At 40.9% G+C, this 131,258-nt stretch overlaps 1 protein-coding gene, 1 long non-coding RNA gene and 2 pseudogenes across 6 annotated transcripts; 3 read left to right on the top strand and 1 right to left on the bottom strand.

The window, feature by feature from the left end:
- Window positions 1–22,993: 22,993 nt before the first annotated feature.
- LOC783983 (pyridoxal kinase-like) lies at window positions 22,994–24,151 on the top strand (annotated as a pseudogene).
- A 32,498-nt stretch (window positions 24,152–56,649) lies between these two features.
- Window positions 56,650–125,422, top strand: FERMT1 (FERM domain containing kindlin 1). 5 transcript variants are annotated; one of them, XR_003037690.2, is made up of 16 exons: window positions 56,650–56,733; window positions 68,286–68,454; window positions 70,717–70,950; window positions 73,872–74,018; window positions 75,357–75,570; window positions 77,631–77,733; window positions 90,751–90,858; window positions 91,245–91,376; window positions 92,976–93,025; window positions 106,276–106,400; window positions 107,337–107,443; window positions 108,590–108,811; window positions 109,653–109,777; window positions 111,120–111,261; window positions 114,665–114,895; window positions 116,499–125,422. XR_003037690.2 is itself a non-coding variant. In XM_025000617.2 (15 exons), the coding sequence occupies exons 2-15, from the start codon at window positions 68,304–68,306 to the stop codon at window positions 114,836–114,838; spliced, it is 2,034 nt and encodes a 677-aa protein (XP_024856385.1). In that variant the 5' UTR covers window positions 56,650–56,733; window positions 68,286–68,303; the 3' UTR covers window positions 114,839–125,422. The 5 variants fall into 5 exon arrangements, 4 of the variants coding, with proteins under 4 accessions (XP_024856385.1, XP_005214782.1, XP_059748600.1 ...); XM_025000617.2 differs by having other exon boundaries at window positions 114,665–125,422; XM_005214725.5 differs by lacking the exon at window positions 56,650–56,733 and adding an exon at window positions 57,069–57,253 and having other exon boundaries at window positions 114,665–125,422.
- LOC132346918 (developmental pluripotency-associated protein 2-like) lies at window positions 93,032–106,220 on the top strand (annotated as a pseudogene).
- On the bottom strand, window positions 106,274–108,595 carry LOC132346919 (uncharacterized). The gene is made up of 2 exons (XR_009496924.1): window positions 107,569–108,595; window positions 106,274–106,541 (listed from the first exon to the last, which is right to left on the bottom strand). It is a non-coding gene; the product is annotated as an uncharacterized lncRNA (long non-coding RNA).
- Window positions 125,423–131,258: the final 5,836 nt, after the last annotated feature.

The following is a 131,258-nucleotide window of genomic DNA, read 5'->3' as shown; positions in this document are numbered from 1 at the left end:
TCCTGACTCAGGGATCAAACCCAGGTCTCCCACATTACAGACAGGTTCTTTACCATGTGCATCACCAGGGAAGCCCCTGTACATGGAAGGCAAGGAGAGACCAAAGAAAGAGCCAAAGCACTCCAAACCAGTACATGCCTGATTTAAAAAGCAAAGGCACTTACGTGAAAGCCTGGTCTTGGGTGACCTCTAGAGGAGTAGATCCCCACACCCACCCACCAGAGTACTAAAGTTTATACAGGAGCTTTAACTGATTTCAGTTGATCCCAAAACACATGCTCTCTCAAGGCCATGTCCTTGAAACCAGCTCCCACTGTGGGAACAGTGGGTAGAATGTACATTCTGAGGACAGGGAAGGGGTGAGGAGTCTCCAGTTGCCTGGGTCCAGTTTGTGGGTCAACAGTGGTTATGTCCTCTCCATGACTTCCTCCAACACCTAGCACAGGGGAGGCATACAAGAGGGCATCACTGAACATTGACTATTGAGTGAATGGCCACTTAAGGGAACATCTAAACTCAGGCCAGTTAATGGAGATTTCCAGTGATAACACATCAGAGAAGCCATTAGAGACTGGCACTCGTTCTTTAAGAACTTTGTTCTACAAATTAGAAATGCCTCTCTGAAATGCCATCAACACTCCCCCATCTCAGGAAATGGGACCACTGATTCTTCAAGCCAGAATGCTGGAGATTCCTTCAGCTGATTCCTCCTGTCTGTTTCTCTTACTCCCACATCCAGAGCATAATTGTGTCTAGCCAAGGCTGTCTCCAAAAAACACCTTACATTCATTCACTCCCTCTCCATCTTTAACTCCACCGCCACCTTGGAGGGCTAAGCCTCCACTATCACTTGTTTGAAGGCTTGCGATTATGTCCTAAATGATCTCCCCTGGTATCCTAGCAAATATCTTCAAAGGGATATCTTCAGAATACCTTCTTCAGCCTGTCAGTCCATTGTAACTTTTTACTCTGTTTTATATGCTTCCCCTTCCAGACATGGACTTCCATAAGGGCCTGAACTTTACTGTTTTTCTTCAGTCACCATTCTACAGTACCTAGCAGGTAAAAGGCAATAAAAATTGCCTAAAATGAGAAATGTCCTTGAAAATCATCTAACCTAGTAACTTGTAGCTTTGGGGAGGTCGTGGATTGCTTGGAGAAATCAATGAAAGCTATGAATGTTCTCCCATAAAAACAGATTTATATAAGATGTATAATATATTAACTATAATTTACAATTTTAGCTATTATGATATTCCCCCATAATGCTCCATTTAGAAAAACTCTAAATAACCTCTTAACTTTTTCAGAAGCTTAAATTATGTAGTTGATTGAGTTGAGATAAAGTGAAGTCACTCAGTTGGGAGTTGAAATAAGCATGTTCAATAAAATTCCAAGTGATTAAACTAGAACCCACATTTTCCAAAGAAATGGTAAAGGAAACCATTTAGCTAAGAAATCCTGACTATAATACTCAAGAGCTGAAAAAGCATATAAAAAGCTACTTACCAGTTTATTTCTTAGTAATCAAATTTGTAGAATATAATCATAACAACAAGAGAATTTCCTTTTTTTATCATTTGTGCCACAGAAGTTCCATGACCAGCTAGAGAAGTTACAAAATCCTAGGACCTGGAAAAGTCTTTTGAGACCTGGCAGGTCTTTTACAAAAATGGAGACAAAAACATCCCTAGGGGCAGTTAAACTGAAACTAGGGATGACATTCCAGGCAGAGGGAACAGCCATGGCAAGGTGCAGAATCAAGGGCAGGTCTGATGTGCTCAAAGAAAAGCAAAGGAGCCAGGTTGGCTAGCTCAGAGCAGACCTGAGGGAGGGTAGCAAGAGATATGCTCAGGTAGGTGACTAGGGTATTTGACTTCTCAGCAGCCAGTTAATGCTGGAGAGGTGAGGACAGTGTGGGTAGTAGGTAAAGTTGTGGGCACTTAAGTCAACTATGGATGGGATCCAGATTCAAGGGAGGAGAAATGAAGACAGAATCTTTCTTGTTTTCTACAGTGGCACATTTCCAGTTTTTATTAGATCCCATCCTATTGTTCCCTCCCTCACCAGAGCCACCTTCTCTGTTGACTTTCCTCAGGTCAGTTTGGGAGAAGAGGAGAAATGATAGGTCAGAGGTGGTACTGGGACTGGGTTCAGCTATATCCTTAACAGGGAGGTTGGGGAAGAAGTAGAGAAGGGTATAGCATGGGATTTCTTTTTTGTGTCAAGCCTTCACACAAAAAAAGAATCAACACACATAGGGTTTGCTTCATAATCCAGTCCCCTGGCCCCTGTGAACTTCCAGATGTTCAAGCTGGATTTAGAAAAGGCAGAGGAACCAGAGATTAAATTGCCAACACCCATTGGATCATTGAAAAAGCAAGAGAGTTCCAGAAAAATATCTACTTCTGCTTTATTGACTACGCCAAAGCCTTTGACTGTGTGGATCACCATAAACTGTGGAAAATTCTGAAAGAGATGAGAATACCAGAACACCTGACCTGCCTCTTGAAAAAATCTGTATGCAGGTCAGGAAGCAAAGGTTAGAACTGGATATGGAACAACAGACTGGTTCCAAATAGGGAAAGGAGTATCTCAATGCTGTATATTGTCACCCTGTTTATTTAACTTATATGCAGAGTACATCATGATAAACGCTAGGCTGGATGAAGCGCAAGCTGGAATCAAGATTGCCGGGAGAAATATCAATCACCTCAGATATGCAGATGACACCACCCTTATACCAGAAAGTGAAGAACTAAAGAGCCTCTTGATGAAAGTGAAAGTGGAGAGTGAAAAAGTTGGCTTAGAGCTCAACATTCAGAAAACTAAGATCTTGGAACCTGGTCCCATCACTTCACGGCAAATAGATGGGGAAACAACGGAAACAGTGGCTGACTTTATTTTGGGGGGCTCTGAAATCACTGCAGATGGTGACTTCAGCCATGAAATTAAAAGACACTTGCTCCTTGGAAGAAAAATTATGACCAACCTAGATAGCATATTAAAAAGCAGAGACATTAATTTGCCAACAAAGGTCCATCTAGTCAAAGCTACCGTTTTTCCAGTAGTCATGCTTGGTTGTGAGACACCGAAGAATTGATGCTTTTGAACTGTGGTGTTGGAGAAGACTCTTGAGAGTCCCTTGGACAGCAAAGAGATCCAATCAGTCCATCCTAAAGGAAATCAGTCCTGAATATTCATTGGAAGGACTAATGCTAAAGCTGAAACTCGAATACTTTGGCCACCTGATGCGAAGAGCTGACTCATTTGAAAAGATCCTGATTCTGGGAAAGACTGAAGGCAGGAGGAGAAGGGGACAACAGAGGATGATGGTTGGATGGCATCACCAACTCAATGGACATGAGTTTGAGTAAACTCCAGGAGTTGGTGATGGACAGAGAGGCCTGGCGTGCTGCAGGTCCATGGGGTCACAAAGAGTCAGACACGACTGAGCGACTGAACTGAACTGAACTAAACTGACGTCCCCCCTTAGTTATAACACCACCAATTAGACCTTCTAAAGAAGAAATCACCCAAACCAGGTCATTTAAAAAAAAATAACACAGATGATGTGGTAGGCAGAACAATGGCCCCCAAAGATATTGGATAATATGATGGAAGTAATAAGGGGTCACAGGCCAAGGAAGGTGGGCAATCCCTACAAAGGGGAAAAAAAACAAGGAAATGGATTCTCCCTAGGGTCTCCAGAAGGAACACAATCCTGAGGACACCTTGATTTTAGTCCCATGAGACCTGCTTCAGACTTCCAGCCTCTAGAACTGTCAGATAATAAATTTCTATCAGTAATTTGTTACAACAGCAACAGGAAACAGGTACACATGTAAAGCTGGTTCTCATTTACTCATTCATTAATTCAATAAATATTTATTGAGAGCTTCTTTGTTCTGGACACTGTTCTTGGCTCTAGGGATACAGTTTTTTTAAAAAGACACAAAGTCCACAGCCCCTTGGAGCTTACACTCTAATGGATATAGACAGACAATAAACAAGAGAATGTCTAATGTATCAGATGACGTAATAGGTCAGGTAAGTCCTATGACTGAAATAGATGGAAGTAATGATGAGTGGGAGGGACGATGTTATACAAGATATTTAGAGACATCTGACAAAATGACATTTGAGACCTACACATTAGGAGCCAAAGCATTCCAGGCAGAAGAAGAGCAAATGCAAAGCCCTGAGGCAGGAACTGTGATATAAAACATTGCGATTTCGCTGGTGGTGTAGTTCCAAGAACTATCACTGCTTATATTTATAGTCAAAGGAAATGCTACTTTTGTGTTAGAGGTTAGTGTGTTTTTCTCTCCCTTTTCTAATTCACACTGAATTTGGATTAAGATCTGGTTTAAAACCCTGGTAAAATCAAGGCATTTACTTAATCTCTTAAAAATAGATAGTACTGTAGTAAGTTAAAGTAGGAGCCCCCTCTCCTCAAATATCTAGAAACCCTCTCTTTTCAATTCAAGTTTTATTAAGTACTTATAGAGATCTTCATGTGCACAATATGAGCAAATAAAACAACAGTAATAGGAAGTCAATGACAACATGCAAGTAAAGCAAGGATTCTGATAATTATTAGAGGAAAATTTCACCTCTAACTTAAAAATAAACATATTTGTGTTCTAAATCTAATGACCAAACCCAGATGGGGGAGGGGCAGAAGGAAATGAGGTATATAGGATTTGCAAGCAGGACAACAGTGACATCTAGTGGGAGCTTTGTGGTAAAGCACCTTGAATACTACCAAGAAACCCAGCAGACAGAAATAAGCACAGAAAGACATAGTCATTAAACATGTATTGAGCGCCCAGAGGAGATACCCCACATCCAAGGTCAGGAGTGGCGGCTGTGCTTTGCTGGAGCAGCCCTGAAGAGATATTTCTCATCCAAGGTCAGAGAAACCCCAATAAGACGGTAGGCGCTGGAGTGGGCTGTGAGGAGATACCCCAAGTCCAAGGGCAAAGGAGAAGCCCAAGCAAGATGGTAGGAGGGGCGAATTCACGTTTAGAAGCAAACTCCATTTCTGTCAGAGAAGCTAAGAGGGCTCAAACAAACCTTGTGCGCACCAGGACCCAGGGACCCCACAGAGACCGACACAGAACTGTTTGAGCATTTCCCCTGGAGGTACGGGTCAGCAGTGGACTGCCACAGGGACAGCGGCTCTGGGTGCAGCAGACTTGAGTATGTCATAAGCCCTCTCGGAGGAGGTTGCCATTAACCCCACCATAGAGCTGCCAGAACTTACTCAGGACTGGGAAATAGACTCTTGGGGGCACAATCAGAACCCTGTGCACCAGGACCCAGGAGAAAGGAGCAGTGACCCCACAAGAGACTGACCCAGACTTGCCTGTGAGTGTCCAGGAGTCTCCAGTGGAGGCTCGGTGGTGGCCTGCTGCAGGGTTGGGGGCACTGAGTGTAGCAGTACATGCATGGGATGTTTTGCAGGAGGTCACCATTATCTTCATTACCTCCACCATAGTTTGGCCCCAGGTAAATAGCAGGGTTTTGCCAAGAGAACACACTGGTCATAGCAAATACACTCTTCCAACAACACAAGAGAAGACTCTACACATGGACATAACTAGATGGTCAACACCGAAATCAGATTGACTATATTCTTTGCAGCCAAAGATGGAGAAGCTCTACACAGTCAGCAAAAACAAGACCGGGAGCTAACTGTGGCTCAGATCATGAACTCCTTATTGCCAAATTCAGACTTAAATTGAAGAAAGTAGGGAAAACCACTAGACCATTCAAGTATGACCTAAATCAAATCCCTTATGATTATACAGTATAAGTGAGAAATAGATTTAGGGGACTAGATCTGATAGAGTGCCTGATGAACTATGGACAATGGTTCGTTGACATTGTACAGGAGACAGGGATCAAGACCATCCCCATGGAAAAGAAATGCAAAAAAGCAAAATGGCTGTCTGGGGAGGCCTTACAAATAGCTGTAAAAAGAAGAGAAGCTAAAAGCAAAGGAGAAAAGGAAAGATATAAATATCTGAATGCAGAATTCCAAAGAATAGCAAGGAGAGATAAGAAAGCCTTCCTCAGCAATCAATGCAAAGAAATAGAGGAAAACAACAGAATGGGAAAGACTAGAGGTCTCTTCAAGAAAATTAGAGATACCAAGGGAATATTTCGTGCAAAGATGGGCTCGATAAAGGACAGAAATGGTATGGACCTAACAGAAGCAGAAGATATTAAGAAGAGGTGGCAAGAATACACAGAAGAACTGTACAAAAAAGATCTTCATGACCCAGATAATCACGATGGTGTGATCACTCACTTAGAGCCAGACATCCTGGAATGTGAAGTCAAGTGGGCCTTAGAAAGTATCACTATGAACAAAGCTAGTGGAGGTGTTGGAATTCCAGTTGAGCTATTTCAAATTCTAAAAGATGATGGTGTGAAAGTGCTGCACACAATATGCCAGCAAATTTGGAAAACTCAGCAGTGGCCACAGGACTGGAAAAGGTCAGTTTTCATTCCAATCCCAAAGAAAGGCAATGGCAATGAATGCTTAAACTACCGCACAATTGTACTCATCTCACATGCTAGTAAAGTAATGCTCAAAATTCTCCAAGCCAGGCTTCAACAATACATGAACAGTGAACTTCCAGATGTTCAAGCTGATTTTAGAAAAGTCAGAGGAACAAGAGATTAAATTGCCAACATCTGCTGGATTGTAGAAAAAGCAAGAGAGTTCCAGAAAAACATCTATTTCTGCTTTATTGACTATGCCAAAGCCTTTGACTGTGTGGGTCACAATAAACTGTGGAAAATTCTGAAAGAGATGGGAATACCAGACCACCTGACCTGCGTCTTGAGAAATCTGTATGCAGGTTAGAAAGCAACAGTTAAAACTGGACATGGAACAACAGAGTGGTTTCAAATAGGAAAAGGAGTACGTCAAGGCTGTATATTGTCACTCTGGTTATTTAACTTGTATGCAGAGTACATGAGAAATGCTGGGCTGGAAGAAGCACAAGCTGGAACCAAGATTGCCGGGAGAAATATCAATAACCTCAGATATGCAGATGACACCACCCTTATGGCAGAAAGTGAAGAAGAACTAAAGAGCCTCTTGATGAAAGTGAAAGAGGAGAGTGAAAAAGTTGGCTTAAAGCTCAACATTCAGAAAACTAAGATCATTGCATTTGGTCCCATCACTTTATGGCAAATAGATAGGGAAACAATGGAAACAGTGGCTGACTTTATTTGGAGGGCTCCAAAATCCCTGCAGATGGTGACTGCAGCCATGAAATTAAAAGACATTTACTCCTTGGAAGAAAAGCTATGACCAACCTAGATCGCATATTAAAAAGCAGAGACATCACTTTGCCAATAAAGGTCTGTCTAGTCAAGGCTGTGGTTTTTCCAGTGGTCATGTATGGATGTGAGAGTTGGACTATAAAGAAAGCCGAGTGCCAAAGAATTGATGTCTTTGAACTGTGGTGTTGAAGACTCTTGAGAATCCCTTGGACAGTAAGAAGATCCAACCAGTACATCCTCAAGGAGATCAGTCCTGAGTGTTCATTGGAAGGACTGATGCTAAAGCTGAAACTCCAATACTTTGGTCACTTGATGCAAAGAGCTGATTCATTTGAAAAGACCCTGATGCTGGGAGGGATTGGGGGCAGGAGGAGAAGGGGACAACAGAGGATAAGATGGTTGGATGCCATCACCAACTCAATGGACATGGGTTTGAGTAAACTCCAGGAGTTGGTGATGGACAGGCAGGCCTGGCGTGCTGCAGTCCACGGGGTCACAAAGACTCAGACATGACTGAGCGACTGAAATGAACTGAGCTGAGCACCTATTATAGACTAATATTTCTTAGGCTCAGGCCAATAGCCCATTCATGTATCTTTCCCTCCCCTGGCTCCATCCCACACCATAATGCCTTTCTGTGTACACATCTAAGCCAGATACAAGGTAGGTAAAGAAAACGGCCCTGGGTACTCTTCCCTTTCATAGACTGGCTAATTGAAGATGTAGAGAAGGCAATGGCACCCCACTCCAGTACTCTTGCCTGGAAAATCCCATGGATGGAGGAGCCTGGTAGGCTGCAGTCCATGGGGTCGCTCAGAGTCAGACACGACTGACTGACTTCGCTTTCACTTTTCACCTTCATGCATTGGAGAAGGAAATGGCAACCCACTCCAGTGTTCTTGCCTGGAGAATCCCAGGGACAGGGGAGCCTGGTGGGCTGCTGTCTATGGGGTTGCACAGAGTCGGACATGACTGAAGCGACTTAGCAGCAGCAGCAGCAGTGCCATAAAAGGTCATGCAGATATGAGGTGACCAAATCTAGGCCAAGGATGTTCGCCATGAGGACAAAGGAAAGCATGTTCCCTGAAGTAGGTTATAATTTTGGAGACCTGGAATGGAATCACTCGGTTCCCCACAAGCTACATCCATGTTCTCTCTCCCTTTGCCCTTTCCTTCCTCCAACAAACCCAGAGTGCCTGAGAGGTAGTGCAAGGGCCATGAGAGAAGAAGATAGACAGCATTTGCTGCAAAGTGAGTTTCCTGGGACACTGCTCAGACCCACAGGAGTACACATTGCGGTGATCCACCCTATGGACAAGGGCAGCCTGAGGACTGCTGAGGGCAGGTTGGAGAGGCACTGAGACCTGGGTGGTCAGAATGCAAAGGCTGAGAATGGTCCAGGCAGAAACAAGCTTGGGGCCCATTGTGAAGGGAGTTCCAAAGTCTCAGGTACCCAGTGTAAGCCTTTTAAGGGTCTAGAGGTGGTCTCCAGGGGGAAATACTCTAAGCCACATGGGCTCCTCAGCCAGTGGGACAGACATGCCAGAAGGAGCTGCAGGAGGAGAAAGGATTCTTGCCAAGAAGGGTAGCACTGCCCTTACCTGTCCTCCCTTCTGCATTTCCTGGTTTTGGTGTTCACATGACAGTAGCAATTCTAGACATTCACATAGTCCGTATGGAAGAGGAGTGAGAGAAATCAACCACATCTCTCTAACAATGCTCTGTGGTATAGTCCAAGAGTGGGCACCTGCTCCTGCCAGACTGGTGGGAAGCCTTCCCAGGACATTGTCAGAACTTTCAGCATTTCCAACTGTAGAGTCATAATGGGCATGGCAAAGTTCATCCTTTTCACCTAGTTGAGTCAGCCTGAGAATAACACCACTGCAGAAGAAAACAGAGCCAAGACATGGGGAGAAAGAGGCAGGGCTCTGATGAAATCCTGAGTCCTGCCACAGCTCTCACATCTCAGTTATGACAAATACACTCCTTTTGTCCCTGAGCTACTTTCAGATGGTCTCTTCTCTTCCTGATTTCAATCTTGCAAGATACAGACAGCAGCTGATTTCAAAATGGAGACATTATTGCTCCCATTTCAAAGGGACACATCTTCCAGAAGCCTTTCCCAACCCCTCTAATCAGCAAGAAGCCTCTTGCATTGAAACCTACAGATCTGGGGAGTCACCTGGTGACCTAGCTGTTATGACTCCTAGTTGTTATGATTCCTGCCTTGGCCCAGGTTCAGGGAACTGAGCCCTCACAAGCCACTCAGTGTGGTCAAAAAAGAAAAAGAAACCCACAGTTCCAACAGCCCCAGGCCTCTCATTTGGAACTTTTTATTTATAATCCCATTTATAAAGCATTTTCCAGTTATGAAGCCTCTTTCAGACACATAGTCCATACAAGAAGTAAACTGCCTGGGTTCAAAGCCCACTTTGCCCCTTCTTAACTATGTGATGTTGGGCCAGTTACTTAGCTTCTTTGTGATTCCGTTTCTTCTACTTAAGGCTGCTATGATGTTTGGTTGGTTGGTGTTCAGTCACTAAGTCGTCTGACTCTTCGCAACCCCATGGACTGCAGCACACCAGGCTTCCCTGTCCTTCACTATCTCTCTGAGTTTGCTCAAACTCATGTCCATTGAGTCTATGATGCTATCCAACTGTCTCATCCACTGTAGTCCCCTTCTCCTCTTGCCCCCAATCTTTCTCAGCATCAGGGTCTTTTCCAATAAGTCAGCTCTTAGAACAGTGCTCAGCACATGGTAAGATCCATATACATGCCTTCCATTACTTATTATAACTACTGATGTTATTTTATCCCAAAGCAACCTTTCAAAGTATGTATTACTGTTTTTATCCTTATTCCCATTTTACAGGTTAGTGAAACAGAGCAGGACCCTATAGCACTTGTTCCACCACCACCCCCCCCCCCATATCCTCTGCCTGTCTTTTGTCAGTGGTAAACTTTAATCATAGAATAAGTTTAATAGAGAAATGAAAAATGCAGAAACAAAGGAAGACAGTCAAAGGAGACCCAATAATAATAATGTAGTCATTAAGCATAGTCAAAGACCTTTAGTTCCTTCTCAAGGGCTATAAATATTCTGAGCCACAGCCCATGAGCTGTCTTATAGAAACTGAAACCCCAGGTGGTGAAGTTAACTACATGATGACCAGACTGTACAGATGACATGAGTTGTGACAATTATGAGAACTGGGCTCAAAAAAATGGAAACAAACTGACCTGAAACTGAAGATTAACTGTAACTAAAACAATTGAGATGATGCTGCTCAGACCACTGATGACCAGTATGAAGATGACTGTGCTATTTCTGCATGTAGCCCCCTCCTTCTGTCTATAAAACCTCTTGCTTCCCCTAGAGGTTGACATCAGAGGCTGGTATCAGAAGCTGGCATCTGAAAAAAAGCAAACTTTTCTTTCCACCAACCTGGCCTGTTTATTGGCTTTTGAGCAGCTAAGCAGCTGTACCCCTCACCTCTTGCTAACATTGAAAGTGAAAGTCGCTCAGTTGTGTCTGACTCTTTTCTGTATAGTCTATAGAATTCTCCAGGCCAGAATATTGGAGTGGATAACCTTTCCCTCTCCAAGGGTATCTTCCCAACCCAGGGATTGAACTCCAGTCTCCCTCATTGCAGGCAGATTCTTTACCAGCTGAGCCACAAGGGAAGCCCAAGAATACTGGAGTAGGTAGCCTATTCCTTCTCCAGCAGATCTTCCTGATCCAGGAATCAAACCAGGGTCTCCTGCATTGCAGACAGATTTTTTACCAACTGAGCTATTATCAGGGAAGCCTTGGTAACATTAGGAGACTGAAAATATTGTATGGAAAATTCATTTAGTGAACAAAATTGCTGAGATAATTTCAAGTCTTCTGATTCTATATACCCATCAACAATCTTCCCAAACTGTAGTGTGTGGACTTTCCTAATATTGTCATGTTATTTAGCTATTTTATTTGTATGCCTATTTTAGGTCTTCTCATTAACTAAACTGTAATCTCCTTGATGCTAGAAACTCTCACTAATACATCTTTAAAATCCCTGTATAGTGTTAGAAAGTGTTCTAATTTCATTCTTTTACAAGTGGTTGACCAATTTTCCCAGCACCACTTGTTAAAGAGATTGTCTTTTCTCCATTGCATATTCTTGCCTCCTTTGTCAAAGATAAGGTGTCCATAGGTGCGTGGATTGCCTGAGCAAGTAGCACAGTAGTGCGAGGTAGTAAACAAGCATCGTTGTTGTTTAGTCCCTAAGTGTCCGACTCTTTGCAACCCCATGGACTGTAGCCACCAGGCTCCTCTGTCAATGGGATTTCCCAGATGAGAATATTAGAGTGGGTTGTCATTTCTTCCTCCAGAGGGTCTTCCTGACCCAGGGATTGAACTTGTGTCTCCTGTGTCTTCTGCACTGCAGGTGGTTTCTTTACTCTCTGAACCATCAGGGAAGCCCCTAGTAAACAAATACCCAGTGACTAATAATATTTAATGGGATAGAAATACATTAATACATAATGTGTTATACATTAATTCTTTAGGTGGTAGAGACAGTTTGTAAAGCAGGATGTATATGAATCTTATTACTGTAAAAAATATTTTTCTATATATTTTTCTGTATAGAGACAGAAAAAAATGACTAAAGGAACTTATATCCAACAAGTCTGTCATTTCTGGGTAATGGCTTATGGATAACATTTTGTATGTTTCTGGGATTTTAATTACTAGATTTCCAAAATTACATACACCCCAGTGTCCATAGCAGAATTATTTATAACAAAAAGATATGGAAGCAACCTAAATGCCCATTAACAGATGAATGGATAAAGAAGATGTTGTATGTACACACAGTGGAATACTACTCAGCCACACATAAAAAGGAATAAAATTCTACCATTTACAACAACTTGGATGGACCTGGGGGGTATTATGTTAAGTGAAAAAAGACAGAGAAAGATAAATACTGTGTGTTATCACTTATACGTGGTATCTAAAAAAAAGTTTATGGATAAATATAACAAAACAGAAACAGACTCACAGACATAGAGAACAAATTAGTATTTACCAGTGAGGAGAGGGACAAGATTGGCATGGGATATTAAGAGGCACAAACTACTGTGTATAAAACAAATAAGCTACAAGGATGTATTATACTTCACAGAGAATATAGTTAACATTTTATAATAGTATAAATGGAATACAACTTCTAAAAACTGTGAAACACTGTATTGTGCACATGAACCTAATATAATATTGTACATCAGCTATACTTTAATAAAAATAAATAAAAATTTAAAGAGACTTCCAAAGACTCAACAGCTGGCAGGTGTGATGTGTGTGCTCTCTCACTTCCATCCTCCCCAGTGCTACCTGAGGGCTGTCAGGGTTCCTGTAATCATCTCAATTGGAAATGGACCAAAGGAGCCTTCTCAAGTCCAGAATCTATATTTGTTAATATCCTTGGTGTGACCACCTGTCTCAAGCTCTCCCAGTTGGGTTCCAACAGCTTGAGTGAATGCACCACTTTTCAGTGATGCATAAAACTCCCTCTTAGTGCTGCTTGGTGTCTCCTCAGTAAATGATTCTCAGAGGAGCATAGAAACTGCCTGTTCTTCATTCAAGAACTCTCCCAAATAGGGGGTGGAAGATCCCAGGTGATCCTCTGAGCAGAAGAGAGCGAAGTTCCCCATGGGGGCTCTCCATTCTACATCTTCTACCACCAACATACATCTTACAATAGAGAAAAACACATTGTTAAAAGCATTATAATCTATATTGAAAATATACTGAAATGAGTTCTTTGTCCAAGTCTTGCCAAGTTTGCATGCTTTTCCTAGTATTTATTTTTGCTCTTTGGGAGTCAAAGCATAATCATCTTTAAACTGTCTATTCTGGATTTTTTTGTTTATACTTCCTCTCAGATTCCTGGGATAGTTTTTTATCTCTACAATGACTGGCACAGACAACTCTAGACATCTGTAAAAGGTCTTACCTAATTTCTTTTTTTTTTTAAGTATTGGGGGTTTTTTTTAGTGTTATCTTTAAATATTTCAAAGGATTAAAAATCAGGAAACTATAGAATAAGACTGGTTCCTCTTTATTATTTAGCAAATATTTTTTGGTACCTTCTATGTAACAAGCCCTGGGAAAAAGTGAATTAAAATACACACTTTTCTTATCTTCCAGGAGCTTAGAGTCTAGTAGCCTTCAATCTCACTCACCTCTAGAAGTGATGTCTCTTTTCTCCAACTGTCATCTGTCTATGCTATTATTGTTGCTACTGTTTAGTCACTAAGTGTGTCCAGTGCTTTGCAACCCCAGGGAATGTAGCTTGCTAGGCTCCTCTGTCCATGAGATTTACCATTCAAGAATACTGGAATGGGTAGCCATTTCCTTCTCCAGAGGATCTCCATGACCCAGGGATTGAACCCACATCTCCAGCCTTGGCAGGCAGATTCTTTACCAGTGGGCCACCAGGGAAGCCTATGCTCTATGCTCTTTAAATTTTCCAAAATCAAAGCTTTGCATACACACTAAACAGAAATATCAGAAGGAAAGGAATTAGGGGAAAAGGAGAGGTTGCCTCACATATTGTCTTCCTAGTTATTGGTTTAACATCTACCTTTACAAGTGTATTGCGAACTCCATTAGGGCAGAGACTACATCTTTTCATTCATTGCTTTATCTCCAGCACATAGAACATTGACTGGCACAGAGGAGGCACTCAACAAATACCGATTGATTTGTTGAATGAATGAGTGGACTTAGGAACATTGCCTGACAGGGAATTCACTGGCTGTCCAGTGGTTAAGACTCAGCATCTTCACTGCCATGGGTTTGGGTTCAATCCCTAGTCAGGGAACTAAGATCCCACAAACTGTGTGGTGTGGGGGAAAAAAAAAGAACATTGTCTAACAGATGTAGGTGCTCATTTATGGATAGTTAAATGAATAGGTGGTCTGAGTAGATGAGCGGATAAGCATATAGATTAGCTAACAGTGGGGATGAATAGGTAAAAGGGTGGCAAGGTCAAGGAGTGGATGGATGGGTCAGGTGGTGGGGTAAGCAGATACATGGTTGGGTTGATGCATATGTGGTTGGTTGATTTTAAAAATGGAAAGTTTCAGTACAGTTACCAAGATTCTTGTGATAATGTTTATAAAGAGGTTTGAATTTTCTCTAGTCAGGAAGAAATCACAGAAGCACCACCATAGTTTGGAGCAGCCCACGGCCTGAATATTCCTAAATCACACCCCACACCCAGGTCATGAGGCTCCAGCAGCACACATGGTTCAAACCAGGTACCTTTTGCTGCCCTCACCCATTCTTACTCCTGGCAACAGCATCTATTTACCCTTTGAAGAACCACCCACCCCTCCAAATATGATCTCATGAGTGCACAATAACATGAGCTGGACTACTTGGATATTTTGAACCTGAAGCAGGAAAACACTGTATTTGTTTCCTAGGGCTGCCATAACAAAGTATCACAAACTGAGTGGCTTAAAACAGTAGAAACTTTTTATCTCATAATTCTGGAGCCTCGAATTTTGAAATCAAGTTGTTGACAGGGCGTTGCTCCCTCTGAAATCTAGCAGAGAATCCATTCTTGCCTCTTCTAGCTTCTGGTGTTTGCTGGAAATCCTTGGCCTCCCTTGGTTTTTAGTTGTGTCACCCCAATCTCTGCCTCCATGGTCAATCACGATCTTCTCCCCATGTCTTTGTCTCTTCTCCTCTAATAAGGACACTAGTCATGTTGGATTTGTCACCCCACTCCAGTATGACCTTGTCTTAATTCAGACAACCTACTTCCCAATAAGATCACATCTGCAGATATTGAAGAGAGGACCTCCACATATCTTTTGGTCAACACAATTCAATGCCTAACAGACACAAAGCCTGAAACTATTTGTCTGAAAAGAGAAGCCTAAAGTGATTTGATCCCTCTATGCCTTAGTTCCTGTGCTTTCCAAAGTCTAATGGGGAGCTTTTCCCTGAGTCTGTGAACTGAAGCTACTTAACCGTACATTTCAATTTTATTTGTTCACTCTTTTAAGACAGAATTGGTTTATGTTGTCTACAATCAAAATATCCTAACAGCTAGACCCAGTCCTCCAGGACAAAGGGATTGGGTGTGGTGTACACACAAACACACCACAAACACACACACACACACACACACACACACACACACACACAGTCATCTCTCCTTCGACCTTGATGAGTGAGCTTGTCAAGAAGAGGCCAAGGGGTTCCTGTGTCAACTCAAATGAAAACAAAAGGTCTTTTCCAGTACATTTTGCTTAACCTCGGGGGCTCAGACAGTAAGAAATCTGACTGCAACGCAGGAGACCCAAGTTTGACCCTAGGTTGGGAAGACCCCCTGGAGAAGGAAATGGCCACCCACTCTAGTATTCTTGCCTGGGAAATCCCATGGACTTCCCAGGAAGTCCGCGAAGAGTCAGACACAGCTGAGCGACTAACAGTTTCAGTTTTCCTCTCCCTCTGTATTTTAGTTTAAGAATCTTGAACAGTTCATCAGCTTGATTGTGTTGAATCCTTGTCTAAACTTATCATAAGGGTATTGTGAAAACTAACTAGGGGAAAGAGGTTTGAAAACACAATATGACCAACAAAGTGTCACAAAACAGTGAAGGCCATACTTTAGTTGATGAGGACTGAGAGTAAACTGTAGATTCAGAAGACTCTTGTTAAGGGTCAGTCTCTTTCCTTCTGTATTTTCCTTTGTAAACAATTTTATTACCTGAAATTGCATTTTATTTGTATTTATTTATTTACTTGCCTATAATCGACTTTCCACTAGAAGACAAGTTCCTCTAAGTGGGGACTTGATTTCCCTAGCTGAAGTCTCCATAATGCCTGGATGAATGACTGAAAGAAGCTGCATTGTCAGCACTGAAGACAAATTGGTTAACCTGAGTGTTTGTTGTTTGCCAACTTATTACAGGAATTGAGATGAACTAAGACTAGTAATAGGCTTCCCTGGTGGCTCAGACAGTAAGGAAGCATCTGCCTGCAACGCAGAGACCTGGGTTGGATCCCTGGGTCGGGAAGATCCCCTGGAAAAGGAAATGGCAACCCACTCCAGTACTCTTGCCTGAAAAATCCCATGGACGGAGGAGCCTGGTAGGCTACAGTCCATGTGGTTGCAAAGAGTCAGACACAACTGAGTGACTTCTCTTTCTCTTTTCTTTCTTAAGATTAGTAATGCACAATATAGCCTGGAGACCAGCAGCATTGGCATCATCTGGGAGCTTGCTGCAATGCAGGTTCTCAGGCCCCAACACAGACCCACTGAGTCGGAATTTGCATTTTAACAAGATACCCAGATGATTCATCTGCAAGGTATAGTTTGAGAAGCCTTGAATGTGAAAGGTGCATGAAACTGTTCATTTATTAAGGTGAGTGAAACTATAAAACATAGACATTACCACATTATTATATTGTCGCTATATGTCCCTCACTTTTTCACTTGTGTGTCAAAAGACAGGTATCCTAAGGGCCTAATAGAACATAATATTTAATATAAGAGTGATAACAATGCATAATAATCTTAGAGGAGTTCTGATATACTGCTGGACAGAATATTAACAGATACAATCTTTCTGGTGAAAAAGCTTTACAATCATACCAAAACTCTTTATTTTTTACTCATTTTTGTTTATTTAAACATCTGGATGCTCTGAGTCTTAGTTGTGGCATGCAGGATCTTTTGGTTGTGGCATGTGGGACTAGTACCCTGATCAGAGATGAAACTCAGACTCCTTGCATCGGGAGCATGGAATCTTAGCCCTGAACCACCAGGGAAGTCCCCCAAAACCCTTTAAATTTTTACATACTTGCACAAAAATTTAGCAAGATGTCCAGCAGAGCCTTAACTTGGAGGGCAATGGAAACAATTCAGAACAGTAGATAATGGATTAAAATAAATAATGCTTACCCAGACAGTAAGTAGAAAGCTTGTAATCATGTTCAGTATATATGAACATATGTATTATTAGTACAATGATTAAGCAATATTAATACAATTCATACATCATAATCTTTTAAAACTATTTTACTTGTTTCCCATTCTGCCTGTAGACACACGGAGAAGGGGTATTTATCTTCCCTTGCTGCTGCTAAGTCGCTTCAGTCATGTCCGACTCTGTGCGACCCCATAGACGGCAGCCCACCAGGCTCCCCGCTCCCTGGGATTCTCCAGGCAAGAATACTGGAGTGGGTTGCCATTTCCTTCTCCAATGCATGAAAGTGAAAAGTGAAAGTGAAGTCACTCAGTCGTATCCAACTCTTCGTGACCCCACGGACCGCAGCCTACCAGGCTCTGCCGTCCATGGGATTTTCCAGGCAAGAGTACTGGAGTAGGGTGCCATTGCCTTCTCCAGATATCTTCCCCTACTTGGGTGAAAATCAGGGCAGCTTTTATAAGATATCTGGGCCCTCTTAGATCATGAAAAGTGCTCCTGACACTCGCTGGTCCTTTAAAAAAAAAAAGTTTGATAAGTGATAGTCTAGTTTCATGTAAAAATTTAAATATCAACTTCATTCAAAGTTAAAAGTTCTCCTTCCTCCACCTGTGCTTCCCACAGCTTCACCACCTGCAGTGCTAGTTCTTAAAGGAAGGTTAGGAATTTACACAAAGAAAGGGTGGAGGAGGGCAGTACAGACAGAAAGAACTGTGTAAACAAATGTGAGAAGCAACAAAGAGCACACCTTTCTCAGTGGACTCCAAGAAAACCATCCTGCTGAGATAGAGCCCTCTTAAATGGCAATAAACTCTCAGAAGCTGCCAGAAATTCAACCTATCAAAACTAGGTAGAATTGGAATTTGCAAAACAATACTGCATGTGTGTGCCAATAGTATTGTGAGCTATTGAGAGCATTGGTTTGAGAGTTAAACAGGTCCAAGTTCAAATTCCAAGTTTTCCACTTAATAGCTGAGTGACCTTGAGCAAATTGCTTAAGAAGCTTCAGTTTCCTCATCTGTAAAATGTCCCCTTAGTTTGTGAGGATTAAGTGACATAATGCACGCAAAGAACTAGATACTTTGCCTGGGACACAGAAAGTACTCACCAAAAGGCTAAAGACTGCCTCCATGACCCAGGAAACTGCAAACTTGAGCTTACCCTCCGTAGTGGTCAAGGATTGGAGCAACTGTCATTTGCAATTACTACGAAGAAGTTGAGGTTGCCATCTCCTGTTCCCTTCCTAAGAACCAAGAAAAATGCAGGAGAGATATTCACTGGAAGCCTTAGGGCAAGACTCAGACTCAAACTGGGCTCGGGAAAGGAGAGACATTTCCTTTAAGTTAGTAAGTACTTAGAGAAGACAAATTTTTAGAGACCAGTGGAACTGGAGCCCAGAGAGCCCTTCCAGAAAGCTCTATAACCCTAAGATGCTGGATGGAGGTCAGGAAAGTAAAATCCAATAACAACAGATAACAACAGAAATCCCTTGCATTCCTATACACTAATAATGAGAAAATAGAGAAATTAAGGAAACAATTCCATTCACCATTGCAACGAAAAGAATAAAATACTTAGGAATATATCTACCTAAAGAAACTAAATATGTATATATAGAAAACTATAAAACACTGGTGAAAGAAATCAAAGAGGACACTAATAGATGGAGAAATATACCATGTTCATGGATTGGAAGAATCAATATAGTGAAAATGAGTACACTACCCAAAGCAATTTATAGATTCAATGCAATCCCTATCAAGCTACCAACGGTTTTCTTCACAGAGCTAGAACAAATAATTTCACAATTTGTATGGAAATACAAAAAAAAACTCAAATAGCCAAAGCAATCTTGAGAAAGAAGAATGGAACTGGAGGAATCAACCTGCCTGACTTCAGGCTCTACTACAAAGCCACAGTCATCAAGACAGTATGGTACTGGCACAAAGACAGAAATATAGATCAATGGAACAAAATAGAAAGCCCAGAGATAAATCCACGCACCTATGGACACCTTATCTTTGACAAAGGAGGCCAGAATATACAATGGATTAAAGACAATCTCTTTAACAAGTGGTGCTGGGAAAACTGGTCAACCACTTGCAAAAGAATGAAACTAGAACACTTTCTAACACCATACACAAAAATAAACTCAAAATGGATTAAAGATCTAAATGTAAGACCAGAAACTATAAAACTCCTAGAGGAGAACATAGGCAAAACACTCTCTGACATACATCACAGCAGGATCTTCTATGACCCATCTCCCAGAATATTGGAAATAAAAGCAAAAATAAACAAATGGGACCTAATTAAAATTAAAAGCTTCTGCACAACAAAGGAAACTCTAAGCAAAGTGAAAAGACAGCCTTCAGAATGGGAGAAAATAATAGCAAATGAGGCAACTGACAAACAACTAATCTCAAAAATATACAAGCAACTCCTACAGCTCAATTCCAGAAAAATAAATGACCCAATCAAAAAATGGGCCAAAGAACTAAATAGACATTTCTCCAAAGAAGACATACAGATGGCTAACAAACACATGAAAAGATGCTCAACATCATTCATTATCAGAGAAATGCAAATCAAAACCACTATGAGGTACCATTTCACGCCAGTCAGAATGGCTGCGATCCAAAAGTCTACAAGCAATAAATGCTGGAGAGGGTATGGAGAAAAGGGAACCCTCTTACACTGTTGGTGGGAATGCAAACTAGTACAGCCACAATGGAGAATAGTGTGGAGATTCCTTAAAAAACTGGAAATAGAACTGCCTTATGATCCAGCAATCCCACTGCTGGGCATACACACTGAGGAAACCAGAACTGAATGAGACACGTGTACCCCAGTGTTCATCGCAGCACTGTTTATAACAGCCAGGACATGGAAGCAACCTAGATGTCCATCAGCAGATGAATGGATAAGAAAGCAGTGGTACATATACACAATGGAGTATTACTCAGCCATTAAAAAGAATACATTTGAATCAGTTCTAATGAGGTGGATGAAACTGGAGCCTATTATACAGAGTGAAGTAAGCCAGAAAGAAAAACACCAATACAGTATACTAACGCATATATATGGAATTTAGAAAGATGGTAACAATAACCCTGTATACAAGACAGCAAAAGAGACACTGATGTATAGAACAGTCTTTTGGACTCTGTGGGAGAGGGTGAGGGTGGGATGATTTGAGAGAATGGCATTAAAACATGTATAATATCATATATGAAACGAATCGCCAGTCCAGGTTCGATGCATGATACTGGATGCTTGGGGCTGGTGCACTGGGACAACCCAGAGGGATTGTATGAGGAGGGAGGAGGGAGGAGGGTTCAGGATGGGGAACACGTGTATACCTGTGGCGGATTCATGTTGATATATGGCAAAATCAATACAATATTATAAAGTTAAAAAATAAAGTAAAACAATAAAAAAAAAAAACATTTCCCAGTATCATAGCAGAAGGGAAAAGGCAAGGAAGAAGGAGTGGTTTAAAATACTTTTGAAAAATTATTCATTTTAAATTTTTTAACAGGTTAAAGCCTATACTTGATTAAAAGCAACAGATTTTTTAGAGGAAGCATGCTGATTGAAACCACCCACCCTGGCCATGAGTTGTTTTACAACAGGAGGTCCTGGTAAGGAACAGGGGACTAATAAGCCTCCACCAACCAGAAGAGTTCAGGAAGGTCAAAAGGAGACACCACCTGCCCGACCACCTCCCAGAATCCTTCTCTCTGGCATCTATCTTGGCTGAACAAGGCATGCACCACCAGGAAGGACTCTGTCAGAATTTTTGGCCAAAGACAACCCAGAAACTAATCCCATCACCAAAAAACCCAAAACTGCAAGCCATGTGACAGAGCAGTTCTCCTGGGTTCCCTTACCCTATTGCTCTCCACCTGGGTGCCCTTTCCCAATAAAAATCTCTTGCTTTGTCAGCACATGTGTGTGCTCGGACAATTCATTTCTGAGTGTTAGACAAGAGCCCAGTTTCAGGCCTGGAAGGGGTCCCCCTTCCTGCACAGATTCATACACCATTCCTTGCCATACAGTGTCCTCCTGTTCCCAGAGGCAAATATTTCTAATTCTTTTAGCTTTTTCTCCTGGGTGTTAAATCTATATCTCTATACAGTGGAACCTCATTACTCAGTTCCATATTTGAGAATTTGTCCAGCCTTCCCTGGTGGCTCAGACAGTAAAGAATCTGCCTGCAATGCAGGAGACCCAGGTTCGATCCCTGGGTCAAGAAGATCCTCTGGAGAAGGGAATGGCTACCCACTCCAGTATTCTTGCCTGGAGAATTCCATTGACAGAGGAACTGGCAGGCTACAGTTGATGGCGTCACAAAGAGTCAGATGTGACTGAACAACAAACACACACTACTAGCTAAACTTTATTTGTAACTCCAAAATTAATATTCAAGGTGCTTTTGCAGCAGACAACAAAAAATCTGAGTCATCTCTAACATGCTCGTGTCCAACTGAGGTGGAGCAAGACAGTAGATGGCTTTCTTATTTCATGTCTCACACAGATGTCTTCAAAAATAATCAATAAAGAACTTCCCTGATTGTCCAGTGGTTAAGAATCTGCCTGCCAATGTAGGGGCCACTGGTTCAATCCCTGGTCTAGGAAGATTCCACACGTCATTAAGCAGCTAAATCCACATGCCACAACTACTGAACCCTGCTCACTCTAGAGCCTGTCCTGGGCAGGGCTCTAGAGAAGCCAACACAGTGAGAAGCCTGTGCACCACAACTCGAGGGTAGCCTCTGCTCTCTAAAACTAGAGAAAGCCCGCACGCAGCAACAAAGACCCAACACAGTCAAAAATTAATAAATGAATAAATAAAATTTTAAAAATAATAATCAGTTAGAAATCTACAATAGTAGTATAAGAGAGATTTATTTGACCCAAATTGAGGACTATGGTCAGGGAGACAGCAACTCAGATTACTCTGAGGAACTGCTCTGGAGAAGCATGGTTTTCTGCACAGTTTTATGTCTTATCATAACAAAGAACATCAAGCAAGTCAGGGATAAATCATTTCAAGTTTTCAAAAATAAACAAATAAGCACATACACAGCCAGTTAGTATGTCCTTGGCACCTAGGAAGGGAGTCATCACTGAAGGAATACCAGCATTGGCATCACTTGAAGATAGGCATTTCAACTTTATTTTTAATGTGGACATTTCTTTACTTCTAGTCAATGCAATCCTTTTTTTTTTTTAGTGATTAAAGCAGATGTACAATGTATGTTCAAGAGACCACAAACAAGCTGTTTCAGTTAACATAAATTCAATTAAAATCATGATTAACCCAGAAACCAGGCATTCCCATACCTCAATAGGTGAAATTTTCCATCCATTATTTTTCCCTTTTGATGGCAAATCTTTCTATAGAAAGCACTAATGATCAAAATATTTGTCCCCTCAAGGCCAGGGTGGTTGCTGCCTGCCCTGGGCCCATCATGTCCCTCAGTGCTAAGCTTCCTTTTTTGTTGTTTACATATGTATAGAGATCTGCCTAAGAAGGAGATAGCCTGCCATCCAAGTGAGGGGCCTGTGCCAAGAGGAGCCACAGTGGAACAAAGCCTGAGCATGGTGGGAGCCAAGCAGAACATAGCCCCAGCGCACAGAGGAGATCCTAATCCCACCTGGCCCGCACTGCCAAGGCAGGCCTGGCATGCAGGAGGAGTGCTGGGTGCTCTCCATTCAGAGCCATGTCATCCACAGCTAGAGGGCAACTGAGTGGCCATGTTCCTGCTGCAGGTTTTGGGGTTTGAGGTGGACACAGTGAATTTTGTCCAGTTTTCAAACCACACAGGCCACTCTCCCTGGAAGGGCCAAGTGTTGAACTCAGATGAACTCCCCAAGCTGTCAGATGGGCTGAAGTTGAATGACATGAAGAAATATGACAATGTGCTCACAGGTTACATGCGAGACAAATCCTTCCTGGCCGTGGTGGTGGACATCCTGTGGGAGCTGGAACAGCAGAACTCCAGGCTTATGTGAGCAACCCCATGACTGGAGACAAGTGAAATGGAGAAGACTCCATGTACTTCCCTTGAGGACTTCTTTCAGGTTTACAGAGGGAAGGTCATGCTGGTTGCAGACATCATAACCCCCAACCAGTTCTGGGGCTTCCAGTGGTAAATAACCCACCTCCCAGTGCAGGAGAACTAAGAGATGCAGGTTTGATCCCTGGGCCAGGAAGATTCCCTGGAGGAGGACATGGCAACACACTCTAGTATCCTTGCCTGGAGAATCCTATGGACAGAGGAGCCTGGCGGACTACAGTCCATAGGGTAGCAAAGAGTCAGACATGGCTGAAGCAACTTAACACACGCAAACAACCAGCTCAAGACTGCGTTGCTGAGCAGGAGGAAGATCCCCAGCCAGAAACAAGCCTTAGCAATGATGCATGTGCTGCATGTTGGGCCCCAACATGGTGGTCATCACCACCTCAGATCTGCTGCCACCCAAGAGGCAGAAAACACCCAGTCGAGCTGGGGAGCCTGAGGATGCTGACCACCGATGGCTCTGTGGTGACACAGCACATTCATGTGGAGATGAGCAGGGTGGACACAGCCTTTGTGAGCACTGAGGGCCTCTTTGCAGCCATGCTCTTGGTGTAGACACACAGGCACCCTTAGGATCTCTGGGTGGTCTGTGAGAACACCATGTTGCCAGGTACCATGTTCTGCAGTGGACAGTCAAGTGCACAAAAGCCAAGGCTGGGGACAGACCAAAGCCTAGCCTGGCCTAGCTGAAGCTGAGAATGGTCCAGAGCAAAAAGAATATCAAGAACCCAGAGATCATTGTCCAGGCCACAGTGCTATGAGTGATGCAGAAACCTGCCTCCTTAATGCCCATCGTTAGGTTTTCATCCTTGTGAAAAATGTAACATCTACCTTAGAGCTGTGACTGAAATTTGATTTTTCTTTTATGAGAAAAAAAAGAAAGAAATTTGCCTGATTATTCAACTGGGGGAAGGCAGAGTGGGGGGACAAGTCAGACACAGCTAATTGGGCATGCACAGGCATGCTAATTGGGGAACATTTTATAGGCAATGCATGCATGCATGCGTGTGCTAAGTCGCTTCAGGCATGTCCAACTCTTTGCAACCCTAAGGATTGTAGCCCACCAGGTTCCTCTGTCCGTGGGATTCTCCAGGCAAGAATACTGGAGTGGGTAGCCATGACCTCCTTCAGGGGATCTTCCCAACTAAGGGACTGAGCCCACATCTCTGATATCTCCTGTGTTGGCAGGTGGGATCTTTACCACTAGCACCACCTGGAAAGCCCTTCAGATCAGATCAGATCAGATCAGTCGCTCAGTCGTGTCCGACTCTTTGCGACCCCATGAATCACAGCAGGCCAGGCCTCCCTGTCCATCACCAACTCCCGAGTGCACTCAGACTCACGTCCATTGAGTCAGTGATGCCATCCAGCCATCTCATCTTCTGTCATCCCCTTCTCCTCCTGCCCCCAATCCCTCCCAGCATCAGAGTCTTTTCCAATGAGTCAACTCTTCTCATGAGGTGGCCAAAGTACTGGAGTTTCAGCTTTAGCATCATTCCTTCCAAAGAAATCCCAGGGCTGATCTCCTTCAGAATGGACTGGTTGGATCTCCCTGCAGTCCAAGGGACTCTCAAGAGTCTTCTCCAACACCACAGTTCAAAAGCATCAATTCTTCGGTGCTCAGCCTTCTTCACAGTCCAACTCTCACATCCATACATGACCACAGGAAAAACCATAGCCTTGACTAGATGGACCTTTGTTGGCAAAGTAATGTCTCTGCTTTTCAATATGCTATCTAGGTTGGTCATAACTTTCCTTCCAAGGAGTAAGCGTCTTTTAATTTCATGGCTGCAGTCACCATCTGTAGTGATTTTGGAGCCCAGAAAAATAAAGTCTGACACTGTTTGCACTGTTTCCCCATCTATTTCCCATGAAGTGATGGGACCAGATGCCATGATCTTCGTTTTCTGAATGTTGTGCTTTAAGCCAACTTTTTCACTCTCCACTTTCACTTTCATCAAGAGGCTTTTGAGTTCCTCTTCACTTTCTGCCATAAGGGTGGTGTCATCTGCATATTTGAGGTTATTGATATTTCTCCCAGCAATCTTGATTCCAGTTTGTGTTTCTTCCAGTCCAGCGTTTCTCATGATGTACTCTGCATATAAGTTAAATAAACAGAGTGACAATATACAGCCTTGATGAACTCCGTTTCCTATTTGGAACCAGTCTTTTGTTCCATGTCCAGTTCTAACTGTTGCTTCCTGACCTGTATACAAATTTTTCAAGAGGCAGGTCAGGTGGTCTGGTATTCCCATCCCTTTCAGAATTTTCCACAGTTTATTGTGATCCACACAGTCAGTCACTCAGTCATGTTGGACTCTTTGTGACCCCATGGACTGGAGCCCACCAGGCTCCTCTGTCCATGGAATTCTCCAGGCAGGTATACTGGAGTGGGTAGCCATTCCCTTCTCCAGGGGATCTTACTGACCCATGGCTCGAACCCATATCTCCTGAATTGCACGCAGATGCTTTACAGTCTGAGTCACCAGAGAAGCCTTTATAGGCCATAAATTTTATCAATTATACTGAATTGTCACATAAACATTGTTACACTTGTTTTTAGCAATAACCTTAAAGCATGTCCTGAATAACTTCATAGCCAGCAAAAGAATAATAATACCTACTATGACAAAGACGATCATTTGTAAAGCAAAGTAGGAAAAAAAGATCAGATGACCTTGTAGCCATTTCATCCTTTTGGGAAATTGTGTGTGTGTGTGTCTACTTTTCCAGGGTTGTTGATATAAGTGCAACAAGTAGTGTGAGCAATAGAATTATTGCTTTCTTGTTTAACCAGCAAAACTATGAGGCAGTTCTATTATCCAATATTATGTGGGCTAAGGAATTTAGGGATGTCTGCTATGCTGCAGTGCTTTTTGCACTTTCCTCAACTATTTGACCAATGGTGGCTGATGGATTTCTAATCATATCTCTGTTTATACATACTCCTGCGTTAGGAACCAAGATTGCCAAAATATTTTGACATGAGATATCTTATTATCTTGCTAACATGGATCTCTTGACTCTGTAATAAAGAGGGAAAATGGATTCATCTCTTTACTTATGTATAGACAATGTAGTAATATATTATCGTAGTAAACATAAGCCTTCTATTTGCCAGCTAGTTAAGACTATGTGCCCATCTTTAGGAAGGTGGATCAGCTCCAATATCACATACAAAGACAAAACCTGGGTGAGCACAAGTAATCTCTCCCACAGTGCTTTCACTGCTAGCCTCATTAGCTGGAAGTTTTGTTAGCATGAAATTAAGCCATGGGTCATTTCTCTTGCAGGCTTTCCAAAAGCCATCTCTATAGTATTTGACATAAGGGAGTCACTGGCATAATTTACTTGTGTTTTTTTTTTTTCATTAAGACATTTGTTAAGTAAATAAGAAACAGAATGAGGTGTCCTAAAGTAAGTTATGTCAAGTCTCTAAGGATCAAGGATCATATCAAAGGAGGGACACATCAATATATTGAAGAATTTGTACCTGAAAGGTTAGGCCAGAGGGAGGTTAGTATAGGTGGATGGTAATGTTAGAAACATTTGAAAAGTCAGCGATACAGGTATTATGGTCTTGTACTATGGCCAATTGGTCTTGCGCTAACAGAGGAATTTGATGGCAAATCCAACAATCAATTAGATTGCCTCCAGCAGTTATTGTTGTTGTTCAGTCGCTGTCATGTCCAGCTCTTTGAGACCCCATGAATTGCAGCACACCAGGCTTCCCTGTCCTTCACTATCTCCCAGAGTTTGCTCAAACTCATGTCCATTGAGTTGATGGTGCCATCCAACCATCTCATCCTCTGTCACCCCCTTCTCCTCCTGCCCTTAATCTTTCCTAGCATCAGGGTCTTTTCCAATGAGTTGGCTCCTCACATCAGGTGGTATTGGAGTTTCAGCCTCAGCATCACTCCTTCCAATGAATATTCAAAATTGATTTCCTTTAGAATTGACTGATTTGAACTCCTTGCTGTCTAAGGGACTCGCAAGAGTCTTCTCCAGCACCACAATTCAAAAGCATCAGTTCTTTGGTGCTCAGCTTTCTTTATGGTTCAGCTCTCACATCCGTGCATGACTACTAGAAAAACCAAAGCTTTGACTATACAGATTTTTCTTGGCAAAGGGATGTCTCTGCTTTGTAATATATATTAATGTCTAGTTTTGTCATAGTTTCTCAAGGAGCAAATGTCTTTTAATTACATGGCTGAAGTCACTGTCCATGGTGATTTTGGAGCCCAAGAAAATAAAATGTCACTCTTTCCACTTTTTTCCCATCTATTTGCCATGAAGTGATGGCAGTGGATGCCATAATCTTAGATTTTTGAATGTTGAGTTTTAAAGCCAGCTTTTTCACTCCCCTCTTTTGCCTTCATCAAGAGGCTCTTTAGTTATACTCTGTGACAATTTTACTAAAGAATTTTCTTTTCATTCTCAGCATTAGGACAAAAGTATAGCTAGAAGCAAAACAATAACTTTGCATTTTGAATAGGAGGACAAGTATTTAGTACACAGAACAATTGAATTAGTAGCATGGGTCTTACAGGCCCAGTGTGGATTCCTGTGTCAGCTGTATGCCATTGCTGTCATCCTTCTGTCTTAGTGTGGGTGTCATTTGAGGTCAGAAGTCCTTTCTATACAACAGTCCAGTGCAGAAGCCCTTCTTAAGTAGGAAATACAAACTTAAGAGTCAATTCCCATCAGTTTCACTGTACATGAGCTACTTAAGAATACTTTTTTTATTAACTTATTTTTTATTGAAGGATAATTGCTTTACAGAACCTCAACATGAATCAGCCATAGGTATACAAATATCCCCCCCCTTTTGAAACTCCCTCCCATCTCCCTCCCCATCCCACCCCTCTAGGTTGATACAGAGCCCATGTTTGAGTTTCCTGAGCCATACAGCAAACTCCTATTGGCTATCTATTTTACATATGGTAATGTAAATTTCCATGTTACTCTTTCCATACATCTCAACCTCTCCTCCCCTCTCCCCATGTCCATAAGTCTGTTCTCTATGTCTGTTTCTCCATTGCTGCCCTGTAAATAAATTCTTCAGAACCATTTTTCTAGACTCCATATATATGTGTTGCTGCTACTGCTAAGTCACTTCAGTTGTGTCCGACTCTGTGTGACCCCATAGATGGCAGCCCACCAGGCTCCCCCATCCCTGGGATTCTCCAGGCAAGAACACTGGAGTGGGTTGCCATTTCCTTCTCCAAAGCAGGAAAGTGAAAAGTGAAAGTGAAGTCACTCGGTCATGTCCGACCCTCAGCGACCCCATGGACTGCAGCCTACCAGGCTTCTCCGTCCATGGGATTTTCCAGGCAAGAGTACTGGAGTGGGGTGCCATTGCCTTCTCCATATATGTGTTAGAATATGGTATTTATCTTTCTCTTTCTGACTCACTTCACTCTGTATAATAAGTTCTATATTCTTCCACCTCATTAGAATAGACTCAAATGTGTTCCTTTTTATGGCTGAGTAAAGGCCCATTGTGTATATATACCACAACTTCTTTATTCATTCATCTGCCAATGGACATCTAGGTTGCTTCCATGTACTAGCTATTGTAAATAGTGCTGCAATGAACAATGGGATGCATGTGTCTCTTTTAACTTTGGTTTCCTCAGGGTATATGCCTAAGAGTGGGATTGCTGGGTCATATGGTGGTTTTATTCCTAGTTTTTTAAGGACTCTCCATACCGTCTTCCATAGTGCCTGTATCAATTTACATTCCCATCAACAGTGCAAGAGTGTTCCCTTTTCTCCACACCCTTTCCAGGATTTATTTTTTGTAGACTTTTTGATGAGGGCCATTCTGACCATTGTGAGGTGATACCCCATTGTAGTTTTGATTTGCATTTCTCTAATAATGAGCAATGTTGAGCATCTTTTTATCTGTTAGCCATCTGTATGTCTTCTTTGGAGAAATGTCTGTTTAGGTCTTTTTCCCACTTTTTGATTGGGTTGTTTATTTTTCTTGTATTGAGTTGCATGAGCTGCTTATGTATTTTGGAAATTAATCCTTTGTCAGTTGTTTCATTTGCCATGATTTTCTCCCATTCTGAGGGTTGTCTTTTCACCTTGCTTATAGTTTCCTTTGCTGTGCTAAAGCTTTTAAGTTTAATCAGGTCCCACTCATTTACTTTTGTTTCTATTTCTATTACTCTAGAAGGTGGGTAATAGAGGATCTTGCTTTGATTTATGTCATCAAGTGTTCTGCCTATGTTTTCCTCTAAGAGTTTTATAGTTTCTGGTCTTACATTTAGGCCTTTAATTCATTTTGAATTTATCTTTGTGTATGATGTTAGGAAGTGTTCTAATTTCATTCTTTTACATGTAGCTGTACAGTTTTCCCAGCACCATTTATTGAAGAGGCTGTCTTTGCCCATTGTATATTCTTACTTCCTTTGTCACAAATAAGGTACCCATAGGTGCATGGGTTTATTTCTGGGCTTTCTATCTTGTTCCATTGGTCTATATTTCTGTTTTTGTGCCAGTACAATCCTGTCTTGATGACTGTAGCTTTGTAGTATAACCTGAAGTCAGGAAGCTTGATTCCTCTAGCTCCATTCTTGTTTCTCAAGACTGCTTTGGCTATTCAGGGTCTTTTGTGTTTCCATATGAATTGTGAATTTTTTTGTTCTAGTTCTGTGAAAAATGCCATTGGTAATTTGATAGGGATTGCATTGAATCTGTGGATTGCATTTGGTAATATAGTCATTTTCACAATATTGATTCTTCCTACCCAGGAACATGGAATATATCTCCATCTGTTTATGTTATGTTTGATTTCTTTCATCACTGTCTTATAATTTTCTGTGTACAGTTCTTTCATCTCCTTGGGTAAGTTTATTTCTAGATATTTAATTATTTTTGTTGCAATGGTGAATGGGATTGATTCCTTAATTGCTCTTTCTGATTTTTCATTGTTGGTATATAGAAATGCAAGTGATTTCTGTGTATTGATTTTGTATCCTGCAACTTTACTAAATTCACTGATTAGCTCTAGTAATTTTCTGATACCATATTTAGGATTTTCTATGTACAGTCATGTCATCGGCAAACAGTGAGCAATTTACTTCTTCTTTTCTGATCTGGATTCCCTTTATTTCTTGTCTTCTCTGATCGCTGTAGCTAGGACTTCCAGAGCTCTGTTAAATAATAGTGGTGAAAGTGAACACCCTTGTCTTGTGTCTGATCTTAGGGGGAATGCTTAATGCTTTCAGTTTTTCACCATTGAGAATAATGTTTGCTGTAGGCTTATCATATATGGCATTTACTATATTGAGGTAGGTTCCTTCTATGCCTGTTTTTTGAAGACTTTTAATCATAAATAGGTGCTGAATTTTGTCAAAGGCTTTTTCTGCATCTATTGAGATGATCATATCATTTTTATCTTTCAATTTGTTAATATGGTGTATCACATTGATTGATTTGCATATATTGAAGAATCCCTGCATCCCTGGAATAAACCCAACTTGATCATGGTGTATGAGTTTTTTGATGTGTTGCTGAATTGTTTGCTAAAATTTTGTTGAGGATTTTTGCATCTATGTTCATCAGTGATATTGGCCTGTAGTTTTCTTTCTGTGTGTTGTCTTAGTCTGGTTTTGGTATCAGGTTGATGGTGGCCTCATAGAATGAATTTGGAAGTGCTCCTTCCTCTGAAATTTTTTGAAAGAGTTTTAGAAGGATAGGCATTAACTCTTCTCTAAATGTTTGATAGAATTCTCCTGTGAAGCCATCTGGTCCTGAGCTTTTGTTTTTTGGGAGATTTTTGATCACAGCTTTAATTTCAATGCTTGTAATTGGGTTGTTCATAATTTCTATTTCTTCCTGGTTCAGTCTTAGATGATTGAACTTTTCTAAGAACCTGTCCATTTCCTCCAGATTATCTATTTTATTGCCATATAGTTGTTCACAATAGTCTCTTATAATCATTTGTATTTCTGCATTTTTCATTTCTAATTTTGTTGATTTGATTCTTCTCTTTTTTTCTTGATGAGTCTGGCCAAGGATTTGTCAATTTTGTTTATCTTCACAAAGAACAAGCTTTTAGTTTTATTAATCTTTACTATTCCGGAGAAGGCAATGGCACCCCACTCCAGTACTCTTGCCTGGAAAATCCCATGGACGGAGGAGCCTGGTGGGCTGCAGTCCATGGGGTCGCTAAGAGTTGGACACGACTGAGCAACTTCACTTTCACTTTTCACTTTCCTGCATTGGAGAAGGAAATGGCAACCCACTCCAGTGTTCTTGCCTGGAGAATCCCAGGGACGGGGGAGCCTGGTGGGCTGCCGTCTATGGGGTCACACAGAGTCGGACACGACTGAAGTGACTTAGCATAGCATTGTTTCTTTCATTTCATTTATTTCTGCTCAGATCTTTATGATTTCTTTCCTTCTACTAATTTTGGGGGTTTTTTCTTCTTCTTTTTCCTGAAGTTTTAGGTGTAAAATTAGGTTGTCTATTCTATATTTTTCTTGTTTTTTTTTTTTTTAACTTTACAATATTGTATTGGTTTTGCCAAATATTGAAATGAATCCGCCACAGGTATACATGTGTTCCCCATCCTGAACCCTCCTCCCTCCTCCCTCCCCATACCCTCCCTCTGGGTCGTCCCACTGCACCAGCCCCAAGCATCCAGTATCGTGCATCGAACCTGGACTGGCGACTCGTTTCATACATGATATTATACATGTTTCAATGTCATTCTCCCAAATCTTCCCACCCTCTCCCTCTCCCACAGAGTCCATAAGACTGTTCTGTACATCAGTGTCTCTTTTGCTGTCTCATATGCAGGGTTATTGTTACCATCTTTCTTAATTCCATATATATGCATTAGTCCACTGTATTGGTGTTTTTCTTTCTGGCTTACTTCACTCTGTGTAATAGGCTCCAGTTTCATCCACCTCATTAGAACTGATTCAAATGTATTCTTTTTAATGGCTGAGTAATACTCCATTGTTTCTTAAGGTAGGATTGTATTGCCATAAACTTCCCTCTTAGAACTGCTTTTGTTGCATCCCATAGGTTTTAAGTTGTGTTCTCGTTGCCATTTGTTTCTAGAAAATTTTTTTACTCCTTTTTTGGTTTCTTCAGTAACCTGTTGGTTGTTTAGAAATGTGTTGTTTAGTCTCCATGTGTTTGTGTTTCTTACAGTTTTTTTCTTGTAATTAATATCTAGTGTCACAGCATTGTGTTCGAAGAAGATGCTTGATATGATTTCAATTTTCTTAAATTTACTGAGGTTTGATTTGTGACCCAGGATGTGATCTATTCTGGAGAATGTTCCCTGTGCACTTGGAAAGAAGGTGTATTCTTCTGCATTTGGATGGAATGTCCTGAAGATATCAATGAGATCCATCTCACCTAATGTATCATTAAAGACTTGTGTTTCCTTATTCATTTTCTGTTTTGATGATCTGTCCATTGGTGTGAGTGGGGTGTTAAAGTCTCCTACTATTATTGTGTTACTGTCAATTTCTCTTTTTATGTCTGTTAGTGTTTGTCTTATGTATTGAGGTGCTCCTATGTTGGGTGCATAGATATTTACAATTGTTATGTCCTCTTTTTGGACTGATCCCTTGATCATTAGGTAGTGTCCTTCCTTATATCTTGTAATCTTCTTTATTTTAAGGTCTATTTGTCTGATTTGAGGATTGCTACTCCAGCTTTCTTTTGCTTCCCATTTGCATGGAATATTTTTTCCATCCTCTCACTTTCAGTCTATATGTGTCTTTAGGCCTGAAATGGGCTTCTTGTAGACAGTATATATATGGGTCTTGTTTTTGTATCCATTCAGCCAGTCTGTCTTTTGGTTGGAGCATTTAATCCATTTACATTTAAAGTAATTATTGATATATAGGTTCCTATTGTCATTTTCTAATTGTTTGGGGTTGATTGTAGATCTTTTTTCTTCTGTTGTATTTCTTGACTATAGAAGTTGGTGTAACATTTGTTGTAAATCTGGTTTGGTGGTACTGAACTCTTTTAACGTTTTCTTGTTGAAAAAGCTATTTATTTCTCTATCAATTTTGAATGAGATCCTTGCTGGGTACAGTAATCTTGGTTGTAGATTTTCCCCTTTGAGTACTTTAAATATATCTTGCCATTCCCTCTGGCCTGCAGAGTTTTGCTGAAAGATCAGCTGTTAAACATATGGGGTTTCCCTTGTATGTTACTTGTTGCTTCTCCCTTGCTGCTTTTAATATTCTTTCTTTGTATTTAGTCTTTGTTAGTTTGATTAGTATGTGTCTTGGGGTGTTTCTCCTTGGGTTTATCCTATATGGGACTCTTTGTGCCTCTTGGATTTGATTGGTTATTTCCTTTTCCATGTTGGCGAATTTTTCAACCAAAATCTCTTTAAAAATTTTTTCATACCCTTTCTTTTTCTCGTCTTCTGAGACCCCCTATAATTCAAATGTTGGTTCATTTGATATGGCCCCAGAGGTCTCTGAGACTGTCCTCAGCTTTTTTCATTCTTTTTACTTTATTCTGCTCTTTAGAAGTTATTTCCACCATTTTATCTGATTCATTCTTCTGCTTCAGATATTCTGCTATTGATTCCTTCTAGAGTATTTTTAATTTCAGTAATTGTGTTGTTTGTCTCTGTATGCTTATTCTTTAACTCTTTTAGGTCTTTGTTAATTGATTCTTGCATTTTCTCCATTTTGTTTTCAAGGGTTTTGATCATTTTACTATCATTATTCTGAATTCTTTTTCAGATAATTTTCCCATTTCCTCTTCATTTACTTTAACTTCTGTGTTCCTAGTTTGTTCCTTCATTTGTGAAGTATTTCTCTGCCTTTTCTTTTTTTTTTAAGTTATTGTATTTGAGGTCTCCTTTTCCCAGGCTTCAATGAAAGTTGAATTCTTTCCTTGAAGAAGATTGAATTCTTTCTTCCTTTTGGTTTCTGCCCTCCTAAGGTTGGTTCAATGGTTTGTGTGAGCTTCGTAGAGGTTGAAATTTGTGCTGAGTTCTTTGTTTTTCCTCTGATGGGCAAGGCTGAGTGAAGTGGTCCTCCTGTCTACTGATGACTGAGCTTGTATTTTTATTCTGTTCGTTGTTTAGATGAGGCAACCTGCACATGGTGCTACTGGTGGTTGGGTGATGCCAGGTCTTCAAGTGGTTTCCTTTGTGTGAGTTCTTACCATTTGATATTCCCTAGGGCTAGTTCTCTGGTACTCTAGGGTCTTGGAGTCAGTGCTCCCACTCAAAAGGCTCAGGGTTTGATCTCTGGTCAGGAACGAAGATTTCACAAGTGGTTTGTTATGGCATGAAGGGAGAGTAACACAAATATCCAAAAACGAGAAACCAAAGATGAACCCCAGATCAATGGCAGCTACAAAATCAGGCAAATAATAATTAAAATAATTGAATATACCCATGTATATATACACTCATGAGCATAGTGAAAACAGTCCAACAAAAATAAAGCACAGTAGTTATCCAGTGAACAAAGGAAATCAAAAATTGTATTTATCAGTTAAGAACAAAACTAACTTGTGCACAAACTGGAAAACAAAACTAAAGCAAGGTTCCAAGTGGAGAATAAAGCAATGAAAACAAAAGTAACAAATGTATTGAGAGGAAAGGAAAGAAAAAAAAGAAAGAAAGAATAGATATGCAAAGTTAAATAGAGGTAGATGAAGAAGATATATGTGTATTAAAGATTAACTGCAAGGGGAACAGAATAGTAGGAAAGGCAAACAAAGGAATAAATGTAGAAAAAATATAACAGGTTTAAAAGATTAAAATTAATAAGAGGAAAACTCCACAGAACTGCAAAATCCCAATGTAGAAGTTTATGACAACAATAAAAAATGTGATTGAGAAAAACAAAACAAAAAAAACTCAAAAGCTTAATTGGATTTCTTAGTGCCAATAAAATCGTCAACTACAACAAGGTGGGGGGGGGGTGCAAAAGAATCTACAGAACAAGTCAAAAAATAAGGATAACAAATGTTTTTCTTGAGTCACTGCTGTCAGAGTCCTTTCCCACGCTGGGAATCACAGTCCACCTTACCTCCCTAGGATGCCTTCCAACACTGTGCTGATCTCTGGACCTGCTGTGGGGGCCGCTCAGATTCTAATCTGGTCCTACACCTGTGTGTTCTTGCCTCCAATGTCCTCAGCTATCAGAGCTAGTGCGTTTTCTTTTGTGGGAGCTCTCAATGTCCTTTTATATATTCCATAGACACAGAGTCTGCCTAGTTGATCATGTGGATTTAATCTGTAGCTTGTACAGCTGGTGAGAAGGTTTGAGGTCTTCCTTAGTCACACTGCCCCTGGGTTTCAACTGTGATTTTATTTCCACCTCTGCATGTGGGTCGTCCACTGGGGTTTAGCTCCTGAGGCTGCCCTGAAGGGCTTGGATTTGCCCTTACGAGGGCCAGGTGTGGGGGTGGTGCAGCTGCTTGGGTCGCAGGGGTTCTGGCAGCACCAGGTACTCAGGGGGGTTGACGGCTAGGGCAGCAGGAAATATAGTGCTCTAGAAGGTATGGCAACCAGTATTGGCTGATGTGCTCCAGTATTCTTGCCTGGAAAACCCTTTCTCTGACAGAGAAGCCTGGCAGGCCACAATCTACAGGGTCACAAAGAGTCAAACAGGACCAAAGCGACCCTGCGTGTATAAACACAAGACTTATTTGGTTGTGGGTTGTTTTTTTGTTTTTGTTTTTTTTTTTTTGCCTCTGGCAACTCTGCCCCAGTGAGAGTTGAACACAAAAGTGGTGCAGCTGCTTGGCTTGTGGGGGCCCTGGCAGCACCAAGTGTGCAAGGACACAGACTGCCTCCGCTGCAGGAGTTATGGCCCTATCAGAGTCTTTTCTTCAAGCCTCAGGTAGCTGGTGATCAGAAGGCCTCTTTGGCCAGTCTTTGTCCCTAGCTTCCCATTCAGGCACTTAGAGGCATCCCTTGCCTTGGGTCCTTCTCTGTTGTTCCACGCGTCATGCACATAGAGGGGGCCCCCCCTAACAGGGGTCCTACTCTGTAATCTGGCGCATCAGGCACTTAAAGGGGCACCCTGGGTGGGGTCCTACTCTGTAGTTCAGTGCATCAGGTTTTGGTGCCGGCCTCTCTATTATTCAGCTGCCAATGCTGGTATGTGGAGAAAGGGTTTGGGCTCCACCCCCTACACCTGGCTCAGCAGTATCGCCTTGCTTCCATGGCTACCTGGCTTTCCTCCACATGCATTTTCCACCATGATCTCCTCCCTCACATCCCCTCAATCCATCTCTCTGCAGTCAACAACAGCCCTTGCCCTGGGATTGCTCCACAATCCCTAAGCTCCATCTCCCAGCCGCTGCCCCTTCCAGGAGACCCACATTCCTGCCCGGCATATGTATGGCTGTGGCAAGGACCGTCTGATTCTCATTCCATTTAGGCTGCCACGGATCAGCTATTTCACCCTCAGCCTTAAATTTTTCTCCTCTGACTCAGACAGTTGCCCCACTGTGGGGTTTGGAGCCCTGCTTCAGTGCCCCCACCCGCCGAGGGCAGGTCCAGTCCTACTAACACTCCTGTTTTTCCTCCTAGTTCCTTTGTCCTACCGAGTTTTGCGTGGTTCTATGTATTCTTTTCCACTGGTCAAGTACTCCTGTCTGTTCTCAGCTGGTGTTACGCATGCACTTCTGTGTCTGAAGGTGTATTCCTGATACATCCGTGGAGAAAGATGTACTCCACATCCACCTACTCCTCCGCCATCTTGTTCTCCCATCAAGAATATCTTTCATCTATGATGGGAAGTCCTTTACATGGTGTTTCTCTCAGTAAGCATGGTCTCCTGGATGCAGATCATGTGGCATCTAATCTTCATCCAAAGATAGATTACTGTAATCAACTTCAGAAAAAGCTTAGAATATTCTTTCAATAATTCAATAAAATTTACAGTAAAGTAACATAGCAACAAAGAGGCACCTCAGGTGTAGGTAGTAAAAGCAAAACTTCAGTATAAACAAAACCTCAATATCCATAAAGATATATTATGGAAACATAATTTTTCTCTCTAAATTATCTTCATTTTTACCAAATATAATAGTCAAATTAAGACTAATTTGTAAAATAAACCTGGTTCCAGTAAACTTGGCCTGATTACATAGGTGGAATTGATCATATAGGTTCTTTTAAATATGGCTTTGCTGGAACTTTTCAAGAGGAATCAAAAGTCCTCTCAAAGAGTAGCTTTGAAAAATACACATTCAGTTCAGTTCAGTTCAGTCGCTCAGTCGTGTCCAACTCTTTGTGACCCCATAAACTGCAGCACGCCAGGCCTCCCTGTCCATCACCAACTCCCAGAGTCCACCCAAACCCATGTCCATTGAGTCGGTGATGCCATCCAACTATCTCATCCTCTGTCGTCCCCTTCTCTTCCTGCCCTCAATCTTTCCCAGCATCAGGGTCTTTACTATGTGTAAAATAGATAGCTAATGGGACATGGTGATATTATGCAGGGAGCTCAGCCTTGTGCTCTGTGACAACCTAGAGAGATAGAATGGAGTGGGAGGTGGGAGGGAGGTTCAAGAGGGAGGAGACATGTGTATACCTATGACTGATTCATATTTATGTATGGCAGAAGCCAACAGAACATTGTAAATCTACTACAATTGAAAATAAAATTTTTAAAAGTCCTCTGAAGACCAAGAGTGTCATGCCAAGGGCTTGCCATGAGATTCTGCCTGCAATATCTAAAGATTTAGGGGTATATCTCTTTTCCCAGGGTCTAAAATACCTTGAGGTTCCTGCATCTGCCAGGAAGTAGCCTTCCTTACTCTCTTGGATAGGCTGCTGGGAATCCAAGAGTTTCTAAATTCTGGAGGGTTCAAGTAGAGAGGAAAGATAAATGCTTCAGTCTGCTTACAAAGATACAATTTACAAAATTGTTGTAAAATTAGCTTAGGATGGAAAGTTTCCTTTGTTTCAGAAAAAAAATTAAAAATTAGTAATATTTCAGACAAAAAGGTCATTAAAATTGTATTTAGTTCATTCAGTCTCATGTAATTAATTTCTGTTCTACTCAAGTCCAGTTTTCCCATTAGTTTTATTGACCTTGCCTGATGATTGAGGATGACAGTGTCAGTGATAATTTCAAGAAATTTGCAAAGGTTTTTGTTAATACTCATCTGATTTGCCTGGTGAAGAGGTGCCTTAATCACTGGAGATTGTAGAAGATATTCTCTAACTGGAAAACACATTTTCTAACAGTTTATCATTGTTAAATCATCAGCCTTGCAGAAAGAGAAGACTTTAACCCATCAAATGAAAACTGGGATTTGTCAGAGAGCTGGGGAGAACCCAGCAACCATCTTGAGTTTCCCACTTTCAGTTGTCACTTACCCACCTTAATTTCTCTGATTTAGGAACAGACTGATCATGTTACAAGGACATCATGATGGCAAAAGCCTGACGATAAGGGGTCAATCTTGCAGAGGCAGAATGGACTTTATCTATATATGCCATAATCTTACAGATTCTGTTGTTACCTTTACATGAAAGCCAACTAGGGCATTCTCCTAATATTTGAGTTCAGTTCCTTTGACATAAGCCTCAATTTTAATGACAAGATAAGATTTTATGTCAGGACATATGACTTCCAGGAATTCACATAATTTCAGGAGACTCGCTGTCCATGGAATTCTCCAGGCAAGAATACTGGAGTGGGTTGCCATTCCCTTCTCCAGGGGATCTTCCCAAACCAGGGATTGAACCTGGCTCTCCTGCATTTCAGGCAGACTCTTTAACATCTGAGCCACAAGGGAAGCCCACATAATATATTCTGATACCTATATAACATGTATGGAGATGATTTAATGCTACCTTTTATTTTACAGTGCTTCCCATATAATTTAACATACTGAATAAGCCTAATTAGTTTACTATCTCTCTTTGAGATGCTTCAGGACAAAAATCTTAATTTTCTTTTTATTTATTTATCTTTGGTTGTGCTGAGTCTTCGTTGCCACATGCAGGGTTTTCTCTAGTTGCCACAGTGGGGACTACTTTTCATTGCAGTGCATGGGCTTCTCATTGCAACGGCTTCTCTTGTTGCAGATCATGGATTCCACGTGTGCAGGCTTCAGTAGTTGTGACTCATGAGCTCTAGAGTGCTGGCTCAGTAGTTGCAGAGCAAGGGTTTAGTTGCCCTACTTCATATAGGATCTTCTCAGACCAGGGATCAAACTTATGTCCCCTACTGGCAGGTGGATTCTTAACCACTAGACCACCAGGGAAGGCCCATTTTGTTTTTATTTCTGTATTCTTAAATTTTTATTCATTTATCCTGGCTTCATCACACAGCATGTGGAATCTCAGTTCCTTGACCAGGAACTGAACCTGTACCCCTGCATTGGAAACACAAAGTCTTAACCACTGGACCACCAGGGAAGTCCCCAAAATCACTTTCTTTGTCTTAACAAAATGCATTTCCACTTTTCATACCCTCTTTTACTGAAAACACACATCTTATTTTCATTGTATAGTGAAATATTTCCCTATTTCAAATAGTTTTGCTGCTGCTGCTAGGTCGCTTCAGTCAGGTCCGCCTCTGTGCCACCCCCCAGATGTCAGCCCACCAGGCTCCCCCGTCCCTGGGATTCTCCAGGCAAGAACACTGGAGTGGGTTGCCATTTCCTTCTCCAATGCATGAAAGTGAAAACTGAAAGTGAAGTCGCTCAGTCGTATCCGACTTGTAGTGGCCCCATGAACTGTAGCCTGCCAGGCTCCTCCATCCATGGGATTTTCCAGGCAAGAGTACTGGCGTGGGCTGCCATTGCCTTCTCCTTCAAATAGCTTTAATTACCTATATATTACTATTTTTAATTTTTTAAAAAACCTGGAACTTCCCTGACAGTCCAGTGATTAAGACTTGTGCTTCCACTGCAGGGGGCATGGGTTCAATCCCTGGTCCCAGAACTAAGATTTCACATCCCACAGGATGTGCAGGGAAAACGCAGGGGGCGGGGGAGGAGACAAAAAAAAGCCTGAATCTCTAGCAAAAACAAAAGCAAGCAATTGTGAACTGTTTGTCATATCAGCATTTCCTGGTTGGCAAACTTGTAAACATACTCTGTAATCTCTAAAAACATGCATTTACTCATATCAAAATTTCTTCCCTCAATGTTATACAAGACATGTTTCCAATAAACTCAAACATCTTTAATTTTTCTCTAATAAGGGGAGAAAAGTGGGTAAATTTAGACTTGCTTAGCAATTAATGTTTTAGTATCTTACCTTAATTGGAAGTGATCCGAATATTCAATGAATTCCTATCATTTAACTTAATTTAGAAAAAACTTTCAGAGAAGGAAATGACAACCCACTCTAGTACTCTTGCCTGGAAAACCCCAAGGACAGAGGAGACTGGTAAGCTACAGTCCACAGGGTCGAGAAGAGTCAGACATGACTGAGCGACTTCATTTTCACTTTTCACTTTCATGCATTAGGGAAGGAAATGGCAACCTACTCCAGTGTTCTTGCCTGGAGAATCCCAGGGATGAGGGAGCCTGGTGGGCTGCCATCTATGGGGTCGCACAGAGTCGGACATGATGGACACGACTTAGCAGCAGCAGCAACAGCAGCAGAAAAAAACTTTAAAGCTTCAAGGTACCAAAAACCTGGAGAAACTATTTTTAGGTAGACATACTACAAAGCCTGACTGGCCTCTTAAGAAACCTATATGCAGGTCAGGAAGCAACAGTTAGAACTGGAAATGGAACAACAGACTGATTCCAAATAGGAAAAAGGAGTTCATCAAGGCTGTATATTGTCACCCTGCTTATTTAACTCATATGCAGAGTACATCATGAGAAACGCTGGGCTGGAAGAAGCACAAGCTGGAATCAAGATTGCCGGGGGAAATATCAATAACCTAAGATATGCAGATGACACCACCCTTATGGCAGAAAGTGAAGAGGAACTCAAAAGCCTCTTGATGAAAGTGAAAGAGGAGAGTGAAAAAGTTGACTTAAAGCTCAACATTCAGAAAACGAAGATCATGGCATCTGGTCCCATCACTTCATGGGAAATAGATGCGGAAACAGGGGAAACAGTGTCAGACTTTATTTTTCTGGCTCCAAAATCACTGCAGATGGTGACTGCAGCCATGAAATTAAAAGATGCTTCCTCCTTGGAAGGAAAGTTATGACCAACCTAGACAGCATATTCAAAAGCAGAGACATTACTTTGCCAACAAAGGTTTGTCTAGTCAAGGCTATGGTTTTTCCAGTAGTCATGTATGGATGTGAGAGTTGGACTGTGAAGAAGGCTGAGCACCAAAGAATTGATGCTTTTGAACTGTGGTGTTGGAGAAGACTCTTGAGAGTCCCTTGGACTGCAAGGAGATCCAACCAGTCCATTCTGAAGGAGATCAGTCCTGGGTGTTCTTTGGAAGGAATGATGCTAAAGCTGAAACTCCAGTACTTTGGCCACCTCATGCGAAGAGTTGACTCATTGGAAAAAACTCTGATGCTGGGAGGGATTGGGGGCAGGAGGAGAAGGGGACGATGGAGGATGAGATGGCTGGATGGCATCACCGACTCGATGGACATGAGTTTGAGTGAACTCCGGGAGTTGGTGATGCACAGGGAGGCCTGGCGTGCTGCAGTTCATGGGGTCGCAAAGAGTCGGACACGACTGAGCGACTGAACTGAACTGAACTGAACTGAACTACAAAGCCTACCACAGTGCAGTCCATGGGATTGTGAAGAGTTGGACATGACTAGGCAACTGAACAATGAACAACTGCAAGACAAACATTCTTAAAGAGTTCACCTAAAAACTTTTATCCCATTTATTTCTATTCATTACTGATGAAAATTTCATATTGACAAGTTAATTTTCTTGTTGATAAATTTTGTAACAGAGGTAACATGAGCTTACTGATTTTTAGTAAACCGAGGTAAAATATAAATGTTATATTTAATGTTGGTGACTAAAGACATGTCTTCCTTAGTCAAACCAACAACTTAAACTTGTTTTCATTCATTAAAGATTAATCCTAGATCACATGATCTTTTAAAATTTGGGCTTAGTTTTATGTTATGTTTATAAATATTTGATTTGAGAATTCACTGGAAGGCTAGTGGTTAGGACATCATGCTTTCAATGTAGGGTACATAAGATCCCACATGTCACTTGGAACAGAAAAAAAAAAAATTTTTTTTTTTAATTTGTAGGTGCTTTTTTCTTAAGCCAATTAGTAGAGCTCTTTAAAAAACTAATTTTTATATTATCTAGAGGTATAAACATCATAGTTATAATGTGTACACATACATAATACATCTGCTGCTGCTGCTGCTGCTAAGTCGCTTCAGTCGTGTCCGACTCTGTGCGACCCCATAGACGGCAGCCCACCAGGCCCTGCCGTCCCTGGGATTCTCCAGGCAAGAACACTGGAGTGGGTTGCCATTTCCTCCTCCAATGCATGAAAGTGAATCTAGCTAGACACAAACAGAGACCTCATAGTTTTCTTGCTTGAGTTTTAAATGACCTCTTTTTCCATTTTTTCTTTTTTTAAGTTTTAGGATCTACTAATTGAACTGTAGTCTGAAGCAATGTGGGCTGTGTTTACATTTCAGGGACATGATGAGAGTTAAAATTTCAAATATTCTCCTAGGACTGCTTTTGTACTATCAGGATTACAATTTTGAAAAGACGTTTTATTAAGCCAGCTTACTCTAACTGTGCACACAACAGACTTGGAATGTCAAAAAGTGTCCCATTCTTGCCATTTTAGGGCTGGATAAGTACTGGCAAGTATTGACTCTGTACCAATGGTACACGAAGCTAACTGAAGTTCCAGTGGGTAATCAGTCTGTCCAGGAGCTGGTAGTCTTTAAAAGCACAATTTCCTCCTCCTCTTTTTTTCCAATTTTATTTTACTATAAAGGACAAATATCTCCAATTTTAAGCCACATTTTTTTAAAAAGTCAGCCAACTCGCTTCACTTCAAAGTTCCTTCTAGGCTTTTCCTGCCTAGCAATTCCCTCTAGGTTCTCTACCCAGTAACTTTCCCCTATGCGCCTTTCATTAGGAAATATAGTGGTATCCCTTTAAGACTCCAAGTCTTAAGATAACAAGCAGCTCAAATAAAATTCATTGACCATCACTTAATGCAAGGAGATCCAGATACCAGGAAAAACTCAAGGAAGCACCTGAAAGATGCTGTGAAGTTTGTAGGGTTGGGGCCCAAAGTAGACTCCAGGTAACCTCCGGTGAATTTTTATGATATCTGTGGGTTATGCCAAGCAATGTCATTGGAAATTATCAGTTAAAAAATCTATAATAGAACTATAAAAGAGTTTTATTTGGCCCAAATTGAGGACTATGGTGTGGGAGAGAGCCTCTCAGATTAATTTGAGGAACTGCTCTAGAGAAGCATGATTTTCAGCAGTATCATATCTTGTCAGAGCAAAGAACATCAAATAAGTCAAGGACACATTCCTTCAAGGTTTCAAAAATAAACAGATCAGCAGAGCATATATACAGTGAGTCAATATGTCCTTGGCAACTGGACAGGGTGTTTTATAATTGAAGAAATACCAGCACTGCCATCCTAAGAAGGGATAATTTAATCTTCATTTTTAATATGGACATTCTTTACTTCTAGTCAACACACCCTTTTCTTTAATAGTTAAAGCAGATGTGCAAAATATGCTCAATAAACCACACACAGACTGTTTCAGTTAGCATAAACTTTAAGCTAAATCATTTACAAGCCAAAATGATTTCCCCATACTTCAATATGTGAAATTTTCTTCCATTATAGAGGAAGAAGAATGGAGAATGACCAGAGGATGGAGATCAGTGGACAGTGTCGTGTTCTGCAAAAATCTCCAGCTCTGGGGTCATTTGGATGCAGTGTGAATCCCAACTCTGGCATCTATTAGTGGAGCAGCCTAAGTTAGCCACAACATTTCTGAACCTCAGAAAATTTTTAAAAATAGAAGCTACCAGGATAAGTTGTTTTTAGATTTAAAATTATGATCTATGGGAAATATGTATGTATGTGTGTTTGTGTGCATACATCTCCCAAGGAGCAATGGTTCATTATTGACTAATCCAATGGTCATGGCAACTTTATAGAACATAATTCCCATGAATAATAAGACTCAACTGTATATAATATGTTTCTACTACTAATTCTTAAGTTATCAATTTGAGACATCTGTGGACTTCCATGTATAATAGATGAGTATTAAGTTCTTTTACAAATCTCCCACCTCCAAAAATAGGTATATCTAGGCATGTTTTTCAGAGAAGGCAATGGCACCCCACTCCAGTATCTTGCCTGGAAAATCCCATGGAGGGAGGAGACTGGAAGGCTGCAGTCCATGGGGTTGCTGAGGGTTGGACATGACTGAGTGACTTCACTTTCACTTTTCACTTTCATGCATTGGAGAAGGAAACGGCAACCCACTCCAGTGTTCTTTCCTGGAGAATCCCAGGGATGCAGGAGCCTGGTGGGTTGCCATCTATGGGGTCGCACAGAGTCGGGCACGACTGAAGCGACTTAGCAACAGCAGCAGCGGCAGACATATTTTTAATTTAGTTCTTCTCTTGGCTACTTTTGTTACGCCAGTCCAGGTTCAATGCATGATACTGGATGCTTGCAGCTGGTGTACTGAGACGACCCAGAGGGATGGTATGGGGAGGGAGGAGGGAGGAGGGTTCAGGATGGGGAACACATGTATACCTGTGGTGGATTCATTTTGATATATGGCAAAATCAATAAAATAAATAAATAAATAAATATTTTTTAAAAATTAAATAAATAAATAAAACAAATTAAATCCAAAAAAAAGAGTAATATATTAATACCTTGATTACTTGTTTATTAAGCATATCTTTTGGCATTCTGTAATGTAACATGAGGCTTTTAGCACCTCTGAAAGTTCTCATGAACTGAGAACTTCCAGATGTACAAGCTGGGTTTTGAAGAGGCAGAGGAACCAGAGATCAAATTGCCAACATTTGTTGGATCATGAAGAAAGCAAGGGGGTGGCTTCCCTGAAAGCTCAGTTGGTAAAGAATCTGCCTGCAATGCAGGAGACCCTGGTTCAATTCCTGGGACAGGAAGATCCACTGGCAAAGGAATAGGCTACCCACTCCAGTATTCTTGGGCTTCCCTTGTGGCTCAACTGATAAAGAATTCACCTGCAATGTGGGAGACCTGGGTTTGACCCCTGGATTGGGAAGATCCCCTGGAGAAGGGAACAGCTACTCTTTCCAATATTCTAGCCTGGAGAATTCCATGGACTGTATGGTCCATGGGGTTACAAAGAGTCAGACATGACTGAGCGAATTTCACTTTCCAGAAAAACATCTACTTCTGCTTCATTGACTACACTAACATTTTTTGACTGTGTGAATCACAACAAACTGTTGAAAATTCTTAAAATGATAGGAGTACCAGATCACCTTACCTGTCTCCTGAGAAACCTGTATGTGGGTCAAGAAGCAACAGTTAGAACCGGACATGAAACAATGGACTGGGTCAAAATTTTGGGAAAGGAATACGTCAAGGCTGCATATTGTCCCCCTGTTCATTAAACTTATATGCAGAGTACATCATGCGAAATGTCATGCTGGATAAATCACAAACTAGAATCAAGATTGCCAGGAGAAATACCAACAACCCCAGATATGCAGATGATACCACTCTAATAGCAGAAAGTGAAGAGGAGCTGAAGGGTTTCTTGAGGAAGATGAAAGAAGAGAGTGAAAAAGTTGGCTTGAAATTCAACATTCAAAAAATGAATATCATGGCATCCAGTCTTATCACTTCACAGCAAATAGAAGGGGAAAAGTGGAAACAGTGACAGATTTCATTTTCTTGGGCTCCGAAATCACTGTGGACAGTGACTGCAGCCATGAAATTAAAAGACGCTGGCTCCTTGGAAAGAAAGCTATAACAAACCTAGACAGCATACTAAAAAGCAGGGACATCACTTTGTCAACAAAGGTCCGTATAGTCAAAGCTATGGTTTTTTCAGTACTCATGTACTCATATATGAATGTGAGAGTTAGACCATAAGGAAGACTGAGCACTGAAGAATTGATGCTTTTGAATTGTGATGTTGGAGAAGACTCTTGAGAGTCCCTTGAACTGCAAGGTGGTCTTAAGGGAAATCTTAAGTGAACCAGTCAATCTTAAGGGAAATCAACTCTGTATATTCATTGGAGGGACTGATGCTGTAGCTGAAGCTGCAATACTTTGGCCACCTGATGCAAAGAGCTGACTCACTGGAAAAGACCCTGATGTTGGGAAAGATTGAAGGCAAGAGGGGAATGAGGTGACAGGGGATGAGAATGTTAGAAAGCATCACTGACTCAATGCACATGAATTTGAGCAAACTCTGGAAGGTAATGGAGGACAGAGAACCCTTGTGTGCTACAGTCCATGAGGTTGCAAAGAGTCAGTCATGACTTAGTGACTGAACAACATTCTTTATTCCACCCCAAAATTCTGCCACCTGTGCCTTTATCTTTGTATTGTTGAGGTTGACTGGAAGGTTTTTTCCCCCCAACCAGTTCTTATTCTCTGACACAAAATGGTGTCCTTCAAGTGAATGCAATTCTGTCACTGGCCACCTGGAGTAGCAGCAGACCCCACAGGTATAAGAGCTCAGTCCCACAAGACTGTCCTCACTTCAGATGCCAGTGATAAGAACTGCATCCCAAGTTACCTGTATTCTGTCTGATCTGGTTACAAAGTCAGACGTTCCCACAATCCCCTTTCCTCAATGCAAAATAATTTACTGGAAAGATTCACAGCACTCAGGAAAAATGCTGTATTTACTACTCCAGTTAATTAGAAAGGATACAAAGGAACAGGCAGATGAAGATACTGAGAGTGAGGTCCAGAAGTGTGGCAAGTTCAGGGGCCTCTGTCTCGGTGGAGTTGGGTGCAGGATCTCCTGGCATGTGGATGGGTTCACCAACTCAGAGCCTCTCCAAAAACCATCACTGAAGGGGTTTTATAGGCATGATTGTGGCAGGTGGTGATAAAGTCAAACTCCAGCTCCTGGAGATTAGAGGATGGTGCTGAAAGTTTTTAATCAAAGCCTGGTCTTTCTGGCCACCAGCCCCAGCCAGAGGCTATCTAGGGCCCTGTCAAGAGTCACTAGTTACAACAAAAGACACTCCTGTCGCCCTTATCACTCAGGAAATTCCAGAAGTTTTAGGAACTGTGTGTCAGGAACCGGATGAAGACCAAATATCTTTCTTACTATATCACACTGACAATGTTTACATCCTGTTTCATAACTATAATTCAGTCTTATCTGCTTTGTTTATGGATTAATTTTTGAAATTGAGAAAGTTGTATATCCTTTTTTACATCTATTTTCTTTCCTGAGTTTTCTAATTGACTTTACTTTTTCTTGCACTATTTTCCTTTACCAATCCCAAATCTTTTTCCAAACCTCTCCTAGCATCAAATATTCTTGACATCTTCTTTTGCCCTATAGACTTCCTCTCAGGGAAAGAGGTCTTCTTTGCTTTTCAGAATTGAATCTACTGTTCCCTGTATCCTAATTGTCCCTCTCTCTTGATTCACTACCTTGCTTTCTTGAACTCATTTTGAGAATGTTTCTAAGACAGGTTTTGTGAGAATTAAATTTTCTGAGTCCCAGCATTTCTGAAACATATTTGATTGATGGTCTGACTCGGTATAGAAAGTTCATTTGGGTTCTTTTATAGATAAGCTGGGTTTTCTTACTAAAAGCTTTTGAGTTTGTATATTTCCACAGTGTTATTACATTTCTTAATGCTGTACCTTGATATAGCTATTTCTTACTAATTTGATAGGTATCCAGTAAACTCTTTAAACTGGAGACTCTTTTTCCTCACTCTGGACAGTTTCTCACTCTATTTCTGTGATAATTTATCCCACTGTGGTTTTGCTTTTCTCTTGTATTGACCTTGATGCTTTTAAACTGTGGTGTTGGAGAAGACTCTTGAGAGTCCCTTGAACAGCAAGATCCAACCAGTCCATTCTAAAGGAAATCAGTCCTGAATATTCATTGGAAGGACTGATGCTAAAGCTGAAACTCCAATACTTTGGCCACCTGATGTGAAGAACTGACTCATTTGAAAAGATCCTACTGCTGGGAAAGATTGAAGGTGGAAGGAGAAGGGGATGACAGAGGATGAAATGGTTGGATGGCATCATTGACTCAATGGACATGAGTTTGAGTAAACCCCAGGAGTTGGTGATGGACAGAGAGGCCTGGCATGCTGCAGTCCATGGGGTTGCAAAGAGTCGGACACGACTGAGTGACTGAACTGAACTGAACTGTATTCACCATCTAGGTTTCTTATCTTTTTAACTTGTTTTGTATTATTTATTTATTTGGCCATGCCAAGTCTTAATCACAGCACATGTGAGATCTAGTTCCCTGAGCAGGGATTGAACCCAGGCCCCCTGCTTTGGGAATACAGAGTCTTAGCCACTGGACCACCAGGGAAGTCCTGTTTTTTACTCATTTTTTGTGTGACATTTTCTCATGTCAGTTATTTCAATAAAACTGGGGGAAATAAATAAATAAGAATTTTTAAAAGTTTGTTTCTCTTTCATGTTGCATGGTTTCCTTAAATGTTTGATAGCATTTGAAAATGGGGATATAGATTTTTTTTGGGGGGGGGGCGGGAAGTTTCACTAATAGGCTTTGCTTTCAGGTAACTGAGTGGGGAATTGGTCTTTATAGCAGGTAGCCTTTTCAAAGGAGACATTTAACTTCTAAAGAGCAGAGCCATCTGAATTCAGGCCAGCAGGGTGGAGATCTTGCAGCCACTCCCTGAATGTGATAGTGAGGCAACTGACTGTTCTTTATAGAGATTTTCTATTAATTCCCTTGTTTTTGATAACACACCTCATATCCACATTTGATATTTCATACCTATTTGTTATACTTGTCATTTTCTGGGACTTGAATTTCTCTGAGAATATTCTAGAAAGCCACGGTTACATTCCCATTTTCACATACTCCTAGACTATGGATTTCACTGCTCTGCTTCATTACTAACCACTCCTTCTTCAATTTTCTATCTTCTAGTAAATCTTGAAATCTCTTATTGGTTGATGGCCTTTCTCCTGTTAACCTTTGTTGTTGTGTGTTTATACCTTTTATTCCTATACTGTAATTTTAGCAGGGAGTCAACAGGAAGAAAAGATGAGTGGCAATCAACTATCTTTAACCAAAAATTAAAATATAAATTTAGACTTAGAAAAATTAAGGGTTATGACTATTCTCACACTCAGCATTCTGAATTTTCCAAAATCATACTTGCTACTATAATAATAGCTAGTGTTTATTGAATATATATTACTAGAAAGGAGGACAGAAATCACTCCAATATTTCTAGAGCACCTTACACCTATATTGAGATTTGGAAAGAACTTGCTGTGACCCTTTTCCTATTGGCCTGGTGTAAACTGTCACATTTTCCCTGTGGTACAGTCTGGGAAAATTGATAAATTCCTAGAGATTCACCTAAGTGACAATTCCTCCTCTTCTTTCATCCCTTACCTGTGAGCAAAAATGCAGAGAAGTAAGCACAGTCTTACCGCACTGGGATGAGATGCAACATCTTCAGAGTCTCCAATTCCTCCTCTTTATTGGAGAACAGCCGTCTTTCTTATTTACTTATTACTGTAGTAAAGTTTCAGGCTCTATGCTTGGGGAATATCCTTTCATTTCACAGCACCTTATGAGATGGGTATTAATAGTCCCATTTTATAGAACCAGAAACTGAAGCTCAGAGATCCAGACTAAAATTTGCCCGACCCTTCTCATGTGTAATGTCAGCAGTACCAGAAGGTGAACACAGATTTGTCAGTTTTCAAATCCTGAACCACCATTCTGTAAAGTCACTGCCAAGATGAGAATATTAGATATGGTCCCCAAACCCCAATCTAGTTCAAAAACTCTGAGTTACAATACCAGAAAAGTAAACAATCCAATCAAAAAGTGGGGGAAAGACCTAAACAGACATTTCTCCAAAAAAAGACATACAGATGGCTAACAAACACAAGAAAAAATTATTATTAGAGAAATGAAAATCAAATGAAAATGAAAACTACAATGAGATATCACCTCACACCAGTCGGAATGAACATCATCAAAAAGTCTACGAACAATAAATGCTAGAAAGGGTGGAGAGAAAAGGGAACACCCTTGCATTGTTGGTGGGAAAGTAAATTGATACAGTCACTATGGAAGATGGTATGGATATTCCTTAAAAAAACAAGGAATAAAATGACCATATGACCCAGCAATCCCACTCCTAGGCATATACCCTGAGGAAACCAAAATTGAAAAAGAGACACGTACCCCAATATTCACTGTAGCACTTTTACAATAGCTAGAACATGGAGGCAACCTTGATATCCATCAACAGATGAATGGATAAAGAAGTTGTGTTAAATATACACAATGGAATATTACTCAGCCATAAAAAGGAACACATTTGAGTAGGTTCTAATGAGGTGGATGAACTTAGAGCTTACAGAGTGAAATAAGTCAGAAAGAGAAAGATAAATATCGTATGCTAACACATATATACAGAATCTAGAAAGATGTTATTGATGAATTTATTGGAAAGGCAACAACAGAGAAACAGACATCACAAACAGACTTATGGACATGGGGAGAGGGGAGGAGAGGGTGAGATGTATAGAGAGAGTAACATGATAACTTACATTACCATATGCAAAATAGATAGCCAATGGGAATTTGCTGTATGTCTCAGAGAATTCAAACAGGGGTTCTGTATCAACCTAGAGGGATGGGATGGGGAGGGAGATGGGAGGGAGGTCCTAGAGGGAGGGGACATATATCAACCTAAGGCTGATTTGTGTTGATGTTTGACAAAAAAAGCAGCAAAATTCTGTAAAGCACTTATCCTTCAACTAAAAAATAAATTAATTTTTTTAAAAACTTGAGTTACAGCAAACAACCACCTGCACATGACATTTTCTCTACCTGCTCCCTGGAAGGTCATGGCTGGATCCAGAACCTCAGTTCTCCTTCTCTTTTTAGTGAGTTGCCTCAGGGTCAGAGCATGCTCCTATTGTTATCTTCCTCCTTCTCCTCATTTTGAATAATCTTGGTCTTATAGGAAAGTTATGAAAAGTACACAGAGAACTTGTATACCCTTGTACATAGTCACAATAAAATTATGGAAATCAGGAAATTAGCATTCTAATAATACTATTAACCTAATCCACTGCCCTATTCGCATTTCACAGACTTTCCCTACTGACATCTGCTCTCTGTTGCAGGATTAAATCTCACACGGCATTTGTCTCTTTGCTGCTGCTGCTGCTAAGTCACAGGACTCTGTGCGGCCCCATAGACGGCAGCCCACCAGGCTCCCCCGTCCCTGGGATTCTCCAGGCAAGAACACTGGAGTGGGTTGCCATTTCCTTCTCCAAAGCAGGAAAGTGAAAAGTGAAAGCGCACTCGCTCAGTCGAGTCCGACTCTTAGCGACCCCATGGACTGCAGCCTACCAGGCTCCTCCGTCCATGGGATTTTCCAGTCAAGAGTACTTAGTCTCCTCCAATCTGACACAGTCTCAGTTTTTCTGTCTCTCATTGTCACTTTTGAAACATATTAATGATTTATTTTATAAAAAATGTGAAAGTGAAGTCGCTCAGTCATGGCTGGCTCTTAGCAACCCCATAGACTGTCGCCTACCATAGACTATAGCCTACAGGCTTCTCCATCCATGGGATTTTCCAGGCAAGAGTACTGGAGTGGGTTGCCAATTCCTTCTGCAGGGGATATTCCGGACTCAGGGATCAAACCTGGGTCTCTCACATTGCAGGTAGACACTTTACCCTCTGAGCCACCAGGGAAGCCCCTTATTTTGTAAACTATCCTTCAATTTGGGTTTGTCTGATATTTTTTCATGATTAAATTGAGTTTATATATTTTGATCAAGAATACCATGGAAGTGATGCTGTGTCTTCTCAGGTATGCAAGGTCAGTATGCATTATTACAGATGATGCTTATTTTGATCACTTGATTAAGGTGACAACTACCAGTTTTTTCCATTCTAAAATTATAATGTATCTTGTAGGGAGATACTTTGAAACTAAAACTATCCTGTTTCTCTTCATACTTTTACTCATTTATTTTCTAATCCTTTCTTTCCTAGGATTACTAGATGTGGAAACTTCAAATACATCTTGTCTTTGCATCTTACTCACTTCCAAATTAAAGTTGTGCTTGTGTGTACCTGAGCAAAAGGGTCTAGGTCGCAGGCCTGTGCCCCAGCTGCAAAGGAGGTTGGAAATTTGAGTTCTGATTTCTAGACTGAAAGAATTTCTACAAATGTAAAGAAGACTTTCCAAGGGTAGTAGACAATGATGACTATGAATGATGTCCACTATCAAAATATTTTAGAGTGAAAAAACAAAACACAGGAAAAAAATATATGTATAGAATATTACCACTTGTATAAAAGCTAAATAGTCTACTCACACAGACTATCTCTGGAAGGTTCAAGATGAAACTGCTGCTGCTAAGTCACTTCAGTCGTGTCCAACTCTGTGTGACCCCATAGACGGCAGCCCACCAGGCTCCCCTGTCCCTGGGACTCTCCAGGCAAGAACACTGGAGTGGGTTGCCATTTCCTTCTCCAATGCATGAAACTGAAAGGTGAAAGTGAAGTCGTTTAGTTGTATCCGACTCGTAGCCATGAAACTAGTAACAGTTTTTTCCAGAGAAGGGAACTTAATATTATCAAGAGAAGATGAAGACAGTTATCAGAGTATATTCTTTTGTACCCTTTGATTTAAATGGATGAAAAGGAAGGAGGTCTGGCATGCTGCAGTCCATGGGGCCGCAGAGAGTCAGACACAACTTGGCAACTGAACAACAGTAACAACAAAGGAAGGAAGAAGAAAGAAAGAAGGAGGGAAGGAGAGGGAGGAAAGCACAATCTTTCTTGCTCTTCTCACTCAACGGTGGCCTGCAACAAGATCTCCTTTGCCCTTCCTCACTATCTTTACATTGTACTTGTCCACAGACCAGGACATACCTCTTTGCCCACTCAGGGAAAACATTTTAGAACTTGTCTGAGCATAGAAAGTACTTATTACCCACCCAACTGGAAAGGAGGGTGTAGCTGCAATAGGCACATTGTGATTTTTTTTGCATTAAATAGAACACAAACATGAATACAGCTACTGAGTCTCAAGGACTCAGTGAAAACAAAAATACATTTTCAGTGACTGTTGCCTTTTCTTAGTTGCCAGTCTAGTGACACATTTATGAGCTGAATGCGCAATACAGAAATTTACATTGAGTAATGGCTTATTTGTTTTGTCAAATAAAACCATCAATCAGGGGGAAAAAATCCCTCTTTTCTCTTTCTAACATTTTTCGCATTTTCTCTAAGTCAAGCATATAGAATTCTTTAAACTGTGCTGGATCATCTGGTAGAAGTGAAAACGTATTAGCAGAAGAAGGTCATTTGTGTCTAACAAGTTAAAGTAGCTAGGATGGTCAAAGGCCCTCTACTGGTTTATTTCCCTTTTCTGTTCAGTGAATAAGAACATGGCCACATCAATCATCCACTCCAGTGTACTTGTTACCAAGTCCGAGCTCACACCACTGGCCAGGCAACAGGCCAATAAATCAAGAGATGAGCTGTTGGGACAAAGAATAGCAACTTTATTTGGAAAGTCAGCATGTTAAGAAGATGATGGACTGGCAATCCAAAGAACCATCTTCCCAGCATTAGAATTCAGCCTTCTTTTATCCCAAAAGAGGAGGCATGTGTCTGGTTGTTTCAAACTTCTTGGTACTAGAATCCTTTGTGCTTGCAGCTGTCCAAGTAGGTCAGGTCACCATGTTTATGTAAATATTCAACAAGGTTCCTGTAAACCAAAAAGGTTCCACAACTTTTTGTCTCTATATGAGTGAAAAATGTTGTATCTTTAAAGGGGGGAAGAGCCTTGAAAATGGGCTATCCTGTATATTTTAGGTTTGTTCTTTTCTGTTATACCTTTATAGTCCACATGATAATGCAGACCTGACTAACTTACCTATTGAGGGTAATGATTTTCAGTCCAGCTCTGCAGTACTATAAGTATCTGATAATAGTTATTGTTTCAATATTTGCACTGTGAACCTGGAAATTTTTGAGATGAGGAAATATATCTCCTGAAGCACAATAACTATTTACTAACTAAAAAATATACCTTAAAACTGTTTTCTAGAGACTACAAGTTATTATCAGAGAAGGCAATGGCACCCCACTCCAGTACTCTTGCCTGGAAAATCCCATGGATGGAGGAGCCTGGTAGGCTGCAGTCCACGGGGTCGAGAAGAGTCAGACACGACTGAGCAACTTCACTTTCGCTTTTCACTTTCATGCATTGGAGAAGGAAATGGCAACCCACTCCAACGTTCTTGCCTGGAGAATCCCAGGGACGGGGGAGCCTGGTGGGCTGCCGTCTATGGGGTTGCACAGAGTCGTTCACGACTGAAGCAACTTAACAACAACAACAACAACAGGTTATTATAGGCAACTATCAAACTTCCAATTCTATCTCAAAAAACCATCTCTGAAGCCTTTTCTAAAGCTCCCCACCATGCCACACACCTGGGAGAGGTACACACCACTCCTCCATATTCCCTCGGATCTGAAGATAAAGTCTGTGCCTACTCTGAGTATTTTCAGCACTTGTTTCAGTGTCTAGCTCACAGTAATACCATGGATGAATGAATAAATAATCTTATTCATTGCTTGATGAACATGTGTGGATTAAATAACAGACTCAAAGTGTTGATTCTGCTTGTTTTTAAGAAGAATTCAAGCAAGCATTGCTTGTTAATATATTATGAAATTTTGAAGTCGAAAATATACTTTTTAATACGCTTGTAAATCAGAACCTTAGAGGATGAATTGAACTATCACAATAATAAGCAAGTACTAAAAAAAAAAAAAAAACCTAAGACATTCAATATAGATGAAACTCAAAAACAATGCTAAACAAAAGAAACTAGACACAAAATAATATATATCATCCAATTCCATTTATATATGGTACAGATATCAGCAAAAACCCATTTAAGGATTTGAAGTCAGGATAATGGCTACTCTTGGTGAGTGGTGGTAGTATTAAAAACTAAAAGGTGAGATTAAGGGGCTTCTGAGGACTTGCAAAGTCCTGTTTCTTCATCTGGATGTTCATTTCACAGATGTGTCCAGCATGTGAAAATGCATCAGCTATATATTCTTGATTTGTGTTCTTGCATATAAAAGCATATTTCAATGAAAAGCTTAAAAAGGAATTTAGGCCAAGCAGAAAGCTTAAAACCAGTTAAATTCTTTAGCGCAATCTAGATATTTTCAACTAAAATAGAAAACCAATTTGGTGCAGAGAAAGCCATCACTACTTATGATCGTTTCCAAAATCCTGAAGACAGTCTATACTCTAATCAGTCATGCACAGTCTCCAGAAAGCAAGTCTTAGACACTCTCTACTCCAAATAAGTGCATATTTGCTCAGTTGGTATTAGGTATGCAAGAAAGTGGAACCAGATGACAGTTGACCACATTCCTATAGTTGACAAACTACCAAATTAGGAAATTCAGTTTCAAATTTTTAATCATTTTAATTCTAAAACCCCATATTTGCTGCTGTTTGTTCAACTGGCCTTTTAAAATTAAATGTAAAGTACTTTCAGAACCATAATAATGGCTGAATATGGTAATGCCAAGCAAAAACAAGGATTCCACTTCTAAATTTTGCAATATTTTAAATTAAACATAAGTTATCAGAAGCTTTATGTACTTGATGAAAATCGGTAAAGACTGTATTACTGCATGAAACTCCTCCATGGACTGAAATTCGGGTGGTGGGAATCCCTTTACCCATTTTACAAATGAGAAAACTATAATTTCCTGTTTTATAACCCTGTATCCTCAAAGCTCAGACTCAGGCCTGGTGCGCAGTAAATACTCAACAAAAGGTTTGGAGAGCTGTGCCAATTGCCCAAGGTCACCCACCCTTCCTGCTTCCTTCGGAAGTGAATCCGGACAGGAAGGTGAGTGGAGGGCTGGGTGGTGAATCTGAGGTGAGCCACCCAGACTTCAGCGAGGGGAGCGGCCTTAGGTTGCCCAGGGATCTTCCAACGTGCGTGTTTGGGACGCCTCGCCCTTCTCAGAGGTTTACACCATCCTGTTACTCAGAGATGAACCACTTTTGTTTCTTCCAGCTGGCAACCACAGGTGCTCCGGGCTGAGGCAGTTGAGCGGAGGCAGTTGTTCTTGCCTAGAGCCAGGGCTGAGAGGAAGTGGATGCACCCGGGATGTGAGTGACGAGTACACCCGCAGGGCGGGGAAAGTAGCAGGATCTTAATCACCAGGCTAGTCCCGGGCGGGCCTCGGGGAACTGGGAAACCAGAGGCGGTCTAGAGAAGGGTGGGCAGGATGAGAGGTCTCAAGAGGTGCGTGGGTCTGAGCATCCGCCCCGGTTCTCCCCGCTGTCCTGCCGCGCGGCAGCCCAGCGACCCATTTGTCCGTAAAGTCTGCAGAGCGCCCCCTCCCTGGGCAGTGGGACCTGGCAGGCTGGGGCTAGTCGTGCTGCTGCCTGCCCGCCGCGCTGGCCGGCCGTGCCCGGAGGGCCGCGCGGGGCGGAGACCAGTCGGCGGGGGCGGGCGCCAGTCTAGGCTGTAGGTCCGCGCGCAGCACTCGCCCGCAGAGCCTCGCGAAGCAGCCGCCGCCACCGCGCGCCCCCAGCTCGGCCTGGGTGGCCTCTGCCCGCGTCTCCAGGAGGGCAGCGGCACACGTGCCCGGCCGCGAGACCGCACGCCGCAGGCTTGAGAAAGGAAGTGAGTGCCCAGGAGCTGGGCCCCGGCGGGGACTGGAGACTGGCGGGGAAGGGAGGCTGCGATGGGTACCGCTGGTTCCCCAGACCCCCGCTCCTGCCTTTCTGCGGCTTCCTGCACATAAATAGCTGTTGAATTAAAAATCGCGTGATCAGCTTGTGACTACCTTCTCCGACCTTGAGCATCTGGCTGCGCAAAATAAACTCAGTCCAGCAGCGGTGCTGACCTTACGGGTGGGGAGGGGTTTCTACCCACCCACCACATTCCCCTGGGCCCCAGGACCTTGCATACCTGGCAAAAGACAGGCCAGTGGCCTTCGGACCCACTCACTCTCTGTTCTTCCAGAGGAAGCATTCGGTCTATTTCCCTCTCTGTCTCTCTGTCTGCCTGTGTCTGTCTGTCTTGACTGAATTTTCTATAAAGGACTGCCGGAAGTGGGCCACTGGGTTTCCCCAGGGAAGGCAGGTGTGCTGGTGCGCTTTGCTTCTTGTTCTGGTCTTTAACACACTAGGTCTGCTTTCCCAGCGGAAGTTTTAGGCTTTCCTCAACAAGCAACAGCTTGCTGCAGAAGTTCACTCTCGAAAAGAAAGGCGCAGAAAAGATAGGAGTGGAATGTGGGTAAACCAGATTGTCTAATTTTAGCCTGAATTTCGTTGTAAGGAAATCACTACCGCCTGTTTTTTAAATGAGAAATACTTTATTGCCCAGGTTAGGTAAAGAAAAATCCTGATTGCTCCCAAAACAAGCAGCAAGGAGTCATTTTAAAAGTAAGGTTATTTTCTTTATGTACAAAACATTTTAAATAACAAAGCCTCAAAGCATAGCATTTAAAAAGCTGTAAGAATCTTAAAGTCAAATACTTCAATACCATGTTAAGAATTTGACAGTGAAAGAGGTATCTTTATTGTCTCCTAACTGGGAAAGATTTATGTTAGTACAATGATTGGTGAAGGTACTGAGAATTTAGCTCATAGTTTTAAGTGTTGTATTTCATATTAACTTTGTAATATTATCGAAAATATGTCCCAGAGTGCTGGTTGAGAGTTTGGAGTTAGAACCTGAATTTCTGTTTGCACTCCATGATCTAACTTGCTGTGTGACTTCTGATAAATTACCTAGCTTTTCTGTTTCCTCATTTCTAAATGGGATTGCTGAGAGGATGGAGATAACACAAGGATAGTAGTTATCGCAGAGTACATCATTCTGCATGATATACACAATAAATAACACCTGAGGCTGAAGATGACAGTGAGGTGGTTAGGCCCAACATAATCACTGCATGACACTGCCCGTGCAAGAAGTCTTGTATGTTCCTCTGTGCATTGAGAGGTGCAAACATTAGGATCCTTCTAGTCGCCTCTGAACTCTTGAAGTTGAGTGGAACAAATGAAATCTGTTCTAAGCCTGTTCAGATTTGCAGCATTTATCTTGTGATTCTCTTTTGCTTACAAATGTGAACAGTGACACTGGTGGTTTAATTATTGCTTTTTATAATTTTTTTAACTTTTTAGTGAAATATAGTTGATGTACAGCATTATGTTACAGATGTACAACAGTGATTCACAATTTTAAAGGCTATACCCCATTTATACTTATAAAATATTGGCTATATTCCTTGTGTTATACAATATATCCTATAAGCTATAAAGGTTATTTTATACATGATAGTTTGTGGCTCTTAATTTCCCATATTTTGCCCCTCCATCCTTCCCTCTCCCCACTGGTAACCACTAGTTTTTCTCTATATATGTGTTCTCTATCTATATATCTGTTTCCTTTTTGTTATATTCAGTAGTTTATTATTTTAGAGTCCACATATAAGTGTTATCATACAGTATTATCTGTCGGCCTTATTTCACTTAGCATAATATCTTCCAAGTCCATCCATGTTGTTGGAAATGGCAAAATGTCATTCTTTTTTATGGTTGAATAATATCCCATTCCACATATTTATCCACTCATATGTTGATGGACACTTAAGCTGCTTCATATTTTGGCCATTGTAAATAATATCTTTACAATATGTATATTTTGTATCTTTTCAAATTGGTGTTTTGGGGGGATTATTTGTTTTGTTTTTTGATATATATCAGGAATGTCATTGCTGGGTCATATGCTAGCTCTATTTTTAGCTTTTTGAAAAACCTCCATACTGTTTTCCACACTGGCTACACCAATTTACATTTTCACCAACAGTGTATTGAAGGTTCCCTTTTCTCCATGTCCTCACCAACGTTTGTTATTTCTAGTCTTTTTGATCATCGCCATTCTGACAGGTATGAGACTGTATCTCACTGTGGTTTTAATTTGCATTTCTCTGGTGATTAATGATGTTGAGCATCTTTTCTTGTGCCTGTTGGCCATCTATATGTCTTCTTTGGAGAGATGTTTATTTAAGTCTTCTGCCCATTTTTTGAGCGGGTAGGGTTTTTTTAATTGAGCTGTATAAGCTGTTTGTATGTTTTAGAAATCAATCCCTTGTCTGTCACATCTTCTACAAATATTTTCTCCCATTCTATATGTTGTCTTTTTGTTTTGTTTATAGCTTCCTTTGCTGTACAAAAGCTTTTACATCTAATTAGGTCCCATTTGTTTATTTTTGCTTTTATCTCATTTGCTTTAGGAGACATACAAAAAAAAATGTTGTTACCATTTATGTCAAAGGTGTTCTGTCTATGGTTTCTTCTAGGAGTTTTATGGTTTCTGGTTACATTTAGATCTTTAATCCATTTTGAATTTTTGTATATAGTGTTAGAGAATATTCTAATTTCATTCTTTTACATGTAACTGTCCAGTTTTCCCAGTAGTACTTATTGAAGAGACTATCTTTTCTCCATTGTATATTCTTGGCTCCTTTGTTGTAGAATAATTGACCATAAGTGTGTAGGTTTAGTTTTGAGCTCTCTGTTCTATTCCATTGATCTAAGTGTCTGTTTTTGTGCCAGTCCCATACTGTTTTGAGTACTATCAGATCAGATCAGATCAGTCGCTCAGTCGTGTCCGACTCTTTGAGACCCCATGAACCACAGCACGCCAGGCCTCCCTGTCCATCACCAACTCCCGGAGTTCACTCAGACTCACGCCCATCGAGTCAGTGATGCCATCCAGCCATCTCATCCTCTGTCGTCCCCTTCTCCTCCTGCCCCCAATCCATCCCAGCATCAGAGTCTTTTCCAATGAGTCAACTCTTCTCATGAGGTGGCCAAAGTACTGGAGTTTCAGCTTTAGCATCATTCCTTCCAAAGAAATCCCAGGGCTGATCTCTTTCAGAATGGACTGGTTGGATCTCCTTGCAGTCCAAGGGACTCTCAACAGTCTTCTCCAACACCACAGTTCAAAAGCATCAACTCTTCAGTGCTCAGCCTTCTTCACAGTCCAACTTTCACATCCATACATGACCACAAGAAAAACCATAGCCTTGACTAGACGAACCTTTGTTGGCAAAGTAATGTCTCTGCTTTTGAATATGCTATCTAGGTTGGTCATAACTTTCCTTCCAAGGAGTAAGTGTCTTTTAATTTCATGGCTGCAGTCACCATCTGTAGTGACTTTGGAGCCCAGAAAAATAAAGTCTGACACTGCTTCCACTGTTTTCCCATCTATTTCCCATGAAGTGATGGGACCGGATGCCATGATGTTCGTTTTCTGAATGTTGAGCTTTAAGCCAACTTTGTCACTCTCCACTTTCACTTTCATCAAGAGGCTTTTGAGTTCCTCTTCACCTTCTGCCATAAGGGTGGTGTCATCTGCATATCTGAGGTTATTGATATTTCTCCCAGCAATCTTGATTCCAGTTTGTGTTTCTTCCAATCCAGCGTTTCTCATGATGTACTCTGCATATAAGTTAAATAAACAGGGTGACAATATACAGCCTTGACGAACTCCTTTTCCTATTTGGAACCAGTCTGTTGTTCCATGTCCAGTTCTAACTGTTGCTTCCTGACCTGCATACAGAGTTCTCAAGAGGCAGATCAGGTGGTCTGGTATTCCCATCTCTTTCAGAATTTTCCAAAGTTTATTGTGATCCACACAGTCAAAGGCTTTGGCATAGTCAATAAAGCAAAAATAGATGTTTTTCTGGAACTCTCTTGCTTTTTCTATGATCCAGCAGATGTTGGCAATTTGATCTCTGGTTCCTCTGCCTTTTCTAAAACCAGCTTGAACATCAGGAAGTTCACAGTTCACATATTGCTGAAGCCTGGCTTGGAGAATTTTGAGCATTACTTTACTAGTGTGTGAGATGAGTGCAATTGTACGGTAGTTTGAGCATTCTTTGGCGTTGCCTTTCTTTGGGATTGGAATGAAAACTGACCTTTTCCAGTCCTGTGGCCACTGCTGAGTTTTCCAAATGTGCTGGCATATTGAGTGCAGCACTTTCACAGCATCATCTTTCAGGATTTGGAATAGCTCAACTGGAATTCCATCACCTCCACTAGCTTTGTTCGTAGTGATGCTTTCTAAGGCCCATTTGACTTCACATTCCAGGATGTCTGGCTCTAGGTGAGTGATCACACCATCGTGATTATTTGGGTCGTGAAGATCTTTTTTGTACAGTTCTTTTGTGTATTCTTGCCATCTCTTCTTAATATCTTCTGCTTCTGTTAGGTCCATACCATTTCTGTCCTTTATCGAGCTCATCTTTGCATGAAATGTTCCTTTGGTATCTCTGATTTTCTTGAAGAGATCCCTAGTCTTTCCCATTCTGTTGTTTTCCTCTATTTCTTTGCATTGATCGCTGAAGAAGGCTTTCTTATCTCTTCTTGCTATTCTTTGGAACTCTGCATTCAGATGTTTATATCTTTCCTTTTCTCCTTTGCTTTTCTCTTCTCTTCTTTTCACAGCTATTTGTAAGGCCTCCCCAGACAGCCATTTTGCTTTTTTGCATTTCTTTTCCATGGGGATGGTCTTGATCCCTGTCTCCTGTACAATGTCACGAACCTCATTCCATAGTTCATCAGGCACTCTGTCTATCAGATCTAGTCCCTTAAATCCATTTCTCACTTCCACTGTATAATCATAAGGGATTTGATTTAGGTCATACCTGAATGGTCTAGTGGTTTTCCCTACTTTCTTCAATTTAAGTCTGAATTTGGCAATAAGGAGTTCATGGTCTGAGCTCCTGGTCTTGTTTTTGCTCCTGGTCTTGTTTTTGCTGACTGTATAGCCTTATAGTATAATCTGAAATCAGGAAGCATGATTCCTCTAGCTCTGTTCTTCTTTTTCAAGCTTGTTTTCACTATTTGTGGTTTTTTGTGTTTCCATACAAATTTTTTAATTATTTGTTCTAGATCTGTGAAAAATGCCTTTGTTATTTTTATAGGGATCACACTAAATCTGTAGATTTCCTTGCATAGTATCATCATTTTAACAATATTAATTCTTCCAACCCATGAACATGGTATATCTTTCCATCTGTTTGTATTAGCTTCCATTTCTTTCATCAGTGTCTTGTAAATAGATCCAAGTACAGATCTTTTACCTCCTTAGATTGTTTTATGACTAAGTATTTTATTATTTTAGATGTAGTGGTAAGTAGGATTGTTTCCTTAATTTCTCTGATAGTTCATTGTTAGTATACAGAAATGCAACAGATACTATATATATATACATATATATGTGTGTGTGTGTGTGTGTATAGTATCCTGCAATGTTACCAAATTCATTGATTAGCTCTAGTAGTTTTCTGGTGGCATCTTTAGGGTTTTCTATATATAGTGCCATGTCATCTGCAAACAGTGACAGTTTTACTGCTTCCTCTCCAGTTTGGCTTCCATTTATTTCTTTTTCTTGTCTTACTGCTGTGGCTAGGTCTTCCAATACTATGTTGTATAAAAGTGGCTATAGTGAGAATCCTTGTCTTGTTCCTGATCTTTTATTTATTTATTTATATGCATCAGGTCTTAGTTGCAACACGTGGGATCCTTCATTGCCTCACAGGGACTCTAGTTGTGGCATGCAGACTTCAGTAGTTGCAGCATGTGGGCTCTCTAGTTTTGGCACAGAGGCTGTGGAGTGCACAGGCTCAGTAGTTGCTCCAGGGTATGTGGGATCTTGTTCCCCTACAAGGGATCAAACCTGTGTCCCCTTTATTGCAAGATGGATTCTTAACCACTGGACCACCAGTGAAGTCCCTGTTCCTGATCTTACAGGGAAATGCTTTTACCTTTTCATCACTGAAAATGATGTTTGCTGTGGGTTTCTCATTTATGACCTTTATTATGTTGAGGTAGGTTTCCTCTATGCCCACTTTCTTGAGAGTTTTTACTATAATTAGTGGTTGGTGGTTTAGTTACTAAGTTATGTCCAACACTTGTGACCAAATGGACTGGAGCCTGCTAGGCTCCCTTATCCGCGGGATTTAGTGCTTAATATTAAAAATAATGTTCCTCAGAGGTCACCATGGTCCTAGCTTAATACTGATCTAATTAGGTTGAAGGGAGGAACTGAGTCCTGGAGCTAATTTTTTTTAAGTGGCTGTTGTGACTTAAGAGTTTAAGATGAAGACTAGCATCAGCTGGAGTATGTTATGAATGCAGGGTTTCCACATCATTCCCAGATCTGCTGACTAGAAACTGCATGTTAATAAGATCCTGCTGAATAGAATCTGCATATAAATAAGATTTACAGGGTTCCTGTGCACTTTCCCTTAGAGAGACCCTTTCCCGAGCCCTTTGCATACACTGATGGTTTTCAAGAACAGGCCTTATGAAAACAGGGATTTCTTATAAGCTGTCTTTACCTAGCAAAGTGAAACAGGTTTGTCATCACTTAAATGACTGATTTTTATTTCAAATCTTAAAATAGCCAGAAGAGGTATTATCATTTTCTTCCTACTTAAGAGAGAGCTGACATTTTTAAGTTCTGCAAATTTGGGATTCCAGTCTTCCTATTATACTCAAAACACTCAGTTGTGATACTGCTTAGCTTCATTCATCCTAGTTCCTCCAATGATGGGACACTGTGGCTTTGAAGCACTCACCCCATCTGCACTTTGAAGAGTGGGATTGTATGTCTATCACTCCTGTTTTAAATATTTTGCCAAAAGTGTGTCCAAAAACTTATATGACATATATAATATAAAATGGTAACTCAAGTAAGTTGAATATGTGCTGCCCCTGGCCACCCTGGGGCTGATCCACCACTCAAGAGCAGAGGGCCCCTCTCACCTTCTCTGCTGCTGCAGGTCACCCTGGAGCTGATCCCCCACCGCTGCCAAGCTCTGGCCCCAGCCTCTCCTCTCCTCCTGCTCTGTGCTAGGAATTGGTGGTGCTGGTCACTACCCTGCTCCCATCTCTGTCTCCAGTGTGATCTCTGTGAAGCTGCTTCCCAGGCTGCAAGTGCCTCTTCAGGCTGCTGCTGCCATGTTGTCCTGTGGACATCCAGTCTACCAGAGAAGGGAATGGCAAAGACCCCTAAGGAGGCCTTACAGAAACTGAGAAAAGAAGGGAAGCGAAAGGCAAGGAGGAAGGGAAAGATATTCGCAACTGAATGCAAAGTTCCAGAGAATAGTAAGGAGAGACAAGAAAGCCTTCTTAAGTGTACAATGCAAAGAAATAGAGGAAAACAATAGAATTGGAATGACTAGAGATCTCTTTAAGAAAACTGGAGATAGCAACGGAACATTTCATTGCAAAGATAGGCACAATAAAGGACAAAAATGGTAAGGACCTACAAAAGCAGAAGAGGTTAAGAAAAGGTGGCAAGAATACACGGAAGATGGTGTAATCACTCACCTAGAGCCAGCCATCCTGAAATGCGAAGTCAAGTGGTCCTTAGGAAGCATCACTACAAACAAAGCTAGTGGAGGTGATGGAATTCCAGCTGAGCTATTTCAAATCCTAAAAGATAATGCTGTGAAAGTGCTGCACTCAATATGCCAACAAATTTGGAAAACTCAGCAGTGGCCACAGGACTGGGAAAGGTCAGCTTTCATTCCAGTCCCAAAGAAAGGCAATGCCAAAGAATATTCAAACTGCAGCACAATTGCACTCATCTCATGTGCTAGCAAAGTAATGCTGAAAATTCTCCAAGCCAGGCTTCAACAGTACATGAACTGTGAACTTCCAGATGTTCAAGCTGGATTTAGAAAAGGCAGAGGAACCAGAGATCGAATTGCCAACATCTGTTGGATCATTGAAAAAGCAAGAGAGTTCCAGAGAAACAACTACTTCTGCTTTATTGACTATGCTAAAGCCTTTGACTGTGTGGATCACAACAAACTGTGCAGAATTCTTAAAGAGATGGAAATACCAGACCACTTTATCTGCCTCCTGAGAAATCTGTATGAAGGTCAAGAAGCAAGAGTTAGAACCGGACATGGAACAGACTGGTTCCAAATTGGGAAAGGAGTACATCAAGGCTGTATATTGTCACCCTGCTTGTTAAACTTATATGCAGAGTACATCATATGAAATGCTGGGCTGGATGAAGCACAAGCTGGAATCAAGACTGCTGGGAGAAATATCAATAACCTCAGATATGTGGATGACACCCCCCTTATGGCAGAAAATGAAGAAGGACTAAAGAGCCTCTTGATGAACATGAAAGAGGAGAATGAAGAAGTTGGCTTAAAACTCAACATTCAAAAAACTAAGATCATGGCATCTGGTCCTATCACTTCATGGCAAATAAATGAGGAAACAACGGAAACAGTGACAGACTATTTTCTTGGGCTCCAAAATCACTGCAAATAATGAGTGCAGCCATGAAGTTAAAAGACGCTTGGTCCTTGGAAGAAAACCTATAACCAACCAAGAAAGCATATTAAAAAGCAGAGACATCACTTTGCTGACAAAGGTCCGTCTAGTCAAAGCTATGGTTTTTCCAGTAGTCATGTATGGATGTGAGAGCTGGACTATAAGGAAAGCTGAGTGCCAAAGAATAGATTCTTTTGAACTATGGTGTTGGAGAAGATTCTTGAGAGTCCCTTGTACTGCAAGCAGATCAAACCAGTCAATCCTAAAGGAAATCAATCCTGAATATTCATTGGAAGGATTGATGCTGAAGCTGAATGGACACCTGATGAGAAGAACTGATTCATTAGAAAAGACCCTGATGGTGGAAAAATTGAAGGCGGAGGGAGAAAGGGATGACAGAGGATGAGATGGTTGGATGGCATCACTGACTCGATGGACATGAGTTTGAGCAAGTTCCAGGAGTTTGTGATATACAGGGAAGCCTGGCCTGCTGCAGTGCATGGGGTCACAAAGAATCAATCGGACATGACTAAGCAACTAAACTGAACTGATATACAGAGTTCAGTTCAGTCACTCAGTTGTATCCAACTCTTTGCGACCCCATGGCTGCAGTCACCATCTGGAGTGGTTTTGGAGCCCAAAAAAATAAAGTCTACCACTGTTTCCACCGTTTCTCCATCTATTTGCCATGAAGTGATGGGACCGGATGCCATGATCTTCGTTTTCTGAACGTTGAGCTTTAAGCCAACTTTTTCACTCTCCTCTTTCACTTTCATCAAGAGGCTCTTTACTTCTTCACTTTCTTCCACACGCAGAAGATACACAGAAGAACTGTATAAAAAAGCTCTGAATGACCTGGGTAACCATGATAGTGTGATCACTGACCTAGAGCCAAACATCCTGGGAGTGTGAAGTCAGGTGGGCCTTAGGAAGCATCACTGTGAACAAAGCTAATGGAAGTAATAGAATCCCAGCTGAACTGGAATGATGCTGTTAAAGTGTTGCACTCTAAGCCAGCAAATTTGGAAGACTTTGCAGTGGGCACAGGCCTGGAAAAGGTCAATTTTCATTCCAATCCCAAAGAAAGGCAATGCCAAAGAATGTTCAAATTACTGTACAATTGCACTAATATCAATGGTAGCAAGATTATACTCAAAATCCTATGCAGTAGGCTTCAGCAGTATGTGAACCAAGAACTTCCACATATACAAGCTGGAATTATAAAAGGCAGAGGAACCAGAGATCAAATTGCTGACATTTGTTGGACCATGAAGAAAGCAACAGAATTCAAATGAAACATCTGCTTCATTAACTATGCTAAATCCTTTGACTGTGTGGTTCACAACAAACTGTGGAATATTCTTAATGAGATAGATGTACCAGACCACATTACCTGCCTCCTGAGAAACCTGTATGCAGACCAAGAAGCAACAGTTAGAACTGGACATGGAACAATGGACTGGTTCCAAATTAGGAAAGGAGTATGTCAAGGGTGTATATTGTCACCCTGCTTATTTAACTTATATGCATCATACGACGTGCTGGGCTGGGTGACTCACAAGCTGGAATCAAGATGGGCATGTGGATGGACATGAGTTTGAGCAAGCTTCGGGAGATGGTGAAGGACAAGGAAGCCTACCATGCCTAGCATACGACCATGGGGTCACAAAGAGAAGGGCATGAGTTAGTGACTGAACAACAAGAACAAATTATTAATGACCTGTATCTCTTATGTGCTTAAGATAAAACTACATGTTATATGACTAAAAAAGAAATTTTTGTTCTGTTTTTTTAATTTTTCATACCAGAAAATGTCCTTACTATTTTATGGGTGAATGTAATAATACCTATGTATAGATATTCTTTTTAAAATCAATTCTATTTAAGTATAATATGCATATAATAAAATGCATCAAAGTCTACATTTCAATTCAATGCATTTTATTGTATACAAATTATGCTTCAATAAATGTGATTTTTTTTTTATGTCAAGGATTGTCATGATTTGTTGCCTATTGCTAAAGTAGTTCATAGAAAGTCAAGAAAAGTCAGGAGAAAGGGATGGATGCATTGGGCAGGCACAGAAAATAAATAGCTAGGTAGACCTGGGAGGGTAGAAGGTTTAAAGTACAAGAGATTTAGAAGAGATCATTTTCATAAGACTTTTTGTCTTTAAAGTTAAGATGCTGAATTTAATATCAGGAACTCTGCAGCATTTTTGAGGAAGGGATTAAAAATGAGAGAAAAGAAAGTAAATGAGAGAAAAGAAAGTTTTGCTCTGCAGAGTCTACCTGATGAGCCTCAGTTTCCTTCTGGTCTGTCTGCCTTTTTTCATGTAGACACCTGTATTTGCCACAATGCTCTCATCCAGTGACTTTGCATCTGCTTCTTGGGAGCTTGTGGTCCGAGTTGATCATCCAAATGAAGAGGAGCAGAAGGACATCACACTGAGAGTGTCTGGAGACCTGCACATTGGGGGAGTGATGCTTAAGTTAGTGGAACAGATAAGTAAGTTGCTGCTTATTTATGGTTTCTCTACATTTGAAACCCTGTATGTTGCATCATCACTGAATGACTGAACTAGGCTGTCTGACTATCTAAGTTTTTCTGATCATGCATCTTGCAATGGCCCCTTTCTGCAGGAAGAAGAGAAATGGGGAGCCCTGAAGGAGTCCAAACAACCCCCTGACCCCCTCTGTCAAAACTTGGTAGCAAACTGAAGCTCCCCAGTAGGTGTTATAACCTATTTGCACTGGAATGAGGTCACCCTCCATGGTGACATCTAGGGTAACCTTAGACCACACCTGGGGCCTTAGATTGTTATGTGATTTTTTTGTCGATGCTTGATTGCTCTGTGAACAAGCAGCCTGGTGCCAGTGTCCTTACCCACCGTTTGCTACTAGCCCTTGTTTAAACAAGGAAAGAAGTCTTCAGGGTCAGAGTCTTCACATCAGGAGACAACATGATGGACCTAGAATTTAATAATGTTTTATTTTCTTTGCATTTATTTTTTTGTCTTCTATTTAAGACCACAGATGTTGGCTTTTCACTTATACTAGTGATATAAAGTATTTTTAAGTTGTCTTCATTGGAATATAATATACATACAAAAAGTGCAATTATCAGAAGTGTATAGTTCAGTGAATTTTCACAAAGTCATATAACCACCACCCAGATCAAGATATAAAACAGTACCTGTTCACCCACCCAAGTCCCACATCTGACACCTCCCAGCCACTGTCCCACTAAGGGTAGCTACTACCCTGAATTGTAACTCCAAAGGAATAATTTTACTTGTTTTCAAACTGTATATACGTGGAATTACACAGGATAATATACCCTCAAGCATCTGCTTTCTTTCATGCCACATTATGTCTGTGAGATTTATCCATTTTATTGCATATAGTTTGGGTTCTTTGATTCTCATTGCTGTATAATATTCCATTATATGATTTTTTTTCCCACAATTTATCCATTTACCTGATAGTTTATGGACATTGGGTTCTTTACATATGGGGGCTTTTATAGATAGTACCTGTCTTAGGTAAGTATAGGCATTTCTGTTGGACATATAGATCAGGGAAAATTTACTGAATCATAGGACTTTCCAAAATAGTTACAGCATTACAGCATTTATGCCACACTGTGCTGTGCAGTCGCTTCAGTCATGTCTGACTCCTGTGACCCCGTGGACTATAGCCCGCCAGGCTCCTCTGTCTATGGGATTCTCCAGGCAAGAATACTGGAGTGGGTTGCCATGCCCTCCTCCAGGGAATCTTCCCAGCCCAGGGACTGAACCCACATCTCCTGCATTGCAGGCAGATTCTTTACCACGAAGCCACTGGGGAAGCCTACAGCATTTATACTTCTACTAATAGCACTGAGAGAAAGGTTTTCTAATTTAAAAAGAGAGAAAGAGGGAGAAGCCATTTTTTAAGTAAAAGTACTGATGGCTCTTAATTTAGCAAAATAAAAGATTGAATATGACTCTAACATTGGCAAAGGGGAAAGATTCAATCTTGATGCCAAGGGGCACTGAAGAAGTGGAAGGGTTCAGTGTTGATGCTACCATTGAGAAATAAAATATTCAGCTCTGATTTTAGTGTTATCAGTTTTGGAAACTGGTAATGCCATGGTCCTGATAAGAGGTGGACATTCCTGAGAAGGGTGAAATGTAAACTTCTCAGTAGTTCTGTGTGCACTTTGACTGGAAGCTTTTGATATTCCCTTGTGAGCCGGTGTCTGAAGGATTCATCTGTTTTTCCTCGTTGTGGTGGTGATGTTGGTGGTGTGTGGGCTTCTCTAGTTGTAGCACATGGGCTTAGTTGCCCCACAGCAGGTGGGTTCTTAGTTCCCTGACCAGGGATCAAACCCACGTGCCCTGCATTGGAAGGGGGATTCTTAACCACCAGACCACCAGGGACCTGGAAGGATCCATTTCTATTCGAGAAATCATCTTGATTAAATAAAGCCTTGCTTCTGGCACTGAGGGACTTGGGAGAAGACAACTTTAGCATTTCATCGTGAATAAAAGTTGTATGTTTCTGTTCCTTCCATAGTATTTAAAGATAAAGAAGGTAAGGTTCAGTCGGTCTTCTAGCTGCCTTGTCTTAGGGACTTTGACAAGAAGCCAAGAATGATGGAGGCTTGGGTTGTAGGAAGATGAGAGTGGAAGACCAGCATTGGTTTTGGTTTTGCACATGCAGGACTTGACTCCAGGGTGCAAGTGCTTGCTCTCACTTTACTGAGATCTGTTCTCTATTCTTGCAGACATAGCCCAGGACTGGTCAGACTTTGCCCTTTGGTGGGAACAGAAACATTGCTGGCTTCTGAAAACACACTGGACTCTGGACAAATGTGGGGTCCAGGCAGACGCAAAGCTTGTCTTTACCCCTCAGCATAAAATGCTTCGCCTGCGCCTGCCGAACATGAAGACAGTGCGACTGCGAGTCAGCTTCTCGACTGTGGTCTTCAGAGCTGTCAGCGACATCTGCAGAGCCCTGAGTGAGTCCCCACAGGCGGGCACCTCTGCCCTCTGTACTCTCAGCAAAAGAAGACAGGAAAATACACGCAGTTCTGCCCACAACTGCTTGGCTTTACATCCCTTATTAGGAGCACAGTTTTCAAGCCCAGTTCTGGGGACTTTAGCCATTTAAGTGAAGTTAAACCAGATGGAACATTATCAGAATAAATCAGGTTCATTTTCCCAAAGCTTAAAGCTATTTCAAAAGAGACTTGTAAACAGAAAAGACAACTCCATTAAGATTTCCACCCCAAAACTCATTTCCCTAAGCCATACTGAAATTGTTATATTGAAGACAAATGAAAAGAGTTCCATTAAATCATTATCACCATAGAGCTGATATGTCTATGTTGTTCTTGAGATAATGGTGATGCAGTATCCTAATTGCTTCCCTAACACTTGGCTCCAGTAAATAACTCTGTCCATAAACATCATTTGTGGAGTTTATTTTAAGCAGAAAAGTACACTTAATTATGGATCAAAAATTTTAACAGCCTTTAGGGACAACACTGCCCAAACCATTTCTTCTTTCTGGGACTTCCATAATAGTAGCAAACTCTGGGTCAGGAAGTATATTTTTTGAAAGTATGTAGGTATACTCTTGAGTTCCAAGGCTAATATTTAGGATTTGAACACAGTATACACACTATGTGAGTGGGTGATCTATCTTCCCCATTAAACTGTACACTGCTTATTCATTCCTTCAGCAAATATATATTTTGACTTGGCGGGCACTATGGTAAGTGCTAGAGATTGGTTAGCAATAAAAATAATCGAAACCCTCTGCCCTCCCTGAGCTTCCATTGTAGCATACAGAGACAGAAAATAAATCATGTAAAAAATAAGATGTTAAAAGAGGGTAGGTAATGGAGGAAAAAAGGGAAAAAGTCTAATAATATACACAGTATTGAGAGTGCCAGTAATGAGTGGTGCAGGCTGGTATGGTATTATATAGGATGAAGACAGCCGTTTCTTGAGCATGTCTGTTCCTAACACTTAGCACAATGCCCAACACATATCACCTGCTTAGTAACTGTTTGCTGACCAGACAAATGATTGGAAGCTTCCATTACAAAAGGTAAGTTCCAGAATTTTTCCTTGATGCATGGTGAGCAAATGATATAAGCACAAGGTACCTGGCTTTCAATAATATTCTAATGAAAATTTGAAAACAGTAAATGAGTAAATAAAATGTACATTTCAGACACCACAGTGGACTAGAAACACACATCATGGCTAGGGTCAAAAACTTGAAGTTTTTAAATAGAAGCATTCATACATTCTTTTCTTTCCAGATTACACCTTCATGGTAGCTCTAAATGACTCAACTTGGCATTTCTAATAATCACTTTTTTTTTTTGGCCAAGATGCACAGCATGTAGGATCATAGTTCCTCAATGAGGGATTGAACTTTGAACCTATGACCCCTGCAGTGAAAGTTCCAAGACCTAACCATTGAACCTCCAGGGAATTCCCTAATAATCACTTTTTATATCTGACCAACTGAACTTAAATCTAGCAATAGGATGATTTTTTTTCTCTCTCAAAGAAAAGACAAGATACAAACCTTGGGCTTAGGTATCAGTGAGGTTTTTGTTTTGTTTTGTTACTAATGCTTCCACTAGAAATTTTTATTTGTCTCCTGGTTTTGTGTATAAATTATGCATTTGGAATGGTTACAGGTGTGTGTTGCAACCTGACAGTCAGGCTTGTTTACTGGCAGCTCAACTGCCAGATTCAACCTCAGCTGAACTAAGAGGTGGGGATACCTGTGGAATTAGTGCATTTACCTCCAGGAAAGCTGCCCAGAGATTCTAACATCCACATTCCTTGATTTTTACCTGGGATCATAACAGCCCAGTGTACAATCAGTTCTAATTGGAAATGGCAGTTAGAAGTATATTTGAGTAATGGAGGACAGTGGGGACTATCTTCTTAGCTTGAGTTTTCCAGAAGAAGACCTGAGATAAGAATTCAAGTATAAATATTATTTATTTAGAAGGTTATGCCAGGAAACACTGGCTGGGAGTGGTAAAGTGAGACTGGAAAGAGAAGGCCACTAATAAGTGAGTGTCACTAATCAGCTCACACTACGGACAGCTGGGGCCCTCTGGGAAGCAGTGTGGTCATGCCTTGGAGCTGTGCAACCAAGGGGTGAGGGACCTGGGGTGTTAATATACCATTCCACCAGTCACTGAGTTATTGAGGGCTGCTCTTGAGGAGTGTTAACTCTCTGAACTCATGTGACCTGTTGCATCTCTGTCTGGGGAGTGAGGACTCTGGCATCCAGAGCAGGCCCTTGGATAAAGAGATACATCCTAGCTACCACTGGAAGGAGGTCAGAGTGCACCAAAATGGGGAGGGCCAGGAGATGGACAAGGTGCCTAGGATGTCTGCCACAGGGATGGAAGAAGCCACTTGGCAGAGAAAAGCTCTGAGGGTCACTGGCCCATAAAGAAATATATGGAGTCCTTGCTGGTTGCTTAAAAACCTAAAAACAGAAAAGGAAGGGAGAAAGGAAAGAAGGAAGGAGGGAGGGGGAAACTGCTAGTAAGTAAATGACACAAGAACAGCGAAATACTAGGAAAGGTTTAAGGGGGTGGCGAGCATGGGAAGGGGCCACCATACTAGCATTGAATATGTTTGAAATAGTTTCACAACAGATTTAAAAACAAACTAGAAATGTTCCTAGAATGAATCTCCCTCCACTGTTTGATCTCTACACACCCATTTTGGGGGCCACTGATCTTCAATTTCTTCAAAAGGAATGTCATTTAGTTCCATTTACTTCTCAGGAATTTTTTGAGAAATGGTTTCACATGCCCAACATGACTCAAAGTCTTAGAAGGAATTTTCTTTTTACTTCTTGCTTTTCTTTTTTCTTTTTTATATTTATTTTTAGATATTAGAAGAGCAGAAGAATTGTCATTATTAAAGCCTTCAGGTGAATATTTTAAAAAGAAGAAGAAAAAAGACAAAAATAATAAGGAGCCCATAATTGAAGATATTTTAAACCTGGAGGGTTCTCCAACAATTTCAGGTCCATCTGGTAAGATTCATGATAGGTGTTTCATTATTTTAATTTATTATTAAATCCAAGAATTTCTTAAATTCTTAAGTCTCAAGAACTCTCCTTTTCTCTACTTAGCCTTTCCTCCTCTCTCCCTAAACAAGGACTAAAATTAAGAATTCCGGTGATAAGGAAAGAATATCCAACTAATTTTAGAACAGAAATTTTTTAATAAGGTGTGTTATATAGCTCATTATTTTAATTGTATATATTATGTTGCTGATGAATGAAAAACTTTCACAGAATTGACCATGAATTTGTGGGATAAGGAAATTTGTTAGATCATTCAAATATACTTCTCTTCCTGATTCTACCTTCACATGACTCTTTTCTGAACTCAATTTAAATCTTGCATTGGGTATGTAACAGGAGAGGCAGTAAAAACTAGAAAAGTGTCATCCTTTTATTTTTACAGACATACTCAGAGATACTGCAGACTGCTGTAATAAAGCGAGTTGCATAAAATTTTTTTTTTTGTTTCCCAGCACATATAAAAGTTATGTTTACACTATATTGCTACCATTAAGAGTGTAATAGCAGTATGTCTTTTTAAAATGTACATACCTTAATTTAAAATATTTTATTGCTAAAAATGCTAACATCATCTGAGCCTTCAGCAAGTCATTGTAGTAAAATGAAAGATCACTGATCACAGTGACAAATATAATAGTGATGAAAAAAAGGTTGAAATATTGGAGGAGTTACCAAAATGTAACACAGAGTCACAAAGTTAAAAATAAAAAAAGTTAAAAAAACGTATCTTCGAAGCGTAGTGAAATGAGATATGCCTGTATATAAGAATGAATCTCTACCTTGCTTGCAACACTGAGAGTTTCTTGCATAGTACATTCCAGTACAAAGAATGAAAGGGATTATTATACTTCCCTTATGCAAATTAGAGTCAGATGATTTATAAACCATCAACTAGCTAAATTCCTTAAATTGGTAAGCATTGCAATTTAAGAGATTTGCCCAAAAATAAAGTATATGCATGTATTCTGTGAGAGCTCCAGTTTTCTAATAGTGCCAGAACGCACTACTGATATAAAAAATTTTTGAATTATTGAGAAGAAAATAGTCCTACATTTGTCTGGGTTGATTTTGGAAGATTTTACAGCCGATGAGTTTCCTAGCTTTCCAGGAACTAAATACCCAGACTGGAGTTTTACCTGTGTTTAACTTCTGCCATCATTCATCTGATTTTTCTAAATAATACAAACATTTAAGTTCAAAATCCATTTTAGTACAAGCAGTGTTGTTCTAAAGATTCTTATCCCAAATCTCATATCCTAGTTCGTACTTTCCTTTGCTTTGCAGTAAGTCCTGGCTTATACAGTAAAACCATGACCCCCACATATGACCCCATAAACGGAACGCCAGCATCATCCACAATGACTTGGTTCAGTGACAGCCCTCTGGCAGAACAAAACTGCAGCATCCTGGCATTCAGCCAGCCACCACAATCACCAGAAGCACTTGCTGATATGTACCAGTCTCGGTCTCTGGCTGACAAAGCCAAGCTTAACTCAGGGTAAGGACGTGACTTGTTTTACTTCTCTGTGAACTGATATTAATGTAGGAAGAGAGATGCTGCGGAGATGAGGCAGGGAGGGGTTGTTCAGTTCTCAAGTCAGCACACCTAGGAATTGTATACTATTCACAAAGGTCAGCACTGATTTTAGCAACAAAAAAGACAAAATGTAGCCATTTGTCATTTCAATACATTTAAAGTGTGACAACATTTACACATTGGGTTAACTCAATGGTTTACTGGCTAGTGAATGCTAATTCTTTGTTCGGACACGTGTGCAAATTTTATGGGATGTAGATCAGCTTATAAGTGGGCTGGTCCCCTCTGTGGCAGCAGGGGAGACCGAAGTGGCCCTGCTGTCTTTTGTAGAGCACCCCTTTTCCATTCTCCATTCCAATTAGTGAGTCCTTAAGCTTTGAAGTAGTCTCAGAAAATACACTCAAACTATTTCTCAAACCACCACTTATTTCATTCACTGTTGTCCAAGTAAAGTCACATTTGTTAGCATTCCACTCCCCCGGATCCTAGTTCATACTCTCCTTTGATCCCCTGAGATCAGACCCCATGTATGTCCATCTGTGTGTCCTGCTATGCTCTCATGCTCCCCATCCCCCCAACGTGCATGTTCATTCCTGTGTCGCTGCCTTGCCTCCAGCTTTCCCTCTGCTCCAGGACCCTCTCCTTCCCTCCTGCTCTACTGGCCTGTCCCTGTTTGTCCCATAAGGCCCAGCCACTTCCAGTCTTCTCAGAAGATCAGTCACTCCCTCAAGTCCTGTTCTACTGCTCCAGTGTCACCTTGTTTCTTTAATATGAGGCTTGGTTACCCCACTGACTGTCAGTTCCTTTTGGATGGAGACTGCATCTTGGTTATTCTTATTCTCCTACAGGGGAATATATGATTATATAATAGAATATTTTATATATAAATAAATAAAATCAATGTATATAAACATATAAAATACATAAAACATATAAACTGATCTTCTATATATTCATATATAGAAGTTCAAGCCATTTTCAGTGGTATTGGAGGGCCCTCATTCCCACCTCATTCATTGTTAACTTTTATTCTCTCCTCATCATTACCCAGTATTTATCTTTCAGACTCTAGAACTGTGCTGCCCAGTACAGGAGTCACCAGCAGCATGTGGACATTTACATTTATGTTTGAATATAATTAAAATTAAAACATGGCACTGCTGCTGCTGCTGCTGCTAAGTCGCTTCAGTCGTGTCCGATCTGTGCGACCCCATAGACAGCAGCCCACCAGGCTCCCCCGTCCCTGGGATTCTCCAGGCAAGAACACTGGAGTGGGCTGCCATTTCCTTCTCCAATGCATGAAAGTGAAAAGTGAAAAGTGAAGTCGCTCAGTCGTGTCCAACTCTTCACGACCCCATGGACTGCAGCCTACCAGGCTCCTCTGTCCATGGGATTTTCCAGGCAAGATTACTGGAGTGGGGTGCCATTGCCTTCTCCAAAACATGGCACTAGGCACATCTAAATCTTCAGTAGCCTCATGCAGTTAGTGGCTATTCAATTGGACTGGGCAATGTAGAAGATTTCCATAGTTACAGAAAGTTCTAGACAATAAGATAAAGCCACTTTGGGGTCAGATCACCTGGTGTGGAAGTGGTCAGCAGTCAGCAAGTGCACACAGCACAAGTAGGGGCAGCAGTCAGCAACTGCAGATTCTTATTCCAGCTCCACCAGGAGGCACAGGACCTTGAACATGTCATTTACTGTTACTGAGGCTCATTTTCATCATTGCTAAAACTAGGAAAATAATAACTGCCCTGGCTCCTTCACTGATTTACTCTAAAGTCCGTGAGAAAATACATAAATACAAAAAAACACTTAGAAAGCTGTGTGATAAAATGGAGGCACACGCTACTATCAAGTCATCTCCTTTACTGGGTTTAGATTATGTTACATACCCAGACTTTGTTCAAGGGTGTATATAGACATACATACATACATTTACATGTATATATATCATATTATATAATACTAAAATATGTGTGTAAAATTGATTGACTTTTAAAACTTATCTTGTTTTCTAGTTGGCTAGACTCCTCACGTTCCCTTATGGAACAAGGCATCCAGGAGGATGAGCAGCTGCTGTTACGATTTAAATACTACACTTTCTTTGACTTGAATCCCAAAGTAAGATACTTTTTCTCTATTCTCTCTCTGTTTTTAAAATGAATGCATAGAAATGTAAAACTGAATCATTTAGTTACCAAAATTTGGATTAATTCTTGTAACCTTCTGTTTAGCTCTGCAGGGTTAGACCGATAAGTGTATACTGGTCCCTGGATTTTCCTGTTGGTTTCTAGTGGGAATGGTGAGCTTCCCCTGAGTTAGGGGAGTCTCTAAGGACCTTCCGGAGAAGGCAATGGCACCCTACTCCAGTACTCTTGCCTGGAAAATCCCATGAATGGAGGAGCCTGGTAGGCTGCAGTCCATGGGGTCACTAGGAGTCAGACACGACTGAGCGACTTCACTTTCACTTTTCACTTTCATGCATTGGAGAAGGAAATGGCAACCCACTCCAGTGTTCTTGCCTGGAGAATCCCAGGGACGGGGGAGCCTAGTGGGCTGCCTTCTCTGGGGTCACACAGAGTTGGACACGACTGAAGCGACTTAGCAGCAGCAGCAGCAGCTAAGGACCTTCATGCATGGCATGTCCTGTCCTTCTCCACAGGGACCCAGAACAAGAAGAGAGTGAGTGGCTCACAAGCATGAAGCCAGAGCCCTTCATGCTTAAGAAAGGAGTTGTCAGGGCCAGGTTAAGAGGCATAGGGGTTCTGGCGAAGAAGCCAGGACCCCATGATAGCACACGCTTGGCTCCCCACCACAGTGTTGAATGAGTCTTGATTGGTGAGACAGAGGGGTCACCTGGGTCAATAAAGAGCCCAGCTGGTTGCCAACTCCCATATTAAGTGCACATCCCCTCCCTGAAGTTTCCCAGGACAGCTGAGTGATGAAACAAGGCCTCTGAATGTCTGCCCTTTCTTTGCCCCAGCTCTCCCTTTTGTAGAGCTGTGAACCAGCACTTAAAATGGCCCAAAGTAGAAAATACAAACTGGTTACCTGAGTGCACAGAAGGATTGTATTATTTCCACCCCAGTACCATGCTGGCTGCTTTTGTCCAATTACCACAGGGCTGCTCTTCGAGGAGCCTGCTCCAGGTTGCCTTCTGCGCCCATCCTTTCCTCGTGCATGGCAGTGTCTCTGTCTCTTGTGCCACTGTCTTCTCCTTAGTCCTCAATTTAAATCTGGTCTCCAGAGGCCTTCTGGGCTCACTGCTTCTCTAAGTGGTGTCTTCTTTAAAATAAGCCCTATTTCTTGTCCTTCTGTGGAGCTCTTGCTCAGTCTTTGGTTGAGATCCAGCTTTCTGCCCCTGGACCTGGCTTGTGTCTGGAGTGCATCACTTCCATCAAACCATGTTAAGAAAGCAAATTTTGGTTCTTCTTTGATTAAATCTTGAGGAGAAATTACTATTACAGCTTTTCCTAACCAATTGTTTTAATTTTACTAAACACCAGGAAGGGCAATGTGAATTATACAGCTATTAGGATTTTCTTTTTGTGTTGCCTATTAGAACCAAATCTTTTTTTTTTTAATATTTATTTATTTTAATTGTTGATGATTGGTTACAATGTTGGTTTGATTTCTGTTATACATCAACATGAATTAACCATAGGTGTACATATGTCCCCTCCCTTTTGAATCTCCCTCCCACCTCCCGCCCATTCTCACCCCTCTAAGCTGTTACAGAGCCCAGTTTGAGTTCCCTGAGTCATACAGCAAATTCCCATTGGCTATCTATTTACATATGTCAGTGTATATGCATCCATGCTACCCTCTCCATTTATCTCACCCTTTCCTTCTTCTCCCCCACCCTTGTCCATAAGTCTGTTCTCTGTGTCTGCATCTCCATTGTTGCTCTGTGAACAGATTCGTCAGTACTGTCCTTCTAGATTCCATATATATATGTTAATATATGATATTTGCTTTTCTCTTTCTGACTTCCTTCACTCTGTGTAATAGGGTCTAGGTTCCTCTACCTCATTAGAACTGACTCACGCATCCCTTTATATGGCTGAGTGATATTCTATTGTATATATGTACCACTACTTCTTTATCCGGTCACCTGTCAATGGACATCTAGATTGCTTCCATGTCTTGGCTATTGTAAATAGTGCTGCAGTGAATACTGGGGTTCATGTGTCTTTTTCAGTTCTGTTTGCTTCAGGGTATATGCCTAGAAGTGATATTGCTGGGTCATTTGGTAGTTTTATTCCTAGTTTTTTTTAAGAAATTTCCATACTGTCTTCCACAGTGGCTGTAACAATTTACATTCCTACCAGCAGTGTAGGAGGGTTCCCCTTTCTCCACACCGTCTCCAGCACTTGTTGTTTGTGGATTTTTTAATTATGGCCATTCTGTGTGAGATGAAGTGATATCTCACTGTAGTTTTGATTTGCATTTCTCTAATAATGAGTGATGTTGAACATCTCTTCATGTGTTTATTAGCCATCTATGTATGTTTTCTTTGGAGAAATGTCTGTTTAGGTCTTTTGCGCACTTTTTGATTGGGTTGTTTGTTTTTCTGGTATTAAGTTGTATGAGCTCTTGTATATTTTGGAAATTAATTCTTTGTCAGTTATTTTGTTTGCTATTATTTTATCCCATTCTGTGGGTTGTCTTTTCACCTTGTTGGTAGTTTCCTTTGCTGTGCAGAAGCTTTTAAGTTTAATTAGGTCCCATTTATTTATCTTTGTTTTTATTTCTATTATTCTAAGAGGTGGGTCATAAAGGATCTTGCTATGATTTATGTCATACGGTGTTCTGCCTGTTATCTTCTAAGAGTTTTATAGTTTCTAGTCTTACATGTAGGTCTTTAGTTCATTTCAAGTTTATCTTTGTGTATGGTGTTACTAAATGTTCTAATTTCATTCTTGTGTAGTTGTCCAGTTCTTCCAGCACCACTTATTGAAGAGACTGTCTTTTTCACATTGTGTATTCTTGCCTCCTTTGTCAAAGATAAGTGCCCGTATGTGCGTGGATTTATCTCTGGGCTTTTTTTCCTGTTCCATTGGTCTATACTTCTATTTTTGAGCCAATATCTTACTGTCTTGATGACTGTAGCTTTGTAGTATAGTCTGAAATAAAGCAAGTTGATTCCTCTAGCTCCATTCTTCTTTCTCAAGATTGCTTTGACTATTCGGGATCTTTTGTATTTCCATACAGAATTGTGAAATGTTTAGTTCTAGTTCTGTGAAAAATATCATTGGTAATTTGATAGGGACTGCATTGAATCTGTAGATTGCTTTTGGTAGTATAGTCATTTTCACAATATTGATTCTTCCAACCCAGGAGCAGGGAATATCCCTCCATCTGTTTATGTCGTTATGATACTGTACATAGAAAACCCTAAAGACACTATCAGAAAATCACTAGAACTAATTAGTGAATTTGGTAAAGTCACAGGATACAAAATCAATAAATAGAAATCACTTGTATTCCTATATACTAACAATGAAAAATCAGAAAGAAATTAAGGAATCAATCCCATTTACCACTGCAACTAAGAGAATAAAATACCTAGGAATAAACCTACCTAAGGAGACAAAAGAGCTATATACAGAAAACTATAAGACACTGATGAAAGAAATCAAAGAACCAAATCTTTACATTTTCTATGACCTCAGTTTCTAGTCTCATTCCTGACTCAACTTACTCTTTCCTTGTCTAGTTTCTAGGTAGCTTATTCTATCTTGTTGTATGCTATCTATTCTAATACATAAGGTTTTTTCTGAAATCTGATAACACATAAATAAAGCATATTTATGCATTTTCTAATTGCTAAGTCAGGAACGTGGCTCCATCTTGTCTGTTCAGACTTGTACCCCTGTTGTTTATTTTTTCATTTCTTTATCAAACAACTGCTGTGTGCCAAGGGCTTCCCAGGTGGCTCAGTAGTAAAGGATCTGCTGCCAATGCAGGAAATGATCTCTGGGGTCCCCTGGAGAAGGAAATGGCAACCCAACTCCAGTATTCTTACCTGGAAAATCCCATGGACGGAAGAGCCGGACAGGCTACAATACATGGGGTTGCACGGAGTCGGACATGACCTAGCAACTAAACAACAGACAACAACCATGTGCCAAGAGCTAAGATAGCAGCTGAGGACCCCAAACTGCTGGACAGTAGAATAAGGTTTTCACATTTATGAAATGAAACATAAAATTACAATAAGGAATAATTATATTGAACTACAGTAACCAAAATCTTTTCCAAAATGGATATAAGTAAATCTCTTTCATTAACTGAATAAATATATAGTGGCCATTCATAACTAGCTTAATATTGAAGTGGTGGTGATGCATGTGAGCATTATTGGAAAATAGCAACTGTGAGGAATGTGAAAAATCTGTGATTCTGATAGTCATGAGTGCTCTATAATACTGTGGTTTGTTGCCTACATTCATCATGGATGGAAATGCTAAATTTCCATTAGGAGTTGGTACAAATTGAGATGTAGTTTTTCCTCATCCAAGCTTATGGACTACCTGATTTAGACTCCCAGATTCAGAAACTCTGTCCTAGGATCACACTCAGGTCTTATTCCTTCTAAACTAAGAGCTTTTCTGTGTTCTTGGTCGCGCTGGCCCTTCCATTTTCTGAGCCACAACTGAGTGTGATTTAAGGACTCATACTTCTAATTGTACCACGTTCATGAATTTTCTCTACAAACTGCAGACTCCTTGAAAATAGGGAACACTTCTGATATATCCTTTGCCCTCCATTCCTACATGTTGCAAGGATGCTAGGAGAGTGATCCTTGGTCACTTGCTCTGTGATTGGATCAGCTAGGTCTTGAAGGCCCTCCTATCAGTTTCCTTGCCAAGAGATTCTGCATTAAATTCCTTGCTTTGGCAATTGAGCTCATTGCTGAAAATAAACTCAGTCATCTACTTCTAAAAAATGTCGGAAACGTGAATGACATCACAGTCAAAAAATTCAGACATGTCAAATCATCAGCCTAAGTAAGCAAACATGGAAGAGCAGTGTTAAATATGTGTTGTTTAAAAAGTGGAAGATTATGAGACTTCCCTTGATGGTCCAGTTGTTAAGACTCCATGCTTCCAATACAGAGGGTGTGGGTTTGATTCCTGGTTGGGGAACTAAGATCCCACATGCCTCTCAATGTGGCCAAATGTTTTTTAAAAAAGTAAAAAGAATTTTAAAAGTGGGAGATTAAAAAGAATCATAATCCCAGAAGGGGGCAAGCACACCAAAGACAAAGGTCACCAGGGCCATTATCCTAGGCTGTTTGCCTCCAGTCTCTGCTTGCTTAATTGGTAAGGAATTCTCTGTCCACAGCCTATGAACAAAATGTATTTGAATCCAACAGCCAAATAGCAGCTACCAACCCAAAAATGACTGAAAGATCCAGGCTGGCAGCATATGACTTTGTGGCGCAAGATGATTCCCAACCATCTGGAGTTGTGGCAGCCCTCCTTCCCTTCCCCTCCTAAAGTACAGAGTGCTATAAATGAAACCAAGTTTAAGGCTTCTACCGTGTACTGGGTAGAGCGATACAGAAACTTAAGATAGAGTTCATGTTTTCAAAGAATCTACAATCAAATTAAGAAGAGCAAAGATGGCACCCAGGAAACCACTGCAAATATACAAGGCACCCTGTATTTAGGAGCTAAATCAGTTAATTGGACCAGGGAGCTTCTCTACTCTGGCTTTCAGAGGAGAGATACAAGCAAGCTACTGGATGGCATCACCAACTCAATGGACATGAGTCTGAGTGAACTCCAGGAGTTGGTGATGGACAGGGAGGCCTGGCGTGCTGCGATTCATAGGGTCGCAAAGAGTAGGACACGACTGAGCGACTGAACTGATAGGGTGTAGGCTACTGGAACTGATTAAAATCTCACATGTATGAGAGTACTAGAATACAACATTTCAAATATATTACTTTAGAAAGGCTAAAAGAATCCATAAAAGGAAAGATTGATACATTTTAATTAAAAATGAAAATTGTACACATGGCAAAAAACTACAAATAAGTAGAAAAATGTTATTGTAATACTTACTACAAACAAAAGGCCAGACTCTCTAATATATAAAGAGTTCTTCCAAACCAGTAATAAAATAGCAACAATGCAGTAGCAAAGGATGTGAACACATAGTTCATAGAAAAGGAACTACAATAGCTCTTAGTCTTATATTCACAAAGAACAAAAAGTTCCATACACTATCTTATTTATCTAGAGTGTGGAGAAACAGGTGCTCTCATACACAGACTGATTGTAGGTCAAAGTACAAATTAAGTCTCTGTGGAAGACTATTTGACAGTATCTGTCAGAATTACAATTCTGCATAGCTTTGACCCTGAAAATCTACCCTTTGGTATTTTTACCACAGTTATACTCAAATATGTGAGTCAGTATGTCTGTACACAAGAATAGTTATTATTACATTGTTTGTTTTAGGAAAAAACTGGAAACCACCTAAACAGCCAGCAGTAGGGAACTGGTTAGTTACATTATGATCCATTCATATAGTGTTGTGATTAGGAAGAATGAGTCAGCTTCCTTTTGATGGGAAACATGGTCAGGGAATATTATTGAGTAAAAAGGAACAAGATACAAAACAATCAGTAGAGAAACCACCTTGTTTGTGCGGAACAAGGAAGAAAGAGTTGACTTTTTATTGTACACCTTTTGTCTCTCTTAAATTCATTCAAAATTAATTTCATCATTATATACTCTTTTGCCCCATTTAAGGGCATTTTTAAATGTGTGCATTAAAAAAAAAATAAACTTTTATGACTTCAAAGCAACACTTTCCCTTTTATTAGGCTCATGTGGACTTTTTAAAGTCCAACGTCTTTGAAAAATGTTTCTTTGTTATTAACTTCCTTGTTAGGAAGCAGACAAACTCTGTCTTTGAAAGATGTGTTTTCTACTTGATACTACACTCAGTCTTCAGGCCTGCCCAAGCAGCAGTCAAGTCTAACATCTTAGAGAAAAGTGCTGTCAAGGCAGGAGGTAATCAACCAGGGCCTTCCATACTTCATACATATGTGTGTGTGTGTTAGTTGCTGAATCATGTCTGACTCTTTGCAACCCCATGGACTGTAGCCCACCAGGCTCCTCTGTCCATGGAATTCTCCAGGCATGAATACTGGAGTAGGTTGCCATTTCCTTCTCCAGGGTATTTTCCCAACCCAGGCATCAACTCCTGCATTGCAGGTAGATTCTTTACTGTCTAGGCCACAAGGAAAGCCTATATAGATAGATAGGTGCATATATACATTTACATTTGTTTTTTACAAAAATAATATAACAGGGTTTACAGAGTTCTATTAATTCTTTAAAGTTACATAGTCAAGGTCTATGCTTCAATATACTCATTTTTTACTCTGGAGTAAAATGGGAATTTTAGGCCTAAAATTAGATTTAAGATTACTGAACAGAGGCCATATAGCAACACAGACATGATAAATCTTGATCATCACATAACTAGAAATATGTTGCTTTTATCCTTATGCTGGGTCTTACACACCCCCAATCAATTAGTTTCATTTTAAGTAAAATACAAAAACAAAATAGTTCACTGAAGTAATCTTCTTTTCATTACATTAGCACATATGCCAAATTATACTAACTGCATGATAATCTCTGTGTACTGAGGCTATATTTTTAGCATGTGCTCCTATCTACTTCATTAAATACAGCATCCAGCTAGCAACCACAAAAAAAGGAATGCATGCTGTACAGCAAAAAAGAGAGCAACAACCTGCAGGATGGTATCTTGCAGGGTTTGTTGTTGTTTTTTAGCCACTAAGTCATGTCCAACTCTTTTGCAACCCCATGGACTGTAGCCCACCAGACTCCTCTATCCATGGGATTTCCCAGGCAAAAGTACTGGAATGGGGTGCCATTTCCTTCTCCAGAAAAGGCATGTCAGTTTTATAAGAGGCTTAAAAGATACTAAAAGTTGCTACCCAACTAACAAAGAATCTTGAATGATTAGATCAAATAGTAATCCTCTCCTGAGAGCATGAAACCTATGGGAGGTAGGCTTTATTATTTTTTCATATTGTTGATTGGTGGAAGGAGAGAGAGGTTTATTGAACTGACTAGATGAGGAAAAATGAATTTGAGCAGTGGAGGTGGCAGAGGCCACATGTTTTGGTGATTTCTATTTTCAATTAACCGGGAGACAAAGGAAATCGAGGGCCAAGGAGAGGGCAGCAGTAGCCAGTCCCCACCAGGGAAAAACATGTTTCTGAATCACTGAAACCCCTGAAAGAGTTCTCAGGGAAAATCTTTTGAGGCCCCTCTTAGCAAATGAACCTGCAAAAGACCCAGGACCCTGTGCTCAGTGGGAACGCGAACAGTCCAAAGAGGAAAGTCCAGAGCTCTCTGGACGCAGCAGACGATCTGGGGTTCCTCAGCAAGAGCCAGGCCTGGCCCAGCCTGTTCTCCTGATGTCAGTCTGGAAAAGTAGGCAACTCTTATTAACCAATACTTTCAAAGAATTGTTTTACCAGACTTGGGAATGGAAAAGAGATAAGTAATTTTAGGTGTGGAAGCGCGTATTCAATTTTTTAAATCTGTACTGACTGCATTTGAGAGAAAAGCCTTATTGGGTGATTTAGTTTATTTTCACTAAGTAGACAGAGAAGGAGTGATAGTTAGACCAATAGATACATACGTGCACACAGATATATATAAATATTATATGACAAATGACAGTTTATTAGCCCAATTCAAATTTCAGCAACTGCACATACTATTTAAATTGTGTGTGTCAGCTTGAATTCAGGGCAGGGGCCTTTTGTAGGGAGAGGGTTGGGAGTTGGTTGCCTGGTTTTTGGTGTGTATGTGTGGGTTTTTTAGTTTTCATGTCTTTGGATGGTAGTATAATTGACATGCCATAAAATTCACCATTGTAAGTGTACAATGTAATTTTTAGTAAATTTACATAGTCGTGTAGCCATCACCACAATCTCATTTTAATAACACTTGCATCACACAAAAACGTTTCCAATCATACCCATTTGTGGTCAGTCTCTGTCCCCAGCCCCAGCCTGCACCTGATCTGCTTTCTGTCTTGAGTTTTGCCTTTTCTAGAAATTTCACATACGGAATCTACAGCATGTAGCTTGTGTCTGGATTCTTTCATTGGGCATGATGGCTTTGATGTGTATCTGTGTTTCTGCCTGAGTGGTGTCCCATCTGTGGATGGATACATGTGGATACATTTTGTTTATTGATCTTCAGTTTGAGGGACATTCAAGTGTTTCTGGTTTGGAGCTGTTGTGAATAATGCTGCCATGGGTGTTTTCATGCGTGTCATGTTTCAGTTTGTTTTTGGAGGATTCTGGGGCAAACTCCTGAGGGTTTCCATGACACCTGGCAAAGTTAAGAAAACAAGGACAGACTTTCTTGAGATTGTTATTATTCCAGCCTCCTGAAAACCACACACTTGGATCTGCACTGGCCCTCCTTTCCAATCAGTTTTAAAAGCCGTGAGAAGGAGAAAGCCTGGGGGCAGGTCACAGTCCCACATGCATAAAGTTAATGCAAAAGGAAAAGTGGACTCACGCTAACCAACCAATGATAAACCTGTTTACATGCTCTGAATGTCTTTCTATTTCTCCACCATGTTTTCTTCAACATTTTTATCTTTTTTAAAGGATACAGTATAAACTCAATATGAAGGGAAAAAAAGAAAATCAAACATAGGAGTTACTGTTTAATTGGAACAGAATTCCAGTTTTGCAAGATGAAAGAAGTTCTGGAGTCAGATGGTAGTCAATGCGAGTGTACTTAATGCCACTGTGTATACTTAAAAATGGTTAAGATGGTAAATTTCATATGTATTTTTAAAAGGAATTTTTAAAAATCAAACATAAAAAGGAAGTAGTTCCAGTAAAAATGGAAAGTAATCCTTTACCAAGATCTTTCTCCTGAGAGGTAGCCATGGTTAACAGCGTAATGATTAACCATCCTTGCAGATTTTTTCACATACATTTATAAATGTGTATTTGTTTTGTAGCTTGCTTCTTTTTACTTTATATCAGCCATATTTTTATGTCAGCATATATGTGTCTGACTCACTTTTTTTAACTACTACAAAATAATCAAAGAAAAGGCTAAAGCATAGTTTATCAGGACCTGTGGGTTGCTTCTTTGATGAATGCTTTCTATCTCTTTAGAATAGTAGCCATGGACATGCTCATGAAAGGGCAAAAAGACATTTCAAGATCCTGCCAAAGTGCTTCCTACTGACACATGTGTAAGTGCCAGTTTACACTACATCCTCACCAACACCACACATTATCAGTACTTACAACTAGATAAATCTGATAGGAAAATAGAAATTATGTCATCAGGTTTTAGTTTTACTTCTCTGATTATTAGTGAGGTCGAGCATATTTTCCAATGTTTATGTGGCCATTTTGGTTTCATCTGTGAATTGCCTGTTTATATATATTTGCCCCATTTTTATGAATTCTTTATACTTGTCATATTGATTTATAGGAGCACTTATTGCAAATATTTTCTTTCAAATATTTTCTTTCAATCTATATCTTGTCTTAACGTATAATCTTCTCTAGGGTATTTTTCGCCATTAAAAATGTTTAAATGTTTTTTTTTTTTAATGATTTTAAAATGATTGTAAAGTCAGCCTTATGCATCATAACCTAAAGGCTTCCTGTCTTGCTTAGAAAGGGCTTCCTCTCTGAAAGAAAACAAAGTTTTCTATTGTGTTTCCTTCTAATAGTTTTGATTGTTACCTTAGATTTTTAAATATAATATGCCTTTAGATATAAAATCATATACCATGCATTTCACGTACCAACATTTCACTCATTTAAAATGTACAAGTCAGTGGTTTTTAGTATATTCAGAGTTGTGCAACCATTGCTGCTATGTAATTTCAGAGCATTTTCATCATCCCATCAAGAAATCTTATCACCCATTAGGAGTCTCTTCCCATTTCCCTCCAATGCTCCCAGTCCTCAGCAACCATCAGTCTGCTTTCTACCTCTGTGGATTGGCCTGTTCTGGACATTTCATGTAAATGGAATTATACAATATACAAAATACGTGGTACTCTGTGACAGTTTCTTTCCTTTAGCATATCTTCAGGGTCCATCTGTATTGTAGCATGTATCAGTATTTTATTTCTTTTTATTGCCAAATAATATTCTATTATATGTATATGCCATGTTTTATCATGGACATCTGAATTATTTCTATTTTTTGGTTATTGTGACTAATGCTGCTGTGACCATTCATGTACCCATCTGGGGTTTTTTTCCTTTGACTTTTTTTAATTGTGCTAAAATATACAAAATATAACATTTGTCATTTTAATCATTTTCAGGTCTACAGCTCAGTGGCAAGAAGTACAATCACAGTGTTGTGCAACTATCACCACTATTTCCAGAACTGTTTCATCATCCTGTACAGAAATTCTATACACATTAAACAGAACTCCCCATTTTTTCCTTCCTCCAGCAGCTAGTGAACTCTATTCTACTTCCTATCTGTATGAATTTGTCTATTCTCAGCACTTCATCATATAAGTGGAGTCATACAATAGTTGTCTTTCTGTGTCTGTCTGTTTTCACTGAGCATAATGTCTTCAAGATGCATATATGTTATAGCTTGTATCAGAATTCCTGTCCCTTTTAAGGCTGAATAATACTCATTGTATGTATATACTTCTTTTTGTTAGTCATTCATCAATTGATAGATATTTTGGCTGTTTCTACTTTTGGGCTATTGTGAATAATGCTACTGTGAACATTGCAGTACAAGTATCCATTCAAGTCCCTGTTTTCATTCTTTTTCAGTATCTACTTATGAGTGGAATTGCTGGATCTTATTCTGTGTTCAACTTTTCCATGAACTGCCAAACTGTTTCTTATGGAGGCTGCACCATTTTACATTCCCACAAGCAATGCATAAGGGTTCCAATTTCTCCACATTCTTAGCACTATTTGTTATTATCTGTCTTTTAGGTTAGATTGATCCTAGTGGATGTGAAGTGGTATCACATTGTGGTTTTGCATGCTTGGACTCTTTAATCTATCTGTATATTTTGGATGTGTAAGGCTTTGTGATTTTCTATCTTGTTTTCCAAATGGCTAGGCATTTTTAACACTATTATAGTGTTGAAAGAAAGCTTCTCTTGCTTATAAAATGCCATTTTATTTTATATTAAATTACATACCTTCATTAGGTCTGTCCTTACTCCAGTACACTTGCCTGGAAAATCCCATGGATGGAGGAGCCTGGTGGGCTGCAGTCCATGGGGTCGCTAGGAGTCAGACACGACTCTTTTCACTTTCATGCATTGGAGAAGGAAATGGCAACCCACTCCAGTGTTCTTGCCTGGAGAATCCCAGGGACGGGGGAGCCTGGTGTGCTGCCATCTCTGGGGTCACACAGAGTCGGACACGACTGAAGTGACTTAGCATAGCATAGCATAGCATTAGGTCTGTTGCTAGATATTGCTTTATTGACATTTTGTCAATTGCCACAGCAATAACACACTGTTTTAGTTGCTGCCACTTTACTATATGTTTCAATAACTGAGAGGAAAAGTACCTTCCCAACATTGCTATTTTTCAAAATGTTCTTGGAGATATTTGAACATTGTCTTTTCCAGCCCAACTTGAACAGCTTGCATGAAGTTCCACTAAAAACCTGTGTCCTTGTCCACTGAAATACAGAGGGTGGAGGGTTAAGATTCTGCTTAGAATTACACAGAGTACAGATCAGCTTGAGGACCCCTTCTCCTTATTTTACTTAACACATAAACCATTCCATTAGCTGTGTTTCCCACCAACAGAAGTATGATAAGAAAGGAAAAATAATGGAGTCTAACTAAGATGGGTCAGTTTGGGCTCTTGAAGAAGCTCTGGGAAATATTTTGAGAAAGAAAGTTCTTAATTCAGAAGTAAAATGAACTGGGGTAGTAGAAAGATAGAGGGGTTTCTTTCAGTTACTGAACTAAAATGCATTGCATCTGATTAACAAGAATTGACCTGTTATTCTAAAACTTTTGTGTCATGGGATGTAAATATGTCCCACCACACACACATAAGCACATGCCTGTTCTTCTCTCTAGTATGATGCTGTCCGAATAAACCAACTCTATGAACAAGCCAGGTGGGCCATTCTCTTAGAAGAAATTGACTGCACAGAGGAAGAAATGTTGATCTTTGCAGCACTACAGGTATGGGAACGTTGGTACCTTCCTCTGGAAGGAAACAAAGAAAATTTGTTCTCCTTAAAGTTTCATTTTCTTTCTACTGATTTTTTCTTTGAAAAGGAGTTGAAAATTAGTGTAGTAAATTTAAGTTTAAAATATTCCTCATAACCAACCCATGCATACATCTTATAAGGCATCAGTCTTGCTATCCTCATTGCTTCTGCACAATAAGGTCAACCAATGACGGAGAAGAACTGAGTTGGAACATGACTAACCGTGAATCTCAAAATAATTTACATTAAAATGTCATTTTCCATGCATACCCGGGAGATCTCCTTCCAGGAGATGTTCAGTATTTTCTTTCCTCATTTGTGTTTCTAATAGTCCTAAAAACTCTGTTTCTGTTGTAGTATCACATTAGCAAACTGTCGTTGTCCACTGAAATACAGGATTTTACAAATGAGTCTGAGGTTGACGAAGTAGAAGCAGCACTTTCTAATTTGGAAGTGACCCTGGAAGGCGGAAAAGCAGACAACACTTTGGTATGAATGTTTCTGATAACTCAGAATTGTGGCTTTGCTCCGATTGGCAAGTATAAATGAGCTTTTTTATTATAAATAAGGGAATATTTTGTCTGATTTTGAAGAAAGGAAAATACTCTCTTCCTCGAACAAACTTAAACTTGACTAGCTTTTCTCAGATCAGCTCTGTAAGTAACTGTAAGGTATTTTTATCACTCCCAATGACAATTCTTTTGTACTGTACTTCTTCTTAAAAATAAGCTAGCTTGGTATGAGGGAAAGACCGCTCTGGTCTCCATTTCACTAAAGTGGAACATGAAATTGGCCCTTTAACTGAAGTCTAGAAGAATGAGGTAGCTGTGAAAGTACAGAGAATGCTTCACAGATACAAAACCATGTGATCTGTTGACCTAGTCATGCATTTCTTTGGGCAAGACTGTACACTGTAAAAAGTTCCTGAACTCTTTGACTTTAGGAAATAAAGAAAAACTCTCCAGTAAAACATAAGATAATAACGCTCCTGCTTCTTATCCAGGATGGATGTGGCTGAACTGTCAGCTTTATAATTGCAGTGCCCTGCCTTGTTTGATTCATTTGTTGGGAGCCACCCTTTTGTTTAACTTCTTCAATCATTAGTTTAGTCACATTGAATCAGAGAGGTAGAGTCATTGTAATTTGTATAAATAGTAATAGATGCAATGAGGCACTGTATTGTATACACTAATACACACATTATTGTATTTAATGTGTGTTCTCTTATGATTAAATTCCTTAAAATAGGACATTGCTATAATGCAAAAGCAACTACCTTATACAAATGAAATTCTCAGATTCTGAAGAGATCCAAGCCCTGAACCACATTTATGAGACCTGGGCCCCACGAAACTGGATTTGTCTTTTGTGACTTCCTCCACCAAATACTTACAGTGGAAAAGTCATCCTTAGAACAAATAGAAAATTCCCTCTCAACGCCCTCAATATTTTTATGTGATGCCAAACAATAGTCTTTTCAGTTTGAAAATAGGCACCAACCTATACCATAGAATGAACTTTGAACCAGATTCTTTCTGAGAATCAGTAGGATTCTATATATCAGTAAACTAGATATAGCTACTCTTATACACTCTGATGTAAAAATTATGAAACATTTTGTTTGGACATAAAAGTAGTAGTTTCTAACTCAGATTTTTAACTTGAATGATAGTGTATGGTCAGTTTTTTTTTAATCTTTTTTCATTTGTGTAATATATGACACAGAAAGTGAAAAAATACAAAAATGTAAAGCTTAACAAATCAGTATTAAATTATCAGCCAAGTTAAAAAAATAAATAAATAAATTATCAGCCAAGTTACCACCCAAATCAAGAAATAGAACTTCACCAGTTACCCCCAGGATCCCCACAGGTGCCTAATCTCAGTCCCAGCCCTCTCTCACCCTATCCCTGAGGTAAACTACTGGAAATGTAGCTAGTATGACTGAGGAAGTGAGTTTTTTATTTTATTTAATTTAGTTAATTCTTATGTAAATTGTTCCACGTGGCAGGTGGCTACAGTGTGGGATAGAGTACCAGCACCACCTGTCTAATTACTGCTTGTCAAATGTTATCTGCTTTTCCTCAGGAGGACATTACTGATATCCCTAAACTTGCAGATAATCTCAGATTATTTAGGTAAGTCACCCTTGAAGAGGAAAGAAGTTACTCATAGCAAAATCTTGCAGGTAAAGAGTGTAGGAGTTTAAATTGAACATCCATTAGGCAAGTTCTTGGTTCAAAGGTAAAAGCACAAGCTTTGGCATCAGAGACATAATGGATGGAGTCCTAGCGCCATAGCGCACGACAGCAGGATGATCTCAGGCATTGCCATCATGTCTCTGAGCCTCAGTTTCCTGATCTATGAAGTGGGGATATACCTCCTCTTGGGCATGTTGGGAATATTAAATTAAATGATGCATATGAAGCATTAAACATGGTTCCTGGCTCATTAAATGCTGGTATAAATATGGTCGGTATTGGTGATCATGAACACATATGCCAGACTTTTATGGTCCACCTGCTCAGGGCTCTCATACCATTTGAAGGCTCTTTTATGATTTAAAAGCAAGTTGTCTCTAGAGCTTTGATCCCAGACTTATAGAGAGTTGGCTTCCCTGGTGGCTCAGAGAGTAAGAATCTGCCTGCAATGCAGGAGATGTGGGTTCAGTCCCTGGGTCAGGAAAATCCCCTGGAGAAGGGAGTGACTACCCACTCCAGTATTCTTGCCTGGAGAATTCCAAGGACAGAGGATTCTGATGGGCTACAATCCATGAGTCAGACATGACTGAATGACTAACACACACATATACACACCTTAGTTTATCTACCTTCACCTGTTAAAGTATTTCTGATAAACCCCCCAGTCACCTCAGATCACTTGAAACTGTTAAAAGGAATAGAAGTTTTTTACTTTCTTAATGAAAGACTGCCACATTTGTGATGGTGCCAAGGTGGGTTAGGATGAAAGGAGTAAGGTTCGTTTGAAGTTCTATCACTTTATGTTTTGTTGACTTTCCTTACAAACTGACACTTCACTTAGTTGGCTTGAAAAGAAACACCGGTTGCTTTTGTTACCACGATTCAAAGAAAAACTTGGAAAGAATGGGCAATGAATCAGATATAAATGAGAAATAAGAGTCCAAAGGTAACAGTATTTGTCACTGAGTTTCTGCAGAGTTTTTTTTAATGTGATCTTAGCAGATGGTCCAAACAATTGGGTCATTCATTTAACTTCTGTGGCATAAATAATTGTAACCATGCATATCACTACAGTTAAAATTACAGAAAAAAATAATAACAATTTGAATCCACAAATCTATCGTTATAAATTACTAATTGTTCTTGAGAGAAATCTGGTTGCCATAGCTTCTGTATAGAGCAAACTGAGCTCTTCACAGACCAAATGATGACAGTATTCTTCCTATAAAATGATAAATTCTAAGAAGGAGATGATATTCTGGAAGTAAGCCCCACATCCATATCACTTTAAAGTGACTTTCATGCTAAAACTCACAAGGTTGTCCTCATATTTGGCCAGTGGACACTTTGTCTGCCAAAGTTCTCAATGCATTGAATATAACATATAATATTGTTTCTGGAAGAAAAAAATACAGGACAAAGGGAAGAGGGAGAGTGGAGCTGATGACACAGAAAAGGAGAAGGGAAAGGAGGAAGGAGGTTGGAGGGAGTACCTCTGCTGTTGGTGGGTGTGTGACCTTATAGGCCATTCTTTTCTCTGGGCCTCCTCTCCTCAACAGAAGAGCATTGAACTAGCCCTTTGGTTTTAAATTTTTTTCTTTGACAGTGAAGCTCCATTTTCTTTCCTAAGCCACATCTATTGAACCCACATGTAAATAATGGACTTCTCTTCCTAGCAATGTGGTATCTGATCTGATGCAAATCTCAATCTTGCTTACCTATACAAAATTGATCTTGAAGTGAGACTGGGAAGTCACAAGTGAGACTTCCTCAGCTTGTAGGGAATGAAGAGGGAACCAGTTCTATTAGGTTGGTGCAAAAGTAAATGTGGTTTTGTATTGTTGAACTTTGCCATTTGATATTGGAATACATTCTTAAATGTGGTTATGTTATATATCATTTAATGCATATTTCTCGCTTTATTTTTTTCTGCTAATGACATTACTTGCTGTGTATTTTACACTCATTTTAGAAATGTAAAGTATGGAAATGATATTAGACAAAAAGCAAATTCAAGCAATTTTCTGATTTGAGTTCAGAAGGGGTCATAAAGCAGCAGAGATGTTGCATAAAACCTGCAATAATGCATTTAGCCCAGGAACTGCTAATGAATGTACAGTGGCAGTTCAAGAGTGTTGCAAAGGAGATGAGAGACTTGAAGATGAGGAGCGTGGTGCTGGCCGTCCAAAGTTGACAACAACCAATTGAGAGCAATCATCAAAGCTGATCCTCTTATAACTGCATGAGAATTTGCCAAAGAACTCAGCATCGACTATTCTACAATCGTTTAGCATTTGAAACAAATTGGAAAGGTGAAAAGGCTTGATAGGTAGATGCCTCATGAGCTGACCAAAAATCAAAAAAATCATCATTTTGAAGCGTCTTCTCTTATCCTATACAACAACCACCAACCATTTCTCGATTGGATTGTGACGTGCAAGAAAAAAGTGGATTTTATATGATGACCAGTAACAACCAGCTCAGTGGTTGGACCAAGAAGACACTCCAAAGAACTTCCCAAAGCCAAACTTGCACCAAAAATATGTCATGATCACTCTTTGGTGATCTGCTGGCAGTCTGATCCACTACAGCTTTCTGAATCCCAGTGAAATCATTATATCTGAGAAGTGTGCTCAGCAAATCAATGAGATACACCAAAAACTGCATCACCTGTAGCTGGCACTGGTCAACAGGAAGGGCCCAGTCCTTCACACCTAACCACACTGCATGTCACACAACCAAAGCTTCAAAAGTTGAACGTATTGGGCTACGTACCAAGTTTTGCCTCATTCGTCATATTCACCTGACCTCTTGCCAACCTTGGACTACCACTTCTTCAAGCATCTCAACAACTTTTTGCAGGGAAAATGCTTCCACAACCAGCAAGAGGCAGAAAATGCTTTCCAAGAGTTCATCAAATTTCGAAGCACAGACTTTTTACATTACAGGAAAAAACAAACATTTCTTGTTGGCAAAAATGTGTTGATTGTAATGATTCCTATTTTGATTAATAAAGATGTGTTTGAGCCTAGTTAAAATGATTTAAAATTCACAGTCCAAAACAGCAATTACATTTGCACCAACCTAATACAGATGCTGGAGAAGGAAATGGCAATCCACTCCAGTATTCTTGCCTGGAAAATCCCACGGACAGAGGAGCCTAGCAGGCTACAGTCCATGGGGTTGCAAGAGCCAGACATGACTTAGCAACTAAACCACCACCATACCTGAGTGGTCTAGTGGTTTTCCCTCCCTTTCCCTAATACAAATGAAGGGCTTCCCAGGTGACTCAGTGGTAAAGAACCTTCCTGCCAATGCAGGAGACATAGGAGACGGTTCGATCCCTGGGTCAGGAAGATCCCCTGGAGGAGGGCATGGCAACCCACTCCAGTATTCTTGACTGGAGAATCCCAAGGACAGAGGAGCCTGGTGGGCTACAGTTCATAGAGTCACAAAGAGTCAGACACAACTGAAGTGACATAGCACACACGCACAATACAAATGAAGCCTCAGTTGCACAGGCAGATTAGGCTATAGACATCGATTCTCATGGCTCAGGGCTGGGATTGTAATCCCTGTACAAAATTTAAGGTGGGATTGCCTCCTGTGAGGCAGTGAGCCAGGACTGAAGCCACTGCCTAAAAGCAGAAACTGGTAAGACCTGCCTTCTTTGCTTAACCGGGAATAGAAAAACTGCCCATCAGTGGAAGGAAGAGTAAGAAGTTCATCTTTGCATGGAGTTCTGTGTGGGGAAATGCGATGTCCTTTGAAAAATAAGAGCCATGGTCTGTGCCCCACACACATGTAGATCTAAATTTAAATGTCTTATATGATAAAAGAATTCTGAAAAATAAAACATACTGGTCCAAAACCACAAAAGCTATGAAACCCTGGCAAATGTAATTGCAGAAATACCTAGAGAGCTACAGAGAAAGTAAACCCCCTCAAATAAACAAACAAATAAAAACCTTCCCAATAAAAATCGCTAACCATGTGAGTTCATAAACTACCATAAAGGTCAGGAGGCCCAATAAATAAGAGGATTAGGTAGTAGAACAATCTGAAGAAACCATAAAATGAGTATGTTGCTGCTGCTGCTGCTAAGTCGCTTTCAGTCGTGTCCGACTCTGTGCGACCCCATAGACGGCAGCCCGCCAGGCTTCCCCGTCCCTGGGATTCTCCAGGCAAGAACACTGGAGTGGGTTGCCATTTCCTTCTTCAATGCATGAAAGTGAAAAGTGAAAGTGAAGTCGCTCAGTTGTGTCCGATTCGTCGAGACCCCATGGACTGCAGCCTACCAGGCCCCTCCATCCATGGGATTTTCCAGGCAAGAGTACTGTAGTAGGTTAGGAATCATTAAATATACTGAAAGGTAAACATTTTAATGAAAGGTAATACTAGAAACTCTAGAAGAAATAAAAAACACAGTCACAGAAATTGAAAATTGAATACATGTGTTAAACATCAAGTTTAAAACTCAGCTAAAGGGAGTCCCCCTGTCAGTCCAGTGTTTAGGACTCAGATTTCACTGCCAAGGGCCCAGGTTTGTTCCCTGGTCAGGAAACTAAGATCTCACAAGCCGCACAGCATGGCCAAAAATAAAAAAAGTTAAGGAGAGGACTTAGAAAGATAAAAGTGGAAAATATGATATAGGTAGAATAAGAGGGTTCAACTAGGAGTTTAAGAAGGAAAAAAGGGTGGAGAAGCAAGCATTCAAAAGAGAATACTCCTGGACTTGCCTGGTGATACAGTGGATAAGACTCTGCTTGCCAATGCAGGAGACACAGGTTCGATCCCTGATCTGGGAAGATTCCACATGCTGCAGAGCAACGAAGCCCGTGAGCCACAACTACTGAAGCCCATGCTGCTGCTGCTACTGCTAAGTCGCTTCAGTCGTGTCTGACTCTGTGCGACCCCATGGACTGCAGCCCACCAGGCTTCTCCATCCATGGGATTCTCCAGGCAAGAACACTGGAGTGGGTTGCCATTTCCTTCTCCAATGCATGAAAGTGGAAAGTGAAAGTGAAGTCACTCAGTCGTGTCCGACTCTCAGCGACCCCATGGACTTCAGCCTACCAGGCTCCTCCATCCATGGGATTTTCCAGGCGAGAGTACTGGAGTGGGGTGCCATTGCACAGCCAAATAAATATATAAAAAGTCAACAAATGAGAAACCCTCAGGTTAAGAGGATTAAACTGCAGAGATTGAACATTGCGGCTCTGCCTTTCTCTGAGCATTCCTTGAAATGGCAAAGGCAAATTACAGGAAGAATTTCTTTGAAGGGCCATTAGATGAAGAAAATATGACTCTCACTTTGTATCCAGTTAATGAGGAAATTGTTGAAGACCATCAAGTGGAACCAGGTGTTTCCTCAACTTCAGACGTCAAAGAGGAGGCACTGAATACAAATGATCAAGTTCCTCCTCCTCAAACAAAGGAGCTTGAGGAAGCTTGTCCGAGCTCTAGGTTTAGAAGATCAGTTTGTCCCTAGCCAACTACACTGCCTCCAATTAACGACGTGAGTCGGGACACTGTGGAACTGGTGCCAACAACTTAAGTTGAGTACCGACGTCCAGAAAATAGAAGTTTATCAGAGACTCCAAGAACATGCTTATCCTGAAAAAGATCAGTATGTTCCTAAATCATCACGGGAGGCCCAAATGCACTCATGTTCAAGGAAATACAACATGATGACCAAGAGGGGAAGTATACAGAAAAGAAAGATGAGTGAGAGTGAGGAAAGGACTAACATGGTTGATGTGGTAACTTCAGCTCAGGTAGCCGTGCTGGCAGCATGGTCAAGAATTGCTGCAAGGGCTGTTCAGCCGAAGGCTGTGAATTCGTGTGCCCTTCTCACCTCTCAGTACTTTCTGCCCCAAGCCTCAAGCATCCGGTGTTTTGTGGTCCACAGCAGACCACTCTTGGCAGACATAGAATGTTGGGTTCACCTGCAGTTCCAAGCAGGTCACACCTGGGTTCCCAACACCCCCAGGAGGATGACCTCTCTCTTCATGACCTGGAAGATAATATGTTACGCCCTGAATGTGTTAAGAGGAATAAGAAGATTATGAAAAGATTAATCCCAATGGGGAGGAGGAAGAAACCTCCTTTGGATACATCAACATTATTGCTTTTAAATGGGCTGTGTCTTAAAATAGAATAAGTGATTACCAGAGAGGAGGGAGTGTGAAGTGGGGAAATGGGTGATAGGGGTAATTTTATGGTAATCATGGTAACTAGATTTTTGTAGTATCAAATATAGAATTACCATGTTGTATATCTGTAGTGGTGTGTGCATGTTTATGTGTGTGTGTGTGCTCAATCGCTGTTGTTCAGTTGAGCTTGATTCTTTGGGACCCCATGGACTGCAGTCTGACAGCCTTTGCTGTCCATGGAATTTTCCAGGCAAGAATACTGGTGGAGGACTTGCCATTTCCTTCTCCAGGGGAAACTTCCTGACCCAGGGATCAAACCTGCGTCTCCTGCATTGGCAGGAGGATTCTTTAACACTCTGCCATCTGGAAAGCCCTGTACACCTGTAATGAAATGTTATATACTGGTTTTGCCTCGATTTTTTAAAATGTTAGAATTTATCACTGGAGCCATCTGGTCTTGGAGTTTTACTTGTTGAGAAGTTTTTGATTACTGATTCAATCTCCTTACTAATAATCAGGGGGAAAAGAATAAATGGTGGAGAGCCCACAGTTAAAGTGACTCACATCCCAATGATTGCTATGCTCTGTCCTCACCATCCTCAGTGTGGCCTGATGCCTTAAGTACAGATGGGAATGTCTGTATTCTGTACTTGAGGTTTACCTGAAAGTGACTGTTACTAGCTATGTATTGATAGAATGTAATTTGGTTTTGTTTTAGTTAATAGATTTTTTTTTAGCAGTTTTAGGCTTAATGCTGAATACTCCTTTGTCTGGATGTACCATAATTTATCCATTCATATCTTGAAGGCCACCTGGGTTGCTTCCAAGTTTTGGCAACTATGAATAAAGCTGCTAAAAACAAACAAACAAAAGTCTATAAATAAGGCAAAAATCACATATTAAAAAAAAGAGAATGCTTGAGAGTTTTTCATAATTGTTGAGGACAAAATCCTTAAATTCAGAAAACTCAAATCCCAACAAAATAAATCAATATAAATGTACATCTTGATATGGCCAAACATTGGTAAGAGAAAGTTGTTAAAGTCTGAGAGAAAAGATAGATTTCCTACAAAAGAAGAATAGGGGCAGCAGATTTCTTGTTGGCTGGAAGATATTTTGAAAGGACTAAGGAAAGATAAGGGCTTTCCAGGTGGCACTAGTGGTAAAGAACCAGCCTGCCAATGCAGGAGACATAAAAGATGCAGGTTTGATCCTTGGTCGGGAATATCCCCTGAAGGAGGACATGGTCACCCATTCCAGTATTCTTGCATGGAGAATCCCATGGACAGAGGAGTCTGGCAGGCTATCATCCATGAGTGCATGCTCAGTCACTTCAGTCATGTCCGACTCTTTGCAACCCTATGGCTCCTCTGTCCATAGGATTCTCCAGGCAAGAATACTGGAATGGGTGGCCATGCCCTCCTCTAGGGGATCTTCCTGACCCAGGTCCATGGGGTCGCAGAGTCAGACATGACTGAAGCGACTTAGCACACAGCACACAAGAGAAGATAAGTCAATCTAGAACTTTATGCCCAATCTCTTCAAGATTTTACTTGCTACAAACCCTTAAATATAAATCAGGCAAGATACAATCCCAATAGTCAATTATATGTTTAATAAACACAATGATTTATCCCCTAACTGTGAAGTATAACCACTGTTGGAGAGACTGCTTTGGAATAAATGGCTCCACAGCAAGGTTATAGCTGAGAGGTTATACATAAAATTCATTCATGGAGCTATTCACAGTCAAGTTACTATAGCAAAGAAGTTCCAATCAGACATACAGAGTGTGCTATAGAAAACTGTCAGTTTGATTCAATTTATAAATGAGACTCTTTACAGTACTTTTAAAGAGATGGAGGGTGACCATGAAAATCTTTGGTCCTGCTCCAAGGCTCACTGGTTATCACATTCAAAATTACCTATAAGTGTTATACTTTAAAAAAAAAAAACTGTTCCAAATCTATGACATTTCTGTGATGGTAAGTGGCCATTGGTAGTGAGTCTCCAGATACTTTAAAAATAATAGATACTTAATCTGTAATTTTTTTAAGGTGATTGTAAAATGAGTGAGTATGGAACTAGATTTTGAAAGATATTAATGCCATGAAGAGAACATTTTTAGAGTTATTTGGAAATGTTCCCATTGCCACAGTGTTGCCGGTAATGATCCTGCCTATTAAAACAGTATTATCTGCTCACCCTTAAAACCTGGAAACAGAATTTTTCTGTTAAACAGCATCCAAATTGAGTGATAGTGTATTTGAAACACACTTATTAAAAATACTAAATTACAACATATCCTGATTAATTTTCATAAGTGAGTGATTGACATCAAGGAATATGAAAATTAGTAGCCTTGCTTCAACAAAAACCTTCACAAACAGATAGACAGCATTAAAATATGAATATTGTAATTAGTGAACACAGCCAACAGTGTGGTTCCTCCACTGGGGTTTGTATAACCTCCCTTCTTGAAACAAAATGAACTTTTCATATATAATTTTCAATAACTGTAAATATGTTAGGAAGTAGGTACTCAAAATATTTTAAAGATAGATTGTGCCCAGATTTACTTTGGAGATTATGGGGCAAACTAGGAAACCATGTTAGGAAAGCTTACCTAAATTGCAGACACCTGTGCCCTAAACTGAACCTGCTGAATAGGACTCTGGGAATGGGTCCAGGCTTATATATCTCCAATAAGTTCCCTTCCATGTCTTATGAACACCAGAGTTTGAGAACCATTTTTCTAGAAAATAAAGTCCAACTTCTTAGCCATACATCCAGAGGCCCACAGTGGCCTCAGCCTGCTTGCTGTTCTTGTCTTCATCAGCCCTGACATGGAAATGACATAGTTTCAGAAACTGCCCCTCTGCCCATTTCCATGGCTCAACCCAGCAGCACCCAGCATAAGGGAGATGTCCAGGAAGTGTTGACCCAACTTCTACCAGCAAGGTACCCAACTCTGACTCACCTCTGCATTTTGGACATGCAGTTGCCTGCACTTTTCTTTTTGAAATTTCTTTTCTGTTCCTCCCATCAAATGCTTATTGATCTTTCATTCTGAGTTTAAACATTGTGTCCTCTGTTACAACTCCTAGATCCTTGTTGTGTGACTTACCACATTTTTTTATATTTATTTACTTATACATTTCCCTCTTTAAAAGGGAAGCTCCATGAGGATTTGAGACTGTCTCATTCTTTTTTCTTTTATTTCTCTTTGTCATTCTTCAGATAAAATTTATGGATTACTTTTTCATTTATTTTTATTGAGGTAACACTGATTTATAGTATTATGTAATTTTCACATATACATCATTATATTTCTACTTCTGTGTACCCTACAGTGTGCTTACCACCAAAATTTAGTTTCCATCTATCACCATGGGCTTCCCTGGTGGCTCAGTGGTAAAGAATCTGCCTGCATTGCAGGAGACACAGGTTCAGTCCCTGGGTCCAGAAGATCCCTTGGAGAAGGAAATGACAACACACTCCAGTATACTTCCTGGAAAATCCCATGGACAGAAGTGCCTGGTGGGCCACAGTCTATGGGGTCACAAGAGTCAGACACAATTTTAGCAACTAAACCACAACCACCACCACCATATAGTTTATCCCTTTAACCCATTGTGCCCCCCTTTCCCCAACCCTCCCCTTCTAGTAACTGCTACTCTCATTTCTATATCTATGTGTTTGTTTTGGTTTGTTCATTTATTTTGTCTGTTTTTAATTAGTTTTTTGTATTCCACACATGAATGAATTTGTCTTCCTCTGTATGACTTATTGCACTTAATGTAGTACCCTCAAAGTCCATGACAAATGATAAGATTTCATTCTATTTTGTGGCTAATATTTCATTGTGAATATATATATTGAAAATATACATATATATTCATATACATGTTCATATCATATCTTCTTTATTCATTTATTGATGGATACTCTGGTTGTTTTCATATCTTGGCTATAGTAAATAATGCCACATTGAACATAGGGGTGCATATATCTTTTCAAATTAGTGTTTTCATATTCTTTGGATAAATACTCAGAGAAATGAAATTGCTGAGTTATACAGTAGTTCTATTCTTAATTTTTTGAGGAATCTCCATATTGTTTTCCATGGTAGCTACATCAACTTACATTACCACCAACAAACAGTGTGTGAGAGTTCTCTTTTCTCCATAATCTCACCAACACTTTTTATTTCTATTTTTCATAATAGCCAGTCTAACAAGCATGAAGTGATTTTAACCTTGTGGCTTTGATTTGCATTTCCCTAATAATTAGTGATGTTGAACATCTTTCCATGTACCTATTGGTCACCTGTATGTCTTTGGGAAAGTGTCTATTCATCTCCTCTGCTCAGTCTTTAACTGGGTTGTTTGTTTTTTGTTATTGTTGAATTATATGAGCTCTTTATATATTTTGGATATATATATTTGCTTTATTGGATATATCATTTGCAAATATCCTCTTCCATTCTGTAGCTTGTCTGCTCATTTTGTTGATGGTTTCCTTTGCCATCCAGAATCTTCTTAAAATCCAGTTTTTAAAATTTGCTTTTGTTTCCCTTGCTTGAGGAGACTTAGCTAGAAAGATATTGCTAAGACCAATATCTAAACAATGTTGGCAAACATAGGTGTAATGCCTATGTATTCTTCTTCTAGGAGTTTTATGGTTTCACGTTTTTCATTCAAGTCTTTAATCCATTTTGAGTTGTTTTTTGTGTATGGTATAAGATAATAAGCTTCCCAGGTGGCTCAGTGGTAAAAAATCCATCTGCCATTGCAAGAGACATGGGTTTGATCCCTGAGTTGGCAAGACCCTCTGGATAAGGAAATGACAACCCCCTCCAGTATTCTTGCCTGGAAAATCCCATGGAAAATCCATGGACAAATCCCGTGGACTGACAGGCTACAGTCCATGGAGTCACAAAAGAGTAGGGCATGACTTAGCAACTAAACAACAACAATAAGATGGTGATCTCATTTCATTTTTTTGCCTGTAACAGTCCAGTTTTTCCAACACCATTTATTGAAGAGACTATTCTTTCCCCATTGTATGTGCTTTGCTCCTTTATCTAAATTAATTGTCCACATGTACATGGGTTTTTCTGCTTATACCATGCTGTTTTGATTACTGTGGCTTTGTGATATAGTTTAAAACCCGGGACTGTGATACCTCCAGCTTTGTCCCCCTACCCTCATCAGGATTACTTTGGCTATTCAGAGTTTTTTGTGGTTCCATATAGACTTTAGAAATTTTTGCTCTTTATCTGTGAAAAACATTCTTGGGATTTTGATAGGGATTGCACTGAATCTGCAGATTGCTTTAGGTAATATGAACATTTTAATTATGTTAATTCTTCCAGTCCATGAACATGGAGTATCTTCCCATATATCTGTGTCTTCTCCAGTTTCTTTCAACAATGTCATATAGTTTCCAGTGTACAAGGGACTGTCTCATTCTTGTGTACATCATTCCCCGTTCTGACGCCTTCTCCACTCTTCTTTCCCTGCCTTTCCTCAGTCTCTGGAACATGGAATGAGAGTCTGGGGATATGGGACAGCAGTTGGAGGATGACCCAACCTGGAAGAAGATAGTAGGAAGAGTTTAAAATCTGTTGATATGTTTCAAGTCCGATTAAAATGGAGAAACAGAGTTTCATTCTTAATTCTGAATAGAAATATTTAGACACCCGAGACTAAACTGAGACTTCACTATATTTTGTTTGTAGGCTGCGTCCTTAGATTTTATTTTGAAAACATTAACTTTGGAAAATCTGATTCTTAGACAGGTACCTTTTAAATGTGTCCCTTAAAATTAGCTTACAATTCTCAACATGATAAAACTTTTTTAAGTAGTAGTTTGTTAAATCTGGGAAATATTAACTACATATAATGTTTTTCAATTTTATTATATAACTGTTATGTAACAATCTCCTGTAATATGCTGGTTTTTTAAATTAACATTTCCCTTATCCTTGTGTTAAGGATAGCACATTTTTAGCTGACAAAGATTAGTACCAACATGTTAAAAGACTTGCCTAGAAGCATATGTGAGTGCAGTTAACCCCAAGCTTCCTGTCTTCCTCCCATTCTTGAATGCAGAAACCCACCTCTCTGATACGAGGTACCCTGATCCACCCCCAAAGCCAGAATTGTCCCACTGAACCACATATGAAACCTGCTACCTTTTCTCTGTCTAGCTGTACCCTCTTCCCTGCTCCCCAGCTTGCTCTCTCGTTTCCTAGTTTGAATGACTCAGCTGAGGTCTTCTTTTGGCACTGCCAACCTTGTCTAGCCCAGAGTACAGTTTTCTGGCCTAAACAGATACCATGGTTAGAAATCTTTCCTCAAAATATTTTTTAATAACAGTCGGGTCTACACGGATTAGCTATAGATTTTGGTGATTTCCGTGGCTCACTGGGAATTTTCTGGTTGGTTTCTCTTAGGGTCAAGAGGAAAATACAGAAAAGGTTGCTTACTTTTATATCTGGTCTTTATGTCTGTAACTTGAAGCTTGCGTTGTCCATATGGAGAGCTTTTTCAGAATCAAGAAATAAATTGAAATTTTAGATGTCGCCATATTCATGGATGTTTCTCACATCATCACAATAATAATAATTTGTTGAGCACTTCAGTTTGCCAGGCACTTTACAGAAATTACCTCTTTCTACCCTCACAAAAGCCCTGTGAATTCGAGGCTGATACTCTCCCATCACACAGAAGTAGCACACATGACCCAAACAGACACAGTGTCTTTCCCAGGGTCACACATTTATACCGCAGAGCCAAAGTGTAGCACTGAGTGGTCTAGCTCCTGAAATTTTGTGTTAACTTCTACATCTCATATCAAAACCCCCATTGTCCATTTTTAGAAATGAGTTAGCAATTTGAAAATTATTAAAAAATAAAGAGAATGTTGTTTGAAAGGATCTCTAGAGCATCTTGATTCGCTTGAATTTGCAATGTGTCCTACATTTCTGGATGGTTTTTCAAATGTTTACTGTACTTTAATTTGCAGGCCCAAAAAGCTAATATTAAAAGCTTTCAAACAATATTGGTTTGTCTTTAAAGACACATCTATAGCCTACTTTAAGAATAAGGAACTTGAACAAGGAGAACCAGTTGAAAAATTAAACCTTAGAGGTAAGAGGGTCCAGTATCTCAGTATGTCCTGACTTGGCCCATCAAGAGGGTGAAAGCATGTCCACTCCCAGAGAAACCTCTGTCTGTCATGGCTGTCAATGGCCACCTGCCTGAAGCTCGTCCTCCCCGTGAAGTACGAACCTGGAATGCAAATCAGTGAAAAAACAATCAGTTATTATGCCGTCCCTTCTTTCCCAGTGTGTCCAAGTCTCTGATGTGATGGTAATTGTTGTCATAAATATAGTACATGAGACATTGTTGGATCCTGTAAAGCTTTCTGAATTCCAAAACAATTTAGTTTAATTCAATGTCACATTTGGGCTTTATTTCTGAAAATGGCTGTGAGTGTACTAGTAACTCCATTAACTAAAAATTTAATTAACTAGTGCACTCAATTCCCTTATCATTGTGACAATCGGAGAATTCCCTCTTCTTTAATTCTTTCAAAGTTCATGTTCAATAACTGATCATATGAGTTAGCCAAATTAGCCTGAAAAGGAAGTCAATCAATGATATATTTAAGAAATCCATAAAATAAAGTATTTTTATTTATCCATGTTAAGGTCCTAACTTACCTAGTGATCATTTAATTCAGCAGCCCCTAGCCCTTTTGGCACCAGGGACTAGTTTTGTGGAAGACAGTTTTTCCACAGATTGGGGGCGGGGGTGGGGGGACGGTTTGGGGATGATTCAAGCACACTACATTTATTGTGCACTTTATCCCTATTATTGTTACATCATCTCCACCTCAGCCCGTCAGGCACTAGATCCCAGAGGTTGGGGACCCCTGCTTTAATTAATGTTATCAGCCTGCTCTTCAGTTTTTCAGAAGAGAGTCAAATCTGAGGAGTTTATGTTCAAACTCTTTGTTTTTAGATGCACATCTGATATTTGATTTCTCAGAACTCAGTTCTTTCCCTGCCTTCTATCGTTCAGGTTGTGAAGTTGTGCCAGATGTGAATGTAGCAGGGAGAAAATTTGGAATCAAATTACTAATCCCGGTTGCTGATGGTATGAATGAAGTGTATCTGAGATGTGACCATGTAAGTAAAATCACTTCTCTTTTATTAAGCCTCAAGACAAACCATCTCAGTTGTTTTCTCAAATCAGAGCACTCACCAGTCAGCTCCTGCTTTGTAACAATCACAAAAATCATAAAGATACATACCAATAAGCATTCTGCCAGGTGACTAGGGATTGGATGATTCAGGCTGTGGGCAGCTGGACAAATCTGCTTCAAGCCATCCACCTGGCTCAGCTGGCTCTTTACCACTGGCTGAGCTCATGGGCTTTACTTTGAGCCCCGGGCTGCCTGGGGAGGCTCTTCTCATTGTGATGGCAGAAGTGCCAGAAGGAAAGTGGGAATGTGTGAGACCTCCTAACACTTAAGCTTGGAGTCAGTTGGTAGGTATCCTGTCATTTCCAACCACACTCCATTGATTAAAGCACATCCTTGGCCAGGCTGAAAGTCAAAAGATGGGAAATTACACTCTGGCTCTGATGGGAGGGACTGTAAAATTACACGGCTAGAGATGTGGATGCAAGGAGGGTGATGACTGAGGCCAGTGATTCAGTGAACCACACCTACTGTTGCCCTGAAGAATTAATTTCACTCTTCACCCACATCCCCTTGGCTTCTGGACCACTCCCCTTTGCTCCCTGAGGTAGCAAATGAGCACAGACATTAAAGAACAATAGAAGCCGCAACTAGCTGGTTCACATCCACCAATGGACCTGATTCCTATCATAGGATTAGAAGCTTTGCTAAGGACAGGCCGGGAGAGAAATAATATGAGAAGTCAGTTAATGATTTTCCTCACTGTCTTCTGTAAAGGGATAAGACATGATATGAAAATGGGAATATACATCAAGGACGTCCCCCAGTAGTTTGAGTTTCCACCTGTCTGTGCTCCACGAAGCTCCTTTGTGTCCTTGGTTCATCTTTAAATTCAAAGTTCTCCACACAGAATTTCTCAAAGTCAACATTCCTGTTCTCCAGTCCCTTGGTCTCTAGAAACTCAATACAGGACTCAAAAACTCTCATATGGTGTTAAATTAGGTGATTAACAGACAGTTCAAATGCATGCCACCCCACATCTTCTAGATTGATGGTCCAAATCCTGCTCTGTTCCCGAGCATGGCAGCATTGTACTTGAACTTGCTTCTCAGCCCTCTGGTATTTCTTGCAGGAGAGTCAGTATGCCCAATGGATGGCTGCCTGCATCTTGGCATCAAAGGGCAAAACCATGGCAGACAGCTCCTACCAGCCAGAGGTCCTCAACATCCTTTCTTTTCTGAAGATGAAAAATCGGAACTCAGCACCTCAAGTGGCTTCTGGTCTCGAAAACATGGACATGAACCCGGAATGTTTTGTGTCACCTCGGTGTGCAAAAAAGCACAAGTCTAAACAGGTACTGCTAATCTGGCTGGGGTGATTATTTGCAGTACATTCTGTATTTTCTGAAATAGAATAGGGAATTAAATTGATTGAGATCATCATCATGAAAAATCAGCTAATGGGGAAATTTAACTATGACTGGGTATCAAATGATATTAAGAAATTATTGTTAATTTTTTAAATGTTTATTTATTTGGCTGTGTTGGATCTTAATTACAGCATGAGGGGTCTTCATTGTGGCAAGTGGCCCTCTCTCTAATTGCAACACAAAGGCTCTAGAGCATGCAGGCTCAGTCACTGTGGCACATAGGTTTAGTCGCTCTGTGGCATGTGGGATCTAAGTTCCCCGACCAGATATTGAACCCACGTTCCCTGCATCGGAGGGTGGATTCTTAACCACTGGGCCAACAAGGAAGTCCCAAATAATTGTTAATTATGATCGCAATGACTGCACTACTAACTGAACATGGCAATATTCCCAGAATAAAAATTTTGAAAGAATGATTTAGTCCCCACAAATTAAAATTTTAAATTTATGCTTCCATAAGAGTGGGTTGAAAGTTACACAGTAAAATGATTCGAGTTGAACCATTGCCCATGGAGACTCCACAGACCCCAGAAAGAAAGCAAGCCTACATATTACCTGATCATCCTGCTTCTCCCCAGTGATTTGTATGTATTATAGAAAAAGAGAGAGAGTGAATCAATGAATGAATGGAAAGGAATTGTCTTTGTGAAGCTGCAATTGGGTCTTGTGTTCATTCTTCTCACTGGAGACCTGAAGCCAACAGGATGCTTGCTGTAGAGAGTCAGTGTCTGCTAAAGGGAATTTGACATCTCCCACTTCTGCTTAGCTGGCAGCCTGCATTCTGGAAGCCCACCAGAATGTGGCCCAGATGCCCCTGGTCGAAGCCAAGCTGCGATTCATCCAGGCATGGCAGTCTCTACCTGAATTCGGCCTCACCTACTACCTTGTCAGGTGATTATAATGCTCCCCTGCCTCTTATTTTCTGTTCAATTCTAAGTGGCTTCCTTGGAATCCAGTTTATTCTCATTTGGTCTAGAATATAAAATTCTCTTTTTTTTTAACTTTAGAATACTGTCTCTTCACAAATGACCATCACTTTTGGCTGCTCATGACAATCTTCCATACCTCTGTTCAGAGTGCCTACCTGATCTCTCTGCTTCTCCTGCTTGTCCCCTAAGTTTTCAATTTAGCAGCCTGTGTGATCCTTTTAAGTCAAATCCTGTCAGGCTTCTTCTCACCCCATCTAAAGGCATTCTGTCACACTCAGGGTAAAGGCCAAATCCTTACAGTGGCCCTGCAGGACCTTAACTCTGGAATTTAACTTCCTATCCCCACTCCAGTACTCTTGCCTGGAAAATTCCATGGACGGAGGAGCGTGGAAAATTCCATGGCTGCAGTCCATGAGGTCGCGAAGAGTCGGACACGACTGAGCAACTTCACTTTCACTTTTCACTTTCATGCATTGGAGAAGGAAATGGCAACCCACTTCAGTGTTCTTGCCTGGAGAATCCCAGGGATGGGGGAGCCTGGTGGGCTGCCGTCTATGGGGTCGCACAGAGTTGGACACGACTGAAGTGACTTAGCTTAGCCCCTCATTCATGCTGCCCTGGCCTCCTGGCAGGGAGCCACGCTGGCCTCCTGGCAGGGCTTTGAGAATGAGGGGGCTGGTGAGGGAAAGAGAGCTCAGGCCTTTGCACTGTGCTCTCCGCCTAAGATACTTTTTCTCCAGGTATCCACATAACTCACGCCCTCATAGACACCAGTTCTTCAATCAAATCTTCCTTCTCACTAAGATCTCCCTGACATTCTATTTAAAATTGTAACAACCTCCTCGCCGTTATTCCCTGTCTCATTTCTGTGCTTTATTCTCATTCATGATCTTATCTGACATATATATTTCACTTATTCATGACCCTGTCCCCCAGCTAGGATATAAGCTCAATGAGGTTAGGAATGTTCTTTCTGTTTGCTTAGGTCACTGTGCCTAAGCAGTGCCTAGAAGGGTGCCTGGCATACACAGTTGGTACTAATTTGAATTAATTGACTTGACTACCTCTTATTTTGCTTTCCTCTGATGTCAATTTCATTTAAATAATGTCAGCAGGACATCCTAATTCTCTCCAGCCTTCATATTCTCTCTATCACAATAATAATGCCCTTTGCAGAAAGTTAATCCCTCATTGTCTACTCTTCAGAAATGATTTAGAAATGTTGGTATTATTTTTAAGAAGTTGTGTGTGAATAAACATCTTGTCACAGGAAGCAGTTACATCTTTTAATTAATTTTTTTCAGATTTAAAGGAAGCAAAAAAGATGACATTCTGGGAATTTCATATAATAGGTTGATTAGAATCGATGCAGCCACTGGGATCCCAATTACAACATGGAGATTTACAAATATGAAACAGTGGAATGTAAACTGGGAAATCCGGCAGGTAAAGTGAAAGTCTGGATACATTCAATGTTGAACCTATTAAACCTGTGCTCCCTCAGAACTGCAGTTTATTCTGATTTTAAGAAGGTATTCTTATACCTAGAATTTAGAAACCACAAGCATGTGGTAATTGTCTGCTAAAATAATCACAGGCAGTTCTGGGCAGTTCCCTAACAAGTATAGGCCAAATGCTTTTGAATTAACATAAGTTGGCTTGGTCTCCATACAGACAGACTCTAAAATTGCTCAGTAGTTTAATTTCCTTCAACTCATGTATGATTATATAAGATTTAGGCTGATAATTACTTAGCAGAAGCCACCTGAGATGTATATATCATACAGAATAAATCCAAAACAGGCCTCATCTGACTGGCTGCCAAGAGGTATAACTGGTTGAGGACTCTCAGGTCCACCCCGATCATCACTGCCCTAGGAACCAGGCCACACCTACATCACAGGCTGTGCTGGACTGAGTCAGAGACACCTGAGAGTCCTGATGATTTAAAACATTCTTCTAATGATGATAAAGGATCTTTACCTCATTCCTTTGGCATTCCCATTTTTCCAGTAGAAAGCTGTCAGTGTAGAGGGAGGTTAAGAGACTCACATTTTTTTAAGAACCATGGATTCCTCTCAGCACAGCTGTTGACAGTCTTAACTCTTTTGTAGCATGAAGGTCTGAGATTAGATGGCCTCTAAGGCAGTGGCTTGAAAAACCTTGCTATACCCTCAAGGCCATATAAATCCACCTCCGGGAAATGGTAATCAAAACTACAATGAGGCACCACCTCACACCAGTCAGAATGACCATCATCAAAAAATCAGCAAACAATAAATGCTGGAGAGGGTGTGGAGAAAAGGGAAACCTCCTACGCTCTTGGTGTAAGTTGGTGCAACCACTCTGGAAAACAGTATGGAGGTTCCTCAGAAAACTGAAAATAGAATTACCATATGATCCAGAAATCCCACTCCTGGGCATATATCCAGACAGAACTCTAATTCAAAAAGATATGTGGACCTCTATGTTTAAAGCAGCACTATTCACAATAGCCAAGACATGGAAACCACCTAAACGTCCAACAACAGATGAATGGATGGAGAAGATGTGGTCCATAGACACAATGGAGTACTACTCAGCCGTGAAAAAGAACAGAATAATGCCATTTGCAGCAACATGCATGCACCTAGAGATCCTCATACTAAGTGAAACAAGTCAAAAAGAGGAAGATAAATACCATATGATTATTATGGTATAATGGTGTACATATGGTATACAATTATATGGCTATACCATATGATACAGAATCTAAAATATAACACAAATGAACCTATTTACAAAACAGAAACAGACTCACAGACATAGAGAACAGACTGATGTTTGCCACAGGGGAGAGAGTTGAGGGAGGGATGGAGGGGGAGGTTGGGTTTAGCGGATGTAGGCTTTTGTATATAGAATGGATAAACAAGGTATATTGCTATACAGCAATATACCTGCTGTATAGCACAAAGAACTATATTCAATATCCTATGATAAACCATAATAGCAAAGGCTATTGTAAAAATGTGTGTGTGTGTGTGTGTGTGTATTGGGTTGGCCAAAAAATTCATTTGGGTTTTTCCAGAAGATGTTACAGAATGAACGAACAGTTTGGCCCACCCTGTATATATATATCTGAATCACTTTGCTATACAGCAGAAATTAGCATGGCATTGTAAATCAACTGCAATTTTAAAAAATAACCCAACTGTGTACCTTAAATAGGTCTGTTTATGATATATCAGTTATACCTCAGTAACACCATATGGAAAAAAATCCAACTCTGGGAATTGCCAAAGTCAGTGACTCTTTTTCTTAAGGTTTTTAAAATAACATGTATTTCTTAAAAGCTACCCTGTGCATAATAGGAAACCAAAAAACACAAAAGGCAAAACACAAAGTCATCCATAATCACAAGCAGTCTACCATTTGATGTGTCCTTCTAGGTTTCATTTGTGTATCTATAAAACTAAGCATCCATTTTTATATAATTAAGATCATACAGCTACATATCATGCTTTTTCACACATCATGAATATTTACCATTTCAAAGTGCCAAAGTTATATGAGTATTTGATAACCAAGAATACAGTACACCAACTCAATCTAGAAGGAAAAAATGTAGTCCTACCTTTCTTGGGACAAAAATTTCGTAAAAGTAGAAAATGGCAACAGACCTCTACATAAAGATGTTGGCAGAGTCATGATTAACATACTACATTCCCTTAATATTCCATTAAAAATGAGACATGAAGCAAAATATAAATATGAACACATCCACATATATCCCTCCATTTATACTTCCTCCTGCCCCTCTGCTCCCAACCTAGTGAACAAGTCCTGACATACATTTCTCAGATGGATTAATAAGTCCATGTCCAAGATGCTACTTTTTTTATCAATTATAACAAAGATATTTACAAATTGATTAATTCACTAGCTCTACTTTTTATCATATGTTGTCACCTCAGGACATCTAAAAGGCTTAGATGTTGCAAATAGAGAATGAACTTTGCAAAGATGTTTTGCTTTGTGTACAAGAACATTTCAACATATCCATTGTTGTATAAGTTACATGCATTTTAGCTTTACTGTATATTCTTTGTAAATACTGGACAGTATGTCCCAATTGTTTAATATCTAGTCTCTAGATATTAAAGAGTAGCCAATGTCTGACAAAAGTACAGTTAGTAAACTAACACATTTTGCACACTTTGTGTTAAGATTCATTGAAAGGCCATCTTCTGAAAGGGATCTTTGGAAGTGAATTTGTAAGTCACATCTAAGTGAGACATGTGCCCATACGTACCCACTGTTGGATGGATGATGGAAAGAAGAAATTGGGAGAAATGAAGCATTCTAGATTAGAATGTTTCTATGTAGATCATCAGTTCTTAAAGGTCGTCAGCTGATTCCAGTGGGTAGCCAAGGTAGAGAACCCGTCAAGCTTCAATTTCTTCTAGTGTAGAGTTTATGACTTCTAGCTGGGAAGGACTGAGGGCCGTGGCCATAGAAAAATTCACGTGAGCCTTTTCTTCTCCACTCAAAACTCTGCAAAGCATCCTGTCCCTCCACACACAGTGTTTAGACAGTTCTTTCATCTAAAGAGAGACAGACAGGAAGTATCTTTGCATTAGGTCTTAGCGTTTTCCCAGGTGTGCGGCAAAGTTGACACCACAAGAGGGCGCACGCAAAGCAGAGATGTTTTTCTGTAAGCTTTGATGCAAGCAGTGGGGTTTTGTGGGGTTTGGGGAAAACTGTCTGTCAGCACCTCAGCAGTCCTCAGCTCTGGACCATCTCTAGCCAAGCGGCTTCTTTTCGATCCATCCTTGTCAGGTTTAAGCGTACCTATGCCTTCCCCTTCCAGGTGGCTATCGAGTTTGACCAGAACGTCTCCATTGCATTCACCTGCCTGAGTGCGGATTGCAAAGTCGTGCATGAGTACATCGGAGGCTACATTTTTCTGTCCACCCGCTCCAAGGACCAGAATGAAACGCTTGACGAGGACCTGTTCCACAAGTTGACCGGCGGCCAGGAGTGAGCAAAGCAGGCCTACACAGAGGGCGGCCTCCCCGGAGCTGGGTCCACGGCCCGAAACGTGTGTACGCTCCAGGCTGACAGCACATATTCCCATGGACACCCAGACCCTCTACTTATTTCAGACACCTTGCCTAGTGCATCCCTCCCCCAACTCTTCCCTCTGCCACCTGTGGTGGAAGGAGCCTCAGTTAACTTAAAATGTGGGGTGGGAGAGAGCACCTTACTTGGCATTGCTCTAAGGCCCCACCTGTGACTTGAAAAGCCCGCACGTACAGGGTTGGAAGCTCCCTGTGTGCTTATGGCTTGGTTGTTAAGTCGGAGGAAAGCCAGGTAGCACATGTAGTAAGGACAAATCTTATTCCCCAAACTCAGATATGAAAAGAAATACGTCTTTCCTTAACAGAAGTGCTTTTACCTTCCCATCTTGTGAAAATGGCAGAGGGAGCCCTGAATATTCTCATGTCCTGGGGATGAAGGTCTAGGGTGCAGATCTGGGTTAAGGTGGGGTTACCTGTACTAGTTGGTGACAAGGTGTCAGAGTAGAGGCCCTTGGTGTCATGAGTCCAGAGTGACATCTGCCAAGGTGATCATTGACCCCTCTTGTCTTGGACAGTTACCGCCCCCTACCCCGCTGCAAGTCCCATTCCATTCCAGCCACCTTTAAGTCCTTCTAAAGACGTGAAAACACATGGGTTCTGGGAATCCCACTCCTCAAAACTGCTTCATGTCTCCAAAGCTTCTACTCTGGGTTGGGGCTCAAGAAGATGGGTCCAGTTCTTTCTTCATAAAACCACCACATGCATCGAGGCTTCCAGCAAAGTTTCCATTGCAGCCAGTAAGGGAGAGAAGAGCAGGACAGCCCATCCCCAAAGCCCACCAAATTTAAGAGCTCTTGGCATCCCTAGAGACTTCCGTCTACTGGGCCTTTGGCTGGTGGGTGGGTGGGGTATGGAAGCCTTGCTCTTACCACTCAGCAGTGTTCTCTTAGATTTGTGTCTAATGATTGTGTGTGCTCAGTTGCTTGACTCTGTGACCCCATGGACTGTGACCCACCAGGCTCCTCCATCCATGGTATTTTCCAGGGAAGAATACTGGAGCAGGTTGCCATTTCTTACTCCAGGACATGACTAGATAGCATCACCAACTCAATGGACATGAATTTGAGCAAATTCTGAGAGACAGTGGAGGACAAAAGAGCCTAGCATGCTGCAGTCCATGAGGTCACAAAGGGTCAGACATGACTTAGCAACTGAGCAACATATGACTCATGGCCTTTCCCCTAAAGGCTTTTGACTTTTGTAAATCAAAAGCTGATAACAAACTTTTTTTTTCCTCTGCTTTTTGCTTTGTCATCTCTGCCATGAGACATGAACATGGGCCAATTAACAGCTGCCTCGATTGTCATTTCCTGTTTTGGTTTGTCACTGTTGGGATGAGTGAATTTTAAGAAAGTAGAAAGCAGTACTGGGGATAGAAGGATATATGAGATGTATTTTATTATGTTTTTATAAATATTCTTCTGTCACACAAAGGATATGGGTTGCAAGGTTAAGGCCGAGACTCCCTTTCCACTTTGAAGTTCTTTTAGGATGCAAACCTTAGGGGGCCTGGCTGGACCTCAGATGCCCAAAGACATCCACTGTTACTTTATTTTCCAACAGAGCTATTTGAGAAGACAGATCTCTGCAATTCGGGGGCCCACCTCAAGACATCCTTGGCTGGGCACTCTTCAGCCCTGAGGCAGAAGTTGTCACTGGAAGTTCCTCTTTCAGCCTCACCTTAGAAGTGAATGTTAGTGAAGAATCTTCAGGCAGTACCTGAACTTCTGAGGCCTAGCTTAAAGATTAATTGTGCCTCAGGCACTTGACTAATCTGGTCCATGTCATAAAGAACTGAATTTGAAACATTCTATACAGAAACCAGTGCCAAGTGAACGGTGTTGAACTTGGTGGTCATTTCTCCATAGTCCTGGGCCCCATTATTTTAGAACCTAGCTGGGCCCTAGATTAAAATAGTGCTCCTTGATATCACAGTTTACCTGTCTGCTGTCAAACATAGCTCTGCCTAATTTACCAAAGCTAGACCAAAGCTAGACCTTTGGTTCAACTTTCTTCCTCTGCTTTTCCTAGTTGTCTGATATTTCCATGTAAACACTCAAAAGAGTTGACTGGTTTTAACCAGACCTTTAAGGGAGCATTTCTTCCATGACTATACAGCAATATCCCAGAGGAAAAAGCAAGTGTGACAAAAATCAGAAACATTGCTATTCTAAAGAGTAACTTACAGATTTTTTTTACATTGGGTGCAAAGGTCACCTGACTTCCTATGATGAAATTTGAAATTAATGTGTGGCTTTCAACCTTGTTTTCTTATCTATGGTACATGGGGAAATCTGCATTTTTTTGTTATTTTATATGACTTTTTAAAAGTTTTCTACAGATTTGAATATGGTCTAGTTGTGTCATCTCCAGTCTGTTGACTCTAAAAAGGTGAATATTTTCTCCATTTTAAAAAATAAGTGCAACTTTCAGGTTTAACATATGCCTTTGCTCACAATTCCAAGATTTGAGCATATTCTCTGCAGTGAGATTGACTTCGAAACATTAATCATTGGTTTCAACTTCTTTTTTGAAACCAATTGATCATCACCAGATTTTCTGACATATTAGTGAGCTCTTTTTATCCAGGTCTACCTTTTGGAAAAAGCACCATAGAGCAAAAATAGCCAGAGGCATCAGAAGGCCTCTGATTTATGGTCAAATGTCAAGGGCACATCTTTCATTTAGATGGTCCATAAGGATTAGGGATGTGGAGTTTGTAGACATCCTTTCATGCAGTTCTTTTTTTTTAACTGCAGTTGATTTTCAATACTGTATTAGTTTCAGGCACAGATTCTTTTCCATTATAGGTATTACAAGATAGTAGTATGGTTTCAGGTACTGTTGCTCCCTTTGTGCAATTCTCATATCAACCCATAAGGGGCAGGAATGACTTGCCTTCTCATTTCACAAAGGAGAAACCAGGCTCAGAAGATAAAGTAACTTGCCCAAGGTCACAGCAAGAGTAAGAAATGGAACAAGATTGAGAGGCAGGTCTTAACTGCAGAGACCATTGACCTTAGCCCAGCAAACCCCACCAAACCTGCGCAGCATTGAAATGCCTACTCCAACCCCAGGCCCAATGCAGGCCTCTCCTGAGCTCAGTGTCCCCATTTCACACACTGGTTGGGGAGGGCCAGGGAAGCTAGATGGTTGGTTGCCTCCTAGGAGCTAGGGAGGTGCAGGGGTATCAGAAAGGTCTGGGTGCCAGACAAGTGAGTTGCCTCACAAGTATTTTGATTCTGGGAAAGTTTCATTTTCAGTCCCAAGGTCAAAAAAGTAAGCAGATGAGTCTCTCATTTGAAAACTCATCTTTGAGTTGCAGGCATTAGAAGCAAGACATTCTGAAATTGCTTAAAATTTTTAAACAATTTTTTTAATTCACTTGTAAAGACTTTTTTTTTTCACTTCAGTACAATTTTTTTAATTCACTTGTAAGTAAAGACTTTTTTTTTTCACTTCAGTACATTCAGCAAAAAGTGAAATAGAAAAGGAGGCTCCTTTTCCACCCCTCCAACCTCCCTGAGAGATTCCAGGCTGACCAGAGGAAGAGAAGAGGCAGCAAAATCATGTGAAACAATGAAATATACATGAAATACATTCTTTCATTATTTTCCCACACAAACACATGATTTTTATAAAATCACAGGAGAGCTGATCATGTGAGATAATGACATACATATGATTTTCATTATTTTCCCACACAGCATGTGGTTTCCTACTTCCTCCTCATCCCTTGCTATCACCCCAAAATCTCTCTAGATGGTAAGGGTGGGAGAAAGCTGCCTCCTTTTCTTTTCCACCCCCTTTCCCCTCTTCATGCCCCTTACTTCCAAGAGCCATTGGACCCTGAAAATCCTAGAAGAGCTGATGGTCTGCACATAGCCCTTCCTTGTATTCAAGTTTCCCTATCCTCTTTCTCAATAGCGGGTTCCTCCCTGAATCCAAGGGGAAGTACTGAGCTCCAGCAAAGAGAACAAAACCAGCCTGTGGGTTCTCCCTCCTCACAAACGCCTGCACTGCCCTGAACTCTTGCTGGCCTTGGGGTGATGGATTCTCAGATTTATTCAGAGCAGAAATCTTCTGAGTGAAAGTTCATATTCCAATAAGACACCCTGGAGCCCAGAGCTCCCAGAAGCCACTTCACATGACACTAGGTCAGAAGATTTAGAGAGAGCCTCCAGGAGCCTCCCCACATTTGCCCAGACATCCGTGTTGCATGAAGACCCAGTTCCCTCAGAGCAGCCCTTCTGTAAACAGAATGTAAACAGAATGGGAATGTGAGGTTTCTCTTCAGATTTGTTCATGCTCCTCACTAACAACTGTCAAAAGAGATTTTCAACTAAATGAATTTCCTTCCTTCTGACTCGCCGCTATGTGACCTTGCAGGCCTCAGTTTCTCCAGTCCTTACAGAGAGAAAATCCCACAGTCCCTCCTTTACAGAGGACTTCAAATGACAGTGCTGTCCAGGACCCAGCAGGGTGTTGTTTCTCTTCTCCTCCCTTGAAAGTTGGGAGGCAAGCCTCTGGCTGCTCTCTGAGATCCCCAGAGGCAGGAATGTGCCAGGGGATGGGGAGAGCCTTTTGTGAGGGGCCCCAGGGCCTCAGGGGAGAGCAGGGCCCAAAGCCCCAAGCCTGTGTCCTTGTTGGCCCCAAATAGGGCCCATAACAGCGAAGCAAGGATGGCAAATGAGGTCCCAGAAGGGGGAAAGAATTGTATATCTTTGAGAAAAGAAGGGATGGGGAATGCAACAGGGCCTGGGGGCCCAGGCCCCACACATACGGGTTGGTGGTAGAGTGGCTGGTTTGGGCCCAGCACCTGCCTTATAAAGGAAGCCCTGACTTGTGCCCACTGTGACTATTGCAAGAGAACAAGGACGTTCTTTCAGGCAACATAGTGGAGAGTGGGAAAGCCAGTGCTGAAATAGTGAGGTCTTCCAGGAACGGGTGAGGCTCAGGGATGGAGGTCTGATGGAGGGGCTTACAAAGGGGCTCAGATACCTGCAATGTTCCAAAAAAATCAGTATTAGCAGCCAGGTCAGTTCACATGACCCAGCATTAAAAACACAGCAGAACCAGTGTTTCTCTTCTAGGACTTAGCCCACACACTCAGCTTCAAAATGGAAAAGCACGCTGTTTGCTATTGAGGGTCAGATGCTGAGCACTAAACCCACATACACTGCAGCTTGCGTGCATAAGTGCTAAGTCACTTCAGTTGTGTCCAACTGTGCAACCCCATGTACTGTAGCCTGCCAGACAACTCTGCCCACGGGGATTCTCCAGGCAAGAATACTGGTGAAAGTGTATTGTTGGATCCACAGCACTAGTTAGAGATGCCAGATCCACAGGGCCGGGAAACAGGGTGAAGCAAGCAAGTCACCCGGGGCACATTTAAGGAGGTCCTCACCACCAGGGCCTCCTTGTCTCATCCTTGTCCCAGCTCCAAGGCCCACCCTGACCTCCTGAATTTTAACAAGACCTTCAAGTGATATGTGTACACAGCAAAGTCTGAGAAGCTCTGGCCTAAGACACATGGCATGGATTTGGCGGAGAGGACATTAAACACTGAGGAATTGTGAACACAAATACCATAAAACCTGCTTGCCAGTGTATGGGTTGACTAGTTTTCCCCCCAAACTTCATGTTTACCCAGAACCAGTGAATGTAACCTTAATTGGAAATAAAGCCTTTGAAGATGTAATCAGGTTAGGATGAGGTGTACTAAATTAGGGTGGCCCCTAGATCCAGTATGACTGGGGGCTTTATAAGAAGAGAAGAGACAGGCAGAGACAGGAGAAAGAAGGCCCTGTGATGACTGAGGCAGAGACTAGAGTGGTGTAGCTGCAAGCCAGGACTCCCCAGGTGGCACTAGTGGTAAAGAAGCCACTTGCCAGTGTAGGAGACGGAAGAGACGCAGGTTTGATCCCTGGGTTGGGAATGACAACCCACTTCAATATTCTTCCCTGGAGACTCCCATGGACAGAGGAGCCTGGCAGTCCATAGGGTCGCATAGAGTTGGACGTGACTGAAGCAACTTACCACGCACGCACACGTGCAACTGCAGGTCAAGGACTGCTGGCAACCACAAGAGCAAGAACACACTATTCCCAAGACCCTTCAGAGAGATCACGGTCCAGCTGACATCTTAATTTTAGACGTTTAGATTCCAGAACTGCAAAAGAACAAATTTCTATTTGAAGCCACCTGGCCTAAGGTAAAATTTTATGGCAGTTCTAGGAAAATAATGCAGCCAGAATTTTCACATCTTTAAAAATGGGGGTGCTGCTTTCCCCACCGAATCACTGGGTTACTGGAAAGAATATATGACAGAATGACTGCAAAGATGTTTCAAAAACTATAAAACACAGAGATTTCCCTGGTAGTACAGTGGCTAAGATTCTGTACTCCCAACTCAGAAGGCCGGAGTTCAATCCCTGGTCAGGGAACTAGATCCCACATGTGGCAACTAAAGATCCCACAGGCCACAACTAAGATCTGGTGCAGCCAAAGAAATAAATGTTAATGAAAAAACTATCAAATGCAATTCAAAGATGAAACGTTATTTTTTTTCATATTTTTAAATCTTTATTTTTAGGTCATGCTGTGTGGCATATGGGATCTTAGTTCCCCAACCAGGGATTGAACCCTCAGCCCCTGCCTTGGGAACACAGAGACTTAACCACTGGACCACGAGGGAAGTTCCAACATTATTATTTTTAATGAGAACATTCAGTTATAAAATATTTATATGCTTATTTTCAAAGAAGTTTGTGTAATAATTTGGATACTTCCCCCCTCCCAGGTGTTGGTAGTACATACCTCTTGGCCCATTGTGTGGATTTGGCCACTTGACTTCCTTTGAACAATCGGATGTTAGTGATTGATGTGAGCAGAGGCCCTCATGCGCTTGTACAGTTTGACTGCCCTTTTGCACTCCTGTCATCCACTGTGAGAACAGGTTCCCCAGATAATCACCTGGGCCACACAATGGAACATAATGCTTCATCTTTTAAGACATTTTCTTTTTTTTCCTTTTTTTCCCCCCTATCTTCACCTATTTCTTCCATTCTCCACTCCCCACCTCTGGAAACCACCAATTTGTTCTGTTTCTAGGGGTTCAGTTTTTCTAGATTCCACATATAAATATGATTATACAGTATTTATTAAAATCTTTTTCTGTCTGACTTATCTCACTTGCCATAAAACCATCCAGGTCCATCCATGTTGTTACAGATAGCAGCATTTCCTTCTTTTATGACTAATATTCCACTGTGTAGATCTATCCATTCATCTGTCAGTGGACACTTGAATTGTTTCCACATCTTACCTATTGTGAATGATGCTACAGTGAACATGAAGGTACACTTACCTCTTCTAGATAGTGGTTTTCATTTCCTTCAGATAAATACCCACAAGTGGAATTGCTTGATCATGTGGTAATTCTATTTATACTATTTATCATTTTTTTTTAGGAACCTCCATACTATTTTCCACAGTGGCAGCACCAGTTTATATTCCTATTTTAAGATGTTTCCCTGTTTGCTTTTCTGATCCTATTTACAAAATTCTCTTACAGAGTCTGAATTTGATCATTTTTTTTACCATAATCAAAAGCTAAAAGCAACAGCCTGGTCAAAAAGGAAATCGGAAAAACAACTGTAGAGGAAGATCAAGCCTTGATCTAAGAGTATCTGTCTCCTCAGCTGAAAAGCAAGGGTTTAAGACTGGGTGGTTTCTTGTAGCCCCTTATATCCCAGGTTTCAGTGATTATTGTCCATTCCTCCACCTCCTCAGTCAGGTCAGGGTGCATCCCCCACTCCATTGTAACACTCCAGGCCTTTCTACCATATCTTTGCCTTTCTCTCAAAACTCTGTCATCATTCTGCCAACACAACCTCATTATCTGTGTCAGGACCTATTGTCATATAACTCAAATTTCAGGGTAGGATGACAAGCTGCTGTGGCAGTCAAATATGCCCCAGGGGCCAAAGGAATACTGAGAGGTTAAATGGTTCAGCCACCTTAGAGCCAGTGAAGTCAGCTTCTGCCTCCCCAAAGAGCAGTCTCAACAGTAACATTGCTAACGATCCATGGCTAAAAGAACTAGGAAGCTAACACGTATTAGGGGCTATCACTTGTGCTTCCCACAAGGTCATTCCATTCATCCTCTGGCTGAGATAGGTATTATCAGCCCCTGATAGGTATTATCAGATTTGGAAAAGTACAGGGAGACCTGGTAAATTTTTAATAACTCCATGGGCAGGAGGGAGCCCCAATTTGCCAGTTTCCCTGGTTTAAAGATGCCTACCACAGCCAACATGACCCAAGATGACATCAGAGTTGGGAAGAGATTCAAACACCTGGCTCTCTGACAGGGCTGAGAAGACTCCAGCACTCACCATAACTGTGTACAGAGAGGTCAAGCAACTAATCAAGGTCACCAGCTAAAATGTGGAAAGTGAGGATGTGAACCCAGACCTCTGACTTGAGTACAGCTCTTGATATTCCCACGTGAACGGCAAGTCCTTGTGAGCAGAGAGCCCTAGACTGTCTTTATACGTAATAATATACCCCTGAGGTGATTTTTCCCAGAACATATTAGGTCAGACCTACAAAACTCCATAGACATTTTTTCCTCCCAATTATATCACATCAGATTTCCAACAACAAAATGAAGAAAATTTCTTTCTAAAATCTTAGACCTAACTGCTGACCTACTTGTTCAATATGACATTTGACTGCAAATGGGACAGAGGCGGAATTTAGGAGGGGAAAGAATTGTGCCTTCTTCCAAATAGCGCAAACACCCAACAGTGACCAGAGACAACCCTACCCACTCCCACTCCCACCCCTATACAGGGTTGGCCCAGCTCCTGCCATTGCATGTAAATGATTGTTGCCAATTCCACCAGGGAGAGGTGACCCTTCCTCAGGGACTGAGCGCCACTTTCAGAGGCTGAGTGAAATGTTTTTATTCTAACCTTTGCCTCCCTTTACAGATGGTTCTTTGAAACCAGTAGACATCAGGAGAACAAATGGGCAGTCAAACACTCTGCAAGAAGCTGTTGAATAATCAACTGTTTATAACCCAGCTGAGTCCACTCTAGGATGTTGTTGTTGTTATTTAGTCACCAAGTCATCTCTGACTTTGCAACTCCATGGACTGTAGCCCACCAGGCTCCTCTGTTCATGGGATTTCACAGGCAAAAATACTGGAGGGGATTGTCATTTCCTTCTCCAGGGGATCTTCCTGATCCAAGGATCAAACCTGTGTCTCCTACATTGGCAGGCAGATTCTTTACCACTGAGTCACTGGGAAACAATACTCCAGGATAAGGGGCTGTAAATGCAAGTACGTTCAGGGGCAGACAATGTGCATGGTCACAGCCATACATGTGAAACCACAGGGCTTCATGAAGCTCACCCATGCACATATCTTTAAAATACGTGAATATGTGTCCCATGTATCTGAGAACATGATGCAGCCACTGGGCCGAGAGTTTTCAAGCCTTGCTAGGGTTCAGTCAATAATAATTCAACCAATGTAGTTAAATTACACACACACACAATTTTTACATATTTCAGTTAGAATTGTTAAGCTACAAGTGACAGAAAACCCAAAATAATAGTGACTCATAAACAAGCAAGAAGTTTTTTCTCTTCCACCTAAAACTCTCAAAGCAAGCCCAGACCAAAAAGGCATTATGTATGTACATGTCAGAGACCCACATCCTTTTAACCTTTTCCTCTGCCATCTCATGGTGTGACTTTGGTGTCATCTCTTTGGTGGCTGCTTTAGCTTCAGGCATTATGTCATACAGCTTCAATTAGCTACCAGGGAGATTGAAATATTTGGTCTTTATTCAAAGTAACCATGAACTCAATTCAAAATCAGCATTCTGGGACTTCCCTAATGGTCCAGTGGCCAAGAGTTTGCATTGCCAATACAGGGAGCCAGGGCATGATCCCTGGTCAGGAAACTAGATCCCACCTGCCACAACTAAGAGTTCACATGTGCAACTAACAAGGCCTCGCGTACCATAACTAAGACCCAGTGCAACCAAATAAAGAAAGAAATGTTTTTAAAATAGGGTTGTAAAACTAACTTTGCTAGTTGGGGGGATGGAAACCCAGTTGATTAATAAATATAAAGAATACTGGAGGCAGAGAAGGCATAGATAATAATCAGTGGACACAGACAACGAGTTTGGTTTGGGTGATCTAATATCTCAATCACTCCTGGTACGATGTAATTCTATGAAGTACATGCGGATCTTTGCAATGGTGCATTGTCAAAACTCCCCTTTGGAAATTCTTAGCAAAGCCTCATTCACCTTATTTGGGATATCCTGACTGGATGAATCTTCATTGTTTTCATGGGAATTCAGCTTTTGGAAATATCTAAAACTAAATAAGGTGAGTTATGAGATTTTGATAAAATATTTTTGTGAATGCGCTAGTAAATAAAAGTAATTCTATTGATTGTTTTCTGTGCATATCATAGTCCTTCTAAAAGCAATTCCACAACAAGAAATACAAATGTTTTCAACTATGAAAGCATCATTTACAAAAGGACACCACCTACCAAGTAACCTCACTCAAGACAAACTCTTGCCAGATTTTTTTTTTTAATTACACTCAGGAGTTGGTGATCCAAACATCCTCTTAAATAAAACAGGCAGGTATTTTTCATTTTCTCCATACTCCTAAAAAAAGAAATGATCTCAGAGTTCTAATCTTGGGTTCTTCCTCAGGCTTAATTTATGAAATTAATCCTAATTCCCCCAAGCAATAAAACAGAAACAGCAAATGCCTCCCATCGAAAGGAATGTGGTGAATAAGAATTGGTCATCAACTTCCTAGAATTTAGTGTATCTCCCCTAGTTTACATAAGTACTTGACATAATTAATAATCACCAGTAAAATGGTTTTGTTATTAATATATTACTCAGGATTGATCATCAGATACATAGGGCTTCCCAGATAGTGCAGTGGTAAGGAATCTGCCTGCCAAATGCAAGAGACACAGGTTCAATCCCTGGGTCAGGAAGAGCCCCGAGAGTAGGAAATGGCATAGTATTCTTGTCTGGAAGATTCTATCCTGTCTCAAGGCCGGCTGCCCCATTCTGACTACAGAAAAATCTGAGCAGCCAGCTAGTTCCCCTCTTGTTCGCCCTCCCTCAATTTTGTTTTCATGTAAAAGACAAATAAATGACTTGACTCCCCCCCTCCCCCCCCAAAAAAGAAGAGGCTGGTGGGCCACAGTCCGTGGGGTCACAAAGAGTATTATCTATATTCCTTTTGGCAATAATAGAAAGGCAGCACTGTTAAAATCTGCTTTTCAAACAAATACCTAATGTTCCCACTTTCTGAAATCACTGTGCTGTACAGCTTCTTTTTTCTCAATCCTCAGCACCTACCCTTAGCTCGTGATTTGTAATGTAATGACCTATACATTACTGGGCACAGTGAAGTCATCAGAGGGGAGCAGTCTCATCTTTTCACTCCAGATCCTTCCTCACCACGTTCTTCTTCCCTCCTTTCCTGGTGAGAACAGTGCTCAGTCTCGAGCCTTTGAGTATTGTCCCCTTGTGACCTGCGAAGGACCTGATTCCTAAAGTTTGCTCTTCTCTCTTTCACATCATTCACCTCTCCCTATTTCATGGTGCACTCTCACCCAGCCTGCAAACATGTTCTGATCTGTGGGGATTTAAAACATAGCTGCAAATTCTCTGACTGTCCTTCCACCAAAGGGCAGGAACTATGTCCCAACCCTTAATCTGGTTGGGCTTCTGGCTAGATTGATCAACAGAGTACAGCCAAAGTGATAGTCTTTGACTCCTAAACATTAGTCATAAAAGTCCAGGTAGCTTCTATCTTGTCATGGGACACTCCCTCTTGGAGCTCTGAGGCCATCATACTAGAGAGGCCACAAGCAGGCACTCCAGATGACAGGCAAGTGAAGCCCATATCCACCAGATGCCAGACCTGTGAGTGAAGCCATCTTGAACCCTCAAAACCAACCTCTTCAACAGCTGAATACTAACAATGACTCCAGTTAATACAAACTGGAGCAAAAGAATCATCCAGCCAATCTCTGACCAAATTCCTGGCCCACAGTAATCATGGAATAGAATATAAGGGTTATTGCTTAAAGCCACTATTTATAGGGTACTTGCTAGGCAGCCATTGAAAACTACAACAATATTTCCAACTTTAAAAAGTTTTGAATTCCACCTTACCCCATTTTTCTGCTCCTTCTCACAGCAAAATTTCTTCCAAGCATTAAGAAGGCTAAAACCTTCTTTCTTGTACCTTAATTTTTTCCTCTCTGGCTTCTGCCCCTTGCTCCCCACCTCAAACTCTGCTCTCACCCAGGTCATGTCCTCCCTTTATTTGGTCTCTCCAAGCCTGATGGGTCATGCCCTCCTCACCAAAACTCTGATAATACAAAACTTTCTTGAGTTTTCTTCCCCTCCCTTGCTGATCCTTCTCAGCCAGCTAGGTTGCCTCCACCTTCACGTGCTGGTAACTCAGTCCCCTCCTTTCCTCTCTGCACACATTCCCTGGGAAGCCTCGACCAGGCTACTGGCTTTAAGCACCATCTCTATGTGGTGACACCTCCAGAGTGTAGCTCTCCCGTTCTGCCCTCCCCTCAGAATTCCATAGTCAGATGTCTGCTTATCTCCTTAACAGCTCTGGAAGTCCAGCAGATACCTCAAACAGTATGGCCCAAACAGAGCCTGTGATTTTCCTACCCTGAATCTGTTGTTCTCTGAGTCTTCTCTTTCCCAGTAAATGGCATCTCAATCCATTCAGTCCTCAAGCCAAAAGCCTGCATGGGTGCTAAGTCGCTTCAGTCGTGTCTGACTCTGTGTGACCCTATGGACTGTAGCCCTCCAGGCTCCTCTGTCCAGGGGATTCTCTAGGCAAAAATACTGGAGTGGGTTGCCATGCCCTTCTCCAGGGGATCTTCCCAACCCAGGGATAGAACCCACGTCTCTTACATCTCCTACATTTGCAGACAGGTCCTTTACCACTAGCACCACCTGCGGGTCATCCTTAATACCTTCTTTTCTCTCCCTCATGTATCAGTTTCCTACAGGTACTATAACAAATTGCCACAACCTCAGTGATTTAAGAAGGCAATAGCAACCCGATCCAGTACTCTTGCCTGGAGAATCCCATGGATGGAGGAGCCTGGAAGGCTGTAGTCCATGGGGTCGCTGAGGGTTGGACACGACTGAAGTGACTTAGCAGCACTGATTTGAAACAGCACATGTAATATTCAGCTATAAAAAGGAATGAATTTTTTTTAAAAAAGGAATGAAATTTTGATATATGTTACAACATGATGGACCTTGAAGACATTATGCTTTAGTGAAATAAGCCAGAATACAAGGACAAATATTGTATGATTCCACTTACCGGAAGTATCTAGAATAGACAAATACAGAGACAAAAAGTAGAATAGAGGTTACCAGGAGTAGGGGAGAGGGGGGGAATGAGGAGTTATTATTTAATGGGTTCAGAGTTTTTATTGAGATGATGAAGGTTTTTAAGCCAAAGATAGTGGTGATGTTATACAACACTGTGAATGTATTTAATGCTACTGGTTTGTAAACTTAATGAATAGTTAAATTGATAAATTTTAAATTATGTAAAATTTGCCACAATAAAAAAAATAACATACATGTATTCTCTCAGAATTCTTGAGGTGAGAATACTGAAGTCAGATTCACTGAGCCAAAATCAAAGTGTCAGCTGGACCATGCTCCTCCAGAGCAATTAGAAGAGGATCCATTCCCTTGCCTTTTCCAGCCTCTAAAGCTGCATTCCTCAAGCCAGCAGTGGAGCATCCTTCTTCAGTCTCCACTTTGCCTTCTTCTTCACAGCAAAATCTCTCTCTGCCTCCATCTTCTGAATAGATAAATAAAAACACCTGTGATTACATTCAGTGCCCATCCACATAACCCAGAATAATCTCATCTTCAAGATTCATTACCTTAACCACACTTGCAAAGTTCCTTTTGCTATGTAAAGTAACATCTATAGGTTCCAGGGATTAAGACTGGATATCTTTGAGGGCAATTATTCAGCCTACCATTCCTCATTTTCAATCCACTAACAAATTCTGTGGATTCTACTTCATACATATCAAATATCTACCCTTGCCTCCACTTTTATTATCAACATTCTCAAGCCAGTATCATCACCCTACTAATGTAACTCCTTAGCTTTGTTCCAGGAAGGGGGACCCCTTCTAGGGCTCAAGACTAGACTTTTATCCAAGGAGACATACATGCTGACAAAGCTAGAGACTTTATTGGAAAGGGGAGCCCAGGCGGAAAGCAGCAGAGTAATGGAACCCAAGAGAACTGCTCTGCCACCTGGCTCAGTCTCAGGTTTTATGGTGATGGGGTTAGTTTCCAGGTTGTCTCTGACCAGTCGTCTTACTTGGCCCATAGTCTGACTCGGGGTCCTTCCTAGTAGTGTGCACAACTCTCAGCAAAGATGGATTCTGGCAACAAGGATTCTGGGAGATTGGTCATCTTCTCCCTCCTTTTGGCCCCTCCTGAATTCTACTGGTTAGTCTTCCAGTGGTAGCACCAAGCTCCTTATTGGGACCTCCTGTTCTGAGACAATTCAAGCAAGCAGTTATCATTGTAACCCTAACCCTGGCCATAGACAGCATTTTGGTCAAGAGTTCCCTAGCAACTTTGCCCTTGCCTACAACAAAGCAAAGACAGTGACCTTTCAACACACCAAGCAGGCCATGTGCAATTTATTTGCAACATACTGTCCCTGCCTTCCTCTCCCTCCCCTACATTCCTACAGACACAAAGATCTACTTTCTGTGACTCAGACCCAGCAGGCCCTTTCCTGAAGGCTTTTCCCTGGAACATTATTCCTGTGGCTCTTGGCATGACAGCTCCCTCTCATCCTTGGGTCTCAGTTCAAACGAAGCAACCCCTCTTGATGTCCATCTCCACTCCCCTCCATGATTCCTTTACATTGTAAAGGAATGTAACAGTCACTAGCCTGTTTATTTCCTTTACAGCTCTTACTGCAATCTGTAATTACCTTATCTATGAATTTGCATGTCTTCTATACTCCCCAGTAGGATGAAAGTTTCCAAAAGAAGAGACTATATTTGTTCCAGCATTTTGAATAGTGGTTAGTGTAGAGCAGAAGCTCAGTGTGTTGAATGAATTAATGAACAAATACAATTGACATTGTAATCAAGGTCTGTATCAACCAAAATAGATAAAAACATGCTTCAGTAGTAACTAGCAACCTAAAACTACAAAGTTTATTTCTCACACTATATATGTCCAACCTCAAGAGATCTCTGGTCTTCCTAGGGGCCAGGCTAATGGAGCAGCCACCTCCCAAACAGTATCAACTGCAAGAGAGGAAGAGAGAACTCCTTCAAAGTTCTCACTATAGCAGTTAACGACAGAGGATGAGATGGTTGGATGGTATCACCAGCTCAACGGACATGGGTTTGGGTGGACTCCAGGAGTTGGTGATGGACAGGGAGGCCTGGCATGCTGCGGTTCGTGGGGTCGCCAAGAGTTGGCCACAACTAAGAGACTGAACTGAATTGATAACAGTTAAATGCATTGCCTAGAAGTGACACACATTGCTTCCTGTTACAACCCACTGACTGGAACAAAACACGGAAACATGGTCCCACTCAACCACAAAGGGCCAGGAGTAAAATCTTACCAAGTGGCCAGAGGGAGAGAATCTGAAATATGTGGCTAATAACATTAAGGGCTACCACAGTGCCTTTTACAAAATGGGCCAAGAAACCTTCCAATCTCTCTCCCTACAAGCCTCCTCCCTGGCTCTTGCAATCCTCCTGCCACACTAGGTTGCCCCCCTCAAAACACCAAGCCTCGTCAAAACTCCATCTCTTTGTACATACTGGGCCCTCTGCCTGGGATGTTCTTCAGATCAACCGCTATAGCCCATCATATGACTAACCATGATTTATGTATCTATTCTCCAATTTTGTGTGTGTATATCATAACAAACTGTGGAAAATTCATCAAGAGATGGAAATACCAGACCACCTTACCTGCCTCCTGAGAAGTCTGTATGCAGGTCAAGAAGCAACAGTTAGAACTGAACATGGAACAACAGACTGGTTCCAAATCAAGAAAGGAGTACATCAAGGCTGCATATTGTCACCCTGCTTATTTAACTGTTATGCAGAGTACAATCATGCAAAATATCAGGCTGGATGAAGCACAAGCTGGAATCGAGATTGCCGGGAGAAATATCAATAACCTCAGATATGCAGATGACACCATC

The sequence above is a fragment of the Bos taurus genome, chromosome 13 (assembly GCF_002263795.3).
Source record: "Bos taurus isolate L1 Dominette 01449 registration number 42190680 breed Hereford chromosome 13, ARS-UCD2.0, whole genome shotgun sequence".
In the NCBI taxonomy this organism is placed as follows: Eukaryota; Metazoa; Chordata; class Mammalia; order Artiodactyla; family Bovidae; genus Bos; species Bos taurus.
Note: the sequence above shows the minus strand (reverse complement) of the source record. Positions and strands in the feature narration are given on the sequence as shown.

Excerpts from the sequence above, each read along its gene's own strand:
- FERMT1 (XM_025000617.2), top strand. The coding sequence starts at position 68,304 with ATGCTCTCATCCAGTGACTTTGCATCTGCTTCTTGGGAGCTTGTGGTC. Across the intron at positions 90,859-91,244 it reads TGATCTTTGCAGCACTACAG|TATCACATTAGCAAACTGTC; the intron begins GTATGGGAACGT and ends TTTCTGTTGTAG. Across the intron at positions 93,026-106,275 it reads GATAATCTCAGATTATTTAG|GCCCAAAAAGCTAATATTAA; the intron begins GTAAGTCACCCT and ends TTTAATTTGCAG.